The following is a 144,179-nucleotide window of genomic DNA, read 5'->3' on the forward strand; positions in this document are numbered from 1 at the left end:
AAACTATTCCTTACGTATTTAAGCCAGGCAATGTTCCCCGAATTTGGGAAGCTGAGAACTTCCTGAAGGCCCTGTCTGTAATGAGTCAGTTCGGGCACAGATGCAGTTTTAAGACTTTTTTTATACTGTTACATTGCACAAAAGGGGCTCTATTCTAAATGTATCGCACTACATGAATATGAATGCTTTGTTGTCCTGCCAGTGAAATGTCACTCATGGCATCACAAATAAAGGGTTGAGAAGTCACACACTGGTTCACTGAGAACATGGAAATCATGTCACACTTAAGTAATCTGTTAACTTGGCAAATATCCTCGGGGTTTTTGGTGAAGCCGTGTTTTAGCTGAATGCTTGTCTCCAGGGAATAGATGAAAGCCTTTCATCCATTCCCTGAAGACAAGCAACTAAGGGGACAACTTGTAAATCCGTCTCCTGCAGAACCCTTAACCTGTAGTAAGGGTGACTGATAAACTTTCGCTGAGCGCTTTAAAATACCTCAAATGTAAGAGTGTGCACAGATAGCCCGATTGAAAGGCAAATGGAGGCCTCTGGCACAGGATTCCATACTGAAGGTTCCTGGCAGAACTACAAAGGTGTCCTTATTTCCTGGCTCCCTTGCTCCGTGCTGTGCTATTGTTCGTCTGTGTGTACTACAAATAAGTCTGCGGTTGCGCAGCAGGTTCTATTGCGTATGTTTCCAGCCGCATGCTGTGTACACACAAGGAGTCGCTGTGCTGGGCAGTCACACCCTCTGGCTGATTTTTAAATTTGATTACTGATATCGTTCTTGACTTAAGTGTAGAAATCTGATGGCATTTTATGTTATTTCACATTGACACATTATGGATAGGGCATAAAAATGTCCAGTACATGTAAATTCCTGGCATTTTTTTTAAATGTCTTTATCTTGTGTTCTTCTGTGCTATGTTTACTCTTCACAAAGGGGTTTCTGACGGGGTGTAAAAGCGTTTACTGTTGTGGATTTCTCCACCACGAGTGCCCACTCAGTGGGTGGAAAGTGGGTGTTCCAAGGTGTGGTTTGCCTTAGAAGTTTGGGAATTCCCAGATACATGTACATTTGTGGGAGCTTCCAAACTTACGCTGGCCCCTTTGTATGCTCGAAATGGTCAGCGATTTACTCTCTTGCTGTCCGTCCCTGTTTCCCTTTACATCCAGGAAGGGAAGATACGCCATGATGGGAAGGGAAATGGCTCACACCCAGATTTACGGGGTGATGGGAGAAGAGATTTACTCACAGGGGAAAATGAGAAAAAGTGAAGGGTTCTTTTTGAGGTTCAGAGTTGGAAAAACATGAACTTGTAACAAAACTAACTTGCGAGGTTTGTACACCAAGATTTTCCACATAGGGGAATAGGATTCGCCAAGAGCTTGAAACCAAGAGTAGTGTCACTATAGAGTATCGGCCAATGGCTGCAGTGTCTATGTTTTGAAAGATTTTACATTTTTGTGGATTGTGCGCATCCAGATGTCTACAGGTGAAAGGCAATTATGAAAATTGGTGACAGAAAAACCAAGCTCTTTAGTGACTTTTTATCATACCCCAAAAAAGTACAGGGGAAGGACTGCGGAGATAAGCTAGATGAGTAGAGGTTAAAAAGATGTGGCCTGAGTTCAGCCAAGATGGCGGCACGCTAGGTTGCAGAGTTCATCACTCTGAGCCTCGCCATTGGGCTGGGCCCAACCCATTGACCTGAGACCCGGGTTCTAAATGAAGGAAGAAGCAGGGACCCCAGGATAGTATTCTCTCAGTAACCAGATCTAGATTGCACTGTGGAATCTGGCAGGCCAACTCCATAAAGGCAACCTGACATCTCAAGATGGCAGCTACGTGAGAGTCGTGATGGCCCAGAAAGGTGTGGCGGACGGGGAGCAGAGGACATAGCAATCCCGATATAGGAGAGTGACAAGGGGTCTCCAGCAGATATAAAGAGGAGAGCAAAGGAAGACTCCAGTGATGAGAACTGGGCGGAGGACACGAAGGATGCAACTGACAGGAAAGGTGACACTGAAGAAGAGGACCGGTACCTTAGACCCACCTGTCAGTAATCAGGTCAGACCTATTGTGGGGAGGTGTTTAGGGGAAGGTGCCTTAAGAAAAGAGAAAAAGAAAGGGTAGCTTATTGAGTGCCCTTATGCGGCCTTCCACCTCCTCACCCACTACTGATGCGGAAAACTGAGCACAAGTGCAGCCACGTAATGGAGGAAATTGAACCAGTTAAAGATGCGAAGATGATTCCAAAGATGAGGCACATTTGTGGTGCTGCAAGGTACTGCTGCCCTACCCAACCTTAGCAATACCACCAGGATTAGGTTTTGCTATGCGGCTGCAGTAACATTTATCAAGCCTGAACCCATTTCCATTCACTTGAATCTTCACCAAGCGCTCAAGGAGCGCTGTCAATAACATGTGAACTGCCTCTGGGGCTGATGAGGAGAACCGATCTGAGGCAGCGATGCTGTTGGAGCTTTGTCTATGACTCAAATGGGACCCAGTAAATGCTCTGGTTAACTGCTCTGGAAAGCGCCTAAGCTCACAGACAAAAATATCATTGACACCATCTGGAATGCCCTCATCATCCTTCATTAAAAAGCTGAGGGCCTGATTTTTTATTTGCCACCCTGACAAACTACCGCCCTCCATGTCTAGGGATCACCGGCGGTCCAGCGGTGATCTCTGTGCCTTCAAAGGAGCTCCATCACCACAATGCAAGTTTGGTGTATGGCCGCTGTCTGTCAGGCGGCCACACACCAAACTTTTTTGTTTTTAAAAAACAAATATTCACTGTGGTGTTTGTTACTGAAAAACAAAAAAAACTAATGACCTCACTCCCTGGGTGTCAGTGTCTTATTTCTTTTTTTCTGTATGAGACCTCCAGGTTTTTCCTCAAGGTGATAGATGGAAAATACCCCATCAGACCGATTGGTCTAAATAGGGTGGGTGATGTGATATCCTTACTCTGACAATCCTTATTCTGTCGGGGTAAACTTTCCAATGGCAGACCCAACAGAGGCGCCGCTGTTGGAACGATGATGGTCCACCGGACTCCTAATATATCGGGCAGCTGAGGGTCTGACATAGTACTTCAACACATTTGTGATGGAGAACCCAGTCCTTCAAACTGTACGTTCGGCCTGGAGGGCAGTGCACTTCATACAGTTTCTTGCTTAGCGAATAAACTTTTTTATATGTGCCAAAAACTGGAAAACAATGGGGCGATTCCCAAGGCTATAGACTGATTGGTCTAGGCCAGCTCTATACCCAGACCCTCAAAGTCCAAAGGAAAAAGACTGTGTCAGAAATTGGGTTATTAGTTGAGAGGGGTGAGAGCCCCCTCGAGTAATAAATGTAGTCCTTGTCAGGGTGAGCCACAAAAATCACTAAATAAACCTGTGCTTAACCCTCGGTTAATTTGCAGAGATGCAGTCAGGCTTAACTTAGAGGCAATGTGTAAAGCATTTATGCAGGACTCAAGCAGTAATAAAGTGAAAGCACAACATAAGCAAAATCCAAAACCAAATTAGAAAAACAGAGTACATTTTATTACATAAAATGACACCAAAACGACAAAGAGCTGAGCTTATGAATTTTTAAAGTTTCACGTAAAAATAACACCAAAAAGCACAAACCGCTACTAGTGGTTATAGGGTCGCGCTGGAGCCCGGTCAAAGTCACAAGTTCAGGCCAATGCCAATGGAGCGCGAGTTGACTACAGTGACCAGTTTTGTTACGGTGGAAAGTTGACCTTCTCACAAAGTCACATCTGTGCAAAGAGCATCAGCCGGAGCTTCGCATTGGCGAGAGCCATGAGGAGATCCTTGTCAGCACAAGAAGCAGGTTGACGTTGGAGCTTCGCGTTGGCTGGAGATACGGACGTTCGTTGTTGATCCAATGAGCAGGTCACCATCAAAGCTTCGCTTGGAGGGAGACATGGCAGTGGTTTGAGGTTGTGAGAAGGCCTTCCACCTGGAGTACAGTCCTTACAGTGTGCAGTTTCAAGGAGTTCACTCTTACACAAGCCAAGCATCCAGGACTTGTAGAGGTACCTCCTGGAGGTCAGAACTCACTCCAGTAGAGGCCAGCAGCATCACTCAGACAAGTCCAGTGGGTGATGGTCAGCTGGGCATTTGCAGGGAAATGCTTGTTGTGTCCCTGTAGCTGAAACAGGAGGTCAGCCAACTGAGCCTTGGGATCACTGCTGAATACCTGGGTCAAAGGCAAGTAGGTCCAGTCTTCCCTCTGCAGACATCAGGGCAGTCCTTCTTCTGAATATTCCACACGCCCAGGAGTGTTCTGACGAGAAGTTCTGAGGGTGCCATGTTTATACCCAGTACCAGTCTGTCTTTGGAGATCCAGCCATGCCCTACTCTAAAACATGTTCTTGACAGTCCTTCTCTCTTGCCTGGGTTTGGCTCCAAACTAGTTTTAGGGACAAAGGCACGGGCAGGTCTGGTGTCAGGTTTCTCTGTGTGCGCTGTAGTAAGGTTATTTTGAAGTGTAATCAGGGCAGGGCAATTATCCCCCCCAAACCATTCTGCCAGAAAGACACACTAAATCTGACACTAGGGAACATAAATACTTTTTATTAAGGAGTTGGCCCACCAGGAGCTATCACGAGAATTAAAGGATTTTCTCCATTTCCAAATCCAATAATTTATTGTATTCTCCTGTAACGGACCAGTGCACTGTCTGTTGCCTACTTTATGATCAGGTTTTATGGTTTCTTGTATCACTGCGCTTACTTTTACTGTGTGATCGCTTTATTTCACAGTGTACCATTGTTTTTCATTGTAGATCATTTTTGTTCAGCATATAAGTGTGATTCCTTTGACATACTCTGTATGTAAAATACTTGTTTACTGGATACAGGTCTCTGTTGACATTCATTTGCTTGTGATTGTAATAATTGACAATCAAAGAATTTTTTTAAGTATCCACAATGTAAAATTAAACCAAGAGGAAGATGTGCTGCTTCATTACTACTGTATACCCTATCCTCCACAGGTATATGGGTTGCATCTGTGGTAATTATAACTTCTAAACATTGCATTTTCAGAATGGTAACTTACAACCCAACTTTAATATTAAAGGGGATTTTAAATTAAAGTTCAGATTAGCGGAAGAAATATTTCTCTATCTGCTCCCAAATGGAAGTTATCATTTATTAAGTGTAATAAGGTAACCCGATGTTCGCTTATGGGGGAGGTATCCTTGCCACAGTGAAAAACAACCATAGGAGTTTTCACTGTCAGAACATGTAAAATCTAAGTACATATGTCCTACATTTTAAATACCATGCACCCTGCCCTATGCCCTAACCATCACGGCATATGCTAGGGGTGACCTATAAATATAAAAAAATGAAGATTTAAGCCTGGCAAAAGGTTGATTTTACCTGGTTCAAGTGGCAGTTTTAAACTGCAGTACAGGTTGCAGTGGTATGCCAGAGACATGTTTTACAGTGCTACTTTCGTCAGTGGCACAATGGATGCTGCAGCCCAGTAGCATTAGAGAGCCATGGATACATATAGTTTCTTTTACTTGGGACATGTAGGTAAATTAAATGTACCAATTGGGGTTATACCAATGTTACCATATTTAGAAGAGAGAGCAGAAGCACTGAACTACTGGTTTGCAGGAGTAAAGTGTGCAGAGTCCGAATAGACAATAAAAACTGGTTCAGCAAAAGAGGATACAAATCTAGGGTGACCCTGCATAAATTGCCTGGTTTAACAGGCAGATTGAGAAATACCTACACAGTTTAGTGCCATCTGAGGGAGAGCAGCTGACAGTAGATTATCCGGTGGACACATCACACCTGCTCACAAAAGAGGACCCAGAAGACATTCAATTTGCAATGCTAATCAAAGGAAAACAATATACATGATGGAGATGAAGGAATTCAACTTCTTCTATGGAAGGTGATAAATGTTATCCTTTACTGTTCAACACCTTCCCCAAAATGATTTGGATTGGAGTGGAAATAGTAAATTGTACTTCTTTGGTGTCCAAAATGTTCGCCAGCATGGTTTATATTAGAGTGGGAATTGTAAATATGACCGCTTTTTTGTTCAACACCTTCCCCAGGATGGTTTACATTAAAGTGGGAACTGCAAATATGACCCTTAGTGTCCAACACCTTCCCCGAAACGGTGTAGATTGGAGTGGGAGTAGTAAATCCTACCCGCTTTGGAGCCTAACACCTTCCCCAAAATGGTTTAGATTGGAGTGGGAATAGTAAATGGTACCCATTTAGTGTCCAACACCTTCCCCAAGATGGCTTAGATCAGAGTGGGAATAGTCTATTATAGTTCATTAATGCATAAGTGTTTTCAATAAATATATTATATTCTAATGTTTTAAAAGTATTTATTTAACTTTGTGTTTTATTATCAGGGATATCTGAGTTGTGTACATACATGTTTCAGAAAAGTACGGTATTATTCTATTGTACTGGTTGTAGTTGACGGTGGTGTGGTGTTAGTTTTGGAATCCGCAATACAGTACAAATTCATTGTTTAGAGTATATTTTATTTATATATTTTTAACATTTGTTGCATGTACTCTTTCATAATTTATTTTTTAATATATGCATTTGTATACCACACCAAAAGTTACATGTTCTAACATTTATTACGTGTTTTCCCCATACAATTTCCCATAGGAAACTTTAGACACGGCTACAGCGCGAACTGCTGAATAGAATTACATCAAATTTGGCAAAGAGGTAGTTCTTGGTTCATGCGCTGCTCGGAGAGCATTTAGTATACGGGGTTTCAATGTGCTACCCACATGATTTTGCAGGCCTGAAGCTTGAGGGCACGATGGCGTGCACGTGCACAGCTGCTGCTCACACTCCCTCCTCCCTTCTGCCCCTCCCTTTTCGTCAGCTTTAAACAGGCTCCTCTGCTGCTGGCATCCCCTCCTCCCTTCTCCCCCTCCCTTTTCGTCAGCTTTAATCAGGCTCCTCTGCTGCTGGCATTCCCCCCTCCCTTCTCGCCCAGCCCTTCTTGTTACTTCGGCTTGTACTCACCCCTCCTTTCTCCCATTTCGGCCTCTTTCGGCTGCTTTGATGTTCTCAGTGAGCCGCGCGGCGAATGCTTCTTTTAAGTGTGCTCGGGACGATTTTTTTATTCCAATTCAACCCTGCACACATCCCTGTATTACAGCATAAGCATTTCCCACTTATTAGCACTCCCTTACCAACCACAATCTGTGCCGCAAACACCCACATGTGAAGTTCCAAATGTATCTACTGCTTTCCTATTACCCCGATCCACACACACGCAAGCAGTTTGAGCCCAGCAAAATCCGTGTCCCATATAAAATATCTAATGTCCTCTCTAGCAAAGGGTCCTTGAAAGACGAGAGTCTGGGAGCGATTGGATTGGACTATTCTAAATCACTCAAGAAAGTTTAAACAGAACAAGGTATGTGGAATTTAGGAACAGAAGTATGATGCAGACACACCTTCCTGTGTAATTAATGGGATGTAATGTGCCCCTATTTTTAAAAAAATCTTATACTTGTACCTTTTTAGTGCATCCGTGAAGGTTTTGGTTAATCATACAGTTTTCTTGCACATATTTATTTAATTTTCTGTTACCAAACTTTTCTTGAAGTCAGAAGTTTTGAGTATTTGGCTTCTACAGCAAGCAAAGCAGGCTTTGGGGCAGCAGGGTGACCTATAGTAATCCTTTCCCCCTGCATGTGTCGACGTATTTTCGCCTGAGGTGCTTCCTGAGTTTTTGCTGACCTTGTGAAATTGTTGCCTGCAAACTCACCACTGCAACGAGCTCCCATCTGTTATTTTGCAGACTAGCAAGAAAAAAGAGAGAATGTTTAGCCCAGTGCACAAGTCGGGGGTGCAGTGGGTATATGACGTCCGCCCACTATTTTCACACTTCCAAGAAGTTGGGCCCCTCTGAAATATGCTGAACTGGTTCAGGTGTGGCCTTTCCAGCACCAACCTGCGGGCGGCGGCGTGTGGCCTTTGTTATTTTAAATTCGAGCTGGGGCCAAAACAAAGGCTGAATGACATCAAAGGGCAAAGTTAAAGGGCCATCAGGCTTCCTTTTGAGAGCTATCTGGAGCCTCACACCTAGATGCAAATGCAGTGAAGGGGAAACAAAGGCACACTGCTTATTACTTCGCTAGTACTTAAGAGTGGCATGATATTGGCTTTGTTCAGTCCCTGTATATAAGAGAAGAGAGATGCATGCACTGTTGGTATGTCAGATGTGTTGATCTGTCCTAGTATTTGCACAAATAGCAATTTAAATATCGCTATTTTGTTTTATTTCTTTTAGAGTGCTACTTATCCCAATACAGTGACAGAGCGCTTTACATCACACGTACGCATTATATAGTGACAATAAATGATGTGTGTACATTAATGTACAGGATGTTTTGCATAAGGCAGTGAAGGTTATAAGGTGTGGGACTCACATGCCCTTAGGCTTACAATTTTTGAACTGTAAGTAACAAAATGATCTGTGTCAAAGGCAGTCACCCACTTACCTAGATACATAAAACAGAAATCTGTCATCTGCATGTTAGATGATGTTCTTTTACAGGAGAGAAACTAACCGTTTATGCTACTTTTTCTTTCTGCAGCAGATGCCTTGACCCCATAAGATATTTTAAAATGCAGACTTTTTACTGCCACTTTTCTCCTTGTTGCCAGTTTCTATGTAAAACAAGCATTGGCATAGCCAATAGGTCTCACCGTTGGGACCTTATAAGTGTTTAGCCATGCAACACTTGATGTTGTTGCACCAAGGATATTGTGCTGGATTACTAAACACTTATAAGGTACCAAAGGCGAGACCTATTGGCTATGCCAATGCTTGTTGTTAAATGGTGTAAATACGTTCAGTAGTTGCTGAGAGATTCAAAAGTAAAAACACATATATATCTAGGGCCGCGGATCCTCCCGAGCACGAGCTTTATGCTAATTGGCTCTCAACACTCCAAACCAGGAAGTTTTGGCAGCCATCTTGTGCCTTGGTAGAACCGAAGCATAAGAAATCAGGAAAACAAGTGCGCAAAACGCAAAAAGGGGGCAGGGTAGAAATACCCTGACCCCCTAGGCCTGCTTAGGGGGTCCCACAAGGAACCCCAGGGCCCCACATTTTTTTTTTTTTAAATAGGCAAAATCCACGCAGGGTGCGTAGATCCTGCCGAGAAAAAAAAAAATGAAGCGCGGACTCCCGCGCTTCGTTAATATTTAGCCCCGGGGGGGGGGCCAAGTCCCGGGGACAATATATTTAATGTAATGGGGGCCCAGAGGGGCCCCCCAGCCCCGGAGACCGCCACCCCCTGGGGCTACAAAAAGAAATGGGTGGGGGGCTCAAAGGCCCCCCAAGCCCTGGGGACCGCCACCCCTGGGGCTTTATTTACATATTTGCGGGGGACTCATGGCCCCCCCGCATCCCCGGGGACCGCCACCCCCCGGGGCTTGTTTTAAAAGAAATAAACTACCTGTGTGGACCCCCACACGCCCCGGGGACTGCCACCTCCCTGGGGCACAAATTTTTTTTAAAATAGGGGGTCCATTACGGACCCCCAAGCCCCGGGGATCACCACCCCCGGGGATTTGAATTAAGTGGGAGGGGGGGCGCGCGGACCCCCTCCTGGAGCCTGTCATGGCCCTAGGGACTGCCACCCCCCAGTGCTGGCTCCTGCAGTGTCTCGGGGTGCCCACCCCCGGGACACTGTAGTTTGCTATGGCAGGGCGGGAGCCTTGCAGCTCCCGCCCTGCATAGCAAACTCTGCTTTGGTATTTGGAAGAGAGAGCAGGAAACCTGCTCTCTCTTCCAAATACCAAAGCAGATTGCTTTTCCACACGGGGAGCTGCATCTTAGCAGCTCCCCATGTGGAAAAGCAATGCCGGCACCCGCAGGTGGCGGGGAGCCGGCGGGACCGTGGGGGGATCAGGGACCCCCCCACGGTCCCCAACAGAGAGGGCCAGCCCCGGGGGATGGGGTCCCCGGGGCTATTAGTGGCCTGGGAGGGGGTAACGTGGCCCCCCTCCACAAAAGTTAAAAAAAGAAAAACAAAGGCCAGCCCCGGGGGATGGGGTCCCCAGGGCCATAAAGGGCCTGAGGAGGGGGGCAAGGCAGCCCCCCTTCAAATCCATATTAAAATAAAAAAATGGCCGTGCCCCGGGGGATGGGGTCCCCGGGGCCGATTATGGCCTCTGGAAGGGGTCCACGCAGCCCCCTTCCAAATGTTACCAAACAAATGGGGCTGGCCCTGGGGAAGGGGTTCCCAGGGCCAACAATATTAGGAAAAGAAGGGGGGCGTCACAGCCCCCTTCTTAAAAAATAAAAAATAAAAAAGACCGGCATCGCGCCGGAGGCCACGCCCCCTACTTGCAGCACTCTGCAAATGCGCCCCCTGACATGTTTGCAGTTGGGGAACTAATTCCCCTTGAATACTAGGGGTCTCTGGGGGCCAACTAGCCCACCAGGGACCTCCAGTATGCGCCAGGGAGCTGCATTGCAGAGAGGTGTTCTGAGACCACGCCCCTTTTTTACACCTGTCTGCAACGCAGCTCTGTGGCGCATAATGGAGGTACCTGGTGGGCTAGTTGCACCCCAGGGACCCTCAGGATTCAAGAGAAGTTAATCCCCCAACTTAAAATGCGCCACGGGGCACGTTTGCACAGTGGTGAGGGGAGGGGGCAGGGCCTGAGTTGACATGTGTGCAAACACACCCTGTGGTGCGTTTTAAGTTGGGGAATTAATTCATCTTCAATCCTGAGGGTCCCTGGGGGCCAACTAGCCCACCAGGTACCTCCAGTAAGCGCAACGGAGCTGCGTTGCAGAGTGTTGTAAAAAGGGGTGTGGCCTCTGAACAACTCTCTGCAATGTAGCTCTCTGGCAACACCCCTTTTTACACCTTTCTGCAACGCAGCTCTGTGGCACTTACTGGAGGTACCTAGTGGGCTAGTTTGACCCTAGGGACCCTCAGGATTCAACGGGACTTAATTTCCCAACTTAAAACTGCTACAGGGCGCGTTTACACAGTGGTGAAGGGAGGGGACTGGCCCTGAGGTGACGTGTGCAAACACGCCCTGTGATGTGTTTTAAGTTGGGGAAATAATTCCACTTCAATCCTGAGGGCCCCTGGGGCCCAACTAGCCCACCAGGTGCTTCCAGTAAGCGCCACTGCGCTGCGTTGCAGAGAGGTTGTCCAGGCCGTGCCACTTTTTACTTCTCTCTGCAACAGCACTTACTGGAGGTACCTAGTGGGCTAGTTGGACCCTAGGGACTCTCAGGATTCAAGGGGACTTATTCTCCCAACTTAAAATGGCCACAGGGCGTGTTTACACAGCGGGGAAGGGAGGGGACGGGGCCTGAGGTGATGTGTGCAAACACGCACTTTGGCGCATTTTAAGTTGGGGAAATAATTCTTCTTCAATCCTGAGGGCCCCTGGGGGCCAACTAGCCCACCAGGTGCGTCCGGTAAGCGCCACTGCGCTGTGTTGCAGAGAGGTAGTCTAGGCCATGCCCCTTTTTACACCTCTCTGCAACGCAGCTCTGTGGCGCTTACTGGAGGTACTTAGTGGGCTAGTTGGACCCTAGGGACCCTCAGGATTCAAGGGGACTTAATCTCCCATATTAAAACGGCCACAGAGCGTGTTTACACAGTGGTGAAGGGAGGGGACGGGGCCTGAGGTGACGTGTGCAAACACGCCCTGTGGCGCATTTTAAGTTGGGGAATTAAGTCCTGTTTAATCTTGAGAGTCCCTGGGTCCAACTAGTCCACCATGTACCTCAAGTAAGCACCACAGAGCTGCGTTGCAGAGAGGTGGTCCGAGGCCATGCCCCATTTTACACCTCTCTGCAATGCAAGTCTGTGGCACTTACTGGACATACCTGGTGGGTTAGTTGGCCCCCAAGGACCCTCAGGATTCAAGGGGACTTTATCCCTCAACTTAAAGCGCCCACAGGCTGTGTTTGCACACATGTCATCTCAGGCCCCACCCCCTCCTTTCACCAGTGTGCAAACGCACCCCGTGGTGCGTTTTAAGAGGTAGTTTTAATCCCCCTGCCCTATTATATACTAGGGGCTTACAGGGGAGGTCATGCTAATCACAGGGGGACCCCAAGGCATAGTGTTCCCTAGTGTATGTAGGTGTTTTAACTGTATTCTAAGTGTCTTTTAACAAAGCACTGGCTCTAGGACTGGTTAGTCAGACTCAGTTACCACCAGTAACTGAGTAAACACCAGTTGAGGATTGTTGGACCCGGCCTCGTGGCGTGGTCCGTAACCCCCTGGATTGTGCCCGTTCCCCGCCCCGGCCGTCACGGGCCACCCGTCTGAACTGCACCAAGGCCCTTCACCCGGAGCTGCACGTGGACGCATACTCCTCGTGGCTCCGCCATCTTGTTGGCATCCACGTCACACCGTGCACCAGCCGGCGCGACCCCGCTCAACCCGGCCTCGACCCCAGCGAAGCCCCGACATCGAGGCACCACGAACTAGCCAGGGGGTGCCGCAGGAACCATTCATCGCCCCCGGCGGAGGACAGTATCGATGGGACCCCCAACTGTCCTCCCCTCTCGAGGTGTGATCGCCCTGCAACTCCCATGGGCCTGGCGCCTCTCCTGCTGGGCGTCTGGCCACCTCCACCCGGCCACTCCGCCCCCTCGGGCGCATAGGTCCGGACATCAAAGGGCTCCAGACCTATATCTGGGGCGACCCCACCACAGCTCGGCAGTTGTATCCCGGAGTCGAGAGCCCTGCTGATTGAATCGCGGCTGACCCTACGGAGAAGAACTCTTGTCGGAACCATCACGAGCCCTGCTGACTGCGTCGCGGCTCCTGCCTGTGAACCCTTTCTGAACCACCTGGAACATCGGAGCCCTGCTGACGCCGTCGCGGCCCAACCTCGCTGAAACCTCCCTCGGAGCCCTGCTGACGACGTCGCGGCTCGAGCTGAGCAGAAACCATCTTGAGAGCCCTGCTGATTGGATCGCGGCTCTCCACGAACTGTACGCCAGAGCCCTGCTGACGCCGTCGCGGCTCAACCCCTCCGAGATCCGGAGGTCCTCCAGCTTGAGGATAAGAACTGGGCCCCAGGTACCCTCGTACCGCATTCCTGCCAAAGACTGTCCCGCTACCCCGACCCTTCCAAAGAGACACTGAGACTTTTGGTGGATCCCTCGATCCCTTCGTGTAAATATTGACCTCGTAACCTTTTTATTGCTGATAAAGAATTGCTTGTCACAAGACAACCTCCTTGAGTCCTGTGTGGTGGTGTTACTGTGCTAGGACGTGATAGGAGAAGGATCTCTCAGGAGACTTCTCGGCAGCGCTCGGCTACTTCGTGCAGTGTGAGGGCCCCCCCTTGGTGGTCGCACCGACTCCTCGGGGTCCGCCTTCCAACATTTGGTGGCCAGCGACGGGATCCGAGCCAAACGCAGTACGTACCAGCCAGTACCCACTAGCTACCCATCCAAACGAACAGCATCATGAGCAGCCAGGAAAACAACGCGACAATGGAGTTCCAGCCCGAACGGCTGGAAGAATATACGCACAAAGAATTGAAACAGTTCTGCAAAGACAAAGGCATTGCAACCACCAGCCTAGGTACCAAAGAGGAGATGCAGAAAGCTCTGAGGGCATGGTTGGAGGCCGGGGCAGGCCCCTCCCAGGAAGAAGGGCCCTTGCCCCTGACTGAGACCGCAGCAACCGCACGGACTCCGGCAACCGGAGGAAGAAAGAGCCTAGAAACCGGCCTCTCCGAAGAAGAAATACGAGAGCGGGAAAAGGTCCGGAGCCACGAGCTAGAGCTCGCCCGACTGCGGCTGGACGGTGAACTCCAGCTGGCAGAAAAGAAACTGGCCCTAGAGCAGCTGCGCCTTCAAGAAGAGATAGAGGAGAAGAGACGACACCGGGAGTTGGAGGAAAAGAAACTAACTCTTGAGCACGAGCGCAGTCTCAAGGAGCTCGAGATCAAGGCCAAGAACGGAGGGACTGACACCCCCAGTACTAGAGACACTCTACCGCCTTCCGAGGCCAAGGTACATATCCCGAAAGAAGTCGTCAAGGAGTATTACAAGAATGACGACATCCAACAATGGTTCAAGGCCTACGAGGTGGCCATGACCTCTCATCGGGTGCCCCGAAAGGACTGGGGCGCGGGCCTGTGGGGGCGGTTCCTGAGTGAGGGGCGGGACACGCTGCTCCAGCTACCGGAGGAGGTGATGACCTCCTACGATCACATGAAGGAGGCCCTGCTCACCCGCTACGGGCTAACAGCGGAAATGTACCGCCAGCGGTTCAGAGACTGCAAGAAAATCCCGGGTACCACATGGGTGGAATATGTGGACTTTTTCAGTCGGGCCCTAGAAGGGTGGATCAAAGGGAGCAAAGTAACCACCTACGGGCAGCTGGTCGACCTCATCGTGTGGGAACACCTTTCCAACAATTGCTTCGTGGAACTGAGACAGCACCTCCTCGACAGCAAAATGACCGACCCGCGAAAACTTGCCGTCGAGGCCGATCGATGGGTCAACTCCCGGGTCCCCCGGAACTCAATGGGGGAGTACCAGAGGAACCCCAACGGACCCCCCCGCCAGCGCGGTGGGGGGGGAGGGCCGAACAGGAACCGAGACCCTCCCGCCGGGGCCCCCAGGAGCCCCCCTCGAGGGCCACCGCAGCCACATCTCTCCCCGAGCCTAGCCCGAAAGGTGGGCCCGGCCCGACCCGGACCACGGCCGCCAGTGACCTGCTACGGCTGCCAACAAACAGGACACTTTGCCAGCGATCCGGCCTGCCCTCTGAACCGAAGAAACGGGGCCGGCGGGCACCCGCCCCGGCAGCTGACAGCCGCTGCCTTGGGGGGAGGAGAAGAGGAAGAGGAGGCCCTCGACCGAGAGAACACTGAGTGGGAGCCGGCAGCCATGTCCCTGGTCTGCCTGGGTAGCCGAGAGATGGTACCCTGCACCCCCATCCCAACCAACACCCAGAAGTACCGGCAGCAGGTCACGGTCAATGGACAACGGGCCGAAGCCCTTCGTGACACAGGCGCCAGTATCACCGCTGTCCGCTGCCACCTGGTGACCCCTGGGCAGATTCTACCGAATGTGCTGTGCCCCGTACGGACGGCCGACAACAGTGAAAGCCTATGCCAGATGGCCCTGGTCCCCTTCGAGTGGGGAGGGGTGACGGGCCTGCTGAAGGTGACAGTGCGCGACGACGCCCCGGTCGACTGCCTCCTGGGGAACGACTTGGAAAGTTCCCCCTGGGCTCAAGTAGAGCGACGAGAGCACCTCCGAATGTTGGGACTGGCTGATTGGGCCTGCGCCATCACCCGGTCCATGACCGCCCAGGCCCCCCGCTCATCCTCGACCTCCGGGACCGCCCAGCCCGAGGGGCTCACACCCCCTCCCACCAGCAGCGAGGAGGAGGCGGACACCGACCCTGGACCCAGCGAATCCTCCCCCGAAGAGATGGCTTCTCCGAGCGCCCTCCCAGAGCTGACACAATGGCGACACGAAGGGGGCCCCACCCGAGAGCAGTTCCAGCAAGAACAACAGTCCTGTCCCTCTCTCGAAGGGGTCCGACAACAGGCGACCGCGCAAGCCAACGGTGACCAGACCGGCACCCACTGGATCTACTGGGCCGAGGGCCTGTTGTACAGTGAACAGAAAGTAGCAGAACTCGGGGCCAGCCGCGTGTTGGTGGTCCCCCTCCGCTTCCGGGAGTTCCTTCTCCACCTGGCCCATGATGTGCCCCTCGCCGGACACTTGGGGCAAGACAAAACGTACAGTCGTCTGGTGACCCACTTCTACTGGCCCCGGATGCGGAGAGATGTGGACAACCACTGCCGGTCCTGCCAGACCTGCCAAGCCAGCGGAAAGACGGGGGGTCGGGTCAAGGCTCCCCTCCAGCCCTTTCCAGCCGTCAGCACCCCGTTCGAACGGGTCGGAATCGATATTGTGGGACCCCTGGACCCCCAAACCGCCCTGGGCCACCGCTTCATCCTGGTCCTCGTGGACCACGCCACCAGGTACCCGGAGGCGGTCCCGCTAAGAACTATAACGGCCCCTGTGGTAGGCCGGGCCTTGATGGGGATCTTCTCCCGAGTGGGATTCCCCAGCGAAGTGGTGAGCGACCGCGGCACGAACTTTATCTCCAGGTACATGCGGTCTCTGTGGCAACAGTGCGGGGTCACATACAAGTTCACGACCCCCTATCACCCTCAGGGGAACGGACTGGTTGAGCGGTTCAACCGAACATTAAAAGGGATGATCCAGGGCCTGGAAGAACCCCTCAGGCGGAAATGGGATGTCCTGCTGCCCTGCCTCCTGTTTGCCTATCGGGAGGTCCCGCAGAAGTCCCTGGGGTTCAGCCCGTTTGAACTATTGTATGGACACCCGGTCCGCGGACCGCTCAGCCTGGTCAAGGAGGGCTGGGAGATGAAGCCCCGAGGAGCCCCTCCTGACGTCTACCGATACCTCCTGACCCTCCGAAACCAGACCCGCAGGTTCCGAGCCATGGCCGAAGCCAACCTCGAGGCCAGCCAGGAGGACATGAAGCGGTGGTACGATCGCAACACCTCTACTATAGAATTCGAGCCAGGACAGAAGGTATGGGTCATGGCCCCGGTCGAACCCGGCGCCCTCCAGGACAAGTGGACCGGGCCCTTCAAGGTGGTGGAGAAGAAAAGTCCCGTCACCTACCTGGTCGATCTGGAGTCCCCCCGGAACCCCCTCCGGGTCCTACATGCTAACAGGCTAAAACCCCACTTCGCCCGGACCGAACTGAGCCTGCTGCTGGCGACTGACGAAGGGGGCGAGGACAACTCCGAGCCCTTGCCCGACCTCTTGCAATCCGACATTCACGATGGATCGATCGAAGGGGTCCAACTCGCCTCGTCCCTGACCCCGGAACAGCGCAACGACTGCCAGCAATTACTGCGGGACTACGCAGCCCTCTTCTCTCTCACCCCGGGGGTGACCCACTGGTGCGTCCACGATGTCGACACCGGGGAGAGCCCCCCCATACGACACAGAGCCTACCGGGTGCCTGACCGAGTGCGGGCCTGCATCCAGGCCAAAGTAGCGAAGATGCTGGCCCTGGGGGTCATCGAGCCTTCCGACAGCCCGTGGGCCAGCCCTGTCGTCCTGGTGCCCAAGGCCGCAGCTCCCGGTCACCCCCCGGAGTTGCGATTCTGCGTGGACTACCGAGCCCTGAATGCAGTAACCAAGACAGACGCACACCCGATACCCCGGGCCGACGAACTCATCGACCGCCTAGGGGCCGCTCGCTACTTGAGCACGCTGGACCTCACCGCCGGGTACTGGCAAATCCAGCTCACCCCCGGCGCCCAAGAAAGATCCGCCTTTTCGACCCCGGATGGGCATTACCACTTTCGGGTGATGCCCTTCGGAATGAAGAACGCCCCGGCCACCTTCCAAAGACTGGTGAACAAGGTTTTGGCCGGGCTTGAGGCCTTCAGCGCGGCCTACTTAGATGACATTGCCGTGTACAGCAACCACTGGGCCGAGCACCTTCTCCACCTGAAGGCCGTCCTGGCCGCCCTTCAGCGGGCCGGGCTCACAATCAAGGCCAGCAAATGCCAAATCGGCCACGGATCCGTGACCTACCTGGGCCATCAAGTGGGGAGCGGGCAGGTGGCCCCCCTCCAAGCAAAGATAGATGCCATCCAGACCTGGGAACCCCCCACTACCCAGACCGCTGTCCGGGCCTTCCTGGGCCTCACCGGATACTACCGGCGGTTTATCCGGGACTATGGGAGCATTGTTGGCCCCCTCACAGAGTTAACGTCCAAAAAGCAGCCCAAGAAGGTACACTGGACACCCCGCTGCCAAACAGCCTTCGACACCCTAAAGACAGCCATGTGTACTGCTCCGGTGCTGCAGGCCCCGGACTACCAGAAGGAGTTCGTGGTCCAGACGGACGCCTCCGAGTATGGGATCGGGGCCGTCCTATCCCAAGCCGACGAAAAGGGGCTCGACCGACCAGTGGCCTTCATCAGCCGACGACTACTGCCCCGAGAGCAACGTTGGAGCACTATTGAGCGTGAGGCCTTCGCTGTGGTGTGGGCCCTCAAGAAGCTCCGGCCCTACCTCTTTGGCACCCACTTCCGGGTCCAGACCGACCACCGGCCCTTGCAATGGCTAATGCAAATGCGGGGCGAGAACCCCAAGCTGCTGCGGTGGTCCATCTCGCTACAAGGGATGGACTTTGACGTCGAACACCGGCCCGGCAATGACCACGCCAACGCCGACGGCCTGTCCCGCTTCTTCCGCCTTGACGAGGAGAATCCCCAAGGAGATGGGTGACTCTCCATGCCTTCGGCTGGGGGGGACGCCTGTTGGACCCGGCCTCGTGGCGTGGTCCGTAACCCCCTGGATTGTGCCCGTTCCCCGCCCCGGCCGTCACGGGCCACCCGTCTGAACTGCACCAAGGCCCTTCACCCGGAGCTGCACGTGGACGCATACTCCTCGTGGCTCCGCCATCTTGTTGGCATCCACGTCACACCGTGCACCAGCCGGCGCGACCCCGCTCAACCCGGCCTCGACCCCAGCGAAGCCCCGACATCGAGGCACCATGAACTAGCCAGGGGGTGCCGCAGGAACCATTCATCGCCCCCGGCGGAGGACAGTATCGATGGGACCCCCAACTGTCCTCCCCTCTCGAGGTGTGATCGCCCTGCAACTCCCATGGGCCTGGCGCCTCTCCTGCTGGGCGTCTGGCCACCTCCACCCGGCCACTCCGCCCCCTCGGGCGCATAGGTCCGGACATCAAAGGGCTCCAGACCTATATCTGGGGCGACCCCACCACAGCTCGGCAGTTGTATCCCGGAGTCGAGAGCCCTGCTGATTGAATCGCGGCTGACCCTACGGAGAAGAACTCTTGTCGGAACCATCACGAGCCCTGCTGACTGCGTCGCGGCTCCTGCCTGTGAACCCTTTCTGAACCACCTGGAACATCGGAGCCCTGCTGACGCCGTCGCGGCCCAACCTCGCTGAAACCTCCCTCGGAGCCCTGCTGACGACGTCGCGGCTCGAGCTGAGCAGAAACCATCTTGAGAGCCCTGCTGATTGGATCGCGGCTCTCCACGAACTGTACGCCAGAGCCCTGCTGACGCCGTCGCGGCTCAACCCCTCCGAGATCCGGAGGTCCTCCAGCTTGAGGATAAGAACTGGGCCCCAGGTACCCTCGTACCGCATTCCTGCCAAAGACTGTCCCGCTACCCCGACCCTTCCAAAGAGACACTGAGACTTTTGGTGGATCCCTCGATCCCTTCGTGTAAATATTGACCTCGTAACCTTTTTATTGCTGATAAAGAATTGCTTGTCACAAGACAACCTCCTTGAGTCCTGTGTGGTGGTGTTACTGTGCTAGGACGTGATAGGAGAAGGATCTCTCAGGAGACTTCTCGGCAGCGCTCGGCTACTTCGTGCAGTGTGAGGGCCCCCCCTTGGTGGTCGCACCGACTCCTCGGGGTCCGCCTTCCAACAAGGATACAGGATGATTTTGCAACAAGGCTTCTTTCTGCTCCTCTGTTTGTACTTTCTGCACGTCTTGTTTCTTTCTGCACTTTTCTTCGTCTTCTGTTGCTTCTTTCTGCATTTCTTTTGCTTCTTTCTATGCGTTTTTTCTTCTTTCTTCACATGCCCTACCTCTGTAGGCATAGTTAGAAACTAGCATTTAAAAAACCTTTGAAATTCACTGAAAAAAACATAGGTTTCAGGGGCATTATAGTTAGAAATTAGCATTTAAAAAACCTTAGAAATTCACAGAAAAAAACATAGGTTTTAGGGGCGTTATAGTTAGCTGGACATTTCACTCATACAAAACCATTGAAATTCCCCCGTTCTAGTTAGTTCAGCTAACTATAACTCACGCGCCCGCAATGCACTGCTGATGACGTCATATATTACATCACTCATGACATGGTCAGTGACATCACTCATGACATCACTGATGACATCTCAAATGAGATCACCGATTACATCACTGATGACATCATCCTTGTGATAGAGTGGCAGACCTCTTCTCACCCTAATATAACTTTTGATACACACATTCAAAAATAGAAACTAAAATTTTCAAAAAAATGGACATACCAATACCAGTTACAACAACCTATTCAGTAATTCCAAGAACTACAAACACATCCACTCATTCACCAACAGTCCTATATAGTCACTCATACATGTACTCACTCATCATATGTACTCATACACCTATACATCCTGTTACACACCGCCACTCATTCATAGAGTTACTCAAACACATTAACTTCTACCACACTTACTTCTACAGAAACTTACACATACTTACTCTCTTAAGCAATCATTTATAGAAACACATACTAATTTATACAGGAACTCTTTCAATCTCTCACTCTCACATATACTCACTTATATACACCAATACTCACATATACTAGTTTAAAACATATGTAGTTACTCATAAAGACACTATTGAGACAGTCATTCACTCACTAACACACCCATACACACACTCATCCACCCATACAGTCCTGCATACATGCTGTCTTCAACACATACAAACAGTGAGTCACTCATTCATGCATCTATGCACTAAGTAATACCCCCCACCGAACCATACAGACACTCAGACACTCATACTGATACTCAAAAAACAAACTAATAACCCATATAGACGACACTCATGCAGCTACTCACCAACCCATGCAGCCACTTATACACAAAGTGAGAGACTGATACAGATATTTACATATTTAAACATTACTCACTAACCCATGTATTCACTAAGATACACTAAATCAGTCAGTTATACAATCAATATTTAAAAAAAAAATCATCCATTTAGACACTTATATACCCATGTATTCTTCCATCGACCTTGAGATATTCATATGTAAAACATATTTAATTTTCAGAAAAACACACATTCACTGGATGATGTCATTTGAGATGTCATCAGTGATGTCATGAGTGATGTCACTGACCATGTCATGAGTGATGTAATATGTGACGTCATCAGCAGTGCATTGCGGGCGCGCAAGCAATAGTTAGCTGAACTAACTATAACGGAGGAATTTCAATGGTTTTGTACGAGTGAAATGTCCAGCTAACTATAACGCCCCTGAAACCTCTGGTTTTTTCAGTGAATTTCTAAGGTTTTTTAAATGCTAATTTCTAACTATAACGTGTCTGAAACCTACTGTTTTTTCAGTGTATATATATATATATTATATACATTTTAATAAATACAAACATTTTGTAGTGTGTCTTTTAACATTTTGTTTATGTCATTGACATATAACTTTGTTAGTTTTGGAATACGCAATAAAGTACAAATTCATTGTTTAAAGTATATTTTATTTATATATTTTTAACATTTGTTGCATGTACTCTTTCATAATTTTTTTTAACATATGCATTTTTATACCACACCAAAAGTTACATATTCTAACATTTATTTACTTTGAGATATACATATATATATATATATATATATATATATATATATATATATATATATATATATATATATATATATATATATATATACATTTTAATAAATACAAACATTTTGTAGTGTGTCTTTTAATAATTTGTTTATGTCATTGACACATAACTTTGGTATTATACATATCTTACATATTCGTATGTTCACATATGTAATTGTTCACAAGTATATTGTTTCGTAACATTATGTATTTGTTTTCATATATATCAGTTAGTACTATGATTTTATAATGTATATTTCTGTAGTGTTTTTTAATATATGTGTCATATATACATTGGTTTATTACATTTTATATATTAATATTCAATGCATTTTATACACATATATACTTTCATTTTTTACTACATTTATATATTTTTGGTTTCTGTCAGTCACAGTATCCTGCTGCTGTTCAACTGATAAGGAGGGTTTTGGGGGTAAGGAGGGTGTGGTTAGTTGTAGTTATAGAAAAGAGTCTGTAGTGTTTGCCTTGTTTTGTGTTACAGTGTTGGCGTTATGCAGTGTAATGTGATAGTTATTGCGGTTAAGTTAATAATGTTTGCAGTGCATTCCTGAAATGTTTGTTATATGTTTAGGGTGTATCTTTTGTGAGGGCGGGTATGTTATTTTTTATTTCAGGTTTTATCAGTTGCAGTACAAGGCTTTTCCTATTTTTGGATACATTTTTTTGGAAAAGGAATTTTTGGGGATACATTTTAATCAAAATTATTTTTACATTTCTTTTTATTTCTTAGTTTCCCTGAAGCATTATTTTGTTTAAACGTTTTTGGGGGGGGGGGGGGGGGGATTTATGATTTCCTAGGATTATGGACTGCTTCTTTGGATTTATTTTTGGATTATTTCCTTTTTGCAGTTTATTTTTGCCTATTTATATTGACTTGGTTTTGTGTGACATCAGCTACAAAACTGAAAGTTTAATTTTTTTCAATTGAAAATGTAATGTATTTTGTATGTTATGTAATATATTGAAGGCATTTTAATTGAATATTATTTTGTTTTACTCTGTTTTGAGACATATCTTTAAATAAATGTTACGTTATGTTTTTATTTGTTAGTCTAAGGATTTGTGTTATAGACTGGTCAATACAGATATTTTGTGTAATATTTATTAAGAAATATTTTAATTTTGTGGTTGATGGTTTGTGTTTGGTTTTCTTGTAAGTGAGATTTTTAGGTTGCGTAGGGTATTTTGTTTAGCTATCATTTCGAGGCATGTATCTACAAGGAGTTGTACTTTGAATTGTAACATTTTGTACATCTCTTTTGTTGTTTAGATATTTTAGGTTTGATTTGGCTTACTGATTGTTTTATTCTTAGTTGTTGGTAGCTACATTCTTTTTGATGGAAGGAATTTGTAACGGGTAGGGTGGTTTAGGCCTAATGTGGCTTTGAAGGCGTTGTGCCATCCTTCCACTGCTTTGTTGTTTATGGTTTGTTGAACAAATGTTCCTCCATAGTATTTGAAAACTTAGGCTTGTGTCTGTGGCCAGAATTGTGCAGTTTGCCAATCAAATTGTCTTCAAAGTGCTTCACGAGGGGACCTAGTTTTTGTTCATTTTATTGGTGGTTTGGGGATTATTTTTGCTACTTTTATAAAAGATACATATGCTAGGGCTGTTATTGTTTTATTTCCAAAGGCAAACTCAGTGTTTGCTGCATATTCTACACTTAGTGCAGATTTTTGGAGATGTTTCCAAAATGCTTAGATTCAAATGATAATAACAGCCTTGTATGGTTTTGTGTGAGTCGATTTTGAGAAATGTTTGTGTCATTGCCTGTTCAAAATCTACATTTATATGTTGGGAATATTAGTTAGTTCTGAATTTTAAACTCATTTAGTAGGGCATAATATGCTTCACTTTGCTTGTTAGGTAGTAACGTCCATAGGTAGTAATTCATGAATTAGAGATACATTAACTGTTATGATAAAATACTCCATGTATGGTATATATTTATGTCAGTGGTGGGGAGCAGGATTTGAAGGTGCCATCCGTCATTCATGTTGCATGTTGATTTAGTCTGAGTAAATTGTTTTGTGTTGTATACATGATTTTTCTGCCGCCGTTAATTTTATTGTCTTGTAAGAGGAAGGGTTCTTCATTAAGTGTGGTGGTTAGGTGTTCATTCTTGGTATCTTCTAGGAGCAGCAAGGGTATGTGCTGTAGTTTTTCTAATGCATTATTTTAATCTATTCATGTTGGTGAATGGTGGCACCACCCGCCAAATGACAATGCAACTGCCAGCAAGGCGGTCAAAAATATTTCATATAGTAGTGCGACTTGTGCTACCGGACTGAAAAGGGCCACAGCACAAGCCGCAATAGTAAAGTGTATGTTTTCAAACATCTATGCACTGTGTGCCAGACACCATGTAGTGTCTGCCACACAGATGTTTTGGGGGGCACCACACGTGCCTCCCTGGCCCCATAGTGGAGGTCCATGGGGAAGGGGGCCCTGCTAGACATCGTGATCCCTACGGCGGTGCCTCCGCAGGCGCCACCCCTATTGTAAGGAATACAGTCTGACTAACTGCCCGACTGGCTCTTTTAGCCTGTTGGAAGCGTCGGTTGGTCCCTCTGACCGATACGGTCTGACCGATCACATAATAATGCTGTGGTCCGAACGCTGACCCAGATGTCTCATGGACAGCCACCAACGGCCTGTCGGTGGCGGTCCATCCAACATCGTAATCAGGCCCTAAATGTGATCAGTGACTTCAGACAGTAACATTTTGGGTCTCTGCTAGACAGGCCATGCGCTGTCTTCAAGAGACGTGTTGTGTTCTATCTGTGGGCTTACAGGCCGCCCATCTCCTACCATTGGTAAACTTCAGCGCAACTCTCATTTTCTTTCATGCCATTCATCATGGCATGTGGGCGTCATGCCACTTCTTGTGTTTGGCCCTTCCATAGCGACCTGGACCAAGTACATGTCTCCTTACACTTTTCCTGGTTGGCGGAGTTCTTTTTTACTTTGTTTTCATGCACTCCATAGAAGTACTTGTGTTTTCAGGCCGTCTTCATTGTACACATACACACATACCACTAAAATGCATGCATGTGTACAAAAACAAATGCATTTTTTTTAGAAAGTTGTTAAAACACGAACAGCACTTGTTTATTTCTTTTTGCTCAATCCAATGGTATTGGAGTGATTGCCCTGTCTTCCATCTTGCCAAAGTATGAACACAAGCTGATAGTATTTGAGCGCTTTTAATGTGTTCACCAGTTACATTACCCAATGACACATCCACTTTTATCGCTGATCCTCCTTCAATTAATGTTTTTTCCCGTTGTTGCTTGCCCATTTCCCCATTCCCTCCTGCTTTCATGTTTTACCCGCCCCCCCACTACCTCCTTCGTCACTGCTGCTTTTTTTTGTAAGATCCGATCGTATTGGAGAGCTTATTCTGTTCTCCATCTTGCTATAGTGCTAAAACTAACAAATGGTATTGGAGCTCTTTCAGTGCTCATCAGTTCTATTACACAATGACACAGTCATTGTGGTAGGCAGGGGAAGCGTAAGTGATTTTCCCAGAATCACAAACTGTTCAGCCGACTCCAAAAATCGAACCTGATTCCCCAGTTCCCCTATCCCCAGTTCTGAGCGTTTTGCCGCATCCTCGCTTCACTTCAAAGCTCCTCAACTGTTTCTCACTATCTCGTCAATGTTTGTTGAACAAGGCCCTGTCAACATCGAACAAGCATTGGTAAAGCCAAGAGATCTCTGCAACTTTAAAGCAATTGACCTTGTCAATATGAATGTCTTTTAGCCATGTTGTCTAGAAGCATATCTGTTTTTCAGCATGGCTGAAAGTCACTGAAAAAAGGGCAATGATGTGGCCAGCGCAGGCCATGTCATCGTGTGTTTTTGTGTTAGGAGGGGCAGGACAATAAATTCAACATGGGGGGCGAAGAGAATCTGCGTTGGCCAAAATCCTGTGATTATGGGCTTTCAGTAACTTTTTCCATGTTGAAAAGCAGATATGCTGCTAGAAAACACGGCTAAAAGACATTCACATTGACAAGGCCAGTAGCTCGGGCATTGACAAGACCTAATGGCTTTGCCAATGCTTGTTTAACATAGTACCAGTGGCTTCCTGAAAGCTAGTTCTTGCTTCTCTGAGATCTAGGTGAACATGCTTTACTTCTACCTTTTGTTACATTTGGGAGGTGTTACACATTTTATTGTACCTTTAACTAACATGAAAATGCATTTTTGTTCTTACATTTCATACTTACGTATTTGCTGTGCTTTTAACATGTTGTTTCTTCTCTGTGGAATCTGTTTAATTCAGTCAAGATGTGGATCAGTTTGGGAGATCTTTCCCTGTTAGGCTGAAAGTGTTAAGTTAATGTTGAATTTAAAATATAGTTTACTTTAATTTGCACATTAGTTTGGGGCAAGTATTAATTTTACACCTAGGAATTTGGCGTTTAGTATACTTTTCATTAGTTTTGGTTACTTTTAGCTTGTCTTTATTGAGGGTCACATTTATGAAATTTGAGTTGTTGGCCTGGAGGATGGCACTTTTCTTTGAATTGTTGAAGCATAAGCTCAAATTTGGCGATACAAGTGGAAGGATAGGTATGAGATATTTATTTTAGACTAAGGTGAAAGCAATTTATTCAAATTACATTGCAGTTTGTTAGTTTATTAAACTTACTGGTAGTGGATTTTCATTTATTTTGTCAAGTATTGCTCCTGGTTTTTGTTGTGTAAATCTGTTTGAGTCTTCTTGCAGTTGTAGTGTTTTGCTGCAATTTTTAAGTGATATATATATATATATATATATATATATTCACTTAAAAAACCATAGATTTCACACATGTTATAGTTAGCTGGACATTTCACTCATAAAAAACCATTGAAATTCCCCCGTTATAGTTAGTTCAGATAACTATAACTCGCGCGACCGCAATCCACTGCTGATGACGTCACATATTACATCACTCATGACATGATCAGTGACATCACTCATGACTAACTAACTATAACGGGGGAATTTCAATGGTTTTTTACGAGTGAAATGTCCAGCTAACTATAACATGTGTGAAACCAATGGTTTTTAAGTGAATTTGCAAGGTTTTTTAAATGCTAATTCCTAACTATAACGTGTGTGAAACCTATGATTTTTTAAGTGAATTTGTAAGGTTTTTTAACTGCTAATTTATGTATGTATTATTATATTTTTTATATATTTATTATGCAATAAACTACCTATGTATATAGTTATAGATTGACTGTATCCTGTAATATGGAATGGCTCAGCTCTTTTTTTTTGTATTTGGATAAAGTTGAACAGCATAGTTAATATCTTCTATAAACTTATAAACAGTTGAAAACATTTTTTTTAAAAGTTTTTTCACGGTGCGCGCACGGTGCGCGCACCCCGCGATTTTTTGAAAAAAAAATAAAAAAATGTTTTCACCCTTTGGGGTCCTTCAGGGACCCCCTGACAAAGGCTAGCGGGTCAGGAACTCTCTACCCTGCCCCCTTTTCACGTTCTCCACCTTTCTTTTTCACTGTCACACACAAAATGGCGGCCGACACTTCCTGATTTTGACCGATTCGAATGTTGACTGACATGTAACCACCAATCAGAATTACGCTCGCGCAGGTTATGGTGCGTGCACCGTGCGTGCACGGTGCGCGCACGGTGCGCGCCTATAGATATTTATGTACATTTAACTGCAATTTTCTCAGGAACTACTGAACAAATTGACACCATATATGCAAAAGGCACATGCCTGAATTGAGGACTACCTCTTTGCCAAATTTCAAGTAATTCTGTTCAGCCGTTCGGGCTGTACCTACGACTAAAGGTCCTATGGGAAAATGCATGGGGAAAACGCTTTTTGGGACCCCCCTTTTTTCTCAGCCCCTGCTTGACGAATCACCCCGAGACTTTCAGGGTAGGAGCTGAGCGGAGCGCCCCATTAATTTTGAAAATTTCGTGAGGATTCGTCAACCGGCGCCAAAGTTATTCAAAATAGAATTTTCAGATTTCCTATGGGAACTCGGTCCTAACTATAACTATCTACTGGCGACTGCCAGTAGATAATATATATATATATATATATATATATATATATATATATATATATATATATATATATATATATATATATATATATATATATATATATAAAACGCTCCAAGTTCCACAAAATGAACAAAGGACCAGCACTCCGGTTAGATTTTAATCCCAATTCGGATTTATTGGTGCAAACAGACGCGTTTCAGCCGTAGCTTTCGTCAGTGTCGGCTCGCGTTCAAAAACGGAAATTGATTTATATCTTATTCTGTAAACATAAACGAGGGACCAATTCAATGTAACTTTGGTCGCCATCTTTAAACATGCAAAATTACATTTCATTCATGTTGCACGTTCCTTATAATCAAATTAAACTCGTAATTCATTCAATTCTTTAGCTTTAAATTGCATGTTTAACAATTCATCAATTCATTCTCGATGAGGCATCTCATTATCATCATATACCAAAAGTATAAAGCCCTGGATGGGCATACCCCAAGATTGCATGTTCACAATATCATTAGTGCACTTTTAAACGAGACATCTCATTACTTCATTAATCACATTTATATAAGTTTTACAGTTTTTCCTTAATTTCTATTCAGCTCAAATGTAGGAACACAGTGACAAGATAGTTTCTCATAAATGAGTAATTAGTTCCTCCCCTGAATTCAGTCCCTCGGGTGTTTTTGTTTGGAGTTCAATGATATACCTGGATTCCAGGCGCCTCAGAGCTTTTTCCCTTTCTCCACCTCTGATATCTTTAGGTATGCAATCCAGACTGAAAAAACTGAGGAGAGTTCTATCACTATTGTGGTGAGAGGCAAAGTGTCGTGCAACAGGGTAATTGACATCTCTATTTGCAATTGCCCTTTGATGTTCTAGGATGCGCATCTTAACCGCATTTACCGTACTACCTATATAACGGTAGTTGCAGGGGCATTCGAGGCAATATACCACAAAAGGTGTAGTGCAAGTTATGAACTTAGTAATCTTTTTTGGAATTTTACATCCCGGAATAGTGTACATGATGGTCTTTCTACTTGCCTGGCACGCCTTACATTTCCCACAGGGAAATGAACCTTGAAGGTCCCTCAGTCCCAAGGTGGAAACAGATGGTTTTTTTAGGTGACTTTGTACTAATAGATCTTTTAGGGATCTTGATTTCCTAAAAGTAATCTGAGGATAATTAGTCAGAGAACTACCTATAGTAGTGTCCGTTTTGAGAATCCTCCAATGCCTTCGTAATATCGACCTTATTCTCATGGCTGATGAAGAATAAGTGGTAATTAACCTAAGGCTTCCTGCCTCATCTTTCTTCTTGGGACTGTCTTTTAACAAGGTTAGTCTTGTCACTTCCTTGACTTTCAATTGTGCCTCATTCAATACCTTTTGTGAATATCCTCTAGCTTTAAAGCGTCTAACGCTGTCATTAGCTGCTTGGTCAAAATCCTCACCCATTGAGCAATTCCTTTTTATTCGTAGCAATTCGCCATACGGAATGCTACTTATCAGGTTTCTCGGATGGCTACTCCCGCCATGCAAAATAGAGTTGCCTGCTGTGGTCTTTCTATACAGTGATGTCTGAATCATACCTGCTTTTACAAAGACTTTTATGTCTAGAAAGTGTATTTCCTTATCACTCATTTCATGGGTGAATCGCAGGTTAAGGTTGTTTACATTGAGAGCAGTAATATATTCTTCTGCTGATTGTTTAGACCCCTTCCAAATAACGAAGAGGTCGTCAATGTAACGACGCCAGCAGACAACTTGGTCCACCCAATTGCTATTGTCATCTGCCCAGGCTACCTGCTTCTCCCACCAGCCTACGAAAAGATTCGCATAGCTGGGGGCGAAGCAGGTGCCCATTGCAGTACCCATTGTCTGTCGATACCTCTGATCTTGGAAAACAAAGATGTTATTGTTCAAGCAAAAATCAATAAACTCCAGTAACATTTCATTGTGATCTAGAAACCTCGCTGGTCGTTGCCCTAAGAAGAATTTTACAGCCATCAGGCCATCCTGATGTTTTATGCTCGTATATAAATTACAAACATCCATAGTTATCATCAGAAAATCATTTTCCCATGTAATGCCCTGCATCTGTTTCAGAAAGTCCTTAGTGTCCTTCGTGTAAGAACTTGTCTGAACCACCAAAGGTGCTAAGAAATGATCGATAAATTTGGACATGTTCTCAGTCAAACCTCCAATAGAGGACACTATTGGCCTTCCAGGTGGATTCACAGTGTCTTTGTGCACCTTCGGTAAGTGATAAAATGTAGGCATCTTTGGATTTTTGTTTTGTAAAAACAATAATTCTTCCCTGGACAACGTTCCTCTTTCGAACCACTTTTGAATCAAATTGGCATAGTTCTGAATGCTGATCTTATACTCTTTTTCAGTTGTTAGGGCATAGTTAGCTTCATCCTGTAATTGACGGAGAGCTTCTTTACAATAACCTGTATAAGTCTGTATGACAACATTACCGCCCTTGTCTGAAGGTTTTATGATTATAGAAGCATCATGTTGTAAATTCTGTATTGCCTTTCTTTGGTTCAAGGATAAGTTCCATTGTCGTTGATTTTTGCTTTTGCAACTTCCCTCTCTGTTTCTGAGTTCTTTGAGGTCCTGAATCACTGATTCCGAGAATATATCAATGGCATCCGTAGGTAGTTGTGGAAGGAAACGTGAAGGAGGTCTGAAGGGGGTTTTTTCCCCAACTTGGATTATTCCCATATCAGTTGCACGTTGTCGGTTGTCATTTGTTTGTGGTAACTGGGAGCCGCTTTCTTCACCCAGCTCCTCCAAAATTGCCAATGTTTCCAAATCGCGAACACTCATTTCACATGGCTCTGTTGTTACAAGCCGTCTCCCTTTTTGGATCGTTTCGCTTTGTTGCGCAGGATTTCTTTGTTTGAAAAATTTCATTAGTTTTAATTTTCGTACAAATTTGAATAAGTCTATTCGCGTTTGGGTATACTCATAGCAGCTGGTGGGACAAAAAGTTAAACCAAGTTTGAGTACCTTTTCTTCTTCCGTACTCAAGGTCCTAGGTGAAAGATTGATAATGTTCAGACTGTCTTCTATTTCCGATTGTATCGTCCCCTTCGATTCCTGGCGCCTCTTGCTCCAGCCCTTGTGTTTTCTTCCGCCCCTCCTTTGGATGCGGTTGTGTTTGCAGATTGTTCCGGGGGACGACCTTTCCCCCCTCTTAGCCAGGATTGCCTGATGAGATCGAACTCCTCGTGAAAAGAAGGTTGCTGGGTTTGTCGAGGTGCGGTACCGGAGCCTTCTTCCTCCGATTGTTCCGCGCTGGTCACCTCCGATTCCGAAGTGACTGTGGCCTCGATCGGTTTGCCCGCCTGTGCTCTCAGGTTTCGATGGGGTACATCAAACCTCCTGGCGAATATATATATATATTCTGCTCCAAAGGTTGTCCACCTGGTGAATAGCACTCGATCAGCAGTTTTATTTATGATAGGCAGGGACGAGGATCCGCTTGCAGAAGCCGCTCCGTAATGGAATTGCCTCATGCGTTTCGAAGCTCCATATTCTTCTCTTCAGAGGCTTGAACGGAGACGGTGTGTGCAAACGCTGAACCCACTTCGCCATTTTCATATTGCACACCCACCAATGGGAAGCTCAAATGAGACTGTGCATTGTGGGAAATGTGGTCCGGATAGCACACAAATCTTGTCCTGTATGGGCCCTGCAAGTTGACTCGTCCTCAATCCTGTTTGCCGCTGCTGGCCCACATTGCCGACATGATAGTTACCATGTCGGGTGGCCCCCATAACATTACGGGATGGTGCACACTCCGCGGCAGGATGGCTGCGTATTACATTCTGCTCCAAAGGTTGTCCACCTAGTGAGCAGCACTCGATCAGCAGCTTTATTTATGATAGGCAGGGATGAAGATCCACTTGTAGAAGCCGCTCCGTAATGGAATTGCCTGTAAACCATTGCAAGTAGAAGTGTTGTCAGCGATTCCCTCCCCCTCCGTGGAGTATCAGGGACATCTGATTGGGTAACGTGTTCCAAGCAGGACCTTCCCAAGCTTAATGTTCATTGGCTGTGAAGCATTAAAAGTAGAAGTGTTGGCAGCCATTCCTTCCCTCTCTATGGAACACTATGGACATTCTATTGGCTAAAGGGTTCAGAGTACAAGTTTGCTCCTTATTGGCTGGGAACGGTTCACTGTTGTCAGCCATTTTATGACGCACTTCAAAGGAGTACGGGGAAAAAAAGTAGTAGAGGGGAGGGTAGGAACATTATTAACGCTGCAAAAATTTCAGTCTAGGTTTGAAACAGTTTTTTATTAAGCAATCACACATATACTTTCTTAGGAAAGTGAAGCTGTATATATCAGAGGGGTGACAAATAAAAACGCAATTCATAAAATATCCCTTAAGCGTGGCCCACCCTCCTTTTTTTTGTCGCCTATAGTTTGTAAAAGTGTTGCCCCATATTCTTGTTAGTATAAAAGGGCATCAGTTACTTTTAGATAAAGTAGAAAAGAAGTGCTACAAGAAACACTCCTGCACTACATCATCTCAGGTCACAACAACAATAACGAGTAAAAAACAGTTAAACACAAATGATGTCATATTACATAGAAATGTACGCTTTATCAAAATATTAAATGAAGCTCTATGTATACAATTTCTTTTTAGCAACTACTATTTTATAAAACATTAGTAGTGTTACAAACTGTGAGGTAGTAAGTTATCAATGGAAATAACTGTAGTATATGTTGTTAATTTCTCGAACAGATAGATCTCCAACCCATTTGAACTACTATAAAATCACAGAATTAAAATATACAGGGTGAGTTTAAAGTTTTCCACAGGAGAACAAGAATAAGGACCACAACAAAAAATCTACATTTTTACAATTTCTATTCTGTAGAACTCGGGAAAATTCTGTCGTAGTGTTTAGAGGTCGCTCACTGCTCCACTAAGAGATCACGTACTCTTTTAAGAACATATTGGATAGTAGTATAATATACACTACTATTCCTATGTATTCTATAGGGAGAAGGAGAATAGGAACCACAACAGAGAAAAAGAGAAATACCAAAATATCATTCAGAAATGTAGGATTTATCAAAGGCATTCAGTAAGAAAGTATCTATGCAAACAATCTTTTTTTAAAGTGCAATTCGAAAAATATTCTCACTGTAAAAATATCTGATCAAGTAAGTTATAAAGGTCAGTAAGCTGTATTTCAGATGGTTTACTCCTGGCGTCAACAAATCTCCAACTCTTGTTGTCTGAAAAAATGACACTGTACTTCAATATACAGAGTGTCACTGATGCCAGACAATAGGAAAAGGAAAATAAAGTCATGAACACAAAACAAGATGAATAACGAAATATTTTCCAGCGGTGAATATGTTCAAAGCTTCTTTTCTCTGGGACTTCGAAATCTTTTGTCTTCGCGTCAATGGTTCATAAACTCCACTGATGTCAGTATGAATGTGAATATTATGATATACATGCTCACACTATATGATCCCAGGGAGGAAACAGAGTAAGAACCAGAAGTGCTGACGTTACATATAAATCTTTAGTCTTCACACCCATGGGTCACCAACACCTCTGAGGTCAAGTATAGTGTCAATATTATAATATACAAAGTCACACTATATGAGCTCAAAGGAGCCAGTAAAGGAACAGTGTTTTCTCTATTCTGTCTGTTTCTGAATACAAGCTGCTGATGTTACATATAAATGGCAAAAACAATCAATAACACTTTTTTCTAAATACACATCTTTAAATAATCACAAATAGCTACGTATTAAAAATATCTGCTATGCCATAATCAAACAACTTACAACTCCGTAATATGTTTTGTTGTTGCAAAAGAAGAATCCGACGCTAGAAAACGGAACCTGCATCACAGAATGGACACGTGTAAATAACTCGCAAAAACAAAACTAATCGATCAACGGTTGTGGTTTATATACTTTTTGCTTAATGATGTAGTCTATGGAAGGAACATGCGGCTCCGCCCATTTAGATGTCATGTTTTACAGTTGACACAGGCTCACGTTTTCACTGTTTAACTTGTGCACGTGTTGGGAAAAGTTACAAAATGTGAAGCGGTACAGGTTTCAATTTCGATCCTCACACGTATAAGCTCCTGTACATACATTGGTGAGCTTAAAAACTGTTACCCGGCAAACCGTGTCATTTCCTTTCTCATGACTAAAAACATCTATTAATTGCCGTAATTCTAAATAGAAGTTATAAAAAAATATTGTTAAGAATAGAAAAAAAAAGTGCTACTATTTCTCATCACTATGGTTTTAAATTAAAAAAATGCCAGTATTTGTAAAGCGTATAGCTACCTTCAGAGAGGTGTCCCGGCGCTCGGGGGTGTCGGGAAGATTAAGCAAGGTTTTGCCCACAGTGACATAGTGGTGGGCCACGTGCCGCCGGAGCCGGGAATCGAACTGTGAACGCTGTTGTTCGAAGTCAGGTATCATAGCTGCTGCGTCTCACGTTTTCCACACTTAGATGTTAATTAGTGCTAATTAAGTTTTAAACATTGTTAAATTATAACTTAAAACAGACTACTGTTACAGTTAGTTTTTAACTACAAAAGTATGCACGTTTTTAAAAAAATTTTTTACTTAAAAACAATATAGGTTTCAGGGACATTGTAGTTAGAAATTAGCATTTATAAAACCTTCAAAATTCACTGAAAAAACCATTGGCTTTAAAAATGTTATAGTTAGAAATAAGCATTTAAAAACCTTAGAAATTCACTGAAAAAAAACATAGGTTTTAAAAACGTTATAGTTAGAACTAAGCATTTAAAAAACCTTAGAAATTCACTGAAAAAACCATAGGTTTCAGGGACGTTATAGTTGGTTGCACATTTCACTCATATAAAACCAGAGAAATTTGCCCATTATAGTTAGTTGAGCTAAGTATAACTTGCGCCCCCGCAATGCACTGCTGATAATGTCACATATTACATCATTCATGACATGCTCAGTGATATCACTGATGACATCACTGATAACATCTCAAATGACATTACTGATGACATCATTCACATGATCATCTGATGCAGTTCTTCTGAACAAAATAACACCTTTCATACACTCACTCAAAAGTACATACCACTAATATGGAAACCATGCTCATTCAAATAGCAGGTACTACATAGCTGCTTACTGATTTATAGGTCTACATACACATCCACCCACAAATTCATACAGTGTGTTATACACACAGTCATTCATCAATACAGCCAATAATATATCCACTCATACACCTATTTAAATACTCACACACTGCTACTTACCCTAACGGTTAATCTAAAACATAGTGAGTCACCCAAAGAATTCTTTCTAATGCCATTTACTTTTTTACACAGTTATACACAGAGCAGATCACTTATTCATACACATATGTAGCCACATACTTATCCATGGACCCACTATCACAATCACTTGCTGTCACATATAGTGACTTATATACTCTAATTCTGTCAAATACTGCCTTTTACATATGTAATTACTTACACATATATCAGTAACACATCGTTGCATTTACCAACAAAGCTATACATACATTCAGTCACCAATACAGTCCTTAGCTCATACACTCATAAATGTGTACATGCACCGAATTATGCAGTCACACATCCATGCAAGGAGTCACACACCCACCCACGCATACAGACACATAAACAGGTTCTAACACAACAAATCATTCTTGAATATACATGAGCATATAAACAAAAAATGTTCTTAAACGTTTTAGAAACACACAGTATGTGGATGATTTCATCAGTGATGTCACCAGTGATGTAATTTGAGATGTTATTAGTGATGTCACTGAGCATGTCATGAGTGATGTAATATGTGACGTCATCAGCAGTGCATTGCAGGGGCGCAATTTATAATTAGCTCAACTAACTATAACGGGCAAATTTCTCTGGTTTTATATTAGTGAAATGTGCAACTAACTATAACGCCCCTGAAACCTATGTTTTTTTCAGTGAATATATATATATATATATTCACTGGAGAAAAACACAGGTTTCAGGGATGTTATAGTTAGGAATTAGCATTTAAAAAACCTTAGAAATTGACAAAAAAAAACACTGGTTACAGGAACGTTATAGTTAGGCTGACATTTCTCTTGTACAAAACCTGTGAAATTCAGCCGTTATAGTTAGCACAGCTAACTATAACTCGCACACCCGCAATACACTGCTGATGATTCCACATATTACATCACTCATGACATGATCAGTGACATCACTGATGGCATTACTGATGACATCTCAAATGACAACACTGACAATAGCATCCAGTGACTGTGAATGTTTCTAAAAAGTTTAAGAATGTTATATATATTACCTACTGGCGGTCGCCAGTAGGTAGTTATAGTTAGGACCAAGTTTCCATAGGAAGAGCATTTATTGTTTTGCTTATAACTTTTGACGTTCAACTTTTAAACGTTTGATGAATCTTCATGAAAGTTTCCAAATGATTTCTTTGTTCATATCAGCTCCTATGCGGGAAGGTTGGGGGTGATTCGTCAAGGGGGGCCGAGACAAAAGGGGGTCCCAAAACGTGTTTTCTCCATGTTAATTTCCATAGGAAACTTTAGACAAGGCTACAGGTCGAACGGGTGAACGGAATTGCCCCAAATTTGACAGGGAGAAGGGTCTTGGTCTAGAAGCACGATTTTATTTATTTGGTGTAAATTCGTTCAGTAGTTTTTGAGAAATATCGAAATTTACAGATATCGATATTTGGGAATTCTGCCATCTGATTGGCTGAGGCGTTACAAGCACGAGCTTGCTGCTTATTGGCTGTGAGCGGTTGCAACTAGGAAGTGTTGGCCGCCATTTTGTGATTCAGTCTAAGCGAGTAAGGGGAAAAAAAGGTGAACAAAGTGGGAAAGAGGAGGGTAGGAGCACTGTAACCTCTGTGGGGTGTTTGGGTGTGCTATAGACGGGGTGTGAAGCGAAGTATTCACTCCTAGCGGTGTGAAAGTGCTGGGCTACGGAAATTAGGTGAGGCATTGCCTAGAGTCTGATGCTGCTAAGGTGAGCTGGTGCGGGAGTCGGGGATTAAAGCGTGAGCCCAAATTGTGTGTCTTATGCTGTGAAGTCATGTGCCGTGGCCGCTGCACTACACCTGTGGAAGTAGTGTCAGCATGTGTTTATACCTACTAGGACGAACTACTGACCCATACTGGTTTGAAAGTCCTGGGGTACGGTAAATATGTGAGGTATTGTGTACAGTCTCATGCTGCTAAGCTGAGCTGCTGCCGGACTCGGGATAAAAGCGTGAGTCCAAACAGTGTGTCATATGCTGTGAAGTCATGTGCTCTGGCCACTGTGCCACATCTGTCCAAGTAGTGTCAGTATGTAGTTATACCTACTCGGAGGAACTTTTGTTTCGAACATGGTAACTTGTGTATGGTGCTTAGGGGGTGTTATACAGGGAGTGCGAAGGTAAATTTGCGCATATCAAATCAATTCGGTATTTGTAAAGCGCAAACTACTCACTCCTATGGGGGAGTAGAGGTGGTGATCAAAGCGAGAGCTCTGTGCTGCAAAGTCAGATGGTCTGGCCGCTGCGTCACAGCTGTGTGGAGAATACATTTTGGTGAGGGTGTGGGAGTTGCCGTTACCTGGCCCTAAAATAGCGAGCCTAAGTTGTCAGTTATAGGGTGGCTCTGGAGCTACATATAAGTGTGGATGCACAGCTTCAAGTTATTTCTGTGAAGTATACACCATCACTTCTGTAGATATCAGCCATATCAAAACGTATGTTGTTGTTGTAGATGGACACAATTTGGTGGTCTCTGAGGTATGCAGACACAGCTTTGTTGAGTTTCTTCCTAGATTTTTCAATCTAAGGCCAAAATTGTTTTGACCATTTCCACTTCTGTCTTTGGCATATATTGGAATATACAAAGACAGTTTGAGGGAAAAGTAACATCAATTGTCCAAAGGTGTCCTTCATAACCATTTCCAAACCTACCCCAGTCAATATGCCTAGGTCGTTTCCACCACAGTGCACAATCATGAGGTCAGGGTGTTGGAGATGCAAACAGGTTTTAACCAAAGGCAACAATTGGTGCCACTTCAATCCTCTCTGTGCAAACCATTTAATGTCCACATTTTGTAAACCTAGGTCTAAGTCAATACGTGTCTGTTCTGCATACCTCTTGCACCAGAAAATATAGCTCTGTCCTACGATCCACACTAGCATTTTGAAGGTATGGCTGTAAGGTATGAAAGATGTCTGTAGCTCATGCAGTCACTTGGTAGAATAAGAGATATGTTTAAAGATGGTGAACTACTTTTTATTGCCATACAAAACGATACGTGATTGGGAGACAAAGGGCATTCTTTTTTAAAAGTAGGGTGCACATTCGTTTTGTGTAAAAGCATCTTTGTGATTGGTTAAGAAAAAGCAGTTTCAACGTGGAGTACATATCATAGGATAAAAGTTGTCAACTCAACCACACTTGCTACTTGCATTTGGAAGGCACTGTTCAAACTTAAAACAATCGTGAACTTTTAACCTGCACGTGCCGTTAAATGTTCGAGAAAATGTTGCAAAAAAATATGGGTAAGTTTAACAAGATTGATGAACTTTTAACCTGCACGTGTTGTAGAATGTTCTAGAAATTGTGTTGATAGAATACGTTGCACTTGTGAATTCTATGTGTTGTTGAATATTTTAAAAAACTGTTTATATGGAAAATTAAAAAGAAACCAAGAGAGAGAAGTTTTGAAACCTAAAAGAATCAAGGAAGTATTCTAATTTGTTCTTTACATGTATTTATGTGTGGAGCAACAAAATTTTAGACAGAACAGCACCAGGAAGAGGAAGAAGCATGGAGTGGGCGGAACAGGGGGAGATGGGCAGAATGGCAGACATGCACAATTAAGTATAGCACAAGTATAGACAAACAATGGCCAAAACGAAATACACCAACAAGGAGCACAAGTCAGACAACTGGCCAACATCACACCAGTGAACGAGCATAGAAGTGAAAACCACGCTGCATTCATAGAGGATGTGTACAAAGGCGGGTGGTTGGTGTTGTGGGATGTCTGCGACCGTGGTCATCATGGATGAGATGCCCAGCACGTGGCACATGGGTGAGTTCACTGTCTGTTACGTTGCAAACAGCTGGTCTTCCCTCCCACAAGCTCCCACACTTTTGTACGGTCCGCTGTTCTATCTCGTGCACTCGTACGGCATGCCTATTTGCGCATGTGCTGCTGCATTCCAACTACACCATCACAGTGCCGTTTGGAGGTGGTGCATGCCACTTTACAACATCAACTGCTGCGGCCCTTGTGGCAGGCCACACCAGAAAACAGAGACACACTTAAAGCACTTCCTATACACGGAGATGTCCGAGACACCCCGTTCCCGTTGTCGGATAGGCACACCCCTGCGCTGACCTGTGTACTCCAGACCAGCACACGCCGGTTGTGCATGCAGGAGGATGCGTGCGTAGCTACATGTCCAGGCTCACTGCCAACGCTTAGGTGAAAGCACACTGTGATGTTGCAGGGCTGGTGCCTTTCATGCTAACACAATCACCAGAGGGACACACTTGCTCAGATGCGGGTTTTGGGGGGTTGGCGGTCCCGGAATTGTTCTGAAGAGTCTTGTGGCCCTCATGGGTATCCCTGTATCATGCTCATTTATTCTATGGCACCTGTGGGTGTTCTGGTGTGGCTCTTGACTGTGTTGTCTTTCATGGTGCAGGTAGTCGTCCTGCTTAACACCATCATCACCACCTTTGCCACTGGATTCAAGATAGCCTGGCTGATGAGGGTTATGAACCCGAAACCGGTCCCAGGATGCTTGTTTCCGGTCCAGGGAAGACATGGCTTGACAATTCGGGCTGGACTGTTCCCTTGAGGCACAGGGTCAGACTGATTTGCATATGGCCATGTCTGAACTGGGGTTGTGGAGGGAGCTAAAGAATGATGATGGATTAAACCCATATCAGTTGACTGGGGGTGAGTGCTTGCAATGTTCAACACTCTGCCCATCATCCCCTTTGGTTTTGCTTTGTTTGCCCTAAGTTGGCAGGGTATGCCCAGACATTGGTTCCTTGCCCACTTTGCACAGGATTCAAGATAGCCTGGCTGATGAGGGTTATGAACCTGAAATTGGTCCCAGGATGCTTGTTTCCGGTCCAGGGAAGACATGGCATGGCAGTTCGGGCAGGACTGTTCCCATGAGGCACAGGGTCAGACTGATTTGCATATGACCATGTCTGAACTGGGGTGGCGGAGTGAGCTAAAGAATTATGATTCATTAAACCCAGATCAGTTGACTGGGGGGTTAGTGCTTGCAATGTTCAACACTCCGTAAATCATCCCCTTTGGTTTTGCTTTGTTTGCCCTAAGTAGGCAGGGTATGCCCAGATGTGGGTCCCTTGCTCACTTTGCCACTGGATTCAAGATAGCCTGGCTGATGAGGCTTATGAACCCAAAACCGGTCCCAGGATACTTGTTTCCGGTCCAGGGAAGACATGGCTTGGCAGTTCGGGCTGGACTGTTCCCATGAGGCACAGGGTCAGACTGATTTGCAGATGTCCATGTCTGAACTGGGGTGGCGGAGTGAGCAAAAGAATGATGATGAATTAAACACAGATCAGTTGACTGGGGGTGAGTGCTTGCAATGTTCAACTCTCTGTCCATGATCCCCTTTGGTTTTGCTTTGTTTGCCCTAAGTTGGCAGGGTGTGCCCAGACGTGGGTCCCTTGTTAACTTTGCCACTGGATTCAAGATAGCCTGGCTGATGAGGGTTATGAACCCGAAACCGGTCCCAGGATGCTTGTTTCTGGTCCAGGGAACACATGGATTGTCAGTTCGGGCTGGACTGTTCCCATGAGGCACAGGGTCAGACTGATTTGCATATGGCCATGCCTGAACTGGGGTGGTGGGGTGAGCTAAAGAATGATGATGGACTAAACCCAGATCAGTTGACTGGGGTGAGTGCTTGCAATGTTCAACACTCCGTCCATCATCCCCTTTGGTTTTGCTTTGGGTGCCTGAGTGTCTGTGTGTGTGGGTGAGAGTATGTGTGACTCCCTGCATGGATGTGTTAGTGGGTTAGTGGTTGATTCACTGGGTATATGGGTTCGTGAGTGCATCTGCAAGGAGGTGTATGGGTGAGCGATTGTACGTATGGCTGGGACGGTGAGTGAATGGATTTCTCAGTGGTACATGGGTGAGTAATTGCATATGTGGAAGGCAGTATATGTAAGTGGTGGAGTATATAAGTGACTGTATGTGTTAGTGAGTGATTGTGAGAGTATCATATGTATGGATGAGTGTGTGCTTGTGTCAGTGATTGTATAAGAGAGTAAGTATGTGCTAGAGAGTCCCTATTCATCTTGCATACATATATGGATCATGTGTTGGACAAGTATCTTTACATTATAATTGTAATTATGCAACACACAGACAATGCCAGTAATCAAATAACTCTTAAAAACAATGAATAGACTGATATGACAGCATCAAAAGGATTTATTACATTACAAAACAATCTTTAAAACAATGTGGCCACATGTGATTTAAAACATCTCATTTTGTTATTACATTATTAATGGTATACATCACAAGAAAACTAAAAAGTCGACGCAGCATTTCGGTGAGATGTATCTCCTTCACCTTCTTCAGGTCAGAGTTTTTATAAATGTTTTAGCATTTTATTTTCCTGGAAAACAGAAGGGGAATATTTCCTCCGTGGTATTTTTTATTAACAGAAACCTTAGAGATGTGTATCCTGACCTGGAAGGCGTTCGTTGACAGCAGGAAGGCCGAAGTGCTTTTACGAGATTTTATATTTTTCTTTGTTGCATTATTCCCACAGCAACTATACCAGTACCTTATTGCCAATTATTGAAAACGGCAAAATATCTCGATATATCCTGACAATTGCAATTTGAGTCACGGCACATCTGTCTGTTTTATGGATATACCAAGTTTAGATATGGTAATCATATTTTGATACCTATCCCATGTGCCATGTCATCGGTGGCTTCAATGAACGCAACCCCCATTGAGCGGTTTTTAATATTAAGGTTTCCATTATTATAAAAATACCACGTTGGAACTATTCCCCTTCTGTTTTCCAGCAAAATAAAATGCTAAAACATTTAAAGAAAACTCTGTCTTGAAGAAGGTGAAGGTGAAGGAGATACATCTCACCGAAACGCTGCGTTGACTTTTTAGTTTTCTTGTGATGTATACCATTAATAATGTATTAACAAAATGAGATGTTTTTAATCCACATGTGACCACATTGTTTTAAACATTGTTTTTTAATGTAATAAATCCTTTTGATACTGTCATATCAGTCTGTTCATTGTTTTTAAGTGTTATTTGATTACTGGCATTGTCTGTATGTTGCATAGTTACAATTATACTGTAAAGATACATGTCCAACACATGATCCATATATGTATGTAAGTTGAATAGGGACGCTAGTTGTTTCCTCAGTATGACACTGACTATGACATGAGTTATATAAAATGTGATGTAATCAGTAGTGCATTGCAGAGGCGCGAGTTGTAGTTAGCTGAGCTAACTATAATGGCTGAATTTCACAGGTTTTATTCAAGTGCAATGTCAGCCTAACTATAACGTTCCTGTAACCTGTGTTATTTTCCTGGAATTTCTAAGGTGTTGAGGACCCCCACTTTTTATAGCGGGAAGAGAGTGTGCACCCTCAGGAAACATCACCAGATTTAAAGCTATAGTTGCTCTTTTTGTACAGGAGCCATTTAAAAGGGACTAAAACACGAGGAAGACATTAAGTTTGATGCAAAGTGGAGACTGCAAGAAAGAAACAAAAATCAAACCTTATGATCGGGTCCCAGAAAGCACAACTTGCTGCATGGTGGTAAAGCAGGGAGAGAGTGTATTTAGAAGACAAAACTTATACAGATGCCAGATGTGGGGAGGAAAGGGAGCCCTGCTCACCTTCTCACATATGAAGGATCTAATGCTGCTGCCATTGTTAAATATAAATCGCGTTGCACTGCTTTAAAAAACAATTGTTTGGTGCACAGATCCACCCATTCCTAATTGGCCTTAGAGACGGCTGATACTAGCAATTTTTAAGTGAAAATCAGCCTAATGAGCGGCACGCTGGGCGGGGAGATCACGTCAGAGCAGTTTGCAGATGTCTGACGCGCGACCGCCATAGTAAAAGTTAAAGTGCACCCATGATGTCTTCTTGGCGGTCTTTCCAGTTGTACATGCGCAATCTGTGGGGGTAAGGGGTGAGAGGAGAGGAGGTAGGAGTAGAGAGTGGGGATCGGGGTGAGCGTTCATAACAATCCTGCAAGCAACAAATGCTTACTAGCAACAGAGTGGTAACCACGGTGAGGGAGGCAGCAATAACTCGCAGAGAAAGCACACACATTTCAAAAACAAGCAGTACGGGGGCAATAAAAAAAGAGTTCTCCCTCACAATACCTGAAGAACCACAGTGTAAGGAACCTGTACTTTACTTGTGCTCCTTAGCCTTTACCGGAAGTGACGTGTTGGCTATTGGAACCAGTTAGGGGCCAGCAAAGAAGAATGACGTGGCGGTCAGCGAATCGTAAGCAGCAGGCGGGAATAAGGTGGTTTTATTGAATGCAGCAGGTGTTGCAGACAGCGTATGCGGGCTGATGCTGGGCTTAAAAACAGCATAACATGACGTTGGCGTGCCCTTGATGGGGCATATGTCCTTCTGTGCTACAACAGAATTTAAGCATCATCATTGCCTTGAATGGATAAGTATTCAAGCACATGAAGGGTAGAAACCTTTCCCCGTAGAGGACAATGACGTTAATGTAATTTCTAGTAAGCACGGTAATAATGTACTCTGTGTTATATTAGAAAGTGCCTTGCTGTTCTGCAAAGTGTGCTGCACTGTTAAAAGAGCTACGCTTCCCTGCAGCAATGACCATTATTTCTTCAAACAGCAGGACCAGAGTAGACATTCCAGTGAACACAGGAGTCACACAAAACTGAGGTTTTTGCCCAGAGAATGCAGGCAAAAATGGAGAGCCAGATAGGGACCTGTCTAAGCACCTGCTTTTTAGAACTTCTGCGCACTTAAAGCCCTGCACACTAATTGCTGCAGATAGCTGTGCTATCCTTCACTTTTTTGAAGTTGTGGGCCATCATTGCGTCTTTTTCCCTAGTGCCTTCTACATGCTTTGAGACTACTGGAGTTGCTTCATGTATGATATTTGCTCTGTCAGCTTACTTGCTCTCCTGGAAATGGCTATTGCTGACGTTCACCCTCCAGATATAATCCACCCAGTCCCCCTTAATGGGGGTCATTGATTTCTACCTAATTGTGATATATATGTGTGTGTTGTGATTGTTGTTCTTATTTGCAATTACATAGCTAGCCATTAGTATGATATTGCAATGTTTTCAGCATTGAGAGGATAGCTTTCCAAAGGGTTTTTAGGTTTGCATTACAGACTTTACTTTAAGTAGGTTTGTGGAGATGTGATGTAATTAGCATTAGGAATGTGCTTTTCTAAGATGAATATTCAAGACTTAGGGCCAGATGTACGACCACCAAACATAGCGACTCGCTATTAGCGAAAAATAGCAAGTCGCGAATAGCGACTCGCTATTTGCTACCTACCAACACCCCAGTCAACCAAATTGCGAATCGCAATTCACTCGCAATGCTATTTGGGCCACTCGCCATTAGCGAGTCGCAATCGTCTCGCAAATAGTGAGACCTGTGCAAACAGCGTGTTTTGCATGCGCTATTTGCGAGTGTGCATTAAAATTGCAATAAAGCACTCGCAAATAGCTAAATTGAATTAAAAATAAATTTGGAGCTTCCTGTTTGTGGTGAAGGACCCCCCAAAGAGAAAGTGATGCCCAAATCAACTCCTGAACAAAAAGAAACACATGTGCTGGTGCAGCAACATTGTGACACACTGCTGAGAGAGTATAGATGAGCAGCATGGAGACCAATAAGGGAACCAAGCAGAGGCAGCGAAAGCTGAAGTTTGCAGATAAAGAACTTGACATCATAACAGAATTGCTGCAATCATCATGAAGATTTATTTGGCAGAGCCTCACACCGTCTGGATGAAAGTGAGCAAAAGGAAGATCTGGCGCAGTGTGCAGAGAAGGATCAGTGCCCTGGGAGTAGCACGCCGCTCCATAGATAAAATCAAGAAACGGTGGTATGACCTTCGCTCCAGGGCAAAGGAGAGGGGAGGGTGGCAGAGCACCTGGAAGCAGCAAAACAGACCGGAAGTGGGACCATCGACTTCAGCAGACCCAAAACCAGCTTAAGCAATGGTGGAAGCCACCCTGGAGAAGGCAGCTGTAGCAGACTTTGGGACCCTGGATACATCTCAGTCATCCATTAATCCTGGTAAGTGAAAACTGTGCATGTGACTTGTGTATACCCACTAACGCCTGTACTGTGCATACATACTAATCAAACACAAACATGCATCCATGTACAAACATCAAACAGCACTAGTGTTGCATCATGGGAGATGTAGTCTGTGGCAAAATAGGTGTAGTGAGGGAATGACTTGAGCTGATAAACATTGTACAACCACTGATACAGTGAAACACATCCTTTATTATCACCTGTCATCTCTTTTGTCACGTACACACACCATTGGAAGCAGAGGACACTGAGGGGAACACATCGGGAAGCCACGAGCCAGAGGAAATGGATGAAGGGCAGGATGTTGGGGAAACGAGTGGGGACAGGTCCGCTGATGTCCCATCCACTGCGGCTGCAACCACTCTAGTGTCAACATCGACTGCCACCTCCGCAGTGCAGCACGACATCACACCACCAGGCCCTCAGTCCACCTGTGTGCGTCTTTCACGGAGAACCCAACAGTCCCAGCGTCGGTCCCAAGGTATGTCCACAACAGGGTCAATCAGTCCGGCAATGTCTGCTTCCATTGATGGGGAAATGCTGCAGATACAGCGCCTGTACAACCAAATACAGAGACAGAGAAACGTGAGAATGTCTCAGGGCTTCTGCATGGTGACAACCAAACTGGCACAAAACCAGTCCAGAATAGAAGCCAAACTGGATACTCAACACCACTGTGGCTGACTTGGCCTAGGAGTGGTTGGCAGAAAGAGAGAACCAGAGGCGCATTGAGCACAGCAGGGGGAAGAAAATGGACAATCTCACCAGAGCAATGAATAGGCTGGCACAATCAACTAATAGACAAATCCAGCGCACACTTGGCCCACAAGTGGAAATTGGCCACTACAGTGGCGATGTGGCGCATGGTTTGGAAAAGATCACAGCTGCAGTTGAAACACTGCAAATGAACCAGTTAATTGGGGATGTTAGCCTTGGTGGCACTGATAGTGAATTGTCCAGCAGGAGCAGCATATCAGCCACAGAAACACCTATGTTGCACAGGAGCAGCAGCCGCAACCTTGGGATGGCTAGTGGCACCTCTAGCCAGGCTTCGTGCAGGGGCAGGAAATGAACGTTTTGTGTTCCCCAAACAACTTTCATGTTATTTTAATTCCTTTCCAATTGGTGACTAAACCCTTTTTTGTTCCATTATGTGTCATTATTTTACAATTACAGATGAACATGTCATACTTTGAAAATGGATGTGTGACAATTAAAACACCCATTGGCATTCACAATTAGTCCTGTATTTTGTACAGATGAGTGTCTAACTGGTGTGTACGTACCATACAGAAAAAGTTGTTTGCAATCTGGTCCCTGTGCCTTCTCCCCTCTGCTGCAGCGCTACCATCCCTTAGTTGTTGGGCAGGTGGTCCCGGGCCATCATCCTTAGAATCCGTGTCAGACACATCCATGGGCAGTACACCTCTGCAGGCCATGTTATGTAGCATGGCCCATGTTGCCACAATTTTACAGACTGTCTCAGGCGCATACTGCAGAACTCCCCCATTTTTATGTAGGTATCTAAAGCGCGATTCCAGTATTCCAAATGTACGCCCAATCACTCTCCTTGTGCGCCTTAGTGCAGTGTTGTACCGCCTTTCATGTATGTTGTTAGACAGGTACGGTGTGAGGATCCACGGACACAGAGCATATGCACTGTCACCTGTTGTGAGACATATGATGTTGATGTTAACTGCTGACAGACGTGCAATGACATTAACAAAAGTTTGGGGACAGGTGATTACATTACCTAGGAGGTATCCATCATCAAAGTCACCTCTTTCTAACCTTTGATGTAGACCACTGTGCCGGTAAATGAATGTATAATGGGTGCTTCCTGGGTATTTGGCTACAATATCTGTTATGAAGTTTTTTGTGTTACACACTACTTGGATATTGAGGGAACGTGTGCGTTTTCTGTTATGAAAAATATATTCGATACGGGATGGTGGACATATGGGCACATGTGTCCCATCTATGCACCCTATTTCCTGTGGGAATCTTGCTAACCTGTAGAAATCCATTTTTGTCTGGTCTACTTCCTCATTGTCACGGGGCATGTATATATGCTGATGTATGTGGTGTAGCATTGCGTCTAAGAAGTCATGGAAGAAACGCGAAAGCACACTCTGAGACACACCACCAGCCACTGCAATGACATCCTGGTAACTACCAGTGGCCAAGAGGTGGAGGGAGCACAACACCTGCAAATGTGTGGGAATAGCATTGCTGCGCATGGTTCCACTCTCAAATTGTGGCTTCAAGGTGTCAATGAGCTTTAGTATGACCCTACTACTTAGCCTGTACTGATCATAAATCTCCTCTTTAGTCTTATCCAACAATGTCAGCCTGACTCTTAATATCCTCTCCTGTCTTCTTCTCTTCTGCAATGCCGCCATTATCCACCTGCTCCTTGCTAACAAAAACAGGGCAGCCATTTTGGAAAGGTTTGTGATGCATTCTAGGTGTTTTTTTATAGGTTGAACCTGATTACTATCTGTCTCTCCTTAGTGGTAAATTGCATGCGCAAAATGCCCTTTTTTTGTGCGAACTCGCAATTTGGGACTATTATGTACGTGCTATTTTGCGAGTCGCAAATTGCGTATCGCAATTTGAGAGCCGCAAATTGCATGAGCTAATATTGCGAGTCTATATTTACTCGCAATTTGTTTGAGGCAATTGCGAGTGGGTTTTGTACATTGTAAACTGCCATTATTGCATGCATAAATAAATTTGTGACCGATTTTGCGCATGCAAATTGGTCATTCATCTGCCCTTTAGTGCCTAATTTTGATGGTGCAGGAGCAGGCGGGCTGCCCCCACCACGCTCCCACACTGCTGAGACTCACCATCGTCGGCCTGCCAGATTGTGACATAAAAGTGGTCTGGTGGGCGGGCTATGTGGTGGTCCCACGGTGGTGCCTCTTTCAAAGACGGAGGTGCATATGAAAAAGGCCCTGCAATGGGAATGCCACACAATTTTCTTGCACGGCATGGACTATAAAGTCCATGTCATGCAGGAACTGGTGTATAAGCAAACAGGGGGGGGCACATGTTATGTCCCCTATATGCACCCCCATGGCATTTAGAACCCTTTGTTTCCTCTCCATCACAGTTTTCATGGTGGTTCCACCGCCATAAAAACCGCGGCGGAGAGGAGACTCGCAATATGCTTGGCATACAGCAGTCCTGCCAAGCATATTGCGGCCCTCAGGACCGCTGCGCCATCGCCAGGATACGGAGGTTCCCTATCAGCAATGGCGGTACCAGGGTGGTCCCCGCCCAACTCGTAATGGGGCGGTCGTACCCCCGGTGCGACGGTGGCTGGATCGTCACCGCCTCACCATCACGAGTCTGGTGGTCCTTGGACAACCAGACTTGTAATTAGGCCCTTAGTGAGTTGTGGTTTGACCTGTATGAGCTGGGTGTTTGGCGCTGTCCTTGAAGACACAATGATTGGAGCTAAACATGGAGGTTCTCCTGCACAAGAGAAAAATAATTTTTCCTTTGCTTGTCTTTAGTGCAGTCTCTGAATTCTGTGCCTGAGAGACGTTACCGCTGTCCGCCATGACGGTTAGGTCCACACCAAGTAATGCATCTTATAAATAAAACACCAGCTGCAAAGAGCCAGTTGAAGAATGGATTAATGCTCACTTCTCCAAGAATTTACCATCCACAGAAATTTCGGGGCTGATTATTAGTTGCTCTTGTATGAAGGAGGCCCTGTCCTGATTAGTCCGCAATCTAGTGCTAGGGCATGCTAGAACCTTCCTAAAGCTTAGACACCCATTTGAATGGAGGCTAAAGTTTTCTTTCCCAAAAGTTGAGAGTCACAAAGCACCAAGAATCTTTAGCAAACTACTATGTACTACTATATAAATACACCATTTACATTAAAAAACGGGATAATTACGAACAATGTAAATATCTACAGTAAATGTAGTACTGTAAATTGAAGAATCATATCTAAATTAGATCAGAATAGGTAATACACTGAACATACATTGAAACATTACACAATACTCCTTCGTATGTAGCAAGTCAATCGTCAACAACACATGCAAAACCAATGTCGCCCTAAAGGGAAAGCCGTTTCCAGGTTTGCTGTACTTCCTTTTCCCCATTGCAGAGTATGGATGACTATAGTCGAGGATATGTGCACTTGGAGTCACACAGCTTCCGTTACAACCCCCCAACAAGTCGGATTCTTGACTTACCCCTGCATTGAAATCCATTGGGTTGTCGTTAAGGTGGAACTAGGAATTGTTTTCAAGAGGTAGAACCCCTCCCAACCGCTTTCTATCACATGTGTTAAGATGTCAACTGTGCATAACCTCATCCCCTGCTTCCCTGGTTCCCATACAAATAAAGACACTGGCAAGCAGTGCTCTTAATGCCCAGTGTACAGTCTAGGCGCTATGTCTCTCTCTTTTCGAGAGATATCATGCTTGAAGCACATTACCTTCCCCACTCTGACCAGCTGGAACATACCTTTTCAGCACATGGTGCAGTTTTTGACTTCTACGGCTTTGAAACGGATCTACACTTCCAAGCACACTGGCAAGCAATGTTTGCACAGGACCGTATACTTTTAAACAAAAAATCTCAGATTGGACCACCCAGTGTAGTAACCAGTTATGTGGACTATGATCTTAAGAAATACCACAAAGGGACCTACAGAGCTGCTCTGAGATGCCACCTTACTGGAAACCGTAGGCTGTGAGCCTATCTCTCACCCTTCTTCATCCATCACACTGCTAAGCGCTGTGTCCCAGAACATGATAGCCACACCTTGGTTATTCTCACACAAGTTATGCAAACACTTCCCATATAGGATCAAAAACAAAGACAACACACTTCCAACCACATACCCTACACAACATAGCATGCTGCCCATTTCGATCAGCGCTTCAGTGCCCCACATAGGGGTGGAAAGTGCTATGTATAAGTGTTGCAGTATAATATATACTGCGTCCAGGAAATGGCTTATGGAAGACGCCGTGAACACCTTTCCACAAAGGAGCTCCTAGATCAGCGCACCTGCTGTTCTCTGTCTCTAGTCAGCCTTTGTGATCTTAATGATTCCAGCACGACTCCTGTCGTGTCCCCACAAAAGACACAGGTGGGGTTATCTCGTTCCTTTATTTCTGTCTGTCGCAGAGCTCCTTGTGCCCACATCTGCCCATGTTCTCTCTCATCCCCTTTCTGTCCCCTCCCCACACCCTTGACCGGATGTGGTGTCCGGTTGCCCTCGGGTCCCCAGTGTCCAGCTGCAGGGTCCTAGTGCCCTGTTCCCAGGTCACTACATCTCCCCCTTGTGTCACAAAGAATGATGAGAAAGTGACAATATACAGATGTATAGGTAGGTGATAGATGCATGTCTGTCGTGTCATAGTTCAGTATGTTTCCCAGAACTACATTTCTTCTATTAGTCTCTTTGGGCGTCGGCATGTTCTTTTTGGGCCAGACTCCGTCTGTTGCTCTTCCTCTAATCCCTCTCTGTTTCTTGTTTCTTCCTTGTGGTGCTCCTGCTTTCCTTTTTCTGCTGTCTCTGTGTCATCTTCTTCTTTTCCTTCCTCCTGTAATCCTTTGAAGTGGGAGCTGTTTCTTGTTATCCTCTGATGCTCTGACTCCGCTGTGATCATTGGGCCCTTCACTCTTGTTACTGTTAGCGGGTCTTTGGAGAACATGCTGTCTGATATTCTTTGCTGCCGTTGACGTACAACCACCGTGTCTCCTTCCTGTATGTTTGACGGGATGGCGTGTCGCTTTGCGTCTGCATATCTCTTCATTTTTTCTTTCGCCTCTCTGTCCCTATGTGCAATGCTGCTATGATCAGGTGTCGCTATTGCTTCTATTTGCGGTAGCCTCGTCCAACTCGTTCTTCCCAGTACTAGCTCTGCTGGGCACCTTCCTGAAGAGTTGTGGGGTGTGTTTCTGTAATCACGTAGTACTTGGCACAGCGCTTGACTAAGTGATATCTGAGCTAGCTTTGCCCTTTGAACTGCCTTTTTGATGGTCCCCATGAACCTCTCCACTATTCCATTTGCTTGAGGACATAGCGGTGTTATTTTCCTGTGGTTTATACCTAGATAGACCATGAATCGGCGGAATTCTGCTCCTGAAAATGGAGGGCCATTGTCTGTTTTTAGTGTTTCTGGTGAGCCCCATGCTGCAAAGATGTCATCCAATATCGGTAGTGTTGCTGTGGCTGATGTTGATGAGACCTGTCATATTATTGGGAACCGTGAGTATTCATCAATTATCACAAGCAGGTAGTTGCCTGTGTCTAGGGGTCCAAAGAAATCAATTGCTAATGTTGTCCATACCGCTCTTGGAAGATCCAACATTTGTAGTGGCTCATGTTTAGCCGGTGGTCCTATCACTTGACAGAGGTGGCATGTCGCTATAGTTTCTTCTACCATGCGATCCAGGCCAGGGAACCACACTTTCTCTCTTAGTTGTTTCTTGGTGGCTACCACGCCTCGGTGTGACTCATGGGCCACGTTGACCAGTTACCTTCGGAGTGAGCTTGGTATCACGATTCTCGTCCCTCTCATCATTATCCCTGTGTCTGTTTCGGACAGTTCCTCATGGATCTTCTTGAGAGCTAGCACTTCTTCTTTGCATACTCCTGTTTCCCAGGTGCAGTTGTTGTTAACGTTCTTCCATCTCTGCTTTCTCGTGATGTCCATGGCTGTTTGCAGCGTGGCATCGCCCTTGCTCTCTTTTGCTAGCTCTAGTAGTGTTATCGGCGCTGGGGTGTTTTGTTTCAGTACGAAGTTGAGGTACTCTTCGGCCATTGATGTCGTCTCATGGACCTGCGGCAACGGGTGTCTCGACATGTAGTCTGCCGGATTGTGTTCTTTCCCTGGCTTATGCACAATCGTGAAATCATAGTCCATCAGTCTTATGCCCCAGCGTTCAATCCGGGGTGGCATTTTCGCTGATGGGCTGCCGTAGATCGTCACTAGCGCCTGATGATCAGTTATTATTGTAAATGATTTTCCATAAATAAACATGTGGTAGTGTTCACATGCCCATACCACTGCTAGGCTCTCCTTCTCCGATTGTGAGTATGCTTTTTCAACGTCTGTTAAGCTTTTGCTTGCATACGCAACAATTTTCCTCTGTGTGTCTCTCCCTGGCAAGTGCTGCGCTAGAATTGCTCCTAGTCCTACTGGGCTGGCATCGACAGTCAGTTCAGTGCATAGCAGTGGGTCAAAGTAGGCCAGGTGTTCCACCGACATTACTGCTTTTCTTATTTCTTCGAATGCCCTGTGACATTCCTGGGACCAGATGAACTTCTGCCCTTGTTTGGTCAGTTCTCTTAGTGGTGTGCTCACTGTGGCGAAATCCTGTATGTACCGCGCACAGTAGCTAGCGAGGCCAGGAATGATCTTACTTCCGCAACATCTGTCGGAGAAGTTGCGTTCTTCAGTGTTTCAACCTTGCTGGGATCGGGCCTCATCCCTTGTTTGGAGAAAATGTGCCTGAAGAACACTAGTTCCCCTCTCCCCAGCTCACATTTGTCTCCATTTAATGTTAGGCCTGATTGCTCCAGTTGTGTGCACACTTGACGCAACGCTGCGTCATGCTCTTTGTCTGTTTTTCCAAATACCAAGATGTCATCACTGTAGTTGAGGCTGTTTCGCACTGGCCTTATCACTTGCCGTATTGCTTCCTGGAATATCTCCGCTGCCGATGAGATTCCAAAGCTTAGCCTCTTATATCTGAACAGGCACAGATGCGTGGAGAATGTTGTGATGTACCTGGACTGGTGATCTAGTTCTAGCTGATGGTATCCTTTGCACAGATCCAGCTTCGAGAACCGGCACGCTCCAGTGAGTCAGCTTATCATGTCATTTAGGTGTGGCCCCGGGTGACGTTCCCTTGCGATTGCTGTATTTGGGATCCTCATGTCCACGCAGATGCGGATCTTTGAGGTGTTTTTCTTGGGAACTGCTACGATTGGAGACACCCATGGTGTTGGTCCTTCCGCTGGTTCGATTATGTCTTGCGCCAGTAGACTTGTTATTTCATCTTCAACTTGTGGTTGGAGATGTATTGGTACTCGTCTATGATGCTGAGCTACCGGCTTGATCGGTTCATTGATGTGCAATGTTATTTGTTTCCCTTTCAGCTTACCAAGACCTTTCAGTATGGCTGGGTATTCTTGTAGGATGTTTTTTGTTTCCGACATGTGGTATGTCATTGCTAGTAGCCCCATCACCTGTGCCGTCACATTGCTGAGCAGGCATGGTGCTGGGATGTCTCCTTTGAGCACATGTATTTCCTCTTGGTAGAATCTGTCTTTGTATGTCAAGATTTCCGTGAATTTTCCCATGTTTTCTACTGGCCTTTTGGAACCCCAAGTGAACACATCCACTGTTGACGGTGATAGTTGTGGTTTCACTCTCATTTTCTGGTATTCTGACAGGCACATGATGTTGCATGTCGCTCCACTGTCAAGTACAAACTTAGCTTGGTGGCTTCCTACGCCGATGTGCACCGTGGCTGTCTTCTTTATTTGTTTTTTCTCCACAAGATGAATGTGTTCTGTCTCTTTTCCTTCTCTTGGTGCATCTGACATGAGATATAGTCTTGCTTCCGACACAGGAGCTGCCGTTTCTTCTGCTTCTTCGGAGGAGCTGCGATTCGCTGTTTCCATGTGTCGTGCGTATCTGTTACTGGTCATCCTTGGTCTCATTGTTCTGCCTCTTTCACTTCTGAATTGTCTTGTCATGCATGTGCTTGAAAAATGATTGTTCCTGTTGCACTTCCTGCACTTTTGACCCATGGCAGGGCAGGCACCGACATGTGGAAATTCGAGGCCGCACCGGTAGCATGTTTGTTCGCCCTTCTTCGGTACAGTCTGCGCCTGGAATTCCTTCTTTTTGAAGTTCCCAGTGACGCGATGTGCTACCGCTACTTTCTTCTCTTTTCCTAGCTCCATCTGTTTGGCATGCTCTGTGGCCCTTGCTTCTGTGCGAGCCATTGTCAATATTTTTTCCAGCGTCGTTGGTTCCTTCAAGACGCGTGCTCTGAACTCCACCGATTGACAGCCTTCGATGATGCGCAGTCTTATTGCTTGCTCATTGTCAAATTTGTCAAACTCGCAGTATATGACCAATTTTCTTATGCTTGTTGCAAAGTCATCTAGACTCTCTTCTCCTTGTTGGCATGCAGCGTTGAATGTGTATCTCTCGAAATCAACATTTCGTTGGGGGTCAAACTTCTGAGTGAGACACTTTATCACTCCTTTGTAATCCGCCGTTTGATCGGCGGGGAATGTTAACAATAGATCCTCTATTTCATCCCCTGCAAGATTCAGAAGCAGGTGCAGCTGCTTGCTATCCGGTACATCCGTGGCGCTCATGTAGCGCTCAAATTTCCTGATCCATCTCTCTCACCGGATGCCCGCTTGTGGCTCTGATAGGCTGAACGGTAGAGGCCTGCGGAATATAGCTTGTGTGCTCGTCTTCTCCTCATTGTCGCTCATTTTCCTTCTCCCTTGTTCTTTATTTATTTATTTGTATTTAATTATTTGTTTCCTTTATTTGCCCTTTTGTTGTCACCGTATCCTGCTTAGTTTCGCTGTTCTTTTTCCTTCTTTTGTGCCTTTTCCTCTCTTTTTTAGTTTTCCTATTGATTCCAATGGCTGCCTGACCTCAAAATGGCCGCTGTGCTGTTCTTCGTTATGATTGGCCCGTTTTGCCTGACTTAAAAATGGCCGCCGTGATTTCGCGATGTTTCTATCTTCTCCCGGTATGCCTGACCTTTCAAAATGGCCGCCGCGCTGTTCTTCGTTCTGATTGGCCCGTTTTGCCTGACTTAAAGATGGCCGGCGCTCTCGTGAGAGTTCATTCGAATCACGCGCGCTTTCTCATTCAGTCCTCTTATTGCACGCCACGGTGCTGGCGCTTCTCGCTTCACGGGCGGGTGCCTGAATTATTTAAATTACGCTTTCCTCAGCGCTTCTTACCGCATTACTTTTTTCCGCGGCCGGGGTGGGCCCCCTGCGCCGCTTTCTGCCTCACTGCTTTCCTCAGACCAGGGTGGGTTCCTGGCTTTCCTGATCGGGCAATCGGCGCGATGATCGCCGATCGCCGCGATTATTCTCCAGTCGTCCAGCGGACCAGGGTGGGCTCCTGGTTCGTCACGCCTGTTTCAGGTCGGGAGGACGACGATTCTGCTTCCTTATGTTTCCTGTGGATACTTTACACACACCAGATAGTCAATGGTACATTGTCCAGGCATATCAGGACTATGCAGCAGAGGCGACTTGGTGGTGACAGAACAGTGTCTCAGCCGACAGAAATATGCATTACCTTAAATGAAAGGCTCTTTACATTTAATGAGAAGCTGTTCATCATGTCTGAGTTATAACTGTAAGAATCAATTATTACTGTTGATAATTGAGAGTGCTTTTTATGAAAAGAAAATTAGATTATTATCGTAACATTTGCGAGTTTTCCTCACTTGAGGTTCTTTCAAAAACAGCTTCTCTGGAAACGGCTAGCGTTCATGTGAGGCACAAGCGCGCACGGTCCTCTTTGTTCCAGAGGTGTCTGGTGAAGCTGTAAGTTTGTTGTTAATTGAAGTGATGGAGACGTGGCAACAGAGATTCACTACCGAGCCACGAATTAAGTACCTCTGAGAGAATTGGGGAACGCGACCGTAATACCCCGTTCTTCAGAAACATCATTTTACGCGCTTAGCCAGACACATTCTTAAGTCAGCTGTGAGTGCTGTTAGGGAATGACCTCCCAGTGTTTCTGGGAGCTCCGAGTGGGAGGGACATCACGGTACTTGGAAGGTCTTCCAGCCATTTTGAGGGGCTTTCCACACCCCTAACCTCGCAGCCCTCCTCAGCTGCAACTTTCCGTTAGCATCTTTACAAATGTACGGTGGACACATGTGGCCTGTGCAAAACAATACTGCCTGTTCATCACTGTACTTTCACAACCTGTAACCCAGGCATCACTCCAAGTCCAGACATGGTGTTACACTTCGCATCACTGGCAAAGACTGGCCCCAGTTTGCTCTTTTCATCTACAGAGACCCTATGTTTTGATACCTGACAGTACTTTCTCTCGTGGCCAATGGGGACTTTGGCAAGAACCCATTCCACAGTTACTGCAAGAAGGCTGCCTTCCACCTGCCCGCTCAGGGAATTGCAAACCTTTTGATTGTGCAGAGGTGGGAATTGAATTCTGCTATCCACCACAGAGGTAACATCCATTGTGGAGGGAGCTGGAGTTTAATGCATGATTCTCTCCCCTCTTGCTCATTTGTTCTCCCGCCAAGCCCCGCTCCTGCCACTCACACCAGTTCAACCTCTATGGTAATGAAAAATGTGTGCTGTCCTGAAGGTGATTTAACCTTGTGTCTTGAACGCTTTCTCTGGAGTGTAGACATAATGTTCTACAGGCCTAGCTCCAGACTGAATACCAGTGCAGTAAGTCATCCGTGTTGGGATGGAAATGCCCTGCATGGCTATGGAGAGCGAGCACTCCTCCTCTCCATTTCCCATAGCAAATTGCTGGTGCCTGTTTGATTTTTGGCCTCAGTACACATGACAATCATGCACATGCACTGAAGGGCCCTTATGGCATGGATTGCCACCTACAGCTGGTCTCTGTGATCTGGAGGGGCAAAGCAAGTGCACCGCTCATTTACTGAGCGTGACTGTCCATAGCTCACCAGGAGGACTGACAGCAGTGGCAGCAATAGATTATAATAGCAAGGAGTGGGGGAGATGGGCCTGGTAGGAGTAGGGTGACTCAGGCGAAGTAGCTGTCAGAAAGCCCTTGCAGTTGTGAAACAGGCTTGATAAGGGTGAGACTACTCCTAGAGAATACGAGAAAGGTCATACAGGGACGAGCCAAGCCTCTCAAAGTGAGATTTACCTTGGAGAGATGTGACAGGTCTCGCAGAAGAGGCAGGTGTAGCAGGAGGAAGATATACATTTCGGGGTGAGATGGGCCCTCATTGGAAAAACAAGGAGCTTAGGAGTGAGAAGTGTGTGTCCAGCGCTAAGCTACTCCTAAAAGGGGTAAGATGATGATGAGCGATACAGGTTACTTAGAGGTAGGAGTGGGACAGCACTTGATGGGGGTAAGACAGGTTCCTTAGGATTAGAACAGATCTCACAGCACGGTGAGGCCCTTACAGGGCTGAGAGATTCTCACAGGGAGATAGAGACCGGTGTGTAACCTGAGTGTAACAGGTTCCAATCCTTGTGAGTCTCTCATCTTCAGGTCAATACAATGAGCACTATTTAGTTGCATTGTAAGGAACACCTATTATCAGTGCCTAGAGAACCAGACAAATGATAAAATACACTATATAAACATTGTTACTATTACTAAGACAGACCTTGAAAACCATAAGAATGGCTTGGTAGGGATTAGATGGTCCTAAACGCAGGCACGGCTGCTTTCCTTGGATGGGCGAGGTATGCTTTTTAGACACTGGACCAGGTTAGCATGATTTATACAGATCTTTGATGAACTAGGAGGCCTCATAACGTGAAACAGACATAGCAGGAGAGAGACAGGACAGATAGCGTTAAGACGGGCTTAGCAAAGTAAGTCTTAACAACGTGGCCACATGGAAAAGATTTAGGTCTAAACAGAGACTGGAGAATGTAGTTAAATCTATTCTTATTTCCAAGGGTAACCCTCATTGGTGCAGTTTCTCTCCTTCCAGGAAGGTATCTACTCTGAGTCTTGGTTTTGGATTGGGAGGGCTCCTCTGCTCAGCGGTACTGGTGCAGCGCATTATAACTACCATGTGCACTACAGATGCAGTCACGTCGACTGGTCTGTTTCATTGTGGGCTTTCCTAGCGTTGCTCTTGGCCGCTGGTCAAGGGTTCCCACGCGGAACGCTGGGCCGAATACGAGTGGACATTTTCTATATACTGCCTGAGATTTACGTCTAAACTGCGCTTGCGACTCTCAGTTTGCTGCAGTAGGCTTCCAGTTTGTTTACTCCCTCTGCTGCAAGGATCCAGCTTCTGCACTCGATCTGACTGTAATCTTAGAAGTTTTTTTGCTCAGTTTTTTTCCTCTAAGAGCTGAAGCATTCTTCTGACATTTTTACTCTTCCTCCAGTCACCATTCTGAACTCAGAAGTATAGATTGGCGGCAGCAGGACCTATCTTCATACAAGACTGTGAAATGAAGAATGTGTCAGAAGACATGCTTGTGACTGACCTATTCCAGGACCTAGAGGCTTGGGAGGGGGGGGGGGGGGTGGTGAGGGTGGAGAGAGAGCGAGGGATCTTTCATTTTAAGGAAAGGCTTACTAGAGGTGAAACGGGCCACACAAGAGTGCCTGAGATTACAACATGCCTATCAGGGTGAAACACGCTCCTACGGATGACATGGGCTTAGCATGGGTGACCTGGTCTAGCAGACGTCAGCAGGAACTACCTTGGGTGAGGAGTGTACCGTGACCAGAATGGGCTTTCAGGCCTCAATCAGCCTTAGCAATAGTCAGGCAGTTCATACAAGTTTATTACCCCCAGGTCCCTCCTGTCCTCGTCCCATTCATGTACAAAGTGAGATAACCTATCTTGCTGACAGAAAAATAGAACGAAGGAACGCTGGCCCTTTCCCTCCCCCTCCCTCTGGAAGTATATAAGCATACCCCTCCCAGCATTCCTCCTGTTCTTTTTTCTGTCTACTGATAGTAGAAGGATGATGCAGAAGCTCAAACGCTCCTGGAATGTTGGAATTACGTTTTACTGCTGGGCGGTGAATTTGTGCTTCCTCTTCCTCCCTGCTGGGCTTGGGGGGAGTGGTAGATATTCCTCCGACTGTTAGCCACAGGTGTCCTGGTCCGCGCCTCCCAGTTGCTGGGCTTGTCGGGAGGCGCAGTGTGTCTCTCCCGCGGGAGGGTTCCTGTTCCCTGATCACTTCCGGGTCGCATTGCCTGACAGCCGGGTGGCAGGTGGTAACGTAAGTCAGGTGCTAATAAGCCGGGCTCCTTTGCGGTGTGCATTTAGGAGCCGGCTGTGGTGACTACCGCATAGCGGTCTATTTTGTTTGATTTCTTGGTGATTATTGAGGCATTTGGTCCTCCGTCTGAGGTTCCCAGCGGGTTGGGCCTGGTTTGCTGACTCCACTCGTTTTCCTCAAGGAGCTCCCACTTTGTTTAAATGGACATTAGTGTTCCTATTCGAGATTGGCGGTGTCCTGTTACTCCTGGTAGTGCTTCTCTGGGGCCTGTCCACCTGCAGGTTCTGGTCCTGGTGTTTTTGGTTGTCTGTCACGGGCAAGCCATCAAAGGAGCACTCCTCATCCTCTTCCTCTGAGTCCCCTTCATCCCCTTCTCAGGCCAGGTCTAACCGCCGCAGGGAGGGGGATGATGCAAGGATTAAAGTGTAATCAAGAAGACTCTACGGGAGATGGGGGTGGTGGGGCTCGTCCCAAGGGCCCTTTGCTGGTACATTCATCTGATTCATCGGATTCTGAGGTTGAATGGATGGGGATGTTGAGCACAAGGGAAAGTACATCGACAAAGATGTGTTGCCTGAATTGCTAAAACATGTCAAATCTAACATGGGGTTTCCTGATGAGGAGGCTCCTAGCACGTCCAGTGGTCCCTTATTGCGCCAGTTTCAAAGCGCTGCTGCTGTTGATGTCCCTGTCCATACTTACACATCGGAGGCCTTTAAGAGGGAATGGAAGGATCCCAATCGTATCATGGTCCCTCATTTCATGGCAAAACTTGACCCTTTTCAGGATATGGCTAAGGAATTACCTGACTCTATTCCTATTGATTCCTCTGTGGCCAGTCTTGTGGCTCGGACTTCCTTGGCCGAGGATGCAGTGCTTAAGGACCCAGTTGATAAAAAGGCGGATGCTTCCCTCAGGAAGGTGTACTCTGGTCTGGTTCTCATCTGGCTCTGAGGACAGAGATTTATAGTAATTATGTGGCACAATCTCTGCTTTCCGATATCAAAGCTCTGTATCAGACGATGGATGACGCTTCTGACTGTTCTATGCGTTTGGAACATATTGAAAGGCAGGTGGAGTTTTTCTCGGATGTCTCCTTCAATGTGGTGAGGGCCTCTGCCCTTTACGGTGGAGCGGATGTGGCTGCCCTTCGCAATCTGGTGCTAAAGGACTGGAAGACGGACTCTGCTCAAAAAGCTTGTGCCCTGCGCTTGCATTTTGAAGGGACCATGATGTTTGGGGAAGAGTTGGAGTAAAAATTGCATACATTATTTAAAGATAAAAAGCACTCTTTCTTTAAACAGTCATCTGCTGCTGCCGTTTCCTCTAAGCCTAGAACTTTTTTCTACTCTCCCTCTCATAGGCAGTTTTCCAGGGGCCACGGGAAGTTCTCTTCTGGTTGGGTTCGGGACAGGAAGGATAAGCCCCCCCCAAGCCTCGTTCGTGACTATATGGCTGTAGATCCCGGATTGTTGCTCGGAGGTCGGCTGGGGTTCTTCCTGCCAGCTTGGATGCGGTCATGTACAGAGGTGTGGGTGCTGGACATTATTCGTCAGGGTCATGTCATCAAGTTCTCGAAGCCTCCTCCAGACTTGGGGATTTGTCCGACTCGTTGGCTGTCCTGCCGAGCCAAGAGGTCCAATCTGTCTCTGGGGGTCGATTTTCTATTACAGAAAGGGGCAATTCAAGAGGTTCCTGCTCTAAAGGTGGAGAGGGGGTTTTACTCTCTGATATTCCTGGTTCCCAAAGTGATGGGTGGTTCAGGTTGGTCCTGGATTTGATGGCACTAAACAAATGGGTGGTTCATATGCCTTTTCGAATAGAGACTCCGTTGGTGCTTCCGGGCCATTTCATGTGCACCCTCCATCTCCAGGACGCTTACTATCACGTCCCGATTCACCCATGGTCTCGTCGGTTCCTGAGGTTTTGCATTCAGGGTCATCACTTTCAGTTTCAGGTCCTGCCTTTCGGCTTGAGCCACATGTGTTTACCAAGGTGGTGGCTCCGTTGGTGGCCTCCTTGCATCTTCAGGGTGTCCAGGTTTACCCTTACCTGGACGATTGGTTGATTAACGCCCCCTCTCGGAACCAGTTGTTGGTGGCTCAGGATTTGGTGTGCTCTGTATTGAGGATCATGGGTTTCTTCTGAATCTTCCCAAGTGTCAGCTGATGCCCTCACAGGACTTGGCTTTCATTGGGGCTCGCTTTTGCACAGATCTCAAAAGGATGTTTCTGCCGCTTCCTCGGGTGGAGACCTTGAGGTCTCTTGCTCGGAGGTTCTGGGTGGGGGGTTCCTTTCCGGTCCACCTCTGGTTGTGGCTTCTGGTTCTGATGGCAGCGACGGTGTTTACGGTGGCTTTGGCACATTTCCACCTCCGTCCTCTATGGTTGTACCTTCTGGCTCACTGGGATCCTCTGTCTTGAAATCTGGCTCTTCTGCTTCCTGTGTCTCCTTCCATCCTCCCTGCCCTGATCTGGTGGACGGTGTTGGATCATCTTTCTTGGAGTCTGCCACTGCAGCCCTCTCCTCCCGCAGTCCTGACTACAGTTGCCAGTTCATTAGGGTGGGTGCGACCTTGGATTCTCTGTCTCTTCAGGGTCGTTGGCCGCTTCAGGAGGGTCGGCGCTCTTCCAATTGGTGGGAGTTGACTGCGGTGTTCCGTGCTGTGTTGGGGTTTCGCAGCCAGTTGTTCGGACGCAATGTGGTGGTGCGTTCCGACAACATGGTGTCCGTGGCCTACCTGGATCATCAGGGGGGTTCCAGGTCCTCGTCTCTGAATGCGGTGGTGGTCCCCTTGTTCTGTTGTCCCTATCCGTGGTTCATGGGCTGCTGCAAGGTTTTTCCTTGTTGCGTCCTGTGGTGCGGCCTTCCTTTCCATTGTAGGATCTGTCTTTGGTTCTGCAGGCTTTAGTGGCTCCCCTGTTTGAGCCTTTGACTGAAGTGGACATCAAGTTTGTTACATTTAAAGTGTTTTTTCTTGTGGCCATTACCTCGGCTCGCCGTCTGGGGGAGTTGGGGGCCTTGATGGCACGGGAGCCGTTTATGTCCTTTTCTGATGATGGTGTAGTCCTTCATTTGGATTCCGCTTTTGTCCCAAAAGTTTGTTCCCTGGAGTTGGTGTTGCCTGCTTTGGGGTCTGATCTTGACTCTCCAGATCACCTTCCTTGGTCTTTGTTGGATGTTTACAGGGCTTTGCGTGTCTATTTTGATCCCACTAGCTCTTTTCAGAAATCTGACTCCCTTTTGTTTCTTTTGGGGTTGCCTCTCGTGGTGGAAAGGCTTCTTCTGCTTCCATTGGTCGTTGGCTTCAGCAGGTCATTGGGTTGGCTTACTCTCTTTCTGGGTCTCCTCTTCCAGCGGGGGTGCAGGGGCAGTCTACCCGGGGGGTGGCAGCTTCCTGGGCTGAGGTTCAGGGGGTTCCCCTGTCTGAGTTCTGTAAGGCGGCCACTTGGGCGTATTCTAATACCTTTGTGAGGCATTATCGGCTCCAGAATGTGCTGGGGGATTATGCTAATTTTGGTTTGGGGTACTGCATACTGTGTGTGCTCCTGAATTCTTGTTTTGTGTTCACTACATCACTGGGCTTTTCTGTAATTGTTGCCCTGGTGGTTTGTTGTGGATAATTGCCCATGGTTGCTTGGGTATTCTCACTTTCTACACGAATGGGACGAGGACAGGAGGAACCTGGGGGTAATGTCCTTTTACTTACCGGTAATCTTCTTTACTCCTGGTGCCGTTGTCCTCATCCCATTCATTACTTCCCTCCCTCCCTCCCTTTCTTGCAGACCTTCATCTGGGCTTGGTATTTCAGGAGGAATGCTGGGAGGAGTATACTTATATACTCCCAGAGGGAGGGGAGGGGTAGGGCCAGAATTCCTTTGTTCTTTTTTTCTGTCAGCGAGATAGGTTATCTCACTTTGTACATGAATGGGACGAGGACAACAGGACCAGGAGTAATGAAGATTACTGGTAAGTAATAGGACATTACTTGTGATGGCCCTTCACAGGAGAAAAACAGTTCTCACTAGGGAGAGATTGGCTTCAGCCTTTGTACTGCCCCGTGGTCTGTTTGTTCAAAGCAGATGAACCATTCTTTCTGATTTCACAGACATGGATATGCTCTGCTCCTGTGGTGAATGGACTCCAGTGGCAACAGTGACTGAATTTCGACCATGATCCGCTAAAGCTGTAAAATAAGAAAGGTAATTCAGTCTATAATCATACTACTTTAATTTTATTTATTTAGCAGTTTGTACAGCACAAACTTGGACCAGAGCTACAAGAACGCTTTACACGAGCACGGCTTCATTAAATCTTTTGTGGCTTTTTTGGCACAAGAAAATTAAGTGATTTACCCAGAACCACAGGCTATTGAGCCAAGGAGGGGACTGACCATGATTCCTCGGTTCCCAGGTTGACCAGTCTGGCCACTAGGCTACATCTCATCTCAAGACTGGAGTGATAAGTCGTAGAGTCCACAAAGATGGCTGCCTGGCTCTCCTCTCTGGTGAGGCCGAAAATCAATATAATCAAATGTAAGCCTTTTTTGGTGCGGCTGCAACTATTTAGCAGGGTGCGCGTCGTCCTCTGCGTTCATCTGTAAAAAGGCATCAGCTCCTCTTTAAAAGTCTAAATAATTCAAGAGGTCTGGACAGCCCCATCTAAATCCCTATAGTGCCATCGACAAGAAGAGTACTCTTCAGACTCCACTCGCCGAGTCTTGCATTATTTAAAATAAGTGCATCGGAGCCTCCCAAAAGGTCGTCATATTTTCTTACAATTATTGTGACAAATGTCCAATTTAGTGAGCATGCTAAAACACAGCAGAGGGACTTAAGAGCAACCTTGTATTCCGTGGTATTTAGAACTTTAGAAAAAGAAATATATATACAATGTAAGACACCTTTGAAGGGAGATCATAAGGGGATTGTTGTACAAGGTGCTGGACTTTAGAATAGTATAAATTTCTCTTCCAACTCCAGTCTACGCAACAGTACGATAGGTGTTGGATTTAAAAATCCAACACCAGTCCACCAATTGCCTGCCATAGAGCAAGTCGTTGCAACAACTTGCGTGGTAACGTCGCAGTCAGGGTAGTGACTATGTTGTAAAGGCAAGTGGGGTAAATGCATGCCATCTGGAGGAGGGAAAGGGGGTCCTACGGACCCCACAGACATCCCCTTGCAGGCAGGTGCAGTCACTGACCAACCCACCTGCACGCGGATCTCTAATCCCCTTTAAAAGTGCAGGAGGGTTGCTGCCTGCCCTACGAAAACACAGAGCGGCTTCAAAGCAGCCGCTCCGTTTTTCACGTGAATGCGCTGCCCTGAGGACAGCGCAAGTTCGCGGCTGCCCTGAGGACAGCGCGTTCATCATAATATGGTGCATTTTTCTATATCGCGCCGAGCACACCTTTTAACAGGTGCGCCCAGCATAATGAAGGAAAATTCTCCGTATGCATAATGCAGCCCCTTATGAGAGCCCCACAAGTAACACCAACCTGGACTCCCTTGGGTGTTTACTTTTAATAAATGTGTGGGTATGGTAGATTTCCCCTAGGTGTCGGCTGAGCTATGGCACAAAATCTTCAGCTACCCAAATTGCATTAACAATTTTTCAGTTTTCTGTAGCAAAATGTAAAGTGTTCGTGCTGCCCTTTCCTGTCGAGGACACTAGGCCCACCCACACAAGTGATACACTATTTTTATTGGGAGACTTGTGGGAATGCTGGGCGGTAGGTAATTTGTGGCTGTCTACAGATTTTAGATGTTTCCCTGCCAGAAATGTGAGGAAAATGTGTGTGCCTTTTAACTAAAATTTGAAGTTTGCAACTTGGTGAAAGTCACCCAAGTCATAAATGCGTGCGTTTGGTAGGTTTCCCTGTGTACAGGCCGAGCTAGGGCCCAAGATTGACAGCTACTCAAACCGGAAAAAAGGGTTGATTTATGGTGGAAACATTTGAAGTGTCCATGTTGTGTTTTGGACTCTTTCCTGTTGCAGGCACTAGGCCCAGCTGCACAATTGAGGTAACATTTTTATTGAGAGTCCTGGGGGAACTCTGGGTAATAGGAAATTTGTAAATGTGTGCCTCCTGAGAGATTCCAGAAGATTCCCTCAGAGAAATGTAAACAAAAATGTGTATTTTACAACCAAAGTTTGAGGTTTGCAAGGCCTTCTGGGTAAGAAAGCCTGGCAAGACCCACATACGTCTCACCACCCTGGACTCCGCCTGGTGTCTGGCTTTCAGAAATGTAGGGGCTTTGGTCATTTTACAGGGTGGCGGCGGAGCTAGGGCCCAAAATCTGCAGCTGCCCACATTATTAAAAAAAAGCATGGATTCTGCTGGGTGAAATAGGATGTCTCCCGGTCAACTTTTGGGGCACTTGTGTCGCAGGCACTAGGCCCAGCCACACAAGTGGGGTACCATTTTTATGGGAAAACATCTGGGAAAGCATCTAGAAACACAGAATAGTAGAACCCTTGTTAATACCGCTGCAATTTTAGGGAAAAAAACAAATGCTTTCACATTATTCCCATTTTTTCGCAACAAAACCCTAAAATTAAGCTATGTTATGGATATTGTTTCGGTCCATGGGAGTCTATGAACCCTGAATGCCCTTAGAATCCCCAGGATGTTGGATAAAAAGGTGTACGTTTTGCGTGGATACCTTTTGTAGAAAAATGTTCTGAAGGCGTAGGCAGGAAGTACCCCAAATAGCAAAAGAAAGGGCATCCTAGTGGGTAAAGGCTTAGTAGCCAAGGGGTTAAACAATCTAAATTTTCAGCAGGAGATTCACCTTTGTTTTGTTTACAATTTGATATTTAGGTCTACTGGACATATCTCCATTACAGTATTTAGTAAAACATTTTTGCAGCTGTGAAAATAGCTTCATCATAGGGTACTTGTTGAGGTTAACTACCCTCTCGACCAAGCGATCCCTAGCCTCACTTGCCAAAACAAGTTGCAACAGTTGATCAGCCAACTTGGTTTATAACTTTTTCTCACACTACTCACCTGAAAAGGGATTCTGCAGGGGCGATGGAGATCTACCCATGCCACTCAAGAACAGCTCTCAACTCCAGGGATGAATACCATGAGCTGGCAGATGTTCCCAAGGGGAATTTGCATAGGAGAGAGATAGAATGGGTGATCTTCTGCTTGTGTGACCTTTGTGGTCTTCTTCTGCTGGTCTTGTCTTGACCTTCTACGATCCCTTACTTATTGCGACTAGATTTCAAATATTTTTGGAGTTAGCTGGAATTCCATGAACAAAAAATGACTAATGAATATGTACATGCTTTCTTGCACTTTGTTTGGTTATTATGCTAAAAACGGTGTAATGCTTCCAACTAGCATGCACACCCTTTTTGAATGTTCACACTCTTGGATTATCAATTGTCTCTTTGGCTTGGGAAATTGTCTTCTTGATTTCTTCTCTCAAGGATTCGTTCTTATTCTCTCTTTATTGCAGGGGTTTTAAAAAAGAAGTATTGTTCATATACCACAAGTTCTTAGATACCCCCAACTCATTGCATGTAATATAAGGTTCAACAAGACACTTGAATTGGCAACGTGGACTTTAATCTGTTAGTCATCGACAACAATGTTTCTTGTAACCTCCGTGCTTCATTTTTAGTAGAAGAGGATTAGTGCACTCACCTGATATTCTGTTTATAGGATGCTGCAAGACTCGCCGCAATGGTTACAGCTTGTCTTACTTGTTTTTCAGGTCGAGCTTCACGGGACGTCGCTTCAGCGCTGTAGCCACGGTGTGCATTTGAGGACCGGGCCAGGCCATAATAATCTTTGCCCCCCCCAAAGGACCAAAGCGTCTGGCACACTATAGAGGTGCGGGAGTTGAGAAGGTGAATGAGCAATAAAAATTCCTTTAAGTTTTGTTTTTATCTTGTTACATTTGCTGTGTGTTCCAAGACATTTAAAATCTCAGGCTGTGTCTTTTGAAAAATTGCTTAGTATTGTTTTAACATAAAAGTGTTGTTTACTTTTCTTCCTTTGTAAAGTGAGAGGATTTTGTAAAGTGAACTATGTGACAGTCTCGCTGCAGTACAGACAGACCACTGAAAGCAGCAGAGGCCTAAATTATGTGGCAGTATTGATTAATTTACGTGGCAAGAAAACACAAATTATGCACCTTAATGCACCACATTTTTTAATAGTATCACTTCATTATATTGTCATCTTTTAAACTTTAGCATTGTATGGCCAAAGGTTTTACTTTATTTGTACCGGTTCCACATCCAAATACAGCTGCCAGTAACTGAAAGGTGGTCATTCAGCCTTTGCGAAGGACCTCCCACTGCACTGCAACATAAGTTGCATGATTTTTACTAAATTTCGATCTGTTGCAGCTGGAAACAAAATTTGGAGAATATGCAGGAGATGATGGATTATGTGGCAAATGTGGAAAATTCATAATTATGCTGAAAACACAGCAGCCGTAAAAATCGAATAGTTCCCTGGCCGCAGAATCTCATAATTCCAATGGCCTTGTGTACAGGGAATGTGAAAATAAATACTGTAGGATGTCAATTTGTTTCTGATTCACAAAAAATTTAAATACCTGTATATGAACTGTACACATATTTCAACATACACCAGCAGTTATGAAAGCAAAAATAAAGTACATTTTGTTTTATAATTCTGAAGTTTGATGGAAACAAAGATTTTAGTAGGATCAAAACAGATCTTGGTGACACAAGTGATAAATATTGTATTATTGTGTATTGCCCATTTGCATAGCGCTTACTACCCCTGTGTCTGGCACTAAAGCTCTTAGCTACATGGGCAGCAAGCTACACCGTATAGGGTGGTGTGTGGTTAGAAGGGTGTTGTCTTTGTTTTGTGAACCAATGTTAGTCGTATTTCCATGCCGTGGGTGATGACCATCGATGTGCGGGTATTGTGTTATGGGATGCAGGGAGTAGCAGTGTTTTGGATGATGAGGTGTGAGAGACTCAGACACACAGTTTATCGTTTTTCAGTTTGCTAGCAGCTTTGAAGAATTTCACAGGCCCTATTATGTTATTTCTTATGATTATAGTCTGCTTAGCTGGTTATTGCACTTGGTTGTCTAAACAGAAATGTTTGGGCAGATTGACTTACATTTCACGAAACTTAGCAAGGTGACTTGCTAACTGAATTGCATGAAAGGAAGAGAGCAGAAATGTGCCATATTTACAAAGATGTGGCACATTTCTGCTATCTTCTAGCACTAGCGCACTGTGGGCTGCCTGGTGCCTGCGTTGCAGGCTGGATTGTTTATGTACAGGAAGGGACATCTTCCTGCACAAAAACAATCCTTAGAGGAATATTCCTCTTTCTACGTGTGCTGCAGAATACAGAATGCAGCACACATAGAATGGGGAAGTAACAAGGAGAAATAAATATATTTCTCCTCATAAGCCTCACTGAGGGTGGCATAGCATTCCCAGGTTTATTAGCTTTAGTAAATCTGAGAATGCACCAAAATCCCCTGGCAAAGCATCGGTCAGCTCTCCTTAACTTACCTAGTTATCTAAAGTAGTTTTCTGGTTGGGTTGTTGCCAATCTGTGGATTTAAGCTAAAGATAGAGTTTGATGGTGCGACTGTCTTTCCAGGTTCAGTTGCTGGGATGTGTGGTGGTGTAGTTGTTTTGGAAATACCAATGTTTTTAACTGTCTTCTTTAGTGATAGGCTCCTGGATGCTTCTAATGCTGGCTGGTAGTGTGTTCCAGAGCTTGGTGGTTTGTACTGAGAAAGTAGTGCCTCCTACAGATTTCTTATAGCAAAGTCAGGGGTGGCTCCTCCCCTTAGGTGAAGGAGTGTCGCCCCACTGCTTTACGAGCCGTGCAGAGGAAAAATAAAATGATAATAACAAAACGTTATTATTAATTAATTTTTTTCTGTTCCTAGGTGCGAAGAGGGGCGAGCTGACCAGAGCAGGGAACAGCAAAGGAGTGGTCAGCACACTCAAAGTGCGCATGAATGTTTGACTGGCCATCTTGGGCCACCCAAACATTCATGCGCACTTTGCATGTTCCCCACCAGGCTGCATTACACAGCCTTGTGGGGAACATGCAGAGGCTCCTTGTCCCCGTCTGAGTGCCGAACCATGGCACTCAGTCATATCACAATGCTGCAATGCAGCGTTGTGATTGGCTTAAGGGAACTTAGGGGAACCAATCACAACGCTGCACTGCAGCATTGTTATTGGCTTAGGGAGCCTGGGAGCCCGGGTGCTTCCTGCAATGATGAGAGGTGGCAGCTGGCAACGTGACCAGCAGGTAAGTTTGCTTTATTTTTTTATTTTCTACCCCCCACCTGCCTTGCCCCGCCACCTTAACCGTTTCAGCCGCCACTGGGTAAGGTGGCATGATAAGTGGTGCAAGCCTGGAGCGCAGTGTCCTGATTTGTTTTTATTGCTTGAATTCAGCTTATAATTATAGCCGTCCTTTTCCTTGGAGGCTCTGTGAACAATGCAAAATGCCTTGAACATTGCCCCCTTTGCAAAGGTATTTAGTGGAGTGATTGCAAGACAGGAATCATGTCTATGTGTTCTCTTGGGTGAAGGTAGAGAAGAAATCTTGCAGCAACATTTTGGATGAGTTGTATTTTGTGAATTATGAATGAGGGTGAGCCAAGGCATAAGCTGTTGGCATAGTCAAGTTTGGAGATTACAAGTGAGATAATGGTATGCAGTTTCTGTTGGTATCCAAGGTATGAGCGGAAGCAATATATTGTTTTCATTGTGAAGTAGGCCCTATGTTTTACTTTGTTAACGTGGTATCAAAGGTCTGAGTCGATGGTTACTCCTAGAATTCTGATTTCTCTTGATATTGGTGGAGGGGCTTCATGTTCCTTAGGCCATATGGCAGTAGGCTGTTTTTTATGTCATTGTCCACAGGTCATAAGCTCTGTTTTATCGTTATTTAGCTTATAGCCTGAAGTCAGTCATCAAGTTTTAAATTGTAGAGGTCTTCCAGACTATCCATTTAAAATAAAAATGATTTGGGTGTCATCTACATAGTTGAAACAGGTGAGCTGCGATGATTTAATCAGGGTTGGTAAGGAAATTAGGTAGATGTTGAACAGTAGAGGGGATATGATGTACCCCTGTGGGGTACTAGACTGTTCTACATGAGGAGCGGTTATGAAAGGTGGTATCAACACTAGTTTTCTGTCACAGCTGAGTGGCCAAGAATTTAATGGGCATTAGCTGAACTCCCTTTTTACTTTTCACATATGGTATGTCAAACGAGAATTTGCTGTGTGAAGGGATTGTACAACTGTACAGCACATTGAGTCATGATGCTCTTAAGCCAGTAACTTTCATGGCATTTCCTATTCCTGATACACATGTGGCTATCACTACCCAAACCTACCAGTCATTCAGAAACAATCTTCATTAAAGAAACTCAAGATTCCAATATGGAAATGTGATTTGATTAGCCTCTTTTCCTGGGGCAGAGTTGGAGCAATGTCAGTAAAATATCAATCGTACTTGACTTGAGATAACTTGTGAAATATAGCCTGGTGAGATAATGTATCTGCTCCACAGACAGTTATTTTGTTTGCAAGAGTCAGACAGTTTGTTAATGTGCCTGCTGCAGAGGGGTGCAAATACCCTAACTAGCAGAAGTGTGAAGCTGAAATGACCCAATATAGCTTGCCATGTCACATAGGCCTGCTATAACAGACTATCTTTCAAAAATGGTTTAATATTTAGATAACCCTGCAATGGTCAACACACTGAGTATTCATCTTCTTGAACCAAACATTATGGAAACCGTAATCTGGGTATCTGAGGCTGAATGCACTTACATTATAATTGGCCTCTCTAGACATCCTCGCAGACCATCAACTAACATTTTCAGATCTTTCTAAATTGAAATTTAAGACTTGTGTACTATGATTCTGCTTTTTAAAATTTATTGACTGACTCCTTTGAAATTCTGCTTTATCTTTATCTAATTTATGATCAAAGCAAATACATTGCTGTTATGAGGTCCTATGTAATTAATGTACTAAATACATTTATTTGGTGAACATCTGAAGTGGTGGTTTTATTGGGAGAAGTGTGGAAACACTAGATAGCAGGAATTTTATGGATCCTCACAGATTCCAAAATTTTCCATGTCATAAATATGCGGATAATATATGATTTTGCCAAAGTTTGGTGTTTGAAGGGCATTCTGGTTAAGAAAAAGTATTGAGATCCACGCAGACTACTCCATCCCAGACTTCACTAGGTACCTTGTTTTCAGAAAGGTCTGGGCCTGGCAGGTTTCCTTTATGCCGATTGAGCCCTGGCCTAAATACCACAGCACCCCATCTGGACCCTGCTCCACCCAGGATGATGGGACGGTAAGCTTACGCACAGGGCGTTAACTCTGGGGTCAGTACTACTACTGAGAGGTCCCTGACCCAGTCCGTAGGTAAGTTGTTGGTGCTCCATTGCTTTCAATATGCAAGTGCTTCTTGCTTGTCTTCTTCGCTGCTAGATATCCTTACATGGACATTCTTAATATTAATCGTATTCCACCGTATCCTTACCGGGACCGTGCTGCACCATTTTACCCTTCAAATTGACCATCCTGGATATTCACTTTGTAGAACAGGTATTCCCCTTTTCCCCTGACACCATAAGCAGATAAATCTTCAACTACTAGCATCATTGGATTTTTGAACAGTGAGTTTAGGTGACTTATGCACTCTTGCACCTCACTGGTTTTTCTCTTTTGGGTATTATTCTAGGTGGATTCCCCACATTTATTGCATGCATGTTCACATTCTTGGTGCTTCTTCCTCACGGTACAATCAGTGACATCTGACCACCCAGCCTTTCCGACTTCACCTGATTTGTGTACTTCGTCTGTTGTCTCTTCTACTCACAGGACTAAGGTGAGCAATATGTTTATATTCTCTGCAGCCTTGAGAAAGATAAAACTTGTGTTGCCTGCTTGTTTGTATGAACATATGTGTGTTACACGAAGACTATTTGAATTCAAATAAATGGTCGTGGATTTCTTTGAAAATAAACTCTTCGTTGAATCTTAATTTAAGCGTACCATTGTCTATACCTATTATTCTTCTGCCACCGCTACCCACATCACCAGAATTGGTCAATTTGCAAGCTAAAATCTAGATCTTACCTTTTTTCTTAGGGAGCTATTCCTTTCTAGGGCGATAGGTCAGTCGCATAAGCAGGATAATACTGTTATCTGGGAAGTGTAGGAACTGTATGGTAGGACATTTGTGGATCCCTGCAGATTCCATTAGCGTGATCTGCGGTCACATTTATTTCACTGTGTAAAGACAGAGAGGAGGTTCTAGAAAAGGAGAGAAGATTAAGAGAAAGGGGAGTGAATATAAAGAGCAAGAGGAAGCAGGAGAGACAGGAATGGGAAGATAGATGCAGCAGCAAACAGAAATGGATAGTGGGCAAAAGGTTGAGAGAGGAAGCTGTGGCACAGATTGGGAGTAAATATAGAAAGTAAGAGAGAACCTAAAGGAGCAAAAGTAGACTTAGGTACATGTAGAGTAATGGTGAGTGGAGATTTTAAGTGGAATTTATATTTTATCATGTATTGGCCAATATAAATTGCCCAATGTAATCTCAAAGCACAATTTTGCACGTTATTTTCTAAAAGGATCTTCATGTAAGATCCAAAAACCACCCTGCATAGTATAGTGGTCTTTAAAATCTTAATAAGGTCTAAACATTGTTACTTTTTACAAATTACTTAACAATGGAACTCCCTTGTTATTTGTTACTATATGCTCTTGGTTATAAGTGCTGACACTTTTCTTTTATGCATATCAGTCATGTGAATATTTGCTGGTATAGTCACTGGAAAGTACAAACTACTTGGTGAGAAGTTAAAGTTATATTAAGTAAGTGATTAGATTTTCCAGTGCAAATTCAAATATGACAGTCCCTTAACTGCTTCAAAACATGAAACTTGAAGTTTATCTGCTCCTGTAGTAATGCCAAAGAACCCCTTTGCAAGAAAATATTTTCCATTTCTAGTACACATGACAGGCTGAAATGCTTTCTACATTCATGACTCAGGAATGCCTATGCTTATCCAAGCAATGTCAGCCACATAGAGGTGTCACCTTGAGGATTATATGCAAGACGTTACTGGGTGTGAAAGAGTAGAAAATGTCCCTAATTCTGGAAGTGAAGACTCTGCACCATCCAAATAGGAGATACCATACAAGCAACACTAAACAAAGATATTATCACAGAGTAGGGTTCTAGTTGAAACAGTGAATCCACCACTCAGAGCATTAGAGGCAGGGCTGCTACTAGTGTCCTTAGTCAGGTCTCTAAGTGAGCCATCCAAGGCTTGCACAATCATCTATACTTTACCATGCCTACCTGTTTTGCTGGTCGATTTTTAACGAAGTTCTCCTTTTATACAACACTTTTCACACAACCTGCCTGTCAATGTCAGAGCCTGTTTCAAGTGCAAGCAGTTTTGATTAGTGCGTTTGATTAAATGTAATTGAACTAGCCATCTTTTGTGTCAGCGTTACAGGGAAATTAATTGTGGTACCTTCCCAACTTTGCCTAGAAAATGAAATTTAAAATCCATAATCTTTAAAACACACTGTTCGCCACTAACTTCTCAGCTCTCTGTAAGGTTATTTTAAATTAGTGGCGAGTCAAACTAAAACTTTAAAAGTTGTTTGCAATTAGGAAACTCCATGCTTTATGAAGCAGATGAAGTTTCCTAAATTTTGTGAGGAAAGTTTATCCTTTTGGGCCTTCCAAGTGTGATGATTTCCTGATGCCGAATATCCCAGATAGGACATGCTTCAACAAAATAATTTTGATTGTGGAGGTTGAACATTCATCACCTGAGGTAAGGGGTGTGGGCGGGATGGTTCTGAGCTGAGGCTAGCTTATTTTGTATTTAAAAAAAGAACAAACAAAGAACTTAACTTGATAAGCTTTGTATTGCACAAAACCAGCTCAGTTTAGAAAATCTACAAAGTTTTGAGTCAGTCTACTTTGCAACGTTACATTCTTCTAATTTAAATCTCATCAAATTGATAGGGTTTACATTTGGATTGTGAAAAGTTGATTGGATGTGATTTAATATGTACCTTAGAAAATCCACATATTCCTTCACATAGAATCACACAATGTGCTCCTTAATATTGAAACCAGAATATAGATGGCACAGAATATCAAGGACAGAATATCGAATCCAAAATATTGACAGGTAAGTAGGTATAGTATTTCTTATCTTACTGAACATATATGTACCTACGTAATATATATACCTTTAAGGTATGTAGATGTGGAATTAGGAGTAGTAAATCTATATTTCCCTACAGACACTTACCTTTAAAAAGTCTGTCCTCGATGTTCTTGTATCCCGATATTATGTGGGTTGGTATTTAGTAGTGCAACCAGTATTTGGGAAACAATGCACCTAAATAGAACAGCTTTCATGTTTGGTCATAGCTGGGGGCTATGTCCCCCAAAAAATATTCTTCTGGCTATAGCCCTGAGCAAGTATAACAAATGAAGGTTCAAAGTGTGAAATACAGAGTCGATCAACAAGAGGTCACTGTACCAACTGAGCATAAATGCTACTGCATATACTTGTGTATAACAAATGTATAGATTTTTACCCACCAGGCTCCATGGAAGATCATGTGGCCAAAATATAAAATAATGAGGATGATGCAGGCGTGGAAGAAACCCAGGAGAAAGAGCACATTTGACCTTCAAAACAATAAAAATATGTATACTTTTTAGTGCTGAGCAATCTGTTTGAGAAGTCCCACTGACTACGGCTAAGCATGAAAGTGAGACTGTATGGGTTTGAGGCAGCAAAGATTAACACTACAGTAAGTAAGACGAAAGCTGGGGTTTCAGTAGCTCTATGGCAATCAGAAAAACACTCAAATTACCACCTAGCCTCTCCCTCCTTTAGGCATGTCAGCCTAAGAGTCATATTCCCCCAAACACTTTGCCTTCACCCCTCCTAGTTTTCTATACCATATACCCAGGGCTGGAAATTTAAATGCTACTAGTGGGTCTTTAGCATTTATTGTGCTACCCAATTAAGTAGCCCCCTATACAATTTCCCAGCTCTGCTACTGCAGACTGTATGCAGTTTTAAACAGCCAATTCGACTTTTCAAAACAACCCCATTGTCAAGTCTAAAACTCCCTTTTTATGACATACAAGTCACCCCTAAGATAGGCCCTAAACAGCCCATATGGCAGGGTCATTGCAATTAGAAAACTGAACATGTACTTCTGTCCTGGTAGCGAACAACCTCCAAATTAGTTTTTCACTATGAAGCCAATCGCTCCCATAGGATAATATTGGGTTACTTTATTGCAAAAAGCAAGTCCTAACACTTGATTGGAAGCAGGTAGGAAAGTCATATTTGGTGTCTGTGAAATTGTAATTTAACATCCTCTTTAATTGTAAAGTCGGATTTTAAGTCACAATTTTGTGAAAATGCACCATATAGAAATTTTGCGTTTTCCTGCTCTATTTGGTGTCTCCAGCCTGTTCCCGGGTCACATGCCTGGGTGTAGTTGTCAATTGGCCTTTGTATATTTCTCCAGAAACGTACATTCAGAGGTATGCAGGTCCTAAATACAAGGAAAGGGGAGGTCTGAGGTGCCCGATGTATCATGTCAGGGATCTGATCCATCAGGAGCAAGAGCCCTCACACATCCCAAGGGGTGTCATGCTTCATCATTGGGCAGCTCCTCGTTGGGCTTGCACTGCAATGCCAAATGGGCCCAAGGGGGGCTCTGTGCCAGAGTTCTTTTGATGCTGCCGAAGTGAAGTATGAGGTGCAGTGTGAAGGTGCTGTTGTGAATGTGATGTGATGTGAAAGACATTTATAAAGCGCGGCATACACTATACAGTCAACATGTTTCTTGCCATCTATGTGTCAATAATAATTCTTCAGGACCATAAAAATGTGGAAACTAGACTACTCAAGGGTAGGCCGGTCAAAAGTACAGGTGTTCTCTACAGTCGTACCTTACCCCAGTTGTAAATAGTATATCGTAAACCTTTAAATAATCAGTGTATGAAGTGACCTGGTGGGAACAAAAGAAGAAAAAATAAAAAATAACATCAAGCGGCAGCTTTGAATCAATGTATATACGTTCGCATGCAGTGCACAAATAGATCTACATGCTGAGGATATTGTCTCGTGAAGGCACATGTAAATTAGTAGGCCTGTCAGATGGTGAGCCAAATAGGCGAAATCTAATGCCGAAGCCAAATAGGCGAAATCTAATGCCGATTCCCAAGCGTAACCCAAAATAATAGTGAAATAACATTGATAAATTGTTTTAAAATACTGATGCGCAGTGTGGGGACAGGTTTGAGACTGGTGCTTCCAAAGTTGAGGAAAACAAGAGGTCTTACCACCTGAAAAACACATAAACAGATAAACAGAATGTACCTGTACCACTGGGGGTGTGTATGCTGGACCTTCATTCGCACCTCGTTCCTCTTTTTCTATACCTTTTTCTCCAGCCAGCCACACAATAGAGGAATTATGTGTTCCTGGATAGGTCATCTCTGGCACGATGGGTGGGCGGAGCTAGGTACAGCCTCACTTGCAAGTCAATAGGGTATGCCCTGCTTTCACACAAAGAAGATCACACTAGTCCATTGTGCCTGGAGCCAGGATCATGCCAGGACAGGAAGGCAGGAAATTCCACGCACTTTTTGAAGGGGAACTTCTAAAAACTTCTACTTCAAAGGACGCACCAGGTATAAAAATAGGACCCTCAGATCCACTTTTCAGTTCATGGTTTGGACCTGCGGAAGGACTCCCTGATGACAGCCTGCTCCTGTGGCCTGCTGTGTACTTCAGAAGATTGCTTTGCTGCAGAAAGCTGCCCTGAGCCCACAGAGGTCAGCCCTGCTGCTTTGCCCTGCACTTCTCCTTGAGCCCAGGACTACCAGAGTGACTTCAAGGTCTAGTTGGCTGGCCTCCTGATCAGAGCCTCAGAGACATCCAACCATCTTAAACCGCACCTGGACCCTGGCTGAGTGAGTCCTGACCCTTCAAGTGGTATGTCTTCAGATCCTGGATCCTTGGTGCTTGTGCTAAACGTGCCCAGATAGCCAAATTCGAAACCTTGAGCCTTAAAAAAGTCTTGGCTAAAAAGTGCCCTGAGTACCGAGAGGAGACTGGGGCCAACCTGATTGTCTGTCCACCCAAGGTGCATCGCGGGTCGGCCTGACTTTGCGGCAGCTTCTGCTACATTCTTCTCCACAGCAGCTAATCCTGTTCAGTGGCTCCTCTCAGAAGGGGTATCCGGCCTAGTGGAGCCTTCATCGGCTACAGCTTGCAGCTTCGTCCCACTGGAAATCTTCGACATCCCAGTGGCGTAGCTAGAGCTTGTGGCGCCCGGGGCTATCCCTCAGATTGCCGCCCCCCCCGGGGGGGGGGAGGGCATGCACATCAAAGAGGTCCGAGAGACACGTAGTATCGCCGCTAATAGTTACCTTGATCATGCAAGTTACATGCACATACATGACACGGTACAAGGCTACACAGTTGAATACACCGGTGACTGGCAGTACAAAAGAGAACACACAGCTATGCTGCCACTCTGCCACTCACTATATATCCCCTCTGAAAACGTTTAGCTCTTACCTCACTCAGCCTCCAGCAACACTCCACAGTGGTGGCAGCCAGAGCCAGGGTCTCTATGGCAGGGGTTGGTTCACGTCTGGGGACGGAGGGCATGAAAGAACCTGGGAGGACAATGCACAGCAAGACACACTCCGGACAGGGAGGGGACCTCATGGAAGAGGACGCGATGCAGGAAGAAAAAAGAACGTGCAATAACATGGTCAGGCTTGTGTCAGAGAGCAGCGGTTGGTAATGAAGGAGTAGACGCAGGCAAATTGGTAGACGGACTGTAGATGCACATACTTAGGGGGGCGACCAACAGGCGAGACAGGAAGAGAATGAGGAGGGCCAGTGTGAGGGAGAGAGGCCAGGGAGTGATGAAGAGAATGGGGAGTGTGTGAGGGAGAGAGGCCAGGGAGTGATAAAGAGAATGAGGAGGGTTTCCAGAAAACGGCATTAGCCGCTCGGGCAACCGGAGAGAGGGCTTCATTTTCCTAATGGGCTGGAAGGGCAGCCAATGGTGGGAAGCTGAGAGCCGCCTGTCCTGTGGGCTGAGCCTGTAACCTACCCCCAAGTCGACCCAGGGCACGGGAAGGGAGCCACTGCCGAGAGAGACACGGGCTGGGAGGCAGTGCCAGGGCAGGGCTGCTCTGTGGAGTGCCATGCTGTCAGCTTCAGACATCCATTGTTTGAATGTAAATGGTCGAGGATCAATCAAGCCCCTGGGTCCAAGCTGTTACATTCTTCCTCAATGTGGAGTGGGATTTTAATATGTGTAATAGGTCTTTATTTTGGAAGTACTGCTCAGATGCTGGAACTACAAGATTTGTCTGTTAACATTATTATACACCCAGTCATTGATCGCTTATGGAATGCTTTCTGAAGCCCCATGCCTCTTCTCTGTGGAGAGCCATGCTTTCAGCTTCAAACCGTTTAGAGCTGTGCTCACCCATTATTTGAACGTAAAGGGTTGAGGATCTTTAACACTGTGTGACCATTCAACCCTTACCATACATATCACGTCACCGCTACGTTCTCATCGAGAGGGCCGGGAAAAAATGTAGCCCAGGGCCATCATTGGTAGAGCTGGCGCGCACTCTCCAAGATTGACGGCCCTGGAGCAGGCTGGGATGGGACCAACAAGTTACAACAGTTTTAAACTGGGCCACCCGGCCGCGCGCGCTGTTGCGGCCGCGGCGGACTTTATAATTTATTTGTGACACTGTGTCCCTAAATAAATTATAAAGGCCGCCGCAGCCGTAACGGGCACCAGTGCCAAGCGGCCGCCCGAAATATAGTGCCGCCTGGGGTGGTCCGCCCCCACCGCCCCCCCCAGCTACGCACCTGCATTTCCTTGTGACAGTGATCGGATGCAGTGTACTGGTAGGTGTGACATGCACCTATTTGTTAGCGCACTGTCACTTGTGTAAGAAGAGGTACACCGCACAAATAGTGCACAGCTGAGGTAGTGTGCGGTATGAATAATAGTACAGAGTTGTGCTGGCGCACAGTTGCTGGTGTCAGTGCACTGGTGCAATAGCGTCCAGTTAGAGCACTGCATAGTGTTCGTGCCAGAGGAGCTGTCAGCATGGCCGATGCTCAGATGTGGGCCCGGCTCCGACCAGGTGGCTGCACATGACCCCATTCACCATTAGTTCCATGCGCAGCTGTTCTTCACCCCTGTCTTGCACGATTCCTTTCCTGGCACCATCCCCCCAGGCTCGGACGTCTCTAGTCTGCCTCTGATGGGACCTGCTGCAGGATGGCTTAGATCAGTCTCCTACTGACTCCGGCCAGCTCACCTAACCAGCCCCGGCAGATGACTCAGGGGGAATACGCAGGGAGGGGGGCAGGCGTTTAATTAAATGAATAAATAAAATAAAAACAAACTTACCAGGCATCTCCTCCACCGGTCCTGCGTCGCATGTCATCACGTCTCCTCTCACAGACGTGGAACTAACTTCTCCCCACTCTTTTGCTTGACTGGCAAGTGGCAAATCAGAAGACTGGATGCGACTGGGGACGGCTACTCGGCTGTATCCTTGCATTTTACAGGGCATGGAGCGACTGTACTTCACCGCCCAAGCAGGAGCCTATCTTCAGACTCCTGCACTACACTAGGCATGCGCAGCATACCTAATGTAATGTCAAAGGAGTGGGGTGCTAAAATAAAAAGCGCTCTTCTCGCAGATGCGCAGTCGGAGTCTGGACTCCTGCTGCTCAACTCACCTGCGTGCGTTGTTTGTTTGTTGTTGACTCATGTGCACTTGAGGCTGTGATGCAGCTGCCAGCACAGGTCAGGCCGGAAATGTAAACAGACAAATTGTCAAAGCTGTCAATTCGTCTGCTTACATTTCTTGCTGCACAATTGCCTAGTGGGGCGATGCTCCGGCGCCCCTATGGACCAGCCACCACTGACAGTAACAGCGAGAGTTACAAGGGATTGCATTGCAGGTTGAATACTGATGCTCCCGTGAAACTTAGGAATTACCCCGGATTCAGTCATTTCTGTAACTGCATTTTTCCCCGCTTTAAAAAGTAAAAGACCTCATAATGATCCCCATAATGTATATTGACTACCGAAAAAAGAGGTGGGTTTTGCACAGATTTGACATGATTCCAGTTGGAATGAAAAATGTTCAATGATTAGCCAGATGCTTCAAATGAAAATTTAAAAATAACATAAAAAAGGGAATGTTACACATCTTTACATTAGAGCAAATTAAAACAAGCATTTGCAATGCAATAGGTCTCACATTTGCAAGAGTTTGAGCTATTGTCATTGTAAATGGCAATGCCTTTTATTTATGTGTTGGTTTTAAAAACACATAAATAAAAGGTATTGTCATTTACAATGCCAATAGCTTAAACTCTCGCAAATGCGAGACCTACTGCATTGCAAATGCGTGTTTGTAAAAACATCCCCTGCACTGCTTTCACTTTAATGGCGGCAGTGCCCGTTTATTTAGTTGAGCTACATCTAAAGAAAGGTGTGAGAGCGCTATTAAAGTGAAAGTATGGGACGTTTTTACTGAAAAAAAGCATTTTTTTGTCAAGGTGACAGGCAAATAATTTTTTGGGTAAAAGTGTCCCATGCTGCTGTCTCTTTAATGGCGGCCACGCCCCTTTCTTTAGACGCAGCTTCTCTAAAGAAAGGTGAGCAGCCGTCATTAAATTGAAAGCGCAGTATTGGGCGCTTTTACAAAAAAAAAGTATTGTTGTTGTGTCAAGTTGACAAACTTTTTTTTTTTGTAAAAGCACCCCATTCCGCACTTTCACTTTAATAGCTGCTGCATCCCTTTCTTTAGACAAGCCGCGCCTAAAGAAAGAGGCGAGGCTGCCATTAAAATGAAAGTGCGGAATGGGGCACATGAAGACAAAAAAGTGACAAGTAGGAAGAAAAAAACCATGTGCCTCGTTCGGCTCCACAAACAACAAACCAAAGGCACGGCCGCCATTATATCAGCTGAGGCGTGGTGTGCTATGAAAAACAGAAACTGAATGCGTTGCGAGAGAGCATGTCCTGCCTGCAACAGCAGGCAGGAGAAAACCATTTAACCAAATAGTGCTTAGAGGCTCAGTGGCATCCGCCACATGCAAAGAGAGGGGGGAGTGCAAGGGGGGTGGGAGAGTGGGGGGGCGCAGGACGACGAGGGAGTGTTTACAGTAATGAAACAAAAAGTTACGCTTACCTGCTGCAGGTCGCCTCCTGCGTCACATTTCGGTGCTGGAACTTCCTTGTCCCAGCAGACACTGTGGCTCAGTTTCACACGGACGTGCTAGACAGAAAGCCCTGATTGCATAATTTGCTTACTTTACGTTCACAGAATTGAGGAATAATATGCATGTATTGGGAATTTGTGAAAGCAGAACTTCTTTCAATATGCTGAAATTTCGCCATTTAAACAAGCATTGGCAATGCAATAGGACTCACATTTACGCGAGACCTATTGCATTGAAAACGGGAGTGCGAGCGGGCGCGAGAAGGCACGAGCATGACTGGGAGTGCGTGGGAGGGGGGAGGGGGTCCTCAAAAAGTCACAGACTGCAGGAGGGGGGTAGGGAGTGACGGGAAGAAAGTAGTCTGTTCAGTAAAGGAGCCAGTAGCCACGGAAGGATACAAATGACTGTCATGGCTGTCATGGGGAGGGACTAACAAGCTTAAAACCAATCAGAAGGCAGCTTTTATAACCTGAGCCAATGAAGAAGATGGGCCGGAGAGTGGGCGGAGCTTCCACGATGCTTCCACACTATAGTGTATACTGCATGCCTCGCATAGCGATGGCAGCGCATTCACGCTGCAACGCTAGCCGAGAACTAACAAAATGAACACAAATAATCTTCACTATGTACCTTCTGGAAATCGTTTATTACATCCTGTTTAACCTTTGTGACGTGTGGGTTGTATTGGATTGCACCCTCAATAGCCCATTGGGCAGTATGCCGAAGCTAACTTTGTGAGAATTTGGATAGTAAATAACTAGAAATGCTCCAAGGTAATTAGAAACGTTTAATTTAAAGATATATTCCTGTTGTTCATTGATTGTCAACAAGGTTCAATCTGTCTTTTATTTTAGGTGCTTTATCATCAGGACTGGTGACGGGCCCATGCTAAGAAGAGTTAGTGGCCTATGTTGAAGGATGTGGGGTTGTAGAATTAATATTAGATTATTTTTTATGCTTTTTTGAGAACTGAATTTGAGAACAGTTCCAGAACTTTCCATCTGAGAACGAATTTTGATCTGGAAAATAAATCTGATTTTGTAAATTAGCTGTATTTTCTGTGCTGTCTGCAATTCTTGAACCACCATGATCTGATTGGCTGTCATTGATTGAAAGTTTTGCTCTGACCACCATTATGAATGCAAGATGTTTACAAACTGATTCTGATCCTGCATTGTGGGGACAAAATCTCATGAGGGCAAGTGTGCGCTGGAGGGCACATCTAACCATAGGTTGGAAAGCGCCCTTGTTGGCAATTAAAACTAGTAACTATTGGTATGCAGTGTTTCAGAGCCAAACCAGCAGTTCTGGAACCTGTTTGAGAATCATTCTCAAACAGCAATCATCATCATCATCATCATCATGTAAAACAATGCAAATATAACAGAACCAAACTGTCTTTGAATTCAAATGTGATGTTAGAGGCTTTTTGGACACCAGGACCTACCATGCGCAGCTGGAGGCTGTGTGGCTATGAGCAGTGGGTTCATGCGCATATGGGCTGAATGCAGGCATGGGCACAGGGGACATCCAGCACCTAAGCTTACTGTGAACAGCCAAGGAAGGCAGTATGCAGCAAGTTCAGAGAATACAGGAGCTTGATGAATGGCATAGCCAGAGACCACAACATGCACCAAGAAATGCACAAACAAAAGCAAAGAACAGGGGTGCCTGGGGGCACAGCGATGTGCATAGGGGTGGCAGGAATCTACACCCTGTGGCTAGAAGCCATAATATATAACAAAAGGTAGTATACTGCTGTACCAGGAGCGGTTTGTGGCCCAGGCTCATGCTCTACAACAACATCTTCCTCTGTTCAGCTGAAGACAATGTGCATGAAGGTTAGTGTTGCAGGAGCTGGGGGTAGCATGTGCTGGTAGCCATGCCGTTTGCCCAACTAGTTCAGATTCAAGGGGGGCTGGTTGCAGAATTCAGCCAGAAATCTCACCCTACACCTAAAACCCATGGTGCACATCAGGGGACCTAGTGAATCATATTATGTGGCCGTAGGATGGGTGCAAGGTGTGGTGAGAGGCCGAACAATGTGGACACAGCTCTGAATGTGTAGCCAAATGTCTTGCACAGTGGTTTCTGGAGGACTTGGAAGCTGAGTTTAGGGCATGGTAGATGATCCTCTCCTTCAATCAGTGGAAAATGTGCATGATGGATTATGTGCAGCAGGTTAAGCAGAAATAAATGAGGCACCACATTCTGAATGTAGTTGGACCAAATTTCCGACATGATCTTGTACTAATGCATTTAATATTACAAAGTGGAGAGGTAGACACAGTTGTGACTGGAGGCTACCCTTCTCCTCCAGATCTCACTGCATATGATCAAGACAATTACACAATAGTTATTGTGATATGGGTACTGGGCGCCAATCACCTATGCACAAGACTTGCATTTAGAGACAACTGCAGACAATTAGCATGCTGAGCAGAGCAAAAGGTTGCAGTCTATTTTGCCACAAGATCAGAGCCTGCACCCAGAGCCTATTAGACAAAGTTCATGTGCAACACAATGGATTCAGGCACCAAGGATGCAGGATGCATGCTATTACATAAGGCAATTACCTTTACCCAGAGCCCAATGTGCACCAACAAATACTTTATACATTTCTGGATCTTGTGCCTTGGACACAGCGAGTACACCATTTTTGAAGGCCACATTATTTTCCCAGAACTTGAGGTACAAGGTCTATGTAGGGTACCCTAATCATTTTATCTCCATTCTGGCCCCCAGCCACGCCTTTTCTCCCTTTCTCTACTCTCCACACACGTCTGTACCTCTCCTCGACTTCGTTCTCTTCTTTCCTTCCTTCATTTCTCTCTCCACTCACCTCCACTCCCTGCTTCCCCCTGCTATTTCATCCACCTTTTCTCTCTCTCTTCCTCCTCCCCTTCTCCTCTTTCATTACTTCTCCTCCTATGTCTGTATCTATACTACCCCTTCCTCTATCCTTCACCACCAACAACCATCTCCTTCTAAGTTTCCACATATGTTCCCTCTATATTGCAGATTCTCATCTTCATTCACTTTTCTCCTCCTCTCCTCCACTTTCTTTTCCTGTCCTAGCTGACCATCCCTGCTGCTTAGCCTTGCCTACCTTTCCCTTTCCTTATCCCTATCTGCAACTGCCCCTCACCCACTACCTCTTCTTCCCTGTCTCCACAATACCCGTTCAATCTACCCCTCACAACCACTACTGGCACTCCCACTACCTTCCTCCCCCTCTTCCCATCACCATTCTCTCATTCTATATTCATTGCCTTTAACAAATACCTTTCACAACATTCCACAACTCTCTTTCATTAGCACCTCCTGCCATCCACCCCACTCACCACTGGCTCCTTATCCCCAATCGCATCCTCCATAACCCTATCCTTATTTCTTCCACACTCAATCTTCACACTTTCTATCTACTTTCCCCTGCTTATTTGCCATCACCTCCTGGCCCTTCTATTCCAAACACCTTTGTCAAACTTTGCCTTTTCTATAACTTAATTTCCCTCAGAACTTCTACCTCACTATAACCCCCATATCACCCTACATACAACCATACCTGTCACTGAATGATAAATGATGAATCAGAACATCAGACAATGTAATTACGTAGATGTGGAGTTCGGAATAGTTAATATACACTTACTTATTACCATTTAATATTTTGTCCCGCGGTATAAGAGTACCGCAAAAGCATTCAGCAGTACAATCCAAACAAGCCTATCTTTTGCAAGACCTGACCATGTTTATTCCATAATTATGCAGATAACACGTGCATTGTTTTAAACCTATCCTCCTCTTCTAGAGTCGACCTGCCCCAATTTCATCCCACCTACCTTCCAATTCACTATTCAAATAGCTTAGCCTTGATTAGACCTCAATCAAAAACACAATAGGGATTTTTTTTTTTTTTTTTAAAGAACACATTTGGCACGCTTTATTTCGCATTTTAAATTAAAGGGAAAAGTACAGGGGGACATTTTTTGCCCGACTCTAAACATGGACATACACATAAATAGTAAATACTGGGCTAGCTTCCTCCAGTTATTAAAACAAGTTGGTATACAGTATTAGCCATTTTCGGGAATTAAGCTTTAGTGGTTACATAGAAAAAAACACATTTGGTGGTACAACAACAAGAGCTATAATTGTGCTAAATCTGGAATATTGCAATACTAATTAAACGTTAACACCAAAACAAACTGTCTGTCTGTTGTAGCGAAAGAATTGTAAACAACTGAAACATCATTCACCCCAAAATGTGTTATTTTAATAAAGTTGTTAGCTTTTCATGTTCACAGATCTAACGGTCACAACATACAAGATCACACGGAAAAAAGCAAAAACAACAGGAACAATGTACCTGGTATCCGGCAAAGAGAGAAGGCAGCACCTAGGATTTAAACTGTGTGCATATGGGAACCGTGGCATAACGTCTGCCTTTTCGTGGAGAGTTTTTGAATATTGATTCCCTTAAACAATGATGTCCCACTACCCAGAGCCACTAAAGCCTCAGGGTCGATGGCTTCTCAAATAGGGGGAACCGACCTCAGTGTCAACTTCTGCCTCCCTTTTCCTGCCGCCTCTTCCCCCATTTTTCTGCAAAGTGTACTTCACCCACAAACACAAATTCTCTTACCTACTACTGCAGAACTGCACTGTCTACTCTAAAACGAATTATCGGTGACGCAGCAGAGACTGCCACTGCCCGTGCCCCAGGCCACAAGGTCGTCAGGAGAGTGCGTAGCGGTGAAGCGCGTGACGCGTCACCGCTACGTTCTCATCGCGAGGGCCGGGCAAATGTAGCCCAGGGCCGTCATTGGTAGCGCTGGCGCGCTCTCCAAGATTGACGGCCCTGGAGCAGGCAGGCTGGGATGGGCCAGTCAACATATGCGCGTCGGGGCGGCGCCGCGGCCGCGGGCAGAAATTAACTTTACGTAACGGTCTTGATTCATTTGGTAAATTCAGTCCTGGGCAAATTGCAGGCAGCGCCAGCCGCCCTAAATATAGTGCCGCCTGGGGCGGTCCGCCCCCACCGCCCCCCCCTAGCTACGCGCCTGGAGCAGGCAGGCTGGGATGGGCCAGTCAACATATGCGCGTCGGGGCGGCGCCGCGGCCGCGGGCAGAAATTAACTTTACGTAACGGTCTTGATTCATTTGGTAAATTCAGTCCTGGGCAAATTGCAGGCAGCGCCAGCCGCCCTACATATAGTGCCGCCTGGGGCGGTCCGCCCCCACCGCCCCCCCCTAGCTACGCGCCTGCGACATCCAAATAAGAGACTAAGGGGCATATGTACAAGAACCGACAAAAATTATTGCTAACGTTAGTTAGCGGCAACATTTTTATCACCGCAAACTATCACCACGTTAGCAACTTATGTACAAGCCGACGCTACGTGGTGAAAGTTTCTCATCTAAGCGTCACAACGATAAAAATCTTGCTGCTAACGGGAAAAAAGTGGCGGTAGGCCAGTCAGCGGCCAGAAAAAAGCCATGGATGAAGCTGGGCCCAGTACTGCAGCAGAAAACAACCCCCCAAACAGCCAGAAGGACCAGTTAGAGAGCCAGGAGAAGGTCAAGGAGAAGAGGAAGAGGAAAACTAGCTTCAGCGAGCAGGAAAACCAGGTCCTGATTGCGGAGGTGACAGAAAAACAACAGCAGTTGTTTGTCAGCTCCACTGTGTCACTGGGGACAAAGAATGCAATATGGCAGTCCATCGCAGCCAAGGTGAATGCTGTCGGAGTGGTGAGGAGGACAGTGAATGACTGCAAGAAGGGCTGGCATGATGCTAAGCGCAAGACCAAGGAGAAACTGGCAGCCACTTGCAATGCAGCACTACAGACCGGAGGTGGGAGTCCAGCGCCACAGCAGGAGCTGGATGCTTTGGAGGAACAGGTGTCCGCAGTCATCTGCGAGGGGTCGGTTGTTGGCGTCCAGGGACAGGACACTGCTGAACATGACCAGCAACATCAGCAACACCGTGAGTAACAACCAGGGACTGTGGGGATGGGGTGGATGAGCACAATGTCCCTCATGCACAATTAAGTATCTACCAGTGCACATCCACAATGACTGCAGATCTTGTCACAGATACTCTTGTCCCTGGGTGTAGAGATACATATCACCCTAGTCAACAAATATATTGCAAGACACATATTGGTGAGGTCATACACTTGGAAATATGCACAGAAAAGTAATTCTAAACATAGCCAAAGATCCATATCAGATCACAATATAAGGGCAACAGGAAAGAGCTAAGTGGTACATAGCCTGGAGATGCAGCAGGCTGGCAAAATGTCCACCTTGCCTCAACACCACGCACATACAGTTGTCTGCCCAGGGCTGCATCTCTTTGACGACAAAATAAGGATGCACTGCGAATGCGACAGATGATGTGCACAAGTGAGCATGCCCCCACCAATGTCAGCACGCATGCACCATTGTGCAAGGGTGTCTGAGTTGATTTTCAGACTGTCATGTGCATGAAGGGGGACCTTACTGCACATACACATTCTTGCACACAACTCAGACAGACCTGCACGATGGTGCATGTGTGCTGACATCGGTGGGGGCATGATCACTTGTGCACATCTGTCGCATTCACAGTGCATCCTCATTTGTTTGTCAAAGAGATGCAGCCCTGTGCAGACAATTGTATGTGCGTGGTGTTGAGCCAAAGGGGACATTTTGCCAGCCTGTCGCATCTCCAGGCAATGTGCCCCTTTCCATCTTCATTAGATGCAGCCCTGTGTACACCAAGTGAGAAAGCATGGAGCATGTCTGCATACCATGAACACATGCATTGTCACAACATAGTGATCATGCAGCCTACTGTCTAAAAGGTGCATTTCCCACAATGCACACATTCAGCACAGTTGAGTCAAAATGTCATGTCATATCATAGGCAGGGGGGATATGCCTTCAACAGTACAGTGCAAGGACTACGCATATCATGAATGTGTCACCATAATGTTTTACTAGTGTTGTCTGTGTGCCATACTCACAGAAGTAAAAGAGTCCCTGTAAAGAAGTATGATAGGTCAAGCATGACACCAAGCAAGAATAGCAATTTAGCAACCAGAATTCTCTAATATATAAATGGCACCATCACCCCTTAGCTCAAGAAGCACTCCTATACTCACAAGTGCACATATGTGCTATACCTAAAACTGTACCATACATTAGTCCTGGTGTGACTTGCCCATCACACATTGATGTGCATGTAAGCAAGTATTTTGGAACGGACACCGCAACACCCACTGCCCACCCCTATCACGCTAAGCATAACGTGAAAGGGGGCCTTATGTACAAGGCAAAGTTAAGACACGTTAAGTGGCTTAAAGCTGCCTTGTACATAAGGTGCAGTCCCAATTGCCACCACACGTCAACATGGGTGACGTTGTTGTGGCAATAGGGTCTTGTACATATGCACCTATGAATGTACATTGTCATGCTATCCGCTTGTGCACCAATACAATGCATGATCATACTATAAACACATACAAATGCATCTCTCCTTTACGTTGCAGAGGGAGAAACATCACCTCCTGTACAGCAGCTTGTCCCACTCTTCAATGATGAAGAGGAAGACCTAGCAACCATCGACCAGGACACACTCCAACATCTGCTTGACTCAATTAGCATCCCATCTCCGGAAGCAGGGCCATCCAGCAGCGTTGTGGAAACTTCACCCCTGCACAAACAACCCAGCAGCAAGTACCTACCACCACAGCTGTCTCCCAGTACCTTGAGGACCCACTTCTGGCATTTCAACGTCGTGCGGTAGAGGTCCAGCAGGAGATGGCTGGCCAGGTGCGGTGGGGTTTGATAGCCTGGTCGCTCCATTGGGGCTTAGGAGCGCCACCCCACTGCTTTCTCGAAGTGCGAGAAGCAGAAAATAAAATGGTATTTTCAATACCATTTTATTTTCTGCTTCTCATTCTGCGAGAAAGCAGAAGGCAGAGGTATGCCTGGTGGTGGACGGGCGGGTGGATATGCCTGGTTGGGAGTGGGTGGGTGGGCAGGTCGGGGAGGAGTGGCTTGCACCACTCTGAGTGCCGTGACTGCTTGGTCGGCTCTGGGGCCGACCAAAGCAGTCATGCACTCTCTACATTTTCTCTATGTAGGCTACATGCAGCCTACATAGAGAAAATGGCGTCCCTACTGGTGCCCGGCTGGGCGCCGTCCGGGACTCCCCACCAATCACAACGCTGCCATTGCAGCGTTGTGATTGGCTACAGGACTCAGTGGAGGGAGGAGGGAGCATGCCCTGTTCCTGCTCCAGACCGGCCCAGGAGCAGAGGCGCCGCGGGACCGGCAGGATCACTGGAGTTTTATTTATATTTTAAATTTACACCCCTCCCCCCACCCCTGAGAATTGCGAGCTGTGACTGGTGTGATTTTCAATAAGCTTTGCTGAATCTCAGTCCGCAAGAGAGATTCGCCGACAGTGACCTAGTTCCACTTTGTGAGTTTTCAGGGACTAAGTATCAGCCAGTTTCAGTCAGTTTCATAGATTTAATACCATGAGTGTCAGTGAAACACTGGGAGTGTCAATGTCGGTGCCCTTAGTTTGTTTCTGGCGTCGGTGTTGGTATAACTCTTCATGCGCATTTGCCACCACCACCACACCTTGGCATTGTTCTAAGTTCTAACCTCCTTGTCAGAGTCGTCAACTAATCTCCGCGCTTTAACTCTTGCATCGCATGGCCGAGCCTGGCCTCAAGGCAGGAGCACTTGGAGTGGAGCTGCAGTGCATTAAAAAAAGAGGTTAAATAAATTGCAATAAACACATTCATTAAGATCAGATAGACTAGTCAATGTATTTATTGCGATTTATTGAATTGACCGTTTTTGGTTGTGGTCACGTTGAGCATTGGCAAACACTGTGTGACTTCGCTGCTTTATTATGAAGCCATGCGGAGAGGATGTGGTGTAATGGCTAGAACGGCCGACCTTGAAGGTGGGGTACAAGGGTTCAAGTCTTGGCGGGAAGCTCAAGGTCCTGTGATTCTGGGCAAATCAGCACTGTGAGATTTAAGTGATTTCAAATCACTTAAATCTCTCCGTGCCTAACAATGAATGTGCCCGTCTGTAATGCAGTGCTGCTGGGACTCATGTAAAGTGTGCCGATTCCTTCAGGTCGAGTTTGTGCTATATAAGTGAAAACATACAGCATGATTGTCCCCCTAGTTTGTTTCTGCTGATGGTATTGCTCTCTTTGTCGAATAGACTCTTCCTGCGCATTATCCCATTTGCCGCCACCACCACGGCATTCCACTGATTGCAGTGAGTCAGGGAGTGAAAGGCACAGGGTGACCGAGGCAGCGAGGCATGTAGGAATAGCTCGATGGCAGTGCTCATGCTAAATGACATTGCAACTTTTTTTTTTTTGTTTGTTTTTAAAACTTTATTTTTTGTAAACAAAGCAATACAAAGATCTCAGCAATGGTACAGTTGTCTTGTGTGTGTAAATTACATTTCGATGGCAATACACCCATGTCTGCTAACAGTATGGAGGCCTGGCTCCATGCAGCATCATCATATCCTTTATTACAGCAATCCAATCCATCAGAGTCCATGCGTCTACACGATGCAGTACTGATCCTCGCCATGTCCCTCACTCGCATAAGAATTCAGCCATTCAAATCCTACAGTGCCGCCCCCTTGTGCCACCCTTAAACTATACCCAAAGCGAGGGGCTCCGCCGCACCTCAACCACCCCAATGTCCATCCGATCACACAGTCACCACCACCAAACCTAACCAACCCCCGTGGGCACAATTCCCGAGCTGGAGTGTGATGGGGAGGAGCCCGGCATGTTTGCGATGTATGTTCTGTATGGGCCCCAGATGTCTATGGGGCGGGTCACACTAGGAAGGAGACTTGAGTAAATCTCGCTGTTTAAGCTACAATAAGCCATATCCGTAAGCCATGCTTTAGTTGCGGGAACCGCCCCACCGCCCCAGTTTTTAGCAATTTCTCGCTTCGCCAACAGAAAGCCCAGAGACGCCAGTCTCCTCACCGATTTAGGAAAATTAACTGTGTATCCCAATAGCGCCACCACCGGGGTAGAAACCAGGGTGAGCCCCAGCATCTCCCCCATGATTTTATGTATCTGTGCCCAGTATGACTGCAGTCTCGGACAGGTCCAGGTCATATGGGCAAAGTCAGCATGGGGGGAGGCACATTTCCAGCATGTATGGGGTCTCTTGGGATCAATGGAGTGTAGTTTAGCCGGCGTCATGTAACTTCTGCGGAAAAACTTATAGTGCAGAAGCTTGTGACGGCTATTGAGTGATACGTTGTTGGTGACCTTACAGCAAACTGACCACTGTTCATCCGTGATAGGCCTACCCAAGTCAGCCTCCCATGCCATACGTAGTTTGTCATCTGAGCAGGGAACCTGCGCTGCGCATAGCTTATACCACTTAGAAATAAGGTGTGCCCCTGTATCTTTGTTGATGATGAGAGTAAGTGGCTCGAAGGAAGCCGGCTCGAGGGGGAATCCCCTAATCTCCCCCCTTACTGTAAAATAAAGCCGGTTGAGGATGAATTTGTCCATGAAAGTGGCATCACTGAATCGTGCCTCCTCCGTTATAGAGAATATGTGCCCGCCTGGGTATAAATCCCCAACCTTGGCGAGGTCAAATTTCGTCAAAGTGCGTTGCACAAGTTTCTCGCCAGTGACCGGGAGCCATCTCTCGTTATGTAACGGTAGAGAATTGGAGTATAACATGGGCTGGTCCATGTAGCGGAGCAACTTGTTCCAAGCCCAGCTTGTGCTAGACACCGTTTGAATGTCAACTGGACTTCTAGGGACGCCTCTGGGCAATACCGCGGCCAAGCGATCTGGAAGCACAAAATCAGCCTCCGGGCGAAGAAATGGAATCCTGGCATCAGGGTGGTACCAAGCGTAGGCATGGACACATTGGGCAATCAGATAGTAGAGGTACAAATCTGGTACTCCAAGGCCGCCTCTATCGTGCGGGAGGATCCTCCAGCGGATCCGGGGCTGTTTCCCACCCCATACCAATCTAATCAAGTGGGCCCGCAGCGAGGCGAAAAAAATTTGGGTGAGGGGTATGGGGATGTTATTGAAAAGATATAAAAATTTAGGGAGCACTATCATTTTTATAATAGCGATTCTAGCCGCCATAGACAGCGGTAGCCGTAGCCATCTGTCCACCTGCGATTCGAGCTTAGTGAACGCGCTGCCATAATTAAGACGAATAATCTCGTCTGTGTTCAGGTGTATGTGTATGCCTAAATATCTTACGGAGTCTGAGCACCATTCCAGCGGATACTCACAGTGCCATGGGGAAGTGCCTCTTGTTAATGGGAAAATTATGGACTTATGCCAGTTGATACCCAGCCCAGAGTGACGACCAAAGTGGAGTATTTCATGTATCAGAGGAGCCAGATTCTGCTGAGACTCTCTAACGTACAGTATGGTGTCGTCGGCATAGAGTGAAAACAATAAGGGACCTGTCCGGAACTGGAGCCCTCTATGAAGGTGTCGTTCCTGAAAATGTCGAATCAGTGGGTCCATGGCGAGAATGAACAGCAGTGGGGAGAGCGGGCAGCCCTGCCGGGTGCCGCGAGTAAGCGCAAACTGGCGCGATAACGTACCATTAATGCGGAGCCAAGCCGTGGGTCGACTATACAAGAGCCGCGTGGTGGCAACAAAGCCAGCCGGCATGCCCATGCGCTGCATTATGGATAGAAAAAAAGGCCATTCTAGAGAATCGAAGGCTTTTTCGGTATCAAGTAGAATCGCCGCCGCGGGTGTGTCAGGGTTAATTCTATGCAGGACCGTGAATAAAGTCCGCAAATTCAGTGATGTCGAGCGATGGGGTATGAAGCCAGACTGAGCCGGCGCTATAATAAACTCCATCAATTGGGAAAGTCTGTCGGCCACTATTTTGGCGAGAATCTTATAGTCAATATTCAATAGTGACAGGGGCCTGTAGGACCCACATAACGCCGGGTCTTTGTTAGGTTTTGGGAGGAGAACAATGACTGCCTCACTTAGAGTAGGGGGGAGAGTCTCACGCTCCAAGGCCTCGGCATAGACCTCGATAAGTTTGGGGGCCAGCAGATCCGAAAACGCCTTATAGAAATCGCCAGTCAGGCCATCAAGGCCCGGGGCTGAGGAGCTCCGTAGCACTTTAATCTCCCCACGAACCTCAGTTACCGTAATAGGCTCCACCAGGAATTCCTGCATGCCTTTTTCTAAAAACACTAGCGCGATTTCTGATAAATATTCTTCTCGTGAAGAAGCGTCAGCGTTCTGTCTGGTTGTATATAATGCCGAAAAGTAGGCCAGAAATTCATCCCTAATCTCCGCGGGTGTCGTGTGGAGCGTTCCGTCCTCACCCCGGACCTCAGTCACGAACGACCTACCATACGGCGGCCACAGAGCCGGCGCCAGTGTGCGCCCCGGACGGTCGCCCTCGCCATACCGACGTGCGGTTCGGTATTTGCCCAGATATAGGATCTCTCTATCCGCTGTCTCCCTGTATTCGGAGAGGAGGCGTAGCCTCTTTGCGAACGCGTCATCTGACACCGTGTGCCTCGTCTCCGCATCTATCAAGTCTAACTGAGCCTCCAACTGAGCAAGAGTCGTGCGCAGCACCCTTGACATTGCAACGGTAACTTAGCCTGCCTGCTATCACAGGCAGTGTCAGCAGCACGCATGCCGCACATGACGAGGAAGCAAAGCGGTGGAGTCAGAGAGAGGGGTATATATTCCTTCTGACCTCGTCACCTCTCTCATTCTTGTATGTCTGAGCCCGGCCTCAAGGCAGAAGCACTTGGAGTCGGAGTGTAAAAAAGCAAAATTACTATGGCTGGGGCCATTGGTTAAGGAGTTGTTTAGTTTTGTGTATGGTGTTCATCATGTGTTATGCATTAGTTTGCCTCGCCCTCGGTTCGCAATCGCAGTGACGCGCTTGGCAGGCACAGCACTGGCAGTCACAGTTAAGAAGATTTAATTCCATCCACGCTACCTTCACGCTAATATTCTGTGTTTAAACTAAGATAACGATGTCTAGCGTGAGGTGTTTACATCACACTGCTTAACATATTGATTTTGGAGCAACGATAGGTCCGGTCAGGCAATCAATGCCATTACCTAAGCCTTTCACTGATGCTTATATGGCAACACATTTCCATCGATGGCTGGAAAATAAACTGAATGAATTTCTATAAACCACACTAATGGACTTAACAAACTCAAACAAAATCTATACCTAACATATGGCATGGGCTGGCAAGTCAAACTAAGTTTCTTCTGCATCACACTGCTGCCTCTGTTCAGTTATGTGCATTGAGGGTTGTGCAGAATAATGCATGGGACTCTCACTCTCTGGTTGCATGATATATCATGATATGTTAACAATGCTATTGTATGCCCTGGCGTCTTTGTTTGCTTCACTCATTCTGTTGCCCTGTGCATCAAAGGCATGGAATTTCTTCTCCAAAGTCCAAAGTAGTTTACAGCCTGTCCTGAGCCCAGTGTTTATGGGCTGACAAATGACTGGTGGTTTGGGGAAGGCAGCCTTTTCCTCCCCTCCCAAATGCAAGTAATACATTTAAGGAATTTTTCAGGGCATGAACATTGTGTTCAGTCCGACAAATCACAATAACTTGTATTTCCTCAGTAGATTTCATTTGTAAAGGTATATAAATAAAGAAAGAGAGAAAGAAAGAAAGAAATCTCTGAGGTACTCAGCATTGTTATCTCAAAGACTGTTATGAAGTTCTGTGGTTATATTGAATATCAATTACCTACGTCATTATCATATGAAATCTCTTTATTGATGTCATAACTACATTTTAATGCAAAAAGGTACACAGTTCCTCTAGTCTAGAAAGGGGAGGGAACGAAGGGATAAACTGTCACGTGTCATGGGGAATAAGGCCTGAACACAGGTAGTACAGGTCAAGAAAGTGGAAGGGGGGAGAGGGGGGGAAACCTTTTTTGGAACTAGGGCTCTCACACACCCAGCAAGCTAGGTGTCATGCTTCATCATTTGAGCCTGCCCCTCGTCAGGTCGGCGCTGCAATTCCTGACGGGCTCCCAATATTGGGGCTCTTTGGCGGGGATCTTTTGTTCCTGCCAAAGGGTGCCGTGGGGGTAAGTGGCCCTAGGTGGTGTAGATGTAAATGGATGTGTAAAATAGGTACTGTTAGTCCACACGTGAATTTTATTAAAGTGGTAAACAGCCTAATTAAAAACAATGAAAATTGAGGTGGGTATAGGCACTAGTGATTATGTAGCTAGTTATGCTTACCCTACTCTCAAGGAGATCGACATGTTTCGTGCCTTGGTCGCCAAAATGGTCGGGGCACTTCCTCAGGATCAAATATTAGAGACTATCTACAACAAAAGGTAAGTGACTGGTCTACATACCTAGCAGGTGCAAAAAGTAACCTACAGGGGAAGACAAAAGACGACAACATGACAGTAAATAACACATTAAAATGCACTCACATGATGAGACAAATTATAGTCAATAGGAGGCTCTTAGTGTCAAAGGGGATAAACAAGGGTGCATGGAAGTAGCAGTCACCCAGGTAAAGGGTATAAAATTGTTCGCATAAACTGTAATAAAAACAATGATCGCAATACACGGACTAATTACATAAAGGTAGTGCAGGGAAAACTCACCTAAACTGCTTTCAAGGCAATCTTGCAGCAGTGACCGGCGGTTATAATGGACTCCAAAGTGGGTCCTAAGGATTGGTGCCGGAAGGGTGAGAGAAACAAAGAATAAAATAAAGATAAGAACCCGCGGTACCGGGAACGGTACTGAAAGGAGTATGGTGGGTCAACCATGGCGCCCACGTCGGTGAGCGAGACCAAGGACAGTGAGGGCGGCCCATCGCCTCGCAGTAAACTAGCAAGGGCGGTGTGGTGTGCAGCCATGGTAACCCAGCAAAACGAGAGGCAGCCGGCGCCATAGTCAGGTACCTAAAGGGGTGTGTCGCCACACACCCGTGCTGTCCAGCTGAAGTGAAGGACAAGTGCCGCCACCCCTCGTTGTATGCGGGCCAGGTCATGGACGGTGGCGCCCATGCAGTCACAACAGCGGAGAAGGTGCCGAACCCACCCCGTAGTGGAAATCTCACCTCCATGAGGGTCTGGACCGAGGGATGCAAAGAGAACTCACCCGCGTCAAAAGGCGCCTCTGTTCCTGAACCTACCCCTGCCGCCGGCCCTGGGATGGTTGGAAATGAATGAGGGTGCGAACCTGATATGCTGCGTCGAGATGACGTGTATTGCATCATGTGACCGATAGCGCGAGACCCCAATGGTGGAGATAGTGCGGGCGGGGCAGGCATGATGGAACGGGGAGGCAGCTGCAAAAGTAGCGTCCTGATGACGTAGGACACGTCATGTGGCCGGAAATGGCTGGCAGAACGCCCTAAGCGGCCATTACGACCGCGGCGGCCATCTAAGATCGGGAAAGTAATATATCCAGCGCGAGACGCAATGGTTAGGTGACGACCATGGTGGCATGGGCCCGTTGGGGAGTTGAAGGCTGGAAATGAATTACAACTAAAAATTAAAATTAGAAAAAAGAAAAATGAACCCAAGAGACAATATGGGTCCAGGTACCTGGGGGAACTATGCGGTATACGGGGGCTCAATAGGAAGGACATCCAATATGTCAGAAAAGATGGTGAAAGGCACAGACCATAGACTAAGTCTGGGTCTGGGAGATCAGTCATGTCTCAGTGGGGGATCAAACTCGGGTGGAGGAATAATAAATAAATAAAACTGCGGGCAAAAAGACCTCATCCAGTGAGTGCACCCCATGGGATATCGTCGTTGAGGCCTGTCAGATGTGTGGATAATCTGAGAACCCATCTCTGCTCAAGCCTGAATAAGGCATTTTTAGAGATCTGTGGATGAGCCTCTAGGACTACCCAGCTCATTGAATCAGCATGGTGTTGCATTTCCTTAAAGTGTGTATAGAGTCTAGTCGTAACTCTCTGACAGCGTATGTTGCTTCTATGCTCTGTAATCCTAGTCTTGATCGTGCGAGTAGTCATACCTATATAATATAGGTCACACGGGCATGTAATCATGTAGATAAAATTCTTTGTGTTACAATTAGTGTATCTGGTCAAAACCCAGTGAAAATCATCTTTAAAAATGATATCCTTAGTGGTGGTGGTCAAGTTACAGACCACACATGAACCACAAGGGAAGTGACCTTTTACTGGTGGTAAATCCCACACAGTGCGTTGTGTTGTGGTCATATTCAATTTTGGTCTTGTGTGGACCAATAGGTCCTTGATGTTTTGTGTTCTCTTGTATGCAAACCTAGGTTTGGGTATGTTTAGGCTGCCTGTCTCTAGAATACTCCAGTTCCTCAGAATGATTTTCTTAATTCTAGTAGAATCAGGTGTAAAGGAAGTGACACAGGTAAGTATGTCAGTTTCAGGTTTTATTCGTGTCTCGAGGAGTGCCTCTCGTGGGTTGTTCCTAGCTCTTTTCATGGAGTTATGGACCTGTCTTTCGGGGTAACCCCTCACCTTCAGATTAGATGCTAAAACTCTAGCCTCTGTGTTGTAATCTACCACCTTTGTGCAATTACGTCTAATGCGTAGGAACTGACCAAATGGTAGATTGTCCCTCAATGTTTTGGGATGATGGCTATCATAGCGCAGTAGACTATTGCGATCGGTTGGTTTTTTATACAATGTTGTGCTAAGAGTACCATCTAATAATGTGATGTTCAAGTCCAGGAATGGTACTGAATGATCTGATATTGTGTGGGAGAATCTGAGATATTCATTTTGTTCATTGATCCATTTAATGAATTCTACACAATCAGTACGTGTACCATGCCAAAAGATCAGTATGTCATCAATGAATCGTTTCCAGAGTGTGATGTTGCCGTGGAAAGGATTTGAGATGTTAGAGATCACATTCTCTTCAAAAGCTGCCATGTAGAGACACGCTACACTAGGAGCGAAGGTGCTCCCCATCGAAGTTTCCTGGCTTTGATGATAGAGTTGTCTGTTGAATTCAAAGAAGTTTTCCGTCAAAGCCAGGGTAGCACAATCAACAATGAAGGTTACGGGCGTGGGTGATGACCAATCAAGTGCCCGCAGTGCTGACTCTCTGAGGAATATTAGTATAGAGGGCCTCTACATCCAAGGTGACTAGGTAGTCAACATTACTTGTGTCTGTAAAATGATCAATTATCTTAAGGACATCAGTCGTGTCTTTGACGAACGACGGGGTGTCTCGTACCAAGGGTTGCAAAAAATGATCACAAAACTTAGACAGAGGCTCGAGAAGCGAGCCAATGCCAGAAACAATTGGTCGACCCGGGACTGGGGTAGTACCCTTATGAATTTTTGGTAGGGTATAGAAGAAAGGAACCCTCGGTTCTCGAGTTATCAGGAACTCTGCTTCTTTGTGGGTAATCCAACTATTGGATTCAGCCTCATGAACCAGGGTGGTAATGATAGTTTTAAGGCGTGGGGTTGGGTCAGGTGCAATAGGAGTGTAATACCTCTCGTTGCAGAGTTGGCGTCTGCATTCTATCTCATAGTCAGTAGTGGACTGGATTACAATGGCTCCACCCTTGTCTGCCTGTTTGATGGTGATAGAAGTGTCATCTGAAAGGTTCTTAAGTAACAGGGTTTCCTGTTTAGTAAGGTTGTGGAAAGGTGTCTCCCTATGCGGCAAGTTCAGCTCTTTGACCACTGCTTTTTCAAATGTAAGGACCTCCACAGGTACCATGTTATTATTTGGAGTGAATGTCGAGGGGTTTCTCAATCCTGAGTCACTCTCTTCCATGTGTGGTTGGTCCTGAAAAAAGGATTTCAATCGTATTTTGCGAAACAGATTGTGGACCTCACAATGATCCCGAAACCGGTCCACCTTAGGGGTGGGGACAAAGCCCAAACCCTTTTGTAGTAATGATTTTTCGGGGGCAGTGAGGATCCGGTGTGAGAGATTTACTACTAGTTCCTCTTGTCCTTCGTTCTGCTCCTGGTGTCCATGCCGCTGGTTGGTGGCTCTTGCCAATGTACCTGTTTCTGTGCACCTCTTCTGTTGCGCCCTCTTCCTCTGCCCCAGCCTCTGCCTAAAAAAGGTTGGTTATTGCCATTAAAGAACTGAGGAGGGCAATGCTGATATTGAGGAAATTGCCAGAAGGGTGGTGGAGGTGGTGGACCATGGAAGATGGGGGGACCATGGAATGCTGGACCATTATAAAATCTATTGGTACGCTGATTCCTCTGAGAATTATTGCTGCCCCAGCTGTTGGTGCTGGAGTTGCTATCACTGGAGTCTCTCCTATCTGAAGTGTCATCAGAGGAGTAGCTTGTTTTCTCTGAAGTATAATCAGCTTTAAGGTATGGATATACTTTCTCCTTATCGAACTTCTGTATATCCTTCTGAAGTTTGGTTATTTTTTGCTTTAATAGGTAGTCTTTATTCTCAGCGATCTCAGCGTTAATCTCCGCAAGTTTGGTTTTAAACGCCGTGATCTGGATGCATGTTTTCAAAGCTCCTTCAGCGATTTGGATCCTCACGAGGATGGCATCAGCCAATCTTCTCGCGGTATTGATTATTAAGACTAGCCAGTCCCTAGTGCATTTCCATGCCACTAGGGACCATTCTTTCTTAAAGGTGGCGTCATCTAGAAATAATCTAGGGAAGTTATTGACAATAAGGCCTGAGGGTGCTATATTGGCCCGCAGGTATTCTGTCATGAGTGCCCCATGTAAAGTTATCTTAAGCCACTCCCTTTTCAGGTGGACTAAAGCGGTCCAGTCATCAGACTGTGAGCCTGTCGCTGCATTACCATTGGCCCCTAGTAGGGCTGGTGTCCTATCTAGAATATCCGTAACTGCATCATCGTTAAAACTGGGTGAGTATTGTATTAGAGAAGAAAAAGAGGGCCAGTAAGGAAATATGTATTATATTCCGCTGGTAACCTAAGGGTCCCACGGATGAACTCCGTGCAAATGTGTCAACAAATTAGGGACAAAGGGGTAGGTTTAATGAGGTCCAGTGTACATACCCCGTCAACTACTAATGCAAAAAGGTACACAGTTCCTCTAGTCTAGAAAGGGGAGGGAACGAAGGGATAAACTGTCACGTGTCATGGGGAATAAGGCCTGAACACAGGTAGTACAGGTCAAGAAAGTGGAAGGAGGGAGGGGGGGAAAACTTTTTGGGAAATAGGGCTCTCACACACCCAGCAAGCTAGGTGTCATGCTTCATCATTTGAGCCTGCCCCTCGTCAGGTCGGCGCTGCAATTCCTGACGGGCTCCCAATATTGGGGCTCTTTGGCGGGGATCTTTTGTTCCTGCCGAAGGGTGCCGTGGGGGTAAGGGGCCCTAGGTGGTGTAGATGTAAATGGATGTGTAAAATAGGTACTGTTGGTCCACACGTGAATTTTATTAAAGTGGTAAACAGCCTAATTAAAAACAATGAAAATTGAGGTGGGTATAGGCACTAGTGATTATGTAGCTAGTTATGCTTACCCTACTCTCAAGGAGATCGACATGTTTCGTGCCTTGGTCGCCAAAATGGTCGGGGCACTTCCTCAGGATCAAATATTAGAGACTATCTACAACAAAAGGTAAGTGACTGGTCTACATACCTAGCAGGTGCAAAAAGTAACCTACAGGGGAAGACAAAAGACGACAACATGACAGTGAAAAACACATTAAAATGCACTCACATGATGAGACAAATTATAGTCAATAGGAGGCTCTTAGTGTCAAAGGGGATAAAAAAGGGTGCATGGAAGTAGCAGTCACCCAGGTAAAGGGTATAAAATTGTTCACATAAACTGTAATAAAAACAATGATCGCAATACACAGACTAATTACATAAAGGTAGTGCAGGGAAAACTCACCTAAACTGCTTTCAAGGCAATCTTGCAGCAGTGACCGGCGGTTATAATGGACTCCAAAGTGGGTCCTAAGGATTGGTGCCGGAAGGGTGAGAGAAACAAAGAATAAAATAAAGATAAGAACCCGCGGTACCGGGAACAGTACTGAAAGGAGTATGGTGGGTCAACCGGTCTCGCCCACGTCGGTGAGCGAGACCAAGGACAGTGAGGGCGGCCCATCGCCTCGCAGTAAACTAGCAAGGGCGGTGTGGTGTGCAGCCATGGTAACCCAGCAAAACGAGAGGCAGCCGGCGCCAAAGTCAGGTACCTAAAGGGGTGTGTCGCCACACACCCGTGCTGTCCAGCTGAAGTGAAGGACAAGTGCCGCCACCCCTCGTTGTATGCGGGCCAGGTCATGGACGGTGGCACCCATGCAGTCACAACAGCGGAGAAAGCAGTGGTCAAAGAGCTGAACTTGCCGCATAGGGAGACACCTTTCCACAACCTTACTAAACAGGAAACCCTGTTACTTAAGAACCTTTCAGATGACACTTCTATCACCATCAAACAGGCAGACAAGGGTGGAGCCATTGTAATCCAGTCCACTACTGACTATGAGATAGAATGCAGACGCCAACTCTGCAACGAGAGGTATTACACTCCTATTGCATCTGACCCAACCCCACGCCTTAAAACTATCATTACCACCCTGGTTCATGAGGCTGAATCCAATAGTTGGATTACCCACAAAGAAGCAGAGTTCCTGATAACTCGAGAACCGAGGGTTCCTTTCTTCTATACCCTACCAAAAATTCATAAGGGTACTACCCCAGTCCCGGGTCGACCAATTGTTTCTGGCATTGGCTCGCTTCTCGAGCCTCTCTCTAAGTTTTGTGATCATTTTTTGCAACCCTTGGTACGAGACACCCCGTCGTTCGTCAAAGACATGACTGATGTTCTTAAGATAATTGATCATTTTACAGACACAAGTAATGTTGACTACCTAGTCACCTTGGATGTAGAGGCCCTCTATACTAATATTCCTCAGAGGGCCACTTTGGCAGTGATTGAGTCAGCACTGCGGGCACTTGATTGGTCATCACCCACGCCCGTAACCTTCATTGTTGATTGTGCTACCCTGGCTTTGACGGAAAACTTCTTTGAATTCAACAGACAACTCTATCATCAAAGCCAGGGTATTTCGATGGGGAGCACCTTCGCTCCTAGTGTAGCGTGTCTCTACATGGCAGCTTTTGAAGAGAATGTGATCTCTAACATCTCAAATCCTTTCCACGGCAACCTCACACTCTGGAAACGATTCATTGACGACATACTGATCTTTTGGCATGGTACACGTACTGATTGTGTAGAATTCATTAAATGGATCAATGAATAAAATGAATATCTCAGATTCTCCCACACAATATCAGATCATTCAGTACCATTCCTGGACTTGAACATCACATTATTAGATGGTACTCTTAGCACAACATTGTATAAAAAACCAACCGATCGTAATAGTCTACTGCGCTATGATAGCCATCATCCCAAAACATTGAGGGACAATCTACCATTTGGTCAGTTCCTACGCATTAGACGTAATTGCACAAAGGTGGTAGATTACAACACAGAGGCTAGAGTTTTAGCATCTAATCTGAAGGTGAGGGGTTACCCCGAAAGACAAGTCCATAACTCCATGAAAAGAGCAATGAACAACCCACGAGAGGCACTCCTCGAGACACGAATAAAACCTGAAACTGACATACTTACCTGTGTCACTTCCTTTACACCTGATTCTACTAGAATTAAGAAAATCATTCTGAGGAACTGGAGTATTCTAGAGACAGGCAGCCTGAACATACCCAAACCTAGGTTTGCATACAAGAGAACACAAAACATCAAGGACCTATTGGTCCACACAAGACCAAAATTGAATATGACCGCAACACAACGCACTGTGTGGGATTTACCACCAGTAAAAGGTCACTTCCCTTGTGGTTCATGTGTGGTCTGTAACTTGACCACCACCACTAAGGACATCATTTTTAAAGATGATTTTCACTGGGTTTTGACCAGACACACTAATTGTAACACAAAGAATTGTATCTACATGATTACATGCCCGTGTGACCTATATTATATAGGTATGACTACTCGCACGATCAAGACTAGGATTACAGAGCATAGAAGCAACATACGCTGTCAGAGAGTTACGACTAGACTCTATACACACTTTAAGGTAATGCAACACCATGCTGATTCAATGAGCTGGGTAGTCCTAGAGGCTCATCCACAGATCTCTAAAAATGCCTTATTCAGGCTTGAGCAGAGATGGGTTCTTAGATTATCCACACATCTGACAGGCCTCAACGACGATATCCCATGGGGTGCACTTACTGGATGAGGTCTTTTTGCCCGCAGATTTATTTATTTTTTATTCCTCCACCCGAGTTTGATCCCCCACTGAGACATGACTGATCTCCCAGACCCAGACTTAGTCTATGGTCTGTGCCTTTCACCATCTTTTCTGACATATTGGATGTCCTTCCTATTGAGCCCCCGTATACCGCATAGTTCCCCCAGGTACCTGGACCCATATTGTCTCTTGGGTTCATTTTTCTTTTTTCTAATTTTAATTTTTAGTTGTAATTCATTTCCAGCCTTCAACTCCCCAACGGGCCCATGCCACCATGGTCGTCACCTAACCATTGCGTCTCGCGCTGGATATATTACTTTCCCGATCTTAGATGGCTGCCGCGGTCGTACTGGCCGCTTAAGGCGTTTTGCCAGCCATTTCCGGCCACATGACGTGTCCTACGTCATCAGGACGCTACTTTTGCAGCTGCCTCCCCGTTCCATCATGCCTGCCCCGCCCGCACTATCTCCACCATTGGGGTCTCGCGGTATCGGTCACATGATGCAATACACGTCATCTCGACGCAGCATATCAGGTTCGCACCCTCATTCATTTCCAACCATCCCAGGGCCGGCGGCAGGGGTAGGTTCAGGAACAGAGGCGCCTTTTGACGCGGGTGAGTTCTCTTTGCATCCCTCGGTCCAGACCCTCATGGAGGTGAGATTTCCATTACGGGGTGGGTTCGGCACCTTCTCCGCTGTTGTGACTGCATGGGCGCCACCGTCCATGACCTGGCCCGCATACAACGAGGGGTGGCGGCACTTGTCCTTCACTTCAGCTGGACAGCACGGGTGTGTGGCGACACACCCCTTTAGGTACCTGACTTTGGCGCCGCCTGCCTCTCGTTTTGCTGGGTTACCATGGCTGCACACCACACCGCCCTTGCTAGTTTACTGCGAGGCGATGGGCCGCCCTCACTGTCCTTGGTCTCGCTCACCGACGTGGGCGCCATGGTTGACCCACCATACTCCTTTCAGTACCGTTCCCGGTACCGCGGGTTCTTATCTTTATTTTATTCTTTGTTTCTCTCACCCTTCCGGCACCAATCCTTAGGACCCACTTTGGAATCCATTATAACCGCCGGTCACTGCTGCAAGATTGCCTTGAAAGCAGTTTAGGTGAGTTTTCCCTGCACTACCTTTATGTAATTAGTCCGTGTATTGCGATCATTGTTTTTATTACAGTTTATGTGAACAATTTTATACCCTTTACCTGGGTGACTGCTACTTCCATGCACCCTTGTTTATCCCCTTTGACACTAAGAGCCTCCTATTGACTATAATTTGTCTCATCATGTGAGTGCATTTTAATGTGTTATTTACTGTCATGTTGTCGTCTTTTGTCTTCCCCTGTAGGTTACTTTTTGCACCTGCTAGGTATGTAGACCAGTCACTTACCTTTTGTTGTAGATAGTCTCTAATATTTGATCCTGAGGAAGTGCCCCGACCATTTTGGCGACCAAGGCACGAAACATGTCGATCTCCTTGAGAGTAGGGTAAGCATAACTAGCTACATAATCACTAGTGCCTATACCCACCTCAATTTTCATTGTTTTTAATTAGGCTGTTTACCACTTTAATAAAATTCACGTGTGGACTAACAGTACCTATTTTACACATCCATTTACATCTACACCACCTAGGGCCCCTTACCCCCACGGCACCCTTCGGCAGGAACAAAAGATCCCCGCCAAAGAGCCCCAATATTGGGAGCCCGTCAGGAATTGCAGCGCCGACCTGATGAGGGGCAGGCTCAAATGATGAAGCATGACACCTAGCTTGCTGGGTGTGTGAGAGCCCTAGTTCCAAAAAAGTTTTCCCCCCCTCCCCCCTTCCACTTTCTTGACCTGTACTCCCTGTGTTCAGGCCTTATTCCCCATGACACGTGACAGTTTATCCCTTCGTTCCCTCCCCTTTCTAGACTAGAGGAACTGTGTACCTTTTTGCATTAGTAGTTGACGGGGTATGTACACTGGACCTCATTAAACCTACCCCTTTGTCCCTAATTTGTTGACACATTTGCACGGAGTTCATCCGTGGGACCCTTAGGTTACCAGCGGAATATAATACATATTTCCTTACTGGCCCTCTTTTTCTTCTCTAATACAATACTCACCCACGATGGATTCCCACCAGGGCTTGAGTTTTAACGATGATGCAGTTACGGATATTCTAGATAGGACACCAGCCCTACTAGGGGCCGATGGTAATGCAGCGACAGGCTCACAGTCTGATGACTGGACCGCTTTAGTCCACCTGAAAAGGGAGTGGCTTAAGATAACTTTACATGGGGCACTCATGACAGAATACCTGCGGGCCAATATAGCACCCTCAGGCCTTATTGTCAATAACTTCCCTAGATTATTTCTAGATGACGCCACCTTTAAGAAAGAATGGTCCCTAGTGGCATGGAAATGCACTAGGGACTGGCTAGTCTTAATAATCAATACCGCGAGAAGATTGGCTGATGCCATCCTCGTGAGGATCCAAATCGCTGAAGGAGCTTTGAAAACATCCATCCAGATCACGGCGTTTAAAACCAAACTTGCGGAGATTAACGCTGAGATCGCTGAGAATAAAGACTACCTATTAAAACAAAAAATAACCAAACTTCAGAAGGATATACAGAAGTTCGATAAGGAGAAAATATATACGTACCTTAAAGCTGATTATACTTCAGAGAAAACAAGCTACTCCTCTGATGACACCTCAGATAGGAGAGACTCCAGTGATAGCAACTCCAGCACCAACAGCTGGGGCAGCAATAATTCTCAGAGGAATCAGCGTACCAATAGATTTTATAATGGTCCAGCATTCCATGGTCCCCCCATCTTCCATGGTCCACCACCTCCACCACCCTTCTGGCAATTTCCTCAATATCAGCATTGCCCTCCTCAGTTCTTTAATGGCAATAACCAACCTTTTTTAGGCAGAGGCTGGGGCAGAGGAAGAGGGCGCAACAGAAGAGGTGCACAGAAACAGGTACATTGGCAAGAGCCACCAACCAGCGGCATGGACACCAGGAGCAGAACGAAGGACAAGAGGAACTAGTAGTGAATCTCTCACACCAGATCCTCACTGCCCCTGAAAAATCATTACTACAAAAGGGTTTGGGCTTTGTCCCCACCCCTAAGGTGGACCGGTTTCGGGATCATTGTGAGGTCCACAATCTGTTTCGCAAAATACGATTGAAATCCTTTTTTCAGGACCAACCACACACGGAAGAGAGTGACTCAGGATTGAGAAACCCCTCGACATTCACTCCAAATAATAACATGGTACCTGTGGAGGTCCTTACATTTGAAAAAGCAGTGGTCAAAGAGCTGAACTTGCCGCATAGGGAGATACCTTTCCACAACCTTACTAAACAGGAAACCCTGTTACTTAAGAACCTTTCAGATGACACTTCTATCACCATCAAACAGGCAGACAAGGGTGGAGCCATTGTAATCCAGTCCACTACTGACTATGAGATAGAATGCAGACGCCAACTCTGCAACGAGAGGTATTACACTCCTATTGCATCTGACCCAACCCCACGCCTTAAAACTATCATTACCACCCTGGTTCATGAGGCTGAATCCAATAGTTGGATTACCCACAAAGAAGCAGAGTTCCTGATAACTCGAGAACCGAGGGTTCCTTTCTTCTATACCCTACCAAAAATTCATAAGGGTACTACCCCAGTCCCGGGTCGACCAATTGTTTCTGGCATTGGCTCGCTTCTCGAGCCTCTGTCTAAGTTTTGTGATCATTTTTTGCAACCCTTGGTATGAGACACCCCGTCGTTCGTCAAAGACACGACTGATGTCCTTAAGATAATTGATCATTTTACAGACACAAGTAATGTTGACTACCTAGTCACCTTGGATGTAGAGGCCCACTATACTAATATTCCTCAGAGGGCCACTTTGGCAGTGATTGAGTCAGCACTGCGGGCACTTGATTGGTCATCACCCACGCCCGTAACCTTCATTGTTGATTGTGCTACCCTGGCTTTGACGGAAAACTTCTTTGAATTCAACAGACAACTCTATCATCAAAGCCAGGGTACTTCGATGGGGAGCACCTTCGCTCCTAGTGTAGCGTGTCTCTACATGGCAGCTTTTGAAGAGAATGTGATCTCTAACATCTCGAATCCTTTCCACGGCAACATCACACTCTGGAAACGATTCATTGACGACATACTGATCTTTTGGCATGGTACACGTACTGATTGTGTAGAATTCATTAAATGGATCAATGAACAAAATGAATATCTCAGATTCTTCCACACAATATCAGATTATTCAGTACCATTCCTGGACTTGAACATCACATTATTAGATGGTACTCTTAGCACAACATTGTATAAAAAACCAACCGATCGCAATAGTCTACTGTGCTATGATAGCCATCATCCCAAAACATTGAGGGACAATCTACCATTTGGTCAATTCCTACGCATTAGACGTAATTGCACAAAGGTGGTAGATTACAACACAGAGTCTAGAGTTTTAGCATCTAATCTGAAGGGGAGGGGTTACCCCGAAAGACAGGTCCATAACTCCATGAAAAGAGCTAGGAACAACCCACGAGAGGCACTCCTCGAGACACGAATAAAACCTGAAACTGACATACTTACCTGTGTCACTTCCTTTACACCTGATTCTACTAGAATTAAGAAAATCATTCTGAGGAACTGGAGTATTCTAGAGACAGGCAGCCTAAACATACCCAAACCTAGGTTTGCATACAAGAGAACACAAAACATCAAGGACCTATTGGTCCACACAAGACCAAAATTGAATATGACCACAACACAACGCACTGTGTGGGATTTACCACCAGTAAAAGGTCACTTCCCTTGTGGTTCATGTGTGGTCTGTAACTTGACCACCACCACTAAGGACATCATTTTTAAAGATGATTTTCACTGGGTTTTGACCAGATACACTAATTGTAACACAAAGAATTGTATCTACATGATTACATGCCCGTGTGACCTATATTATATAGGTATGACTACTCGCACGATCAAGACTAGGATTACAGAGCATAGAAGCAACATACGCTGTCAGAGAGTTACGACTAGACTCTATACACACTTTAAGGAAATGCAACACCATGCTGATTCAATGAGCTGGGTAGTCCTAGAGGCTCATCCACAGATCTCTAAAAATGCCTTATTCAGGCTTGAGCAGAGATGGGTTCTCAGATTATCCACACATCTGACAGGCCTCAACGACGATATCCCATGGGGTGCACTCACTGGATGAGGTCTTTTTGCCCGCAGTTTTATTTATTTATTATTCCTCCACCCGAGTTTGATCCCCCACTGAGACATGACTGATCTCCCAGACCCAGACTTAGTCTATGGTCTGTGCCTTTCACCATCTTTTCTGACATATTGGATGTCCTTCCTATTGAGCCCCCGTATACCGCATAGTTCCCCCAGGTACCTGGACCCATATTGTCTCTTGGGTTCATTTTTCTTTTTTCTAATTTTAATTTTTAGTTGTAATTCATTTCCAGCCTTCAACTCCCCAACGGGCCCATGCCACCATGGTTGTCACCTAACCATTGCGTCTCGCGCTGGATATATTACTTTCCCGATCTTAGATGGCCGCCGTGGTCGTACTGGCCGCTTAGGGCGTTCTGCCAGCCATTTCCGGCCACATGACGTGTCCTACGTCATCAGGACGCTACTTTTGCAGCTGCCTCCCCGTTCCATCATGCCTGCCCCGCCCGCACTATCTCCACCATTGGGGTCTCGCGCTATCTGTCACATGATGCAATACACGTCATCTCGACGCAGCATATCAGGTTCGCACCCTCATTCATTTCCAACCATCCCAGGGCCGGCGTTAGGGGTAGGTTCAGGAACAGAGGCGCCTTTTGACGCGGGTGAGTTCTCTTTGCATCCCTCGGTCCAGACCCTCATGGAGGTGAGATTTCCACTACGGGATGGGTTCGGCACCTTCTCCGCTGTTGTGACTGCATGGGCGCCACCGTCCATGACCTGGCCCGCATACAACGAGGGGTGGCGGCACTTGTCCTTCACTTCAGCTGGACAGCACTAGTGTGTGGCGACACACCCCTTTAGGTACCTGACTTTGGCGCCGGCTGCCTCTCGTTTTGCTGGGTTACCATGGCTGCACACCACACCGCCCTTGCTAGTTTACTGCGAGGCGATGGGCCGCCCTCACTGTCCTTGGTCTCGCTCACCGACGTGGGCGCCATGGTTGACCCACCATACTCCTTTCAGTACCGTTCCCGGTACCGCGGGTTCTTATCTTTATTTTATTCTTTGTTTCTCTCACCCTTCCGGCACCAATCCTTAGGACCCACTTTGGAATCCATTATAACCGCCGGTCACTGCTGCAAGATTGCCTTGAAAGCAGTTTAGGTGAGTTTTCCCTGCACTACCTTTATGTAATTAGTCCGTGTATTGCGATCATTGTTTTTATTACAGTTTATGTGAACAATTTTATACCCTTTACCTGGGTGACTGCTACTTCCATGCACCCTTGTTTATCCCCTTTGACACTAAGAGCCTCCTATTGACTATAATTTGTCTCATCATGTGAGTGCATTTTAATGTGTTATTTACTGTCATGTTGTCGTCTTTTGTCTTCCCCTGTAGGTTACTTTTTGCACCTGCTAGGTATTTAGACCAGTCACTTACCTTTTGTTGTAGATAGTCTCTAATATTTGATCCTGAGGAAGTGCCCCGACCATTTTGGCGACCAAGGCACGAAACATGTCGATCTCCTTGAGAGTAGGGTAAGCATAACTAGCTACATAATCACTAGTGCCTATACCCACCTCAATTTTCATTGTTTTTAATTAGGCTGTTTACCACTTTAATAAAACTCACGTGTGGACTAACAGTACCTATTTTACACATCCATTTACATCTACACCACCTAGGGCCCCTTACCCCCACGGCACCCTTCGGCAGGAACAAAAGATCCCCGCCAAAGAGCCCCAATATTGGGAGCCCGTCAGGAATTGCAGCGCCGACCTGACGAGGGGCAGGCTCAAATGATGAAGCATGACACCTAGCTTGCTGGGTGTGTGAGAGCCCTATTTCCCAAAAAGTTTTCCCCCCCTCCCTCCTTCCACTTTCTTGACCTGTACTACCTGTGTTCAGGCCTTATTCCCCATGACACGTGACAGTTTATCCCTTCGTTCCCTCCCCTTTCTAGACTAGAGGAACTGTGTACCTTTTTGCATTAGTAGTTGACGGGGTATGTACACTGGACCTCATTAAACCTACCCCTTTGTCCCTAATTTGTTGACATAACTACATTTTAACCATTTCTTTATCAACCTTCTTGCTTTCTCAAATATGCTTGAAAATGCACCATTTTCCCACTCTTTTTTCAAAATGTTCTCGGGGCGAGAACCCCCCCGAACCTCTGTAGGTTGTTCCTGCACGCTCGCTACGCTCGCTCACTGCGGTGCAGTATGACAATAATTTTACAGCTCACCACTTTCAAATGTCACCAGCTGCCACTGAGTTCCGTGAGTGTCTCAGTCCCATTCGGGACCACCTAAAGACCATCACAGACACCCACAGTCCACTCCATGCTCTCCAGCATTCTATGGCTGACATTGCTGTCCAGTCTGAGTGGCTCCAGCGATGTCAGCAAGGAGTTGTATCACATGCGAATGAGCATTGAGAACATAGAGCGGATGCAAGCTTCGCTAATGGCAGCCACAGTTGTACACCACAGACACATTGCTGGAATCTTTCATGCCCTGCAGCTGCTTGTCACTGCGGTGCTGCATCAAGGTTTGGCACAGATGAATGCTGCTGCTGCTTCAATATCCACATCTCCGCCCCCTGATGTGTCAATGCTTCACAGTGCCGCTGACAATCTACCACCACCCACACCGGAGGCACATGACATATCAGAGGATGAAGATGTTGATGATTCTGCAATATTGCTAAGAAGAAAGTGGCAGAATTCATCAATGCCAAATTGTCAGTTTTTCATTGGATCTGTGCTTAGCATCATGCCACGGAACATCATCTTCCAATGTCCTCTGCCACACACTGTGACACTCATCTTGGACCTCAATATGGACTGCCATAATTTGTGTTGTACCCAAAGACACTGCAATCAGCCTGCTGACTGAAATCTGCTTCTTCCTCTGGACATGTTCCACCCAAAAACCTCTGTCAGGCCCTCCACTGGGCATCTATGAAATGTGGGAGTTGTTTGACCAAGTACTGTGGCAGTCTCCACCAAAGCCAATGCACATGCTAATTAAAAACTAAAATTTACACAGATGTGTGTTTATCATGACCATTCAGGTATTGAGGTCTCCAATAATGTTTGAGCAGTGAATACATCCAAAAGTACACCTAGTGACACATGATAAATGTTCATGTTAAACTGTGTCACAGATAAGTAGTGAGATGACTGGGCATGTATGATCTAGCTGTGCCCTCATTGATCGAATATGACCTACTAGCAATATCCCAACATTGCCCTCCCTACATGGTGGCAATGGACATGTGTGGAAATAGGTCCAAGTCTGTTGCATGCCACAAGGAGTGTCTCCATTTAGCATTGATAACAAGTCTCACTTGACAGATCTACGCACACTCGATGGGGTGGACAAAACTTGTTGTGATGGGGGTCATTGCATGTCGCATTCCAAGATAGAGCACACCACATGCATATAGATGACGATTCGTTAAGGCACATATCGCCCACCTGCCACTGGAATCACAATGTCTGTTTCAGTGAAGCTGTGTTGGCAATAGGGACTTAACCTTAAGTGCAAGTCCACTGTCAGACACATACAGTGTCTTAACAATGCCTTGGAAACAAGGAACCCTCTCATGCTGTGCTCACTGTGAAAGGAGAGGGCAATGTGTCCAGGGATGTGTCGTGCACTGCACTTGGCACATAGTCAGATGCTGTATCACCATTTCAAGTGTGGCATCACTATGAGACAATGACAAAAGTAACAGTGTGGAAAAGTGGGTATGACACTGGCACTACAGGGAGCAATGCTACATTCCCCCTCCTGTTTGCTGCAGAACTGTGTTCGGCCTTGTGCCATGCACATTTGACTAGGCCTGGGCTAAAATTTCGTTCAGTTCGCGGAAATTGCGATAATTTGACATTTTCGCGTTCCGCGGAAAGCGCGAAAATGTCAAAATTTCCGCATTCCACAGCTTGGCGATAATTTGTTTCTTGCTCGCGCTGTAAAATAATACATTCTCGCGCGCGCGCAATCGCCTTACCTGAATCCCTGCATTCGCCGACAAGTTTTCTTGATCCGGTCGCATTCTCCATGAGATGTTGTATTGTTTTTAGCCATTTGCGCTGTCTCGCCACAGTTCGCGCCGCAGTGACGTCATGCGTCGCGCGATCACGTCTTTCTTCTCGCGATCATGCACCGCGAGACAACTGAAAACAAGATGGCCGCGCCCGCGAGCAACCACATGGGTAAGTTGGCGAGCCGCAACCATGCAGAAAATCTCGCGAACATGCGGGAAAAAGACTTCCGCATCTTCGCGATATTTCCGCGTGTTTGCGATAATTTTTAACATTTTCGGGATAATTTGCAAAAGTGGATTTCGCAAATTCCGCCCACCCCTACATTTGACCAGCTAATTTACAACATTGTGCATGGGCAGGAGAGTGAGCCACCAGTCATAGGAAGAACCAATGTCCATAATGATAACACATGCACTACGCAGCAAGTGTGCCTATGTCTGTGCATGTTAGATGGGCTCAACGCCAGGCTCTTAGAATAAGAAGGGTGTGGACATAATCTGTGGAACACAGTGCAGACATCCATCATCATGATGGACAAGAGTTGCAATGTCAATGTCTGTTCAAGGCCAGTGTTCCAAAATTGTGTTGCAAATGTGCATTCCAACTCTGTGAGTCACACATGAGATGTTCAACTTTACAAAAGAGTGTCCATAGCCGAGGCGATGACTCCAACCTGCCACACTGTAATGCATGCAAGTTCACTGTGCTCAAATCAGAAGGATCCTGGCACTATCCGTCCAGCTAAGTAACATGTCATGACCACATATACACATTCAAATGATTGCCCTGAGATTAAAGAAGTGGGAAACAAGGTAAAAAAGCAACACACCACCAAACCACTTCAGACATGAGTGCTAACTGAATTCCAAAACAGTATGAATTTATTAACATTTAACCAAATAAACTACCCTAAACTGACACTAAGCACTACTACAAATAACCTAATCTTAACTAACTATGACAAAGTGAATAATAACCTTAACTATCTAACTGTACTAATACTAAACATGCAACAACATATCTGAGACATCAACCTCCCTCCGACTCTTAAAGCACATCAGAGGACAGGACAAATACATCTTAGCTAAATTAAACTAACTACACAGATATCATACACAAATATTTAATGTTTTGTTTTTTAAATATTTTTTTTGAAGAACAAAGACATCAACCCCCACCCAAAGGAAAAGGAAACTTATCCACAAATACTACAAGATAATAAATATAAAACTCTGCTAAAATCTATCACTACCTATCACTACACTACAACTACACTACCTAACAATTAAAAAACTAACCTATCACTAACTACTAAGTATAAATTACATTGGGGGAACATATAAAAGGGGATGGGTCTCCATTGGCCAGTTCAAAATGGGAGATCCAGGGCAGCTTTTATGTCCTGCATGTGGGTGGTCTGCTCATACATCTCACATTCTAAACGTGCCAACCTGACATTCATGTCCATTTTAGCACGGCGGTCCCGCATGGCAAACAGGACCACCTGAACAGATCCTGCTGCTGCCAATGTAGCTTGTCCTTGGGTCTGAGAGGGGGCACCAGAATGTGTTCCGGATACTGAGGTTGCAGCTTGTCTCGATGTTCTTCCAGGGGATGTGCAGATCCCTACCCATGTTGGGACCCACGCCTGTCACCAGAAGTGCCCGGTCTGGCCTGTGTCACACACTGTCTGTGTCCTTGGCCTACATTGGGCACCGATTTCCACCTACCAGCTGCTGGGTCAGCTTGATTCTCCTTGACATGTTGCGGTATCCCTTCACCACTTTGCGGATGTGGAGATACCGGTCCTTCCTGACCTTGAATGCATGGGCCTCCTCTGGCAACATATTGTCTGTCAAAGAGCACAGAGCAAATGTGAGTCATGAAGACTATGTCAATACTTTCCATTTAACACAGAAACTCTGGGTCAGTGGAACATGGGAGCCTTCACTCTAACAAAAGATTGTGAAGTTTGAAAATAACATGTACAATGCAATGTAGAATCAATGATCAGTTACAACATACTGGCAACACTGACATAACAGTGCATGGCATGTGACTGGTAGTGTCACAACCCCATGACCCTGTCAGGGGCATATGTACAAGCCACTATCGCCACCATAACGTCACTTTCAGTGACATTACTGTGCAGAAAAGGGGCTGCACATTATGTAAAAGGCAGCATTAAGAGACGTAACGTGGCTTAACGCTGCCTTGTACATCAGACACCCTTTCACACTATGGTTAGTGTGAAAGGTGCATCTAGTGGATGTTGTGTGGGTCGTTCCAGCGCAACACCCATTGTATTTGAGGCTGCCCCCTATGTACAGGGCAGCCTACATATGAGGCAGCACCAGAAATAAGACCTTGATAATCCTGGTCCAAAATTGTCAAAAGGAGGATAACCAATGCATTTCTTATCGTAGCTGATTCTTCAATGTGTGCAGTCTTGTGCAGCACACATGCAACATGCAACATGCAAAATGCCATGTTTTGTATACGTACATGAAGGTGTGCCTTCCTGTACATGAACAACGGGAGATGTACTAGGAAGTGGAGGAGCGTGTTGTTAGCCTCCTTGGCTCAACGACACTCTCTGCCACTTTTGAAACGCAAGGCTGCACCGTATTCTCAAGAATATGGTGCAGCCTTGCCTTTCATCCTGCGATGATGCTAGGTTTAACTACTTTGCGCCAACCCAGGCACCCTCCTACCAGAGTGCAAGGGTGTCTGTGTGCATGTGACGATTGTTCATGGGTAGGAAGGTGTCCCTCCATGCACATGAACAATCCTGGAGAAGCCCTACTGTCACTTTAACTGATGCTGCATCAAGCATCAGACATGGCAAAACAACATTTGGTGTATGAACACTGACTTGTACATGAGGTGCAGCCCCTCTCGCCACCACTACCTCACAATAGGTGACATAGTGGTGGTGATCTGGACCAACGTGGTTTAATCCACATCTTTGACTCTGCTGAAAATTTCAAAACACAGGACTGTACACTGCAAAATGGTACAAGACATTTCCAAAAGTAACGCCCCCCTGTAGTCAGAATAGTCATTGAGATTTAATTGGGAATGTGTTGTAAAGAATTACGTTGCAAAGCCCAGCGTTGTAAAAGGTATTGTGTGTTAAAACGTGGATTAAAAGCATGCCTGGAAAATGCATGTGGGGTAACGTCACAGATTCTGCGAGAGTGGCTTGTACATTTGACCTTGAGTCAAATGAGGGGAATGAGTCCAAGGAGACAGCTTTACAACACCATTGCAGTGACAAAACATGCCAATTACATACATAGCCATTACAAAAAATGGGGTTGTCCCAAAAAGTCAGGGACCTGGGAATCGAATTAGTACAACAAACAATGATCCTGACTCAATACTTAACAAACCAGTAGTATGTCATCCCGTTAGTTCTTTGTTAATTTTAGAGCTGAATTACATTTAGCATAGCTCAAGAAACTCAATTTGACACTTCACCATGAAGCGATGCAACATCCACTATTTGATTAAGCGATATTTATTTATTTACAATTTTTTGATTATATAAAGTTCGGCGCATGGTTGCTCCAGAGGGAACGTGCATAAGGTAAGGGTGCTGAGAGGTGAATGTGTGAGGAGAGAATTTTCAAAGAGCAATAGAAGAATTAAGATAAAGTAACCAAATACACGGTTTACAATTCACCGTACAAGGTGTCCTGGTCACGTATCAATAAATACAGTCACAATTTTTCTGTACAGAATCCAATTCAATATTTTAGCACGTTGGGGAAGGGACGTGTACCAGGCTCATTTATGAGGGGGTGTCGACGTTTCAACCCGTCTTAGGGTACAAAGGTAATTTGATGCCTTGACCATGCGGGTCTTCTTCAGGACAACAGGGGAAGAGGGGCAACCTGACGAAGTCCTCAGCTTGACTTAATGGTCTAGAGTAAATCCAGCCACGGAAAGACGCCACGGGAAGTACGCCCTGCATTAGAGGCAGAACGGCCAGTGTCCTGGAAATGAGAAGCCCAAATTGAATTCCGTTTCCTTTGAGATATACTGCAGAACGGATTGAGTCCGCATTGCAGTTCGAGTGTCTGTGAAATATAACCGACCAGACAACACCCATGGTCATTGAATTATTGCCACTAGTGATCCATGGTTGAGCCACTCCTGGATTTACTCTAGACCATTAAGTCAAGCTGAGGACTTCGTCAGGTTGCCCCTCTTCCCCTGTTGTCCTGAAGAAGACCCGCATGGTCAAGGCATCAAATTACCTTTGTACCCCAAGACGGGTCGAAACGTCGACACCCCCTCATAAATGAGCCTGGTACACGTCCCTTCCCCAACGTGCTAAAATATTGAATTGGATTCTGTACAGAAAAATTGTGACTGTATTTATTGATACGTGACCAGGACACCTTGTACGGTGAATTGTAAACCGTGTATTTGGTTACTTTATCTTAATTCTTCTATTGCTCTTTGAAAATTCTCTCCTCACACATTCACCTCTCAGCACCCTTACCTTATGCACGTTCCCTCTGGAGCAACCATGCGCCGAACTTTATATAATCAAAAAATTGTAAATAAATAAATATCGCTTAATCAAATAGTGGATGTTGCATCGCTTCATGGTGAAGTGTCAAATTGAGTTTCTTGAGCTATGCTAAATGTAATTCAGCTCTAAAATTAACAAAGAACTAACGGGATGACATACTACTGGTTTGTTAAGTATTGAGTCAGGATCATTGTTTGTTGTACTAATTACATACATAGGCCCATCTTTGCTAGTTGGTGGGTGAACGTGCCATTGGAAACCTTGGCTTTAAGCCACGCAATGAAAACTTTTAGAGCTGTTATGCAGCATACATACGATAGTACTGTGCAGACCTGTATCTGACACCTCACAGCTAGGAAAATACTACCAAAATTGTGCATAATGTGGCACACTTGTACAGTCAGCTCAGCCAAGGATGTACACGCATTCCATGTCTGGTCATACTCATCACCAACACCAGTCACATGTCCCCTCTCCTGTCTGTACGCTCTGGAATCAGCATGCATGTGCTGTATAGACAGAACACATTGATATTTCTTGCATGGGTATCACTGACTGGGTATGTGCAAACATACATCAGGGAGACATATGCATTCCTCCATCTTCACTTACTAATTTGTACACCCTTTGCAATTCCACCAAAGCCCATCACACTGGAGTCAAGGTACATGTGATACACACACATACTGCCTGGTACTAAGGACATGAGGTGATCCTGACATTCATAACATCTCACATTGACAACATTTAATGGGTGTACTCACCAGTGGCGTGTGGGTCCCTGAAGGCGTCGATGTCCCACTGTGTGATGAGTGGTCTTCCAGCAGTGAGACATAAAACAAAAGATGTGTTGGTAAACAAAAAAATAATTCACACATGAGTCCTAGTCATCATCCAATTGATCACCTTCAATGTAAATGCTCTGTAACTGTACTTTTGCAGTTCATGTGGCATACATGATTGTGTTGAGTTTGCATGTTATTCAAACAAGACATGATAAAGCTGAGTGAGGGCAAAAAAGACAATCATGCTTGCACATTCACACATTTTGCACAGACAACTTGTGTGACACATTCCCAAGGCCCTGTTAGGCCAAACAGAATCATGTCCTCCATGCTCTTTTGACAATAACATCGATGGAGATTGCACAAGGGTGTGTCAAAACTATTGATGGTGTATGTCACTCTTGAGAAGTCATATGCTAAATATTTTAACTTTCATATCTCATACAATGGTACTCTAGACAGAGGCACAAGGGCAGCGTACTTAGTCTGAGCCAACATAGGATGTTAGTGAATAGCTGTTCCCCTGTCAGCAAAACTGAGAGAAAAGCATTAATCCTCATTTTAATGATCTTTACATGTGTGCTGCCTTGTGCAGCACACATGGAATGATCATAATACATTGGATTGTTGATGTCATGTAAGGTCACACTTCATGTACATGAACAATCTTTTTTCGGCACGCAGGCACACTTGCACTATGGTGCAAGGGTGCTTGGGTTGGCAATTCACTGCAACTTTTTTGCACCAGCGCTGGTGGAAACGCAAGCCTTCACCATATGCTTGTAAACAAGGTGCAGTGTTGCGTCTCTGCAGTGGGAAATTTAGGCCTGAAGGCATGATGTAGAACGCCTCACTCCGAGAAATACATGTACATACACCCCATTGTGTTACAGACAGCACTTTTTGTATTAGTAACAAAAGTGTTCATTCAACTATTTTGAGGTTGTACATACCACCTTGTTGGCCAATGAAGACTCCAAGGTGGTCCAACATGTCACCCTCACGGCCAACGTAATCCTGCCATCGATGATTCCATTGCCGGACAGTCCTGTCCACACCGAAGACCCGCAGCATCTGGCTCCTCACATTCTCCCACCTCACTTTCCTCACATGTACCACATAGTCCTGCAGGATCCGCCCCCCACTTTCGATCATTAATGGCAGGTAGTGCTTCAACAGCCAGAGGAAGCCCCCCAATACCCCCGCCGACATCCTGCCCTCCCTACCCACACCCACCATCTCCCAGCACACACCTTAACCCACTCCTAAAAAATTAAAACCCCAATATATACCCCACAATGATTAATAATTTCAAATACCCCTTGCACAAACACCCGACAAAATATAGTACTAGACACAAAAAACATGTAAGGACAACTACACAAGACTTCACAGAGACACTAGGGACAGTTCACAGGACACAACCACACTCTCAAAACCAAATTCAGCAGCACATAACACCAAAAACCTCTAACACTCTCCACAATCACAAGAAGTGTGCTCAAAAGTGAAAGTGAAAATGCACAGTACTCTTCCAGACAATAGGATGCATGCTGACATCACTTCCTGTGTGTTTGTGGCCCGTTTTTTGGAGTTTGCAATTATTTTCTGCATGCAAAATGGATTTTGCGGTAATATTTAGTGTTTTCACATGTATTTAGCTATATTTTCCTATCGCGGTTATGAAAAAATTATCGCGTTAGCGTTAATGCGGCAAAACTCTGGATGCTAACTGCAAGATTTACCTCAGATGAACTGTATTTTTCTGTAATTTCATCTCTGACCCCAAATTACATCCTAAATTCCATCTCTGACCCCAAAACACATACCCACCCACAAACATACAATTCAACAATAACTGCACATTGTTAAACTTTTACTTGCCAGATGTATGTACTCATGCAGAGTATGAACAAGTACACAAGGTTTTTGTGTTGTGATGTTTTATTTGAAGAACTATGCTCATGTGCATTTTGCACAGTCTAAAAAAGAAAGGGTTGTCATATTTTTACGTGGTCATGTGAAAAAAAGTGGCATGCAATTTCAGGGTGCAAGGGTGTCAAAAGGAAACCCTGTTGCACCCCTGGAATTGGCCCGTGCAAATATGTTGCGCACACACATGCTCTAGGGGCATGTGTGTGCGCAACATGAAACTTTGGAAAATGCACAAAAGTGCTTTTTTCAAAGGTTTTGCAAATTACCATGAAGTTCAACTTCATGGTAATTTGTGCCCCCTATTAGCGAAATCGCAATTTTTTTTACTTTAATGAATTGCATTTAAGGAATCTCAATTTGGGATTCCTTAAATGCAATCGCAATTTAAGTAATCGCAATTCTGAGAATCTGCCCGTTTGCGACCGGTTTTTCTTTTGATGCATGTGCCTGCAAATGTTCTCTCCACAATGGACCTGGTGCGTCCAAGTGCGACATTGTAATGTGTCTGTGCCTGGGTGTTTTTTGGCTCTGAGGGGTGTTATCAGCCAAGGAGATAGTGCATATCCTTGATCACCTATAACATGAAATGGAGAGATGTGTTCATTAGTATATGTGCATGCTGTGTTTGCAGTGTTCCTATTTTTGTGTGTGTGATTTGTGCTACTTAGGTAAATAAGCTTTGCCATGTGTAGCTTCAGACAATTGTCCAGCATCAATGCTCGTACATCCCCCCTACCATATGTAATGGCGGTGGCTGCACATTAGCACCGCTGGTGCAACGAAGGCACACAAAAAGCAAGCATGTCTGTGTCCATCCATGACCCAGACACAACAGGCGCCAGGGACCCTGGATCTCATTACGTCTACCGCTACGACTCATCTGCCATTGTTGCACTCAACCCCAGAAGGAAGTACAACTGACAACAGGCCACAATGAACACAACCCATGGCCAGTTATCCTGCCTCCACTGCCGCATGACCTTCAATGCCGCCAACACCGCCAACGCACTAAGATACATCCTCATCAACATGCACTCCCTGCACAGACACACCGTGGACATCTGGTCCCTCTGGGACACACTATCACCCAACATCGACTTCTTTTTGGACAGCTGGACCACCAACTCCTCTGCCCCTGACATTACCCTCACAATCCCAGACGGAGACAAGATCTGGAGGGAGGACTGCCCCCAACATCCGTCAGAAGTCCTCACCATCGTGCATGAAAAAGTCCCTCTGCCTCTCCACCTCCAGCAACACATTTGCCGCCAAGGAAGACATGCACTTCCAGGTCCAGCCCAGCCCCGACTCCACACTCTGCGGCACACTTGCCTACACACACCCCAGACACACGGACTGCTTTGCCAACACCATCAATGACCTCTTTGCACCCCACGCCATCACCTCCATGGACTACCTAATCATCTGAGACTGGACTTCCACCTCAACAACCCCAAAGACACCTACTCCACCACCCTCTGGATGAAGAGCTCGCCAACATGTGAATGACACAACTCTTACCCACACTGCTCCGACAGACTGCGCAGCAGCAAATCCGCATATTTCTCCCCCAGACTCAAATATTCCAGACACACCTGCAGAACCCTGGAGAAAAACAGGAGAAACTGCAAGACACATGTTAACTTCTAGACATACAAGAACACCATGTCCAAATACCACCAACGCATCGGTAGGACTCGTAGGAGCTTCATCCACGACATATTAGTTGCATACTTCACCAACTCCAAAGACCTCTTCACCGTCATCCATGAATTCACCAAGTCCACCAGATAAGCCACAGACCAAATCCCACACACGGACCACGCCAATGACCTGGGCATCGTACTCAAATCCTCCTTCTCCATGTACTAACAGGTCACCGCCGTCACATACAGCTACTTCAGAACCCACCGCATCCTCTGTAAGAGCTTCAAATAGGTCCCCCCCAAATCCAGAATACAGTCACCAATGCACTAAATTACATCAGACTGGGATGCAGACGCGCACTCTGCGCCAGCATGGGGCAGTCTCTGCTCTGCAAGCTCATGACTATGCAGGACACCACCACCATACTTGGGCTTGTGTTCACACTTTCCATATAGGTCCTGACCCACCATCACACCTACTTGGTTCCAACCTCTCCCAGCATTTGCAGCTGTGTGACGGAGGAGCAGGACTTTGGATGGAAGTTTGTCTACAAGGCTACCCCCAAGGACCACAGTCCCTTGAGTTCTTGTGTATGGTGGTGGACATATTTCAAGGCATGTTGTTTGTCATTTACTACATGTGCATTCTCACATTTGTTTGCTACATGATTGTGGACCTGTTGTGTGTGGTATGTTCAGTTTGTACTTTCCAACAAGCAGTCCATTTCCATATGTGCCATCCTCAAACCGCGGGTTGATGATGGACTGCCGAAAGATGTAGGAGTCATGCACACTCCCTGGAAACTTGGCTACAACATTGGTTAACAAGCCACGGTGGTCCACAATTGCCTGCAAGTTCATGGAGTGTGGGTGCTTCCTGTTCCAGTAAATGTGTGCAGTGTCCGCAGGAGGCATTAGTAGGACATGGGTGCAGTCAATTGCCCCCAACACATGGGGAAAGCCAGCAATTACATAGAAGCCTTGTTTGGTGTCAAGCTGTTCTTGAGCAGTGTTGGGGAAGCATAGGTGCTGTGGCGTCAGGCTGATGTTGGCATCCAAGACATTTGAGAGGAACCTTGAAAAGGATGACTGGGAGACTCCCCAACTCTGGCAGTAGTTGATTGGAAGGTTCCTGAGGCCAACATGTGCAGCACTGCTAGGAGCTTTGTCTGTGGAGGGATGTTGTTGCAAAGTTGTGTTGGTGCCTGCAGCCTGGGAGCTATCTGGGTCAATATGCGGAGCATGGAGGACCTTTTCAGCCTGTAGTGGGCTATCACATCCTCTTGTTAGGCTATCAGGGTGATGCGTTGACGATAGACCTGCTGTCTTCTTTGGCGCTGCCTCCGTGGTGGTCCTGGGGGCGGTGGTGGTGGTTGTTGTTGTGGTTCTGGGCTACTCCCCCTTATATCCTGTTTTGTTATCTCCATTTTAAGACCACCTTTTTTCTGGTCTTAGATACCAGCCACTAACGGACCTTAACGGCTGTTTTTTTACTGTTTTGCCAGCCCCAGCCATCATTGTACATATCACGAAGTGGGGTTAGCAGCAGTTTTTACACCGGAACGCCTACCTTGCATCTCATTTTCGTTAGCTATCGCTAACAGAAGTGGCGAACGGAAAAACGGACGATATCGCCAGATTGCTGTCGCTAACCACGGTTAGCGGCAACTTGCACATACGGCGATAAAAAAAAAGCTGTTTAGCGTCCTTGTACTAATGCCCCTAAGTCCGACCAAAGGATTTTTCACTGCAACTTTGGCCAACGGCTCCCTGAAGCCTCCTCCTCAGACACCGTCAGTTGTCTTGCCCCTGCTGAACTTTACCTGCTCAGACATTTTTCTACAGAATTCTTTCTAAGTCTGAAAATAATTGGAGCCCGGGCCCAATACACTTCTTGTAACCAGCCCGCGCTCCATTGCAGTCAGCCATAAGTCTTGACTTTGCCCCAGTCTTGTGCGACTAGATGTCCGCAGTTGGTGCTTTGAGTATTTTGGTGCTAGGTTTGACTTTAAACTTGAAAAAACCATGAATACGGGTCAACTAATTGGATTTTTATCATTTTGGTGTCACATAATTTATGACATTTTATTATTTTCTCTAAATTGTTGTGGGATTTTGTTTGTGTCGGATTTTCAATTTATTGCTGTTTATGTGCTGCATAATTACTTTACACATTGCCTCCAAGGTAAGCCTAACTACTTTTGCGGCAAGCGACCAAAGAGTTAAGCATAGGTTAGTTTAGGGCTCACACCGTTCTCAACCAACAACATTTCTCACATTGGTGTTAGGTGGTGGGATTCAGTACTTGTGTTTGTGCAGTGCCGTACAGTGATTTTGTGTAACGGTAAAATCCCATATAACTAATTTAACACCAGATTAGATTTTTTTAATTCTTCCTGATTGGCTACTTTTTCTTTTTCCAAACTCGCTCTCATTCTACCTGTCTGTGCATGTGTCTCTATCTGCAACGATGGAGCTGAAGCTTTGCAACATTGAGAACTACACTGCAGCTCAACTCAGTAATTTCTGTACCAACAGGGCAAAAGGGTTCACATCCCCAAGATCTGGTGCCTAGCTTTGTAGTAGGGGATGACATAGATAAATATGTTGAGGCCTATGATGTTGCTTTGGAGATGCACAGGGTCCCTGGATTGGGAGGGGGCAGTCTCTGGATACACATTCCCAATTAGGGAAGGGACACCCTGCTAACCATAGGGAAAGGGGAAAGCATGCAGTATGAAGGGCACTCTTACAAGCAAATATGGGCTTACCCCAGGGAAGTACAGGCAGACACTTAGGGACAGTCAAAAGTTGCTCCAACAGTCCTCGTTAGATTTCGCGGACCACTTTTGCAAAGCACTGGATGGTTGGGTGGAGGGCAGTGATGTCAGTGATTACAAGGGGCTGTACAATGTGATTACCAAGGAGCACATGTCCAGCAACTGTTTTACAGAGCTGCGCCAAAAGTTGATAGTAATCTGCCTTACCCTTGGGAGCTTGTTATGGAGGTGCACCACTCACTCAACACCAGGGTCTACAAGAAGGTATCGGGGGGCGGTGGAACTTCTAAAAGGGTGGTCAGGGTTCCCACCAGAAGAAGGAGGGTGGGGATAAAAATAGAAAGGAATTCTGGCAAACCCCTCAAAATGGTTCCCAAGGGAGAGAGACCCAGTCCCAATCTAGCCATAAGAAAACTGGGTTTGGGAAAAAATTTAATGGAACGTTTGTCCCCAAGTGCTATAAGTTCTATACTTTTGGGCACTCAAAGGGTGATCCCAGTGCCCTAAGAGGGCACTGCCCCCCACTGGTGGGCAGATTTAGTGATTGGCCAGTGTAGCGCCTTGGAGGATGGCCCCAGTTAGTGTGGGGAGCTGGCTGAGGTTACCCTAGTGTCCCTGACTGACAGAGAGATGGCAATCAAAGCCCACATGCCTTTCAATACTTCCAAGGACAGGCAGTGGATCACAATCAATGGGCAGAGGGTGGAGGCTCTGAGAGATATAGGAGCCAGCATGACTACAGTCTGGCATCATCTGGCATCCTCAGTGCAGTGATACCCAATACATTCCACCAGTTTGTAGCAGCAGTCAACTGTGAGAGTCACTTTCCAGTGACTCTGGTTCCCTTTGAGAGGGAGGGTGTGTCTCAGATTCTCTTAAGGTAGATGAGAGCCCTGCCATGCCTGTGGATCATCTGTTAAGCAATGACCTACTGCCTGGAAGGAGGTGGAGCTCAGGTCATATCTGGAGATGTTGGCGCTACCTTAGTGAGTCTGCATGACCACACATTCCATGGCTGCCCAGGAGGGGAGTCAAAGAAAATATATATACACAGAAGGGGCCTGAGGAGATTTGGAAGACCAACAAGGGTAAACTCCCCAATCAAGTAACTCAGTACACAAAAGGCCCTCGGGTCTAGTGAGATGTGAAACTGCCTAAAATAGGGACTAACTTACAGGTGGGTTTCCCTTTTCAGGACGGTTTTCCTCACCCACCAATGGTGGCATGCTTCATCATTGGGAATCCTCCTCGCACCATGAGGCCTAGCCATGGTGCGGGCTACAACCCCCTCGCTGCAAGAGAGGAGCACAAGGATGTTTTAATGGAGGGGTTATTACTAAAATCCAGTGTGAGCTAACAAGGTGTCATGAGGTGTGCAGTGTTAGTGGAATGGTGAGTTAAAACTAACTACAAGGTTCACCTTTTAACCTTTATTCTGGCTAACCTGTGCTAGGACTAAAAACAGAGATACACGACTGAAATCATTAGATTCAGTCGTGTTGAATTGTAATAGACATGATCCAGCCAATGGCCTAGCTAGTGTTGTGGTTTTCTTCAGGACCTCTAAATAGCTACTGCCATGCATGGTGTGATTAAACAAGTGAAACAAATTAATGCATTGGTTATATTTGCTTGCAATACAAAACCAGTGATCCTAGGGAATCAGAAGGGTGGATTTACCGGTTAGACCTGTGGAAGGGGACATAAGCAGCATACCAAGCAGTTACGTCAGTTTATGAAGGTGGTGAATAGTAGCCCATATTCTGCGGTTCAGCATTGTGAGAATCAAGGCATTCTGAGTCCTGGTATGATTCATCCAACCAATATCAACAGTCAGATAAACATCAACAGTATGTCTTCTCACAGGGGGATGTCGCATGTTGTTTAAATCTAACATTTATTGTGCTGGGACCCACTCACGTGCAGTAGTCAGGCATCGTGACCCTTCTGTCCTTGGCAAATTGCCTAGGGTGCAAACGCAGCTCCAACCTGTTTGGTAAAGGTTGTGGCGTTAGTTACACATCAATGATGTGGTGATAGTGACAAGTATAAACAGAGGGGGAAAGCGGAGACCAGTTCAATGCAATGTGAAGAACTCCTCTTAACACCTAGCCGGTCAACCAATTTTTGTGTTATTACCAGCCTCGGGTGAAGGATGAGTGAAGGAAAAGGGGGGAGAAATGTTTTGTCTCCGCAGGGGGAGAGGCATGTTTTGAAGCTCGTGATACACACTTAGGAAATAGTAAAAAAGCATTGTAAACTCGAGCGACAGTGCATAATTAAATAGCCATAATATGATTCTAACACCAGCATGTGTAGGTTAGGGTAAAAGGAATCATGGCGCTCGATAGTGATCGCATGTAATCAGTGACCAGGGGCAGGGTACTATTAGTGTGCGGCACCGCCATTACACCTATGATGGGTGTAGCCACAAGGGCAGAAAACCGGAGTGATTATCTAATAGCTCTGCGTGTGCTCTGGAAGCAACTCTAATCCATTGCATGCATGCTCAGGTACGCGGCATGTCATTGGAGTGTGATCAATGGCATGCTGTTTAATGGCTATCAATGTGACCCAGGGCAAAGGGACACCGAGATTGGAATTGTGTCGGGGTCGCCTACCGCTTTTACGCGAGGAGTTTCTGGATCATCTGCACTCGAACAGGAGAGTCAGTCGAGTGTGGCTGGAGTGGAGGAACTTATACAGGATGGGATTCCTGACCGGACCACCATTTCCGGGTCTGTTTTCCCAAGACATGCTGTTTTTAGTCAAAACCCGATTACAGAAGAATAAGATCTTTTCCAATGTTATAGTCCCGATGTATGATGGGACTTGTGGTTTATGATGGCGTAAAAGTTCCCAAGTCCGGGAAAGCAGGCCTCCTCCCTCAATTTAATGTGAGCCCAGGAATGATTACCCCGTCAGTATCTCGTTGAACTACAATAGAGATAATAAAAACTGGACAACTGGGGAGAAAATATATATGACTCACTGGATGTGGGAGAAGTGGTGCGTGTGCCTGAAGTATCTAGAAGATTAAACTTAGTCTGGCATCACAAGCACCCCACTGTGGTTGGTATAGTACATCAACGAATATATCTCTTTACAACAAATGCGCTACACCACATTCCATTACAACACTGTCGTTACCATGTTACAAAGCGAACCATTACATAATCGTTACAATGACTTGCTGCAGGGGGCGCGCTGGATTTAGGAATAGTATAATTTACTATTCCTACTCCAGTTTGTGCGACAGGAGGAAAGGTGTTGGATTGTAAATCCAACACCTTCTGCACCCTACACAAAGTCTTTGTAAGGGCTTATGATGTAATGGTTCGCGTTGTAACAACACAGTTGTTGTAACAAAGGCGTTATAATGGGATCCGTTGTAGCGCATTTGTTGTAAACGATGTCTCCCACATCAACTCATGTATCAAAAACAGGGGACTAATGAAAACAGCCCGATGTGGGATGAGTGGTGTGTGTGTCAGGGTGTTTAAAATATAAGTTCAGAATGGCAACAGAACGCCTCACTTTGCTTGGTACTTATACATACGCTCTGAAGTCGGGGTGACTCTGCGCATCCATCATATTTGATATCTAATCAAATTGCTATAGCTAATGTCGGACTGCATCTACATATTAGTGCTATCTTCAAATACATCTTATTACTGACAAGCGTGTTAGGTGAGAGATAGCCAAGGTATTTTGTCATTCAACGCAGTTTCAGCAGTGTCCAGTCTGACACCCTTTTCTGTTCAATTCTCAGTAACATATTAGTCAGATTAGGTGTCGTAGGGGAGAAGTTCGGTTTGTCCAGGACTAACCAATTCAAGCTATCTGCATGGTGGTTCTTTTCCAAGAAGTGTTTCATGAGTTTTGTTGCTTGCTTCTCGTACCTCATAGTGCTCTTATGCTCGAATATTCAAATTCTTACTTTGCGGGTGGTCATAGGCACTTATCAGAGTCCGCATGGGCAATAATGAGATATATTACTCTCTCACTATCACAATTAGTATGATGACCAGGGTTTATTAGTGCCTATGTCAATTGTTTTAGTTGCAGTAGTCTGGGCGCATACTCCACATGCGCCACACAGATAGTGTCCTTGCACTGGAGGGAGACCCCAAAGTGTGTCCTGCTTCATTGACTTGACTGGACAAGGTCTAGTATGTATCAGCTTGTCTCTGAGATTGCGACTACGTTTGGAGGCAAACATTGTTTTTTGTAAGGATTTGTTTAGGCTGTGCCAGTTCTTGTTTATCACCTTTTTGACCTGGTTTGATAGGGTGTAGAAGGTGTTCACACACACCAGTCTGTCTTGGGATTCTGTGTTCGATGAGATGTATAGCAAGGCATCCCTGTTGTTATTGAGGGCTCTTTTGGCCGATTTCATGACCAAAGTTGGAGGATAATGTCTATCCAAGAGATTGTCTCATAGCTTTGCAGCATGTTCTTTGTATTTTGCTGTGTTCGAACAATTTCGTCTCAGTCTTAAAAACTGGCCAAATGGTAGATTGTCTCGGGGAGAGACTTGGGGTAGTAGCTTTCATATTGTAACAAAGCGTTATGAGCCATAGGCTTCTGGTATAGCTCAGTTTCCATTTGCCTACGCAGGGGACAATGAGGTGATCGAGAAAAGGAAGACGTTCCTTGCTGTATTCACACGTGAAGCGTAGGTGAATATTCTGACTGTTGAGCCAGTTGTGGAAATGTTCAATGGAATTGGCATCACCGCACCAGACCACCAAAATATTGTCGATGTATCTTTTCCATAGTAGCAGTTGGGAACAATAGGAGTTGTTTGCTGAGAGAACCTTTTCTTCTTCAAATGTATGCATATACAGGTTCACCAGGCTCGGGGCGAAGGAACTGCCATTGAAGTCCCTGATATTTGTAGAAATAGTTGATCTTCGAATTGAAAAAAGTTCTCTTTCATAGCCAACGTGGCACATTTCATGATGAAAGAGATGGGTATGATGGAATCAGGTTGGGTAGCATGCGATAAGCCCTCCACTGTGATGAGGGTTTGGTCTTCGGGGATGCATGTATATAAAGATTCAACATCAAATGATATTAAGAAGTCGGTCTCCATGTCAAAAGCAAAGTCTCTTAATAGGCGTAGTACATCCTTGGTGTCCTGTAAGTAGGTGGGCATCTGTTGTAACAAGGTTCTAAGAAAGAAATCAACAAATTGGGACAATGGTTTAGGGACTGAGCCAATTCCTGAAAGAATCGGCCTACCTGGTCGTGGTCTCTGGGTTTTGTGGATTTTTGGAAGTATGTAAAAATACAGGCTGACAGGCTCTTTGGTTTTCAAAAAGTCTGCTTCTTTAGATGTAATCCAGTCGTTGTCCACAGCCTCATTCACCATGGAGGATATGATGGCATGTAATCTTTTAATAGGATCAATCTGTAGGGGCCAGTAAGAAGTACCAACTCCAAGTTGTCATAGACACTGGATCCTATAAGCGGTTGTATCCATTATTACTGTGGCGCCTCCTTTGTCGGCTGGCTTGATTGTGATGGACCTATCTTCACTTAAAGCACATACAGCCAATTGGTATTTCTTCGGTACGTTATGGTAGACTGCAGGCGGTGTCGTCAGTTTCGTCCGGTTCTCATTTAGGACAGCCTTCTCAAATGTGGCAACTTCTACGGGTAGAAGTCCAACTGAAGGGTTAAATGTTGACTTACTACAGAGATTGGTGTTAGTGGTTACAATCTCTGTAATGTTGGGTGTTTTCTCAGCAAAAGATAAATGAAGCCTTATTTTGCGGAAAAATTGGTGTAGCTCCTGTTGTAGCTGAAAAGAATCCTCAGTGACTGTAGGTACAAAACCGAGTCCACGGTTTAGTACATGTTCTTCATCCTCAGTTAGTATACATTGGCTCAGATTAACCACTAGGTTGGATCTCTTCTCGACCCTGGTTGTGGTAAGCTCTTTGTCAAAGGAGTCTGGAAAATTTCCCAGGCAAATGCCAAGAAAGGGAAGGGCAGGGGTATGGGAATCCAGCCACCAGAACCCTCACAGAACCGGATGATGGGGCGCTGGAGGCAGCCACCCAAGAACCTACCTGGGAGGAAATTGCTGCCCTGGGAGACCTGCCCGAACTTGCTGGATGGGCCCATCAGGGAGGGATTCTATAAGGCACAGAGAGAGTGGCCAACTCTAGAGGGCATGAGGCAGCAAGCTGTAGCTCATGCAACTGGTGATACCTCTGACGATCACCTTATCTATTGGGAGAATGACCTCTTGTATAGAGAGCCTAAGGTACCTGTACATGGGGGAACACGTGTGTTGGTGGTTCCTCACTGCGCCAGGGCCTTCTTACTGGGGCTGGCTCATGATACTCCTCTGTCAGAACAATTGGGGCAAGACAAGACCTTTCCCAGGCTTGTCTACCACTTCTATTGGCCCCGGATGAAGACATCCTCAGATACATTCTCTAGGACATGTCCCACCTGTCAGGCTGATGGGAGAACAGGGAAAAAGCTTAAGGCTCTCCTGAATTGCTTACCTGTCATTGGCACCCCCTTTGAAAGGATTGGCATTGACATTGTTGGACCCTTGGACCCAAAAATTGCCTTAGGCAACTGGTTCATCCTGGTTTTGGTGGACCAAGCAACTAGGTTACCAGAGGCCATTACTCTCAGGACTGTGACTGTACCTGCAGGTGCCAGGGCCCTGATGTGAATTTTCTCCCGGGTGGGGCTCCCCAAAGAAGCTGTGTTTAACAGGGGCACCAACTTCATGTCAGCATACTTGATGGCTATTTGGGAAGATGTGTGGGGTAACCTTGCCATCCACTAACAAATGGGCTTGTTGAGTGATTTATCAAGACCCTGAAGGGCATTGTTATGGGCCTGCCCGAGCCCATGAGGCAGAATTGGGATATCCTCTTACCATGCCTACTCTTTGCCTATAGGGAGGTGCCACAGAAGATAGTTGAGTTCAGCCGGTTTGAACTCCTCTATGGACACCATGTTAGGGGACATCTCAGTCTGGTTAAAGAGGGGTGGGAGCAAGCTCCCAAGAACACCTCTCCACCTCTAGGTTAGCTACATGCTGATCTTCAAGAACCAGAAGCAGAAGTTCTGGCAAAAAGCTTCTGACATTTTCAAGGTGAGCCAGGAGTTCATGAAACTCTGTTATGACCAGAAGGCAAATCTGGTGAAGTTTCAACTTGGCCACAAAGTGTGGGTGATGGAGCCAGTTGAGCCCAGGGCCCTGTAAGTCTGTTGGGCAGAGCGGTAAAGGAGAGTAAGGGGTAGGCCAATTACCTGGTAGACCTCAAGACTCCCAGAAACTCCTTAAAGTTACCCCATGTGAATCACCTTAGACCCCCACTATGAGAGGTCTGAGGTCAGCATGCTGCTGGTGATGGATGATGGACTGTAGGAGCAGAGTGAAACTCTCCCTGACCTCCTATCATCCAAGGAAAAAGATGGGTCAATGAAAGGTGTCCTCATCTCTCCTATCCTGACCTCAGAACAGCAGAGTTTGCCTGCCTGTTCTTCCTTGCACCTGGGCTTACAGAGTTGTGTACCCATGATATAGACTTCAGTGCAGCGTACTTAGATGTTAGAACTGTCTAAGGAAGTCTTTGAGAGGACCACTTGTTTCACATCCAGGAAGTCCTTCAGGCTCTGCAGTAAGCAGGCCTCACTGTCAAGGTCAGAAAGTGCCAGATAGGGCAGGATTCTATGGTGTACTTGGGACCTTGTGTGCCGGGGCAAGGTGCAGTCCAACCAGGCCATGTCTGGGTACTGCCAAAACCCAAACAGAAGTGAGAGCTTTTCTGGGCCTCCCTGGACACAACAGGAGGTTTGCTAAGGGATATGGCACCATTGTTGCCTCCTTGACTGAGCTAACTTCCAAGAAGCAGCCCAAGAAGGTGATTTGGACAGAGGCCTTAGAGCATGGCACAGGGGCTGCTTTAGCACAGTTAAACATTGAAGGCCTAGCCCAACTTGTAGCCTTCATCAGTAGGAGGTTACTTCCAAGGGAACAGAGGTGGAGTGCTATCAAGAGAGAAGCCTTTGCTGTGGTCTGGAAACGTAAAAAGTTGAGATCATACCTGTTTGGGACTCACTTCCAGGTTCAGACAGATCACAGATCCCTCAGATGGATCATGCAGATGAGGGGTGAGATTCCCAAACAGTTGATGTTGTCCATCTTTCTACAGGGAATAGAATCTAAGGTGGAGCACTGCCCTGGGCAGACCATTCCAATCCCGATGGTCTGTCTAGGTTTTTCCACCTTAGTGATGAGAACTCCCAGGAGGTTGGGTAGATTTCCCCACTTTCAGCTGGAGGGGTGGACTCATGTTAGACCTGTCAGCTTTACGGTGGTCTTCCCCAAACCTTTTATCTTCACCCCTCGTATTTTTGTTGAATTCGTTTTTGTTTGCCTTAGGACTCTGTGCACTTTACCACAGCTTACCAGTGCTAAAGTGCTTCTGCTCACTCGCATAAATATGGTAACACACCTGATTGACATATTTAATATACTTATAAGCCCCTAGTTAAGTGGTATACCATATACCCAGGGCTGGTAAATGAAATGTTACTTGTGGACCCACAGCACTTGTTGTGCCACCCACTTAAGTAGTCACGTAAAACATATCTCAGGTCTGCCATTGCAGCCTGTATGCAGTTTTAAGCTTCCACTTCAACTTGGCAAAATAGCTCCCTTGCCAAGTCTAAAACTCTCTTTTTATTATATATGTCAGCCCTAAGGTAGGCCTTAATCAGCCCATAGGGTTGGGTGCATCGTATTTAAAAAGCTGGACCTGTACTTGTAAGTTTTACATGTCCTGGTAGTGAAAAACTCACAAATTCATTCTTTGCACTACAGTGAGGTCTACCTCTCCAATAGAATAACATTGGGTTGCTGTTGGAACTGGCAGTGTCTAGTTGGCTGAAGGGATGCCCTCAGCCTGGCAGAACTACTGCTCCAATCGAGGGCAGGTGATTACACTCACTGTATAAACTGTGCTCACCCTTGGGTATCTTGGCATTGAGCAGTCAGGCTCACTACTGAGGGGATGTGTAAAGCAAGGGCACAGCAGCCACTCACGATCAATGCACTGAGCATCACAAAAGAATCTTCACACAGGGTGTATGTAAAAATGCTGATATTTAACACACATTTTCAATCATCATAACATGACCATCATATACTTTTGGACATAAAACACAATTGGAAATATTACTAGCAGTACTAGGCCTACTCGTATGGTTATGATTTTACTAGTATGCGCAATATGGACAATTCCTATTCTTACCCCCCTCCCCCCAATTGAGAGAGAGAGCACCCTTATGGGGTGCACAATATCAAGATTATGTAGATACACAAAACATAAAACACTTTTTAGCAGCACAGTGGGCCGAAGCCACACGGGAGAAACCCAGTGTCAAAAGGTATTGTGCTTTTGGCACCAATCAACGTATAAGGCAGCACAGCCGGCCAGTGTCGTGAATCACAGGCGGTCCACACACGATCACTCCCAATCACACGTGCTCACTCTGCACCACTACGCGGTGTGACAGGTATCAGCCTGTCCATACGGTGCACTCTTACTTACTCAGCACCCTAATGATGTGCCACTGGTACCCAGCAGGTATATGGTTCACCCTCTGCAGACTCCATGGCCCAAGCCTCCCTCCACCCTCAAGTTGCCCCCTACAGTCCTATACCCCCGGATGGAAAATAACCACCCCCAGCCACCGCACATTGGGTCGCACATGCCATAGTCACACTTAGTCTGGTTCCTCGGGAAGCAGGTGGGAATATGTAACAGTTTTAATTAGGGGGTACACGTAAACAAGGGAGAGGTAAGCAGCATCTTTGGAAGTTCACCCACAGGTCCTAAAACACAGGGAGTCACGCAGTCTCTTGACCCCCTTCCGAAATGTCTCAGAAGCGTTTCTTCAACCCAGTCAATCTCTGTCGCTACTACCTGGCACTAAGATGTCTTTCGGAGGACCCAGGTGTGGAGAGGAAGCCATATGTGCAGACCCAACCTTCAGCCTACTACCCCACCTTAGTGCCTGTCAGGGCTTCCTTGGGACAGGGGTGCCCTCATGATAGGGGGTGACCCACTCTGGGTTGGCCAAGGCATAAATGATGCCAACCTAGGCAGGGGCACAATAATGGCCCACATGCCTGCCATGGCAGACCTGATACAGCTGGTCCGCCATGATGAGGGTCAACAAGGGAACAACCAATCAAGGAGGAGTAACGCAAGAGAGCCTCTCGGTAGGATGAGGCAGCCTGATCAGTACACAATGATCTGGGTTATGCCCACGCGATCTGGGCACAAAGAATCGTGTGCGTAGGGTTCAGTCGCACCAGGCACTTCAGAATTCAAACACGATGAGTTGCAAATTCCACCCCTGGAAGGGAGGCACAATGACTGGTGCAGATCGAGTTGGTTGGCACCAGGCGATTCCCGTCACACAAACAGTGAAGAGTTGCAGTTCCATACTTCTCTGGAAATGAGTCACAACGTCTGATGTATGATGATACAGGTTGCACAAGACCAGTTTGGTCACACACAAACAGGCGCAAGTTCAGCAGAGCCACATGAGGTAGAATGAGGCTCTACTCTGGGTACACCCCCACCCCTGAGGGTCGCACCCTGTGAATCGGACACCGCATGCAATGAGCAGGCAGTCTGTGTTGCACGAGAGAAATGCGGCCTGATCGACAAAATGGGCCATGCGGGGTCCCGCAACCGGTGAATCCACTCACCACTACTAGATACTTATGAGTGTTGCAGTCCCTGCAGTACGGTAACCACACGCCTCAGATGCGGGCAAGATTTCTGGGGCTCCGCACTCGGCAATCTAGTCTCCAGACACAAGTCTTACCTCCACGCTCACACCACGCTACCAGTTTGAATTTAGTAGCCGAGGTGGGCACTCGAGAGGGCAACACTCTCCAGATGTCACAGGTAGATGGTCTAGGCGCCTCGGGGGAAATCTTTGATGTCCCTGAGATCTCCGGGAGAACAGGAGGCCCGCCATCAGGCCCATGGAGTGCACACTTCAGGGCACCACACTCCAGCAGATCCTCGGCCCAGGATAGTCTCTATTTGGACAGTTATTCTCCATGTACACAACAGAGTCCTCTGGCAATGTGCACCACGCAGTCCTAAATCTCTGGTCCCACATCCCCACAGGCATATCTCTCCCTTTGCTGGAGGATGGCACACATAGTTATACTGTTGTGTGTCTTTGAAGTTAGGGTGATTTAGGGTTTTTCCCTTTGAACCACAGATGTCTCCCCTAAATTGTAAGCCTGTCTGTCATGGGGCCTTGGAATGCAGATCTTAATCTTTAGTGGGGCCATGATCCGGCCCCTAGAGGCTAAGTGTCACAACCTCTATCTTCAATCTGTCCCATTTGGCCCTTAAATGGCAGAGGTCTGCTAATTCCATGGGATGTCCATGTTTTATGGCTGTTAATTGGAGAATGCACAGATGTGCTCCCCTGACCCCTGGTGTCCACTGGAGCCAGACACCACGGTCCCGAGACTCTTGGAGCATAGAAATGTCCATATTCTATCAGTGGCATTTCTAAGAGAGTTATGCCCAAAAAAACTTTACCAATGGAAATGGTTTGGCACTGCAAATCCATTGATATGAAACATCACGAGGCTGCTCATCCACCATTTCAGTGTGAAGTGTTGTTAACCACTTACCCATATTAAGTTATTGGCAGGGCAGGCCTCATAGGTAGTGAAAAAACACATAGGTATTCCTCACTACCTAGGCGCACAGATGCTATTGTGCACCCTGACGTGCGATGACAGGAGGGACACACAGTTCCCTGCACCAGTGGTGCCAGTGCGCCTGCCCGAGTCTGCACAGAAGATTGGACACTAGTTTAACAAATGTGTGTCTCTGTGCGCATGCCCTAACTTGGGTTGACTGGCGGCAAATGTAATAACGGGCACCATAGGTGCGGGTGCGCATGCACAGCGGCATACACTGGCAAGATGCCCATGAGTCTACCCACGATAGATACTAGTGTGCATCCACCAGTCTGCAAGGACAAATTGGGCAGTGTTTCCGAACATGGAATCAGTGCCATTTCCCAACACGTATAGGAAGGGCGCGCATACTTTAACACTGCAAGGACAGGCCAGGCACATCGCTTACCCAGGCCGAGCATCTTTGGTGCCAACACTCACACAGCATCTTGATCGGCCAATCTGGACATGGGTGGACTCCCACACGGGTATGGTTGTGCACTCCTGGCCCAAGACAGCAGACCAGGCACCTTGTCGCTAGCACCATGGATGTAAGCACACAGACGTAGGCTTGCACTGGCAGGCCTGACCCGGAGGTTAGAACACCGGGATTGCAGGTATACACTCATCGGCCTGTGATGGCAGGCTGGGCACCTATCCACCGTGCCGTAGGTGCCGGGGCTCAACTTTCAGCCTCCTACGGCAGGTGAGACATGTATGCGAAATAGCATCAGGGCCGGTAGGCACACCTTGGTTTGCATTGGCAGACCAGCCCATGTTCTGGAACAGCATGTCAGAGCCTCATCCTAACCCATGAAGGAAGACGCCCGCACTTCCCCACAGCTTTGACAGTGAGGATGTGTGGAGGGCCCTGAGCCACCCCAGAGATTCGGTAGCTTCCCAGGAGTATCTAATAATGGCGGGACCCGAACTCTAAAGCACTGGAGGTTCCTCACTACCAGAGCAAGGAACAGCCATATGTGCAGACCCAACCTTCAGCCTACTACCCCACCTTAGTGCCTGTCAGGGCTTCCATGGGACGGGGGTGCCCTCATGATAGGGGGTGACCCACTCTGGGTTGGGGAACAACCTTTACAACGCAACTTTTACAACGCACTACCATTACAACGCATTTTTTACAACGCATAATCCATTACAACGCATGATATTACAACGCATGACACTACAACGCATTTTTAAAAACTACCATTACAACGCATTCCATTACAACGCATACTACCATTACAACGCATACCATTACAACGCATAATATTACACTATACTATCCAACACTTACCCTACTGATGCACCCCCTGGAGTTAGAATAGTAATTTTTACCCCTATACTATCCAACACTTACCCTACTGATGCACCCCCTGGAGTTAGAATAGTAATTTTTACCCCTATACTATCCAACACTTTCCCTACTGATGCACCCCCTGGAGTTAGAATAGTAATTTTTACCCCTATACTATCCAACACTTACCCTACTGATGCACCCCCTGGAGTTAGAATAGTAATTTTTACCCCTATACTATCCAACACTTACCCTACTGATGCACCCCCTGGAGTTAGAATAGTAATTTTTACCCCTATACTATCCAACACTTACCCTACTGATGCACCCCCTGGAGTTAGAATAGTAATTTTTACCCCTATACTATCCAACACTTACCCTACTGATGCACCCCCTGGAGTTAGAATAGTAATTTTTACCCCTATACTATCCAACACTTACCCTACTGATGCACCCCCTGGAGTTAGAATAGTAATTTTTACCCCTATACTATCCAACACTTACCCTACTGATGCATCCCCTGGAGTTAGAATAGTAATTTTTACCCCTATACTATCCAACACTTTCCCTACTGATGCACCCCCTGGAGTTAGAATAGTAATTTTTACCCCTATACTATCCAACACTTACCCTACTGATGCACCCCCTGGAGTTAGAATAGTAATTTTTACCCCTATACTATCCAACACTTTCCCTACTGTTGCACCCCCTGGAGTTAGAATAGTAATTTTTACCCCTACACTATCCAACACTTACCCTACTGTTGCACCCCCTGGAGTTAGAATAGTAATTTTTACCCCTACACTATCCAACACTTACCCTACTGTTGCACCCCCTGGAGTTAGAATAGTAATTTTTACCCCTACACTATCCAACACTTACCCTACTGTTGCACCCCCTGGAGTTAGAATAGTAATTTTTACCCCTACACTATCCAACACTTACCCTACTGTTGCACCCCCTGGAGTTAGAATAGTAATTTTTACCCCTATACTATCTAATACTTACCTTAAATGTAATGTAATATTATGCGTTGTAATGGTATGCGTTGTAAAGGTAGTATGCGTTGTAATGGTAGTGCGTTGTAAAGGTATTTTTTTAAAATGCGTTGTAGTGTCATGCGTTGTAATGTCATGCGTTGTAATGGATTATGCGTTGTAAAAAATGCGTTGTAAGTGCATGCGTTGTAATAGTGTGCGTTGTAACGTCATACATCCCTCTGGGTTGGCCGAGGCATAAATGATGCCAACCTAGGCAGGGGCACAATGACGGCCCACATGCAAATTGCATAGTATCCTCACCCCCCAGCCCAATGTGGACGAGGCAGGAACGCACCCCTTCCCTCTGCTGTACAAGGGCAAGGTGTCCTGTTTCCTAAGGTTAGGCAGAGAGAGTCAGCAAAGACTAGGAGGAACATGCAAAAGGTTTTGGGGTAGTTTACTTTAAGGAGGCCATGTCTAACAGTTACCTTATTGCATTAAATAAGTGTTACTGTATGATTGGAAGCAGGTAGGAAAGTCATATTTGGTGTCTGAGAAACTGTAATTTAAAATCCACTCTAATGGTAAAGTCAAAATTTAAGTCACAATTTTGAAAATGCCACTTCTAGAAAGTTAAAGACACATAATTGATGGACAGAATAGAAAGAAATAGAACTTCTTAAAAGTTAGCACTCTCCTGCCCTAACTATTTGGTGCCTGCAGCCTGTTCCTGGGTCACATGGCTGGGTGTAGATGGCAGTTGGCCTTTGTATCTTACTCCCAGACAGCCACACAATAGAGGGATTAGGTGTGCGTGGATGGGCCATCTCAGGCAGGATGGGGGTGTAGCTGGGGAAAGCCCCACTTGCAACTTAATAGGGTGTGCCCTGCTTTCACGCAGAGAACTTCACACTAGTCCATTGTGCCTGAAACCAGACTGGCGCCAGAGCAGGGAGGCAGGAAATTCCAAGCACTTACGAAAGGGAAACTTCTAGAAACGTATCCTACTTCAAAAGAGGCACCAGGTATAAGAATATGATCCCCAGACCCATCTTGAGTTTACTTTCTGGGCCAGTGAAAGAACTTTTAGAGTCCTGCCTGCTCCTATTGCCTGCTATGTAGTTTAGAAGACTGTTTTGCTGTCTCACGCCTGCCTTGAGCCTCCAGAGGTCTGGCCTGCTGCTGTGCCCTGCACTCAGGACTACCAGAGGACTAGTTTGTCAGGTTCTCACTCTGCGGAATCTAGACGCAGCAATAAGCTCCACCTCCGGACCTTCCAAACACCCTGAAGGAAAGTAACACAGGGTGTTCGAACGATACGGCGAGGGAAAAAAACCCTAAAAGGGGAAAAAACCTTAGGAGGGGAAAGGAAGGGTCAGCTGGGAAGGGAAGCTGGAAAACAAGACACACGGGTTAGTACATGGACTACATACTACTCTCAGTAAAGTCTCGCTAAAACAAATGATGATTCACCTGCATCGTCTCTGCTTAATAGCTTCGATTCGATGGAACACTCCTGATATCCCCTCTCCCTACAGGACACAAAAACCCCGTTAGTAGGCAATGTGGTATCGCTCTCCAACTCACAGTATGAAACACTACAATATGCAACCTACCCTCACCAGCGTACTACTAGGACCTCACTGGATTCATTCTGGTAAGTTTACTTGTACATAGAGTTCATTCCTGGTTGAAACCCCAAGTGTTTATAAAGAAAACGAAAGAAAACCTGTCTCGGCGTATATTACTCCATATACTCCGCTAGCCTACTAAAATAACTCCCCCCGGACCTGGACCCCTCCAAACACGGTAGAACGTAGTGATCAACTACAGCCGTCCGCGTTGGCACTTGTAATCCGTAAGGAGAGCTTACTTCGTGACGGTAATGCAGAGGATGCCTTACCCCTTGCACTCCGCCACTTGCATTCACCCCGCGATGCCTCCAGCAAAGAACAAACAACAGTCAGCTCCCAGGAGCACCAATCCACTGTCAGGTCTCTCACCTTGTCCCGCGGACGGTAACCTGTCTCCGGGAAGCTTCCTGGAGCGCCAGCTCGTAAGCTGTTTCGAGCGCGTCAAATAGTTCGGAACAAAGACGATCCTTGTCTGTAGCGATGGGGGAAAAAACAGCCACTTGGAAACTCTGGAAAACGAGAGCAGCCGCTCCCGCTAACCCCAGAAAATCACGAACGTCTCCTCCGCTGTTTTGTCTCTCTATATCCGGTCCTGCAGCAAGGGCTGCTGGGATCGGTAGTTCGAAACCCAGGGAATCTGGGAAATGCAGTGTTTTAGGCAGGCGCGAGGGCTAAACCCTGACATAGTTGGCTGGCCTCCTTAACACAGCCTCAGGGGCAGAAACGTCTCTAACCATCTTGAACCCATGCCTGGACCCTGCCTCTGTGAGTGTGAGTCCTGACCCTCAAAGTGGTGCCTCTCCAGTCCTAAACCCTTGATAGTGGTGATGAAAGTGCCCAGATATCCAAAATACAAAACTTGGGACTTAAAAACGTTATGGCTAAAAAGTGCTCTCAGAGGAGACTGGGACCAACCTGCTCATCTACCTGCCCAAGTTGCATCGTCCTGACTTGCGGCAGTTCCCGCTACGTTATTCTCCACTTTGAAAAGGAACAAGGGAACCCACAAGGTAGATAAGGACCTTGGGTATCAGTTTTGTATTAAAACAGTGGTCCTTAAACAGAGCAAAAATAGAAACGATAAATATAGACTTGAATCAGTGCTATATTGGGAGTGTCCAGCCGGACATTCAATTTAATGGAACAATGGAGTCAAAAAAATAAGAAGAGCACATCAATATAGTGGGACACAATCCTGCATTCTACAAAAACACATGACAGGTACATAAAGACAAAGACATTTCAGGCAAGACAAGAGTAGTTTGTCAAATTTAAATTGTAGCAAGCTTAGTAAAAACAGAAAATGCACTTCTTTTAACACAATGGATTAATGTGCATGCAGTTTACATTGGTCGACGACGTTTCGATCCTTTCAAAACAATAGTAGGATCATCATCAGGACAGATAAGTTACAAGCCTGTGTTATAAAGTGCCTGTGGAAAATTAGAAGAAAGGTGCACGATGCGTTAGTGCCTATGCAGTAGTGAAACGCGCAATTGCCGTATTGCAAGAGAATAAACAAATCGACCTAAATCACCTTAATAAACTGTAACACAATGCGTGAAGCCTGGGAAGGTATTGCCATAAGAACGTGAAGCTAAAATAGAAATTGCGCTAACCTCGGAATTACAATTCACACACAGCCGAAGCAAAAGGATGGTCCAATGAGTCCGTAGACTTGCATCGATACGCGATCTGAAGGAGAAGGGTACCGGGGTGAGTGGGTGACATGTGTCGAGTTATACTGTGCCGGGCACAACCAATTGAGCTCCTCACCTTAACACTTGGCGATACAAGGTAGACGGTTGGGATAAGGAATGAAATGGTCTCACGGCGAGGTGACAATGCACTGTGTGGGGAGGAAATTACAGGTGTGAGAGACCGTACAAATGAGGCGTGCTGAAGGTGGATTGAGTGAAATAGTGAGCTCGCTTACCGATCTGCCGTAGGATCCTGGAATGGATATCTGAGATAACCGGCGGCAGCCAAGAACCATGCGTTTATAGCAAACAACTTGAGAGTGTATGGGCGTAACCGCCGCCATGTTGGGTGTGGAGTTCTGGCGTGTAAACATTAACGACAGACTAATTCAAGGCTCAGCAGGGCTAGAATGCCAAGTATAGGAAAGCAGAGGTATAGTGGTGTTGCAAAATTACTAATAGAACATAGTATGCAACGCACAGTCATGGTAGTACTAAAAGTAGAGACAAGTGGCTTAAGAGGTCCGCATAAGCCCCTAAATAAAAGCAAAATACACAGTCACGATGATAATGAAAATTACTGGAATGGTCAAAAGCCGCATGCAACATATTTGCAAAGAACAGTCATGGTGGTAATAAAGGTGGAAACAAGTGGCTTACGAGGTCCGCAATGAAAACAAAATGCACGGTCACGATAATAACGAGAGTTATTGGAATTGTCAAAAGCCACATGCAACATATTAAAGGTACGAGCGAGTTATTGTCATGATCATGCTAATGAGTACAGTCGGGTCATGATAGCCATGTTCAGGTGCTGTGACAGGTAGTTGATATCCATATACCACAAAAACATTTTGTGACTAAATAGTTACTAAGGGCAATCTTAGAATCGCAGCAGAGTCTTATGAGGTATATTTACTGATTGAACGATTAAAGTCAAGGATGCTATTATGGAAAGATGCAACAAACCCATATTTGAGGAGGCAAAAATGAGAAATTAGAGATTAGAATACAAAAGGTACTGGTAAAAACAACTCATTATGAAGAAACCACATTTGTAATGTTGAAGAACAGGAGGAGTCTAGATCAAGGTGCTCCAGTCCTCATTTCTGTTTAATCCATTCTTGATGCTGTTTGTGCGGATAATCAGTCTCTACTCCTCTTTGTTCAGGAGCTGTACAATGTCTCCACCTCTTGGGGGTTGTTTTACAACATTAATCACTGTCCATTTCATGTCGTCCTCATTGTGGCCAGCCTGTGTGAAGTGATCTACCTTAGTTGCGTTTGGAGTTTTGCAGCGCACTCTGCTCCGGTGTTGTCCGATACGCGTCTTCACTTTTTGTGTGGTCTGGCCAATGTAGATTTTCAGACAAGGACATTGGATCAGATAAATGACATTGCAAGTAAAGATCTTAAAATAATTGAAACATTGTTAAACATGAATTCTTTTCCTTCAATGGTGAAATCACAAACATTACAATTGCTGCATTTGGCGTGCCCAATTAGTGGACCAAGACCCCAGTGGGCATCAAGAGTAGTGGTGAGTTTACGGTTTGGTAGAGCTGCCCGTACTAGGTGATCTTTGAGGTTGCGGCTTTTTCGGAATGCAAAGAGAGGGCGCTCAATACTCAAATTACCTGCGTTCACAGTGGGCCAGTGTTTTATGATAGATTTACAGATGGGATTGGATACTGGAGAGAAAGTGGTAACACACACTATGCGGTTTGTGTTGGACTTGATTTGGGGGGGAAAGCAGTATTTCTCTTGGGCAGTACCAAGCTCGTTTTTGGGCGTTGCGTACTAGTCGCCTTGGATAGCCACGTGCTTTTAACTTAGTGGACAGATTTGAGGCCTCCTGAAAATAGTCTTCTCTGGAAAAGCAATTACGTCTGATCCGTAAGAATTGAGAATATGGTAAGGAGTCTCGTAGTGCTCGCGGTTGATTGCTTTCATATCTGAGTAAGGTATTACGCTCAGTGGTTTTTCTGTATAGCTTGGTTAGTAGTTCACCATTAGAATGGTAAATGGTGAGATCTGCAGAGTGCAGTACATCTGGTTGGGGTCACCTGCAACACACAGTGCTTAACTGATCTTAGACTCACACATTTTTCTATGTGAAAAACAACAAAGCCAATAACAGACTGCTGCATCGGCTAAAAGCTATGACCAGCCAATCA

The 144,179-nt window shown here is 45.9% G+C and overlaps 1 long non-coding RNA gene across 1 annotated transcript; it reads left to right on the forward strand.

Annotated features, from left to right (window-relative positions):
• Positions 1-7,099: 7,099 nt before the first annotated feature.
• LOC146860719 (uncharacterized) lies at positions 7,100-82,372 on the forward strand. Its single transcript, XR_014979197.1, has 5 exons — positions 7,100-7,449; positions 63,098-63,191; positions 66,720-66,855; positions 71,745-71,891; positions 82,210-82,372. It is a non-coding gene; the product is annotated as an uncharacterized LOC146860719 (long non-coding RNA).
• Positions 82,373-144,179: the final 61,807 nt, after the last annotated feature.

Source organism: Triturus cristatus, chromosome 3_1, assembly GCF_964204655.1.
Source record: "Triturus cristatus chromosome 3_1, aTriCri1.1, whole genome shotgun sequence".
Classification (NCBI taxonomy): domain Eukaryota; kingdom Metazoa; phylum Chordata; class Amphibia; order Caudata; family Salamandridae; genus Triturus; species Triturus cristatus.